The sequence below is a fragment of the Chiloscyllium plagiosum genome, unplaced genomic scaffold (assembly GCF_037043375.1).
Source record: "Chiloscyllium plagiosum isolate Xiang-an unplaced genomic scaffold, Cpla_swu_hap1 HiC_scaffold_1, whole genome shotgun sequence".
Classification (NCBI taxonomy): domain Eukaryota; kingdom Metazoa; phylum Chordata; class Chondrichthyes; order Orectolobiformes; family Hemiscylliidae; genus Chiloscyllium; species Chiloscyllium plagiosum.
The window spans coordinates 173,966,368-174,110,546 of NW_028270139.1; the positions used below are offsets into that span (position 1 = coordinate 173,966,368).

A 144,179-nucleotide genomic window follows, 5' to 3' on the forward strand; every position below is an offset into this window, starting at 1 on the left:
TGAGTTGTTGTGTGTGCACCGTGAGGGTGAGTTTTGTGTGTGCACTGTGAGGGTGAGTTTTGTGTGTGCATTGTGAGGGTGAGTTGTTGTGTGTGCACCTTGAGGGTGAGTTGTTGTGTGTGGACCGTGAGGGTGAGTTTTGTGTGTGCACCGTGAGGGTGAGTTGTTGTGTGTGCACCTTGAGGGTGAGTTGTTGTGTGTGGACCGTGAGGGTGAGTTTTGTGTGTGCACCGTGAGGGTGAGTTGTTGTGTGTGCACCATGAGGGTGAGTTGTTGTGTGCGCACCGTGAGGGTGGGTTGTTGTGTGTGCACCGTGAGGGTGAGTTGCTGTGTGTGCACCGTGAGGGTGGGTTGTTGTGTGTTCACCGTGAGGGTGAGTTGCTGTGTGTGCACCGTGAGGGTGAGTTGTTGTGTGCGCACCGTGAGGGCGGGTTGTTGTGTGTTCACTATGAGGGTGAGTTGTTGTGTGTGCACTGTGAGGGTGAGTTGTTGTGTGCACTGTGAGGGTGAGTTTTGTGTGTGCACCGTGAGGGTGAGTTTTGTGTGTGCACTGTGAGGGTGAGTTGTTGTGTGCACTGTGAGGGTGAGTTGTTGTGTGCGAACCGTGAGGGTGAGTTGTTGTGTGTGCACCGTGAGGGTGGGTTTTGTGTGTGCACCGTGAGGGTGAGTTTTGTGTGTGCACCGTGAGGGAGAGTTGTTGTGTGTGCACCGGGAGGGTGGGTTGCTGTGTGCGCACCGTGAGGGTGAGTTGTTGTGTCTGGACCGTGAGGGTGGGTTGCTGTGTGTGCACCGTGAGGGTGAGTTGTTGGGTGTGGACCGTGAGGGTGAGTTGTTGTGTGCGCACCGTGAGGGTGAGTTGTTGTGTGTACACCATGAGGGTGAGTTGTTGCGTGAGGACCGTGAGGGTGAGTTGTTGTGTGTGGACCGTGAGGGTGAGTTGTTGTGTGCGCACCGTGAGGGTGAGTTGTTGTGTGTGCACCGTGAGGGTGAGTTGTTGTGTGTGCACCGTGAGGGTGAGTTGTTGTGTTTGGACCGTGAGGGTGAGTTGTTGTGTGTGGACCGTGAGGGTGAGTTGTTGTGTGTGCACCGTGAGGGTGTGTTGTTGTGTGTACACCATGAGGGTGAGTTGTTGCGTGAGGACGGTGAGGGTGAGTTGTTGTGTGCGCACCGTGAGGGTGAGTTGTTGTGTGTGGACCGTGAGGGTGAGTTGTTGTGTGTGCACCATGAGGGTGAGTTGTTGTGTGTGGACTGTGAGGGTGAGTTGTTGTGTGTACACCGTGAGGGTGAGTTGCTGTGTGTGCACCGTGAGGGTGAGTTGTTGTGTGTGCACCATGAGGGTGAGTTTTGTGTGTGCACTGTGAGGGTGAGTTTTGTGTGTGCACCGTGAGGGTGAGTTGCTGTGTGCGCACCGTGAGGGTGAGTTGTTGTGTGTGCACCGTGAGGGTGAGTTTTGTGTGTGCACCGTGAGGGTGAGTTGTTGTGTGTGCACCGTGAGGGTGAGTTTTGTGTGTGCACCGTGAGGGTGAGTTGTTGTGTGTGCACCGTGAGGGTGAGTTGCTGTGTGTGCACCGTGAGGGTGAGTTGTGCGTGCACCGTGAGGGTGAGTTTTGTGTGTGCACCGTGAGGGTGAGTTGTTGTGTGTGCACCGTGAGGGTGAGTTGCTGTGTGTGCACCGTGAGGGTGAGTTGTGTGTGCACCGTGAGGGTGAGTTTTGTGTGTGCACCGTGAGGGTGAGTTGTTGTGTGTGCACCGTGAGGGTGAGTTTTGTGTGTGCACCGTGAGGGTGAGTTGTTGTGTGCGCACCGTGAGGGCGGGTTGCTGTGTGCGCACCGTGAGGGTGGGTTGTTGTGTGCGCACCGTGAGGGTGAGTTTTGTGTGTGCACCGTGAGGGTGAGTTGTTGTGTGTGCACCGTGAGGGTGAGTTTTGTGTGTGGACCGTGAGGGTGAGTTTTGTGTGTGCACCGTGAGGGTGAGTTGCTGTGTGTGCACCGTGAGGGTGGGTTGTTGTGTGTGCACCGTGAGGGTGAGTTGTTGTGTGTGCACCATGAGGGTGAGTTGTTGTGTGCGCACCGTGAGGGTGGGTTGTTGTGTGTGCACCGTGAGGGTGAGTTGCTGTGTGTGCACCGTGAGGGTGGGTTGTTGTGTGTTCACCGTGAGGGTGAGTTGCTGTGTGTGCACCGTGAGGGTGAGTTGTTGTGTGCGCACCGTGAGGGCGGGTTGTTGTGTGTTCACTATGAGGGTGAGTTGTTGTGTGTGCACTGTGAGGGTGAGTTGTTGTGTGCACTGTGAGGGTGAGTTTTGTGTGTGCACCGTGAGGGTGAGTTTTGTGTGTGCACTGTGAGGGTGAGTTGTTGTGTGCACTGTGAGGGTGAGTTGTTGTGTGCGAACCGTGAGGGTGAGTTGTTGTGTGTGCACCGTGAGGGTGGGTTTTGTGTGTGCACCGTGAGGGTGAGTTTTGTGTGTGCACCGTGAGGGAGAGTTGTTGTGTGTGCACCGGGAGGGTGGGTTGCTGTGTGCGCACCGTGAGGGTGAGTTGTTGTGTCTGGACCGTGAGGGTGGGTTGCTGTGTGTGCACCGTGAGGGTGAGTTGTTGCGTGAGGACCGTGAGGGTGAGTTGTTGTGTGTGCACCATGAGGGTGAGTTGTTGTGTGTGGACTGTGAGGGTGAGTTGTTGTGTGTACACCGTGAGGGTGAGTTGCTGTGTGTGCACCGTGAGGGTGAGTTGTTGTGTGTGCACCATGAGGGTGAGTTGTTGTGTGTGGACCGTGAGGGTGAGTTGTTGTGTGCGCACCGTGAGGGTGAGTTGTTGTGTGTGCACCGTGAGGGTGAGTTGTTGTGTGTGGACCGTGAGGGTGAGTTGTTGTGTGCGCACCGTGAGGGTGAGTTGTTGTGTGTGCACCGTGAGGGTGAGTTGTTGTGTGTGCACCGTGAGGGTGAGTTGTTGTGTTTGGACCGTGAGGGTGAGTTGTTGTGTGTGGACCGTGAGGGTGAGTTGTTGTGTGTGCACCGTGAGGGTGTGTTGTTGTGTGTACACCATGAGGGTGAGTTGTTGCGTGAGGACGGTGAGGGTGAGTTGTTGTGTGTGCACCGTGAGGGTGAGTTGTTGTGTGTGGACCGTGAGGGTGAGTTGTTGTGTGTGCACCATGAGGGTGAGTTGTTGTGTGTGGACTGTGAGGGTGAGTTGTTGTGTGTACACCGTGAGGGTGAGTTGCTGTGTGTGCACCGTGAGGGTGAGTTGTTGTGTGTGCACCATGAGGGTGAGTTTTGTGTGTGCACTGTGAGGGTGAGTTTTGTGTGTGCACCGTGAGGGTGAGTTGCTGTGTGCGCACCGTGAGGGTGAGTTGTTGTGTGTGCACCGTGAGGGTGAGTTTTGTGTGTGCACCGTGAGGGTGAGTTGTTGTGTGTGCACCGTGAGGGTGAGTTTTGTGTGTGCACCGTGAGGGTGAGTTGTTGTGTGTGCACCGTGAGGGTGAGTTGCTGTGTGTGCACCGTGAGGGTGAGTTGTGCGTGCACCGTGAGGGTGAGTTTTGTGTGTGCACCGTGAGGGTGAGTTGTTGTGTGTGCACCGTGAGGGTGAGTTGCTGTGTGTGCACCGTGAGGGTGAGTTGTGTGTGCACCGTGAGGGTGAGTTTTGTGTGTGCACCGTGAGGGTGAGTTGTTGTGTGTGCACCGTGAGGGTGAGTTTTGTGTGTGCACCGTGAGGGTGAGTTGTTGTGTGCGCACCGTGAGGGCGGGTTGCTGTGTGCGCACCGTGAGGGTGGGTTGTTGTGTGCGCACCGTGAGGGTGAGTTTTGTGTGTGCACCGTGAGGGTGAGTTGTTGTGTGTGCACCGTGAGGGTGAGTTTTGTGTGTGCACCGTGAGGGTGAGTTTTGTGTGTGCACCGTGAGGGCGGGTTGCAGTGTGCGCACCGTGAGGGTGATTTGCTGTGTGCGCACCGTGAGGGTGAGTTGTTGCGTGTGCACCGTGAGGGTGAGTTGTTGTGTGCGCACCGTGAGGGTGGGTTGTTGTGTCTGGACCGTGAGGGTGAGTTGTTGTGTTCGCACTGTGAGGGTGAGTTGTTGTGTGTGCACCGTGAGGGTGAGTTGTTGTGTGCGCACTGTGAGGGTGAGTTGTTGTGTGTGCACCGTGAGGGTGAGTTGTTGTGTGCGCACTGTGAGGGTGAGTTGTTGTGTGTGCACCGTGAGGGTGAGTTGCTGTGTGCGCACCGTGAGGGTGAGTTGCTGTGTGCGCACCGTGAGGGTGAGTTGCTGTGTGTGCACCGTGAGGGTGAGTTTTGTGTGTGCACCGTGAGGGTGGGTTGCTGTGTGTGCACCGTGAGGGTGAGTTGCTGTGTGTGCACCGTGAGGGTGAGTTGTTGTGTGTGCACCGTGAGGGTGAGTTGCTGTGTGTGCACCGTGAGGGTGAGTTGTTGTGTGCGCACCGTGAGGGTGAGTTGTTGTGTGTGCACCGTGAGGGTGAGTTGTTGTGTGCGCACCGTGAGGGTGAGTTGTTGTGTGCACACCGTGAGTGTGGGTTGTTGTGTGTGCACCGTGAGGGTGAGTTGTTGTGTGCGCACCGTGAGGGTGAGTTGCTGTGTGCGCACCGTGAGGGTGAGTTGCTGTGTGTGCACCGTGAGGGTGAGTTGTGCGTGCACCGTGAGGGTGGGTTGTTGTGTGCGCACCGTGAGGGTGAGTTGCTGTGTGCGCACCGTGAGGGTGGGTTGTTGTGTGCGCACCGTGAGGGTGAGTTGTTGTGTGCGCACCGTGAGGGCGGGTTGCTGTGTGTGCACCGTGAGGGTGGGTTGCTGTGTGTACACCGTGAGGGTGAGTTGTTGTGTGCGCACCGTGAGGGTGGGTTGCTGTGTGCGCACCGTGAGGGTGAGTTGCTGTGTGCGCACCGTGAGGGTGAGTTGCTGTGTGCGCACCGTGAGGGTGGGTTGCTGTGTGCGCACCGTGAGGGTGAGTTGCTGTGTGCGCACCGTGAGGGCGGGTTGCTGTGTGTGCACCGTGAGGGTGAGTTGCTGTGTGTGCACCGTGCGGGTGAGTTGTTGCGTGCGCACCGTGAGGGTGAGTTGTTGTGTGCGCACCGTGAGGGTGAGTTGTTGTGTGCGCCGTGAGGGTGAGTTGCTGTGTGCGCACCGTGAGGGTGGGTTGCTGTGTGCGCACCGTGAGGGTGAGTTGCTGTGTGCGCACCGTGAGGGCGGGTTGCTGTGTGTGCACCGTGAGGGTGGGTTGCTGTGTGCGCACCGTGAGGGTGAGTTGCTGTGTGCGCACCGTGAGGGCGGGTTGCTGTGTGTGCACCGTGAGGGTGAGTTGCTGTGTGTGCACCGTGAGGGTGGGTTGTTGTGTGCGCACCGTGAGGGTGAGTTGTTGTGTGTGCACCGTGAGGGTGAGTTGCTGTGTGTGCACCGTGAGGGTGAGTTGCTGTGTGCGCACCGTGAGGGTGAGTTGTTGTGTGTGCACCGTGAGGGTGAGTTGCTGTGTGTGCACCGTGAGGGTGAGTTGCTGTGTGTGCACCGTGCGGGTGAGTTGTTGTGTGCGCACCGTGAGGGTGGGTTGTTGTGTGCGCACCGTGAGGGTGGGTTGCTGTGTGTGCACCGTGAGGGTGAGTTGCTGTGTGCGCACCGTGAGGGTGAGTTGTTGTGTGTGCACCGTGAGGGTGAGTTGCTGTGTGTGCACCGTGAGGGTGAGTTGCTGTGTGTGCACCGTGCGGGTGAGTTGTTGTGTGCGCACCGTGAGGGTGGGTTGCTGTGTGTGCACCGTGAGGGTGAGTTGCTGTGTGCGCACCGTGAGGGTGGGTTGCTGTGTGCGCACCGTGAGGGTGAGTTGTTGTGTGCGCCGTGAGGGTGAGTTGCTGTGTGCGCACCGTGAGGGTGGGTTGCTGTGTGTGCACCGTGTGCGTGGGTTGCTGTGTGCGCACCGTGAGGGTGAGTTGCTGTGTGCGCACCGTGAGGGCGGGTTGCTGCGTGTGCACCGTGAGGGTGGGTTGCTGTGTGCGCACCGTGAGGGTGAGTTGCTGTGTGTGCACCGTGAGGGCGGGTTGCTGCGTGTGCACCGTGAGGGTGGGTTGCTGTGTGCGCACCGTGAGGGTGAGTTGCTGTGTGCGCACCGTGAGGGCGGGTTGCTGTGTGTGCACCGTGAGGGTGAGTTGCTGTGTGCGCACCGTGAGGGTGAGTTGCTGTGTGTGCACCGTGAGGGTGGGTTGTTGTGTGCGCACCGTGAGGGTGGGTTGCTGTGTGTGCACCGTGAGGGTGAGTTGCTGTGTGTGCACCGTGAGGGTGAGTTGTTGTGTGCGCACCGTGAGGGTGAGTTGTTGTGTGCGCACCGTGAGGGTTGGTTGCTGTGTGCGCATCGTGAGGGTGAGTTGTTGTGTGTGCACCGTGAGGGTGGGTTGTTGTGTGTGCACCGTGAGGGCGGGTTGTTGTGTGCGCACCGTGAGGGTGAGTTGTTGTGTGCACACCGTGAGGGTGAGTTGCTGTGTGTGCACCGTGAGGGTGAGTTGCTGTGTGTGCACCGTGAGGGTGGGTTGCTGTGTGCGCACCGTGAGGGTGGGTTGTTGTGTGCGCACCGTGAGGGTGAGTTGTTGTGTGCGCACCGTGAGGGTGAGTTGTTGTGTGCGCACCGTGAGGGTGAGTTGTTGTGTGCGCACCGTGAGGGTGAGTTGTTGTGTGCGCACCGTGAGGGTGAGTTGCTGTGTGTGCACCGTGAGGGTGGGTTGCTGTGTGTACACCGTGAGGGTGAGTTGTTGTGTGCGCACCGTGAGGGTGAGCTGTTGTGTGCGCACCGTGAGGGTTGGTTGCTGTGTGCGCACCGTGAGGGTGAGTTGTTGTGTGTGCACCGTGAGGGTGGGTTGCTGTGTGTGCACCGTGAGCGTGGGTTGCTGTGTGCGCACCGTGAGGGTGAGTTGTTGTGTGTGCACCGTGAGGGTGAGTTGTTGTGTGTGCACCGTGAGGGCGGGTTGCTGTGTGTGCACCGTGAGGGTGGGTTGCTGTGTGTGCACCGTGAGCGTGGGTTGCTGTGTGCGCACCGTGAGGGTGAGTTGTTGTGTGCGCATCGTGAGGGTGAGTTGTGTGCGCACCGTGAGGGTTGGTTGCTGTGTGCGCACCATGAGCGTGAGTTGCTGTGTGCACACCGTGAGGGTGGGTTGCTGTGTGCGCACCGTGAGGGTGAGTTCTTGTGTGTGCACCGTGAGTGTGAGTTGTTGTGTGCGCACCGTGAGGGTGAGTTGCTGTGTGCGCACCGTGAGGGTGAGTTGTTGTGTGTGCACCGTGAGGGTGAGTTGTTGTGTGCGCACCGTGAGGGTGAGTTGCTGTGTGCGCACCGTGAGGGTGAGTTGCTGTGTGCGCACCGTGAGAGTGAGTTGTTGTGTGTGCACCGTGAGGGTGGGTTGCTGTGTGCGCACCGTGAGAGTGAGTTGTTGTGTGTGCACCGTGAGGGTGGGTTGCTGTGTGTGCACCGTGAGGGTGAGTTGCTGTGTGCGCACCGTGAGAGTGAGTTGTTGTGTGTGCACCGTGAGGGTGGGTTGCTGTGTGTGCACCGTGAGGGTGAGTTTCTGTGTGCGCACCGTGAGGGTGAGTTGCTGTGTGCACCGTGAGGGTGAGTTGCTGTGTGTGCACCGTGAGGGTGGGTTGCTGTGTGCGCACCGTGAGGGTGAGTTGCTGTGTGCGCACCGTGAGGGTGAGTTGCTGTGTGCGCACCGTGAGGGTGAGTTGCTGTGTGCGCACCGTGAGGGTGGGTTGCTGTGTGTGCACCGTGAGGGTGAGTTGCTGTGTGCGCACCGTGAGGGTGAGTTGCTGTGTGTGCACCGTGAGGATGAGTTGCTGTGTGCGCACTGTGAGGGTGGGTTGCTGTGTGCGCACCGTGAGGGTGAGTTGCTGTGTGCACCGTGAGGGTGAGTTGCTGTGTGCACCGTGAGGGTGAGTTGCTGTGTGCGCACCGTGAGGGTGGGTTGTTGTGTGTGCACCGTGAGAGTGAGTTGTTGTGTGTGCACCGTGAGGGTGGGTTGTTGTGTGTGCACCGTGAGGGTGGGTTGCTGTGTGCGCACCGTGAGGGTGAGTTGTTGTGTGCGCACCGTGAGGGTGGGTTGTTGTGTGTGCACCGTGAGAGTGAGTTGTTGTGTGTGCACCGTGAGGGTGGGTTGCTGTGTGTGCACTGTGAGGGTGGGTTGCTGTGTGCGCACCGTGAGGGTGAGTTGCTGTGTGCGCACCGTGAGGGTAAGTTGCTGTGTGTGCACTGTGAGGGTGGGTTGCTGTGTGCGCACCGTGAGGGTGAGTTGTTGTGTGTGCACCGTGAGTGTGAGTTGCTGTGTGCACCGTGAGGGAGGGTTGCTGTGTGCGCACCGTGAGGGTGAGTTGCTGTGTGCGCACCGTGAGGGTGGGTTGCTGTGTGCGCACCGTGTGGGTGGGTTGCTGTGTGCACCGTGAGGGTGAGTTGCTGTGTGCGCACCGTGAGGGTGAGTTGCTGTGTGCGCACCGTGAGGGTGAGTTGTTGTGTGCGCACCGTGAGGGTGAGTGGCTGTGTGCACCGTGAGGGAGGGTTGCTGTGTGCGCACCGTGAGGGTGGGTTGCTGTGTGCGCACCGTGAGGGTGGGTTGCTGTGTGCGCACCGTGTGGGTGGGTTGCTGTGTGCGCACCGTGAGGGTGGGTTGTTGTGTGCACACCGTGAGGGTGGGTTGTTGTGTGCGCACCGTGAGGGTGGGTTGCTGTGTGCGCACCGTGAGGGTGAGTTGCTGTGTGCGCACCGTGAGGGTGGGTTGCTGTGTGCGCACCGTGAGGGTGAGTTGTTGTGTGTGCACCGTGAGGGTGAGTTGTTGTGTGTGCACCGTGAGGGTGGGTTGTTGTGTGCGCACCGTGAGGGTGAGTTGTTGTGTGTGCACCGTGAGGGTGGGTTGTTGTGTGTGCACCGTGAGGGTGAGTTGCTGTGTGCGCACCGTGTGGGTGGGTTGCTGTGTGCGCACCGTGAGGGTGAGTTGCTGTGTGCGCACCGTGTGGGTGGGTTGCTGTGTGCGCACCGTGAGGGTGGGTTGTTGTGTGTGCACCGTGAGGGTGAGTTGTTGTGTGTGCACCGTGAGGGTGGGTTGTTGTGTGCGCACCGTGAGGGTGAGTTGTTGTGTGTGCACCGTGAGGGTGGGTTGTTGTGTGTGCACCGTGAGGGCGGGTTGTTGTGTGTTCACTATGAGGGTGAGTTGCTGTGTGTGCACCGTGAGGGTGAGTTGCTGTGTGTGCACCGTGAGGGTGAGTTGCTGTGTGCGCACCGTGAGGGTGAGTTGCTGTGTGCGCACCGTGCGGGTGAGTTGCTGTGTGCGCACCGTGAGGGTGGGTTGTTGTGTGCGCACCGTGAGGGTGAGTTGTTGTGTGCGCACCGTGAGGGTGAGTTGTTGTGTGCGCACCGTGAGGGTGAGTTGCTGTGTGCGCACCGTGATGATGGGTTGTTGTGTGTGCACCGTGAGAGTGAGTTGTTGTGTGCGCACCGTGAGGGTGAGTTGTTGTGTGCGCACCGTGAGGGTGAGTTGCTGTGTGCGCACCGTGAGGGTGAGTTGCTGTGTGCGCACCGTGAGAGTGAGTTGTTGTGTGTGCACCGTGAGGGTGGGTTGCTGTGTGCGCACCGTGAGAGTGAGTTGTTGTGTGTGCACCGTGAGGGTGGGTTGCTGTGTGTGCACCGTGAGGGTGAGTTGCTGTGTGCGCACCGTGAGAGTGAGTTGTTGTGTGTGCACCGTGAGGGTGGGTTGCTGTGTGTGCACCGTGAGGGTGAGTTTCTGTGTGCGCACCGTGAGGGTGAGTTGCTGTGTGCACCGTGAGGGTGAGTTGCTGTGTGTGCACCGTGAGGGTGGGTTGCTGTGTGCGCACCGTGAGGGTGAGTTGCTGTGTGCGCACCGTGAGGGTGAGTTGCTGTGTGCGCACCGTGAGGGTGAGTTGCTGTGTGCGCACCGTGAGGGTGGGTTGCTGTGTGTGCACCGTGAGGGTGAGTTGCTGTGTGCGCACCGTGAGGGTGAGTTGCTGTGTGTGCACCGTGAGGATGAGTTGCTGTGTGCGCACTGTGAGGGTGGGTTGCTGTGTGCGCACCGTGAGGGTGAGTTGCTGTGTGCACCGTGAGGGTGAGTTGCTGTGTGCACCGTGAGGGTGAGTTGCTGTGTGCGCACCGTGAGGGTGGGTTGTTGTGTGTGCACCGTGAGAGTGAGTTGTTGTGTGTGCACCGTGAGGGTGGGTTGTTGTGTGTGCACCGTGAGGGTGGGTTGCTGTGTGCGCACCGTGAGGGTGAGTTGTTGTGTGCGCACCGTGAGGGTGGGTTGTTGTGTGTGCACCGTGAGAGTGAGTTGTTGTGTGTGCACCGTGAGGGTGGGTTGCTGTGTGTGCACTGTGAGGGTGGGTTGCTGTGTGCGCACCGTGAGGGTGAGTTGCTGTGTGCGCACCGTGAGGGTAAGTTGCTGTGTGTGCACTGTGAGGGTGGGTTGCTGTGTGCGCACCGTGAGGGTGAGTTGTTGTGTGTGCACCGTGAGTGTGAGTTGCTGTGTGCACCGTGAGGGAGGGTTGCTGTGTGCGCACCGTGAGGGTGAGTTGCTGTGTGCGCACCGTGAGGGTGGGTTGCTGTGTGCGCACCGTGTGGGTGGGTTGCTGTGTGCACCGTGAGGGTGAGTTGCTGTGTGCGCACCGTGAGGGTGAGTTGCTGTGTGCGCACCGTGAGGGTGAGTTGTTGTGTGCGCACCGTGAGGGTGAGTGGCTGTGTGCACCGTGAGGGAGGGTTGCTGTGTGCGCACCGTGAGGGTGGGTTGCTGTGTGCGCACCGTGTGGGTGGGTTGCTGTGTGCGCACCGTGAGGGTGGGTTGTTGTGTGCGCACCGTGAGGGTGGGTTGCTGTGTGCGCACCGTGAGGGTGGGTTGTTGTGTGCGCACCGTGAGGGTGGGTTGCTGTGTGCGCACCGTGAGGGTGGGTTGCTGTGTGTGCACCGTGAGGGTGAGTTGCTGTGTGCACACCGTGAGGGTGGGTTGTTGTGTGCGCACCGTGAGGGTGGGTTGCTGTGTGCGCACCGTGAGGGTGAGTTGCTGTGTGCACACCGTGAGGGTGGGTTGTTGTGTGCGCACCGTGAGGGTGGGTTGCTGTGTGCGCACCGTGAGGGTGGGTTGCTGTGTGCGCACCGTGAGGGTGGGTTGCTGTGTGCGCACCGTGAGGGTGGGTTGCTGTGTGCGCACCGTGAGGGTGGGTTGCTGTGTGCGCACTGTGAGGGTGAGTTGCTGTGTGCGCACCGTGAGGGTGGGTTGCTGTGTGCGCACCGTGTGGGTGGGTTGCTGTGTGCGCACCGTGAGGGTGGGTTGTTGTGTGTGCACCGTGAGGGTGAGTTGTTGTGTGTGCACCGTGAGGGTGGGTTGTTGTGTGCGCACCGTGAGGGTGAGTTGTTGTGTGTGCACCGTGAGGGTGGGTTGTTGTGTGTGCACCGTGAGGGCGGGTTGTTGTGTGTTCACTATGAGGGTGAGTTGCTGTGTGTGCACCGTGAGGGTGAGTTGCTGTGTGTGCACCGTGAGGGTGAGTTGCTGTGTGCGCACCGTGAGGGTGAGTTGCTGTGTGCGCACCGTGAGGGTGGGTTGTTGTGTGCGCACCGTGAGGGTGAGTTGTTGTGTGCGCACCGTGAGGGTGAGTTGTTGTGTGCGCACCGTGAGGGTGAGTTGCTGTGTGCGCACCGTGATGATGGGTTGTTGTGTGTGCACCGTGAGGGTGGGTTGTTGTGTGCGCACCGTGAGGGTGAGTTGTTGTGTGTGCACCGTGAGGGTGGGTTGTTGTGTGTGCACCGTGAGGGCGGGTTGTTGTGTGTTCACTATGAGGGTGAGTTGCTGTGTGTGCACCGTGAGGGTGAGTTGTTGTGTGCGCACCGTGAGGGTGAGTTGTTGTGTGCGCACCGTGAGGGTGAGTTGCTGTGTGTGCACCGTGAGGGTGAGTTGCTGTGTGTGCACCGTGCGGGTGAGTTGTTGTGTGTGCACCGTGAGGGTGAGTTGTTGTGTGTGCACCGTGAGGGTGGGTTGTTGTGTGCGCACCGTGAGGGTGAGTTGTTGTGTGTGCACCGTGAGGGTGGGTTGTTGTGTGTGCACCGTGAGGGCGGGTTGTTGTGTGTTCACTATGAGGGTGAGTTGCTGTGTGTGCACCGTGCGGGTGAGTTGTTGTGTGCGCACCGTGAGGGTGAGTTGCTGTGTGCGCACCGTGAGGGCGGGTTGCTGTGTGTGCACCGTGAGGGTGAGTTGCTGTGTGCGCACCGTGAGGGTGAGTTGCTGTGTGCGCACCGTGAGGGTGGGTTGCTGTGTGCGCACCGTGAGGGCGGGTTGCTGTGTGCGCACCGTGAGGGTGAGTTGCTGTGTGCGCATCGTGAGGGTGAGTTGTTGTGTGTGCACCGTGAGGGTGAGTTGCTGTGTGCGCACCGTGAGGGTGAGTTGCTGTGTGCGCACCGTGAGGGCGGGTTGCTGTGTGTGCACCGTGAGGGTGAGTTGCTGTGTGCGCACCGTGAGGGTGAGTTGCTGTGTGTGCACCGTGAGGGTGAGTTGCTGTGTGTGCACCGTGAGGGTGAGTTGCTGTGTGCGCACCGTGAGGGTGAGTTGTTGTGTGCGCACCGTGAGGGTGAGTTGTTGTGTGCGCCGTGAGGGTGAGTTGCTGTGTGCGCACCGTGAGGGTGGGTTGCTGTGTGCGCACCGTGAGGGTGAGTTGCTGTGTGCGCACCGTGAGGGCGGGTTGCTGTGTGTGCACCGTGAGGGTGGGTTGCTGTGTGCGCACCGTGAGGGTGAGTTGCTGTGTGCGCACCGTGAGGGCGGGTTGCTGTGTGTGCACCGTGAGGGTGAGTTGCTGTGTGCGCACCGTGAGGGTGAGTTGCTGTGTGTGCACCGTGAGGGTGGGTTGTTGTGTGCGCACCGTGAGGGTGGGTTGCTGTGTGTGCACCGTGAGGGTGAGTTGCTGTGTGCGCACCGTGAGGGTGAGTTGTTGTGTGTGCACCGTGAGGGTGAGTTGCTGTGTGTGCACCGTGAGGGTGAGTTGCTGTGTGTGCACCGTGCGGGTGAGTTGTTGTGTGCGCACCGTGAGGGTGGGTTGTTGTGTGCGCACCGTGAGGGTGGGTTGCTGTGTGTGCACCGTGAGGGTGAGTTGCTGTGTGCGCACCGTGAGGGTGAGTTGTTGTGTGTGCACCGTGAGGGTGAGTTGCTGTGTGTGCACCGTGAGGGTGAGTTGCTGTGTGTGCACCGTGCGGGTGAGTTGTTGTGTGCGCACCGTGAGGGTGAGTTGCTGTGTGCGCACCGTGAGGGTGGGTTGCTGTGTGTGCACCGTGAGGGTGGGTTGCTGTGTGTGCACCGTGTGCGTGGGTTGCTGTGTGCACACTGTGAGGGTGGGATGCTGTGTGTGCACCGTGAGGGCGGGTTGCTGTGTGCGCACCGTGAGGGTGGGTTGTTGTGTGCGCACCGTGAGGGTGGGTTGCTGTGTGTGCACCGTGAGGGTGGGTTGCTGTGTGCGCACCGTGAGGGTGGGTTGTTGTGTGCGCACCGTGAGGGTGGGTTGCTGTGTGTGCACCGTGTGCGTGGGTTGCTGTGTGCACACTGTGAGAGTGGGATGCTGTGTGTGCACCGTGAGGGCGGGTTGCTGTGTGCGCACCGTGAGGGTGAGTTGTTGTGTGCGCACCGTGAGGGTGAATTGTTGTGTGCGCACCGTGAGGGTGAGTTGTTGTGTGCGCACCGTGAGGGTGAGTTGTTGTGTGCGCACCGTGAGGGTGAGTTGCTGTGTGTGCACCGTGAGGGTGAGTTGTTGTGTGCGCACCGTGAGGGTGAGTTGTTGTGTGCGCACCGTGAGGGTTGGTTGCTGTGTGCGCATCGTGAGGGTGAGTTGTTGTGTGTGCACCGTGAGGGTGGGTTGTTGTGTGTGCACCGTGAGGGCGGGTTGTTGTGTGCGCACCGTGAGGGTGAGTTGTTGTGTGCACACCGTGAGGGTGAGTTGCTGTGTGTGCACCGTGAGGGTGAGTTGCTGTGTGTGCACCGTGAGGGTGGGTTGCTGTGTGCGCACCGTGAGGGTGGGTTGTTGTGTGCGCACCGTGAGGGTGAGTTGTTGTGTGCGCACCGTGAGGGTGAGTTGTTGTGTGCGCACCGTGAGGGTGAGTTGTTGTGTGCGCACCGTGAGGGTGAGTTGCTGTGTGTGCACCGTGAGGGTGGGTTGCTGTGTGTACACCGTGAGGGTGAGTTGTTGTGTGCGCACCGTGAGGGTGAGCTGTTGTGTGCGCACCGTGAGGGTTGGTTGCTGTGTGCGCACCGTGAGGGTGAGTTTTTGTGTGTGCACCGTGAGGGTGGGTTGTTGTGTGTGCACCGTGAGGGCGGGTTGTTGTGTGCGCACCGTGAGGGTGAGTTGTTGTGTGTGCACCGTGAGGGTGGGTTGCTGTGTGTGCACCGTGAGCGTGGGTTGCTGTGTGCGCACCGTGAGGGTGAGTTGTTGTGTGTGCACCGTGAGGGTGAGTTGTTGTGTGTGCACCGTGAGGGCGGGTTGCTGTGTGTGCACCGTGAGGGTGGGTTGCTGTGTGTGCACCGTGAGCGTGGGTTGCTGTGTGCGCACCGTGAGGGTGAGTTGTTGTGTGCGCATCGTGAGGGTGAGTTGTGTGCGCACCGTGAGGGTTGGTTGCTGTGTGCGCACCATGAGCGTGAGTTGCTGTGTGCACACCGTGAGGGTGGGTTGCTGTGTGCGCACCGTGAGGGTGAGTTCTTGTGTGTGCACCGTGAGTGTGAGTTGTTGTGTGCGCACCGTGAGGGTGAGTTGCTGTGTGCGCACCGTGAGGGTGAGTTGTTGTGTGTGCACCGTGAGGGTGAGTTGTTGTGTGCGCACCGTGAGGGTGAGTTGCTGTGTGCGCACCGTGAGGGTGAGTTGCTGTGTGCGCACCGTGAGAGTGAGTTGTTGTGTGTGCACCGTGAGGGTGGGTTGCTGTGTGCGCACCGTGAGAGTGAGTTGTTGTGTGTGCACCGTGAGGGTGGGTTGCTGTGTGTGCACCGTGAGGGTGAGTTGCTGTGTGCGCACCGTGAGAGTGAGTTGTTGTGTGTGCACCGTGAGGGTGGGTTGCTGTGTGTGCACCGTGAGGGTGAGTTTCTGTGTGCGCACCGTGAGGGTGAGTTGCTGTGTGCACCGTGAGGGTGAGTTGCTGTGTGTGCACCGTGAGGGTGGGTTGCTGTGTGCGCACCGTGAGGGTGAGTTGCTGTGTGCGCACCGTGAGGGTGAGTTGCTGTGTGCGCACCGTGAGGGTGAGTTGCTGTGTGCGCACCGTGAGGGTGGGTTGCTGTGTGTGCACCGTGAGGGTGAGTTGCTGTGTGCGCACCGTGAGGGTGAGTTGCTGTGTGTGCACCGTGAGGGTGAGTTGCTGTGTGCGCACTGTGAGGGTGAGTTGCTGTGTGCGCACCGTGATGGTGAGTTGCTGTGTGCACCGTGAGGGTGAGTTGCTGTGTGCACCGTGAGGGTGAGTTGCTGTGTGCGCACCGTGAGGGTGGGTTGTTGTGTGTGCACCGTGAGAGTGAGTTGTTGTGTGTGCACCGTGAGGGTGGGTTGTTGTGTGTGCACCGTGAGGGTGGGTTGCTGTGTGCGCACCGTGAGGGTGAGTTGTTGTGTGCGCACCGTGAGGGTGGGTTGTTGTGTGTGCACCGTGAGAGTGAGTTGTTGTGTGTGCACCGTGAGGGTGGGTTGCTGTGTGTGCACTGTGAGGGTGGGTTGCTGTGTGCGCACCGTGAGGGTGAGTTGCTGTGTGCGCACCGTGAGGGTAAGTTGCTGTGTGTGCACTGTGAGGGTGAGTTGCTGTGTGCACCGTGAGGGAGGGTTGCTGTGTGCGCACCGTGAGGGTGAGTTGCTGTGTGCACCGTGAGGGAGGGTTGCTGTGTGCGCACCGTGAGGGTGAGTTGCTGTGTGCGCACCGTGAGGGTGGGTTGCTGTGTGCGCACCGTGAGGGTGGGTTGCTGTGTGCGCACCGTGTGGGTGGGTTGCTGTGTGCGCACCGTGAGGGTGGGTTGCTGTGTGCGCACCGTGTGGGTGGGTTGCTGTGTGTGCACCGTGAGGGTGAGTTGCTGTGTGCGCACCGTGAGGGTGGGTTGCTGTGTGCACCGTGAGGGTGAGTTGCTGTGTGCGCACCGTGAGGGTGAGTTGCTGTGTGCGCACCGTGAGGGTGAGTTGTTGTGTGCGCACCGTGAGGGTGAGTGGCTGTGTGCACCGTGAGGGAGGGTTGCTGTGTGCGCACCGTGAGGGTGGGTTGCTGTGTGCGCACCGTGAGGGTGGGTTGCTGTGTGCGCACCGTGTGGGTGGGTTGCTGTGTGCGCACCGTGAGGGTGGGTTGCTGTGTGCACCGTGAGGGTGAGTTGCTGTGTGCACACCGTGAGGGTGGGTTGTTGTGTGCGCACCGTGAGGGTGGGTTGCTGTGTGCGCACCGTGAGGGTGGGTTGCTGTGTGCGCACCGTGAGGGTGGGTTGCTGTGTGCGCACCGTGTGGGTGGGTTGCTGTGTGCGCACCGTGAGGGTGGGTTGCTGTGTGCACCGTGAGGGTGAGTTGCTGTGTGCACACCGTGAGGGTGGGTTGTTGTGTGCGCACCGTGAGGGTGGGTTGCTGTGTGCGCACCGTGAGGGTGAGTTGCTGTGTGCGCACCGTGAGGGTGAGTTGTTGTGTGCGCACCGTGAGGGTGGGTTGCTGTGTGCGCACCGTGAGGGTGAGTTGCTGTGTGTGCACCGTGAGGGTGGGTTGTTGTGTGTGCACCGTGAGGGTGAGTTGTTGTGTGCGCACCGTGAGGGTGAGTTGCTGTGTGTGCACCGTGAGGGTGAGTTGTTGTGTGTGCACCGTGAGGGTGAGTTGTTGTGTGCGCACCGTGAGGGTGGGTTGCTGTGTGCGCACCGTGAGGGTGAGTTGTTGTGTGCGCACCGTGAGGGTGAGTTGCTGTGTGCGCACCGTGAGGGTGAGTTGCTGTGTGTGCCCCGTGAGGGTGGGTTGCTGTTGCGCACCGTGAGGGTGAGTTGCTGTGTTTGCACCGTGAGGGCGGGTTGCTGTGTGCGCACCGTGAGGGTAAGTTGCGGTGTGTGCACTGTGAGGGTGGGTTGCTGTTGCGCACTGTGAGGGTGAGTTGCTGTGTGTGCACCGTGAGGGTGGGTTGTTGTGTGCGCACCGTGAGGGTGAGTTGCTGTGTGCACCGTGAGGGTGGGTTGCTGTGTGTGCACCGTGAGGGTGGGTTGTTGTGTGCGCACCGTGAGGGTGAGATGCTGTGTGCACCGTGAGGGTGGGTTGCTGTGTGCGCACCGTGAGGGTGGGTTGTTGTGTGCGCACCGTGAGGGCGGGTTGCTGTGTGCGCACCGTGAGGGTGAGTGGCTGTGTGCACCGTGAGGGAGGGTTGCTGTGTGCGCACCGTGAGGGTGGGTTGCTGTGTGCGCACCGTGAGGGTGGGTTGCTGTGTGCGCACCGTGAGGGTGGGTTGTTGTGTGTGCACCGTGAGGGTGGGTTGTTGTGTGCACACCGTGAGGGCGGGTTGTTGTGTGCGCACCGTGAGGGTGAGTTGCTGTGTGCACCATGAGGGCGGGTTGCTGTTTGCGCACCGTGAGGGTGGGTTGCTGTGTGTGCACCGTGAGGGTGGGTTGCTGTGTGCGCACCGTGAGGGTGGGTTGTTGTGTGCGCACCGTGAGGGTGGGTTGCTGTGTGTGCACCGTGAGGGTGGGTTGTTGTGTGCGCACCGTGAGGGTGGGTTGCTGTGTGCGCACCGTGAGGGTGGGTTGTTGTGTGTGCACCGTGAGCATGGGTTGCTGTGTGTGCACCGTGAGGGTGGGTTGCTGTGTGTGCAGCGTGAGGGTGGGTTGCTGTGTGCGCACCGTGAGGGTGGGTTGTTGTGTGCGCACCGTGAGGGTGGGTTGCTGTGTGTGCACCGTGAGCATGGGTTGCTGTGTGTGCACCGTGAGGGTGGGTTGCTGTGTGTGCAGCGTGAGGGTGGGTTGCTGTGTGTGCAGCGTGAGGGTGGGTTGCTGTGTGCGCACCGTGAGGGTGGGTTGCTGTGTGTGCAGCGTGAGGGTGGGTTGCTGTGTGCGCACCGTGAGGGTGGGTTGCTGTGTGTGCACCGTGAGCATGGGTTGCTGTGTGCACACTGTGAGGGTGGGTTGCTGTGTGTGCACCGTGAGGGCGGGTTGCTGTGTGCGCACCGTGAGGGCGGGTTGTTGTGTGCGCACCGTGAGGGCGGGTTGTTGTGTGCGCACCGTGAGGGTGGGTTGTTGTGTGCGCACCGTGAGGGCGGGTTGCTGTGTGTGCACCGTGAGGGTGAGTTGCTGTGTGCGCTCCGTGAGGGTGGGTTGTTGTGTGCGCACCGTGAGGGCGGGTTGCTGTGTGTGCACCGTGAGGGCGGGTTGCTGTGTGTGCAGCGTGAGGGTGGGTTGCTGTGTGCGCACCGTGAGGGTGGGTTGTTGTGTGCGCACCGTGAGGGTGGGTTGCTGTGTGTGCACCGTGAGGGCGGGTTGCTGTGTGTGCACCGTGAGGGTGGGTTGCTGTGTGCGCACCGTGAGGGGGAGTTGTTGTGTGCGCACCGTGAGGGTGAGTTGTTGTGTGCGCACCGTGAGGGTGAGTTGTTGTGTGCGCACCGTGAGGGTGAGTTGTTGTGTGCGCACCGTGAGGGTTGGTTGCTGTTTGCGCACTGTGAGGGTGAGTTGTTGTGTGCGCACCGTGAGGGTGAGTTGCTGTGTGCGCACCGTGAGGGTGAGTTGTTGTGTGCGCACCGTGAGGGTGAGTTGTTGTGTGTGCACCGTGAGGGCGGGTTGCTGTGTGTGCACCGTGAGGGTGGGTTGCTGTGTGCGCACCGTGAGGGTGAGTTGTTGTGTGCGCACCGTGAGGGTGAGTTGCTGTGTGTGCACCGTGAGGGTGGGTTGTTGTGTGTGCACCGTGAGGGTGGGTTGCTGTGTGCGCACCGTGAGGGTGAGTTGTTGTGTGTGCACCGTGAGTGTGAGTTGTTTTGTGCGCACCGTGAGGGTGAGTTGTTGTGTGCACACCGTGAGGGTGAGTTGCTGTGTGCGCACCGTGAGGGTGGGTTGTTGTGTGTGCACCGTGAGGGTGGGTTGCTGTGTGCGCACCGTGAGGGTGAGTTGTTGTGTGTGCACCGTGAGTGTGAGTTGTTTTGTGCGCACCGTGAGGGTGAGTTGCTGTGTGCGCACCGTGAGGGTGAGTTGTTGTGTGTGCACCGTGAGTGTGAGTTGTTGTGTGCGCACCGTGAGGGCGGGTTGCTGTGTGCGCACCGTGAGGGTGAGTTGTTGTGTGTGCACCGTGAGGGTGAGTTGCTGTGTGTGCACCGTGAGGGTGAGTTGCTGTGTGTGCACCGTGAGGGTTGGTTGCTGTGTGCGCACCGTGAGGGTGAGTTGCTGTGTGTGCACCGTGAGGGTGGGTTGCTGTGTGCACCGTGAGTGTGAGTTGTTGTGTGCGCACCGTGAGGGCGGGTTGCTGTGTGCGCACCGTGAGGGTGAGTTGCTGTGTGTGCACCGTGAGGGTGGGTTGCTGTGTGTGCACCGTGAGGGTGAGTTGCTGTGTGTGCACCGTGAGGGTTGGTTGTTGTGTGCGCACCGTGAGGGTGAGTTGCTGTGTGTGCACCGTGAGGGTGGGTTGCTGTGTGCACCGTGAGTGTGAGTTGTTGTGTGTGCACCGTGAGGGTGAGTTGCTGTGTGTGCACCGTGAGGGTGAGTTGCTGTGTGTGCACCGTGAGGGTGAGTTGCTGTGTGTGCACCGTGAGGGTTGGTTGCTGTGTGCGCACCGTGAGGGTGAGTTGCTGTGTGTGCACCGTGAGGGTGGGTTGCTGTGTGCACCGTGAGTGTGAGTTGTTGTGTGCGCACCGTGAGGGCGGGTTGCTGTGTGCGCACCGTGAGGGTGAGTTGCTGTGTGTGCACCGTGAGGGTGGGTTGCTGTGTGCGCACCGTGAGGGCGGGTTGCTGTGTGCGCACCGTGAGGGTGAGTTGCTGTGTGCGCACCGTGAGGGTGAGTTGCTGTGTGCACCGTGAGGGTGAGTTGTTGTGTGCGCACCGTGAGGGTGAGTTGTTGTGTGTGCACCATGAGGGTGAGTTGTTGTTTGTGCACCGTGAGGGCGGATTGCTGTGTGCGCACCGTGAGGGTGGGTTGCTGTGTGCGCACCGTGAGGGTGAGTTGCTGTGTGCGCACCGTGAGGGTGACTTGCTGTGTGCGCACCGTGAGGGTGAGTTGCCGTGTGCGCACCGTGAGGGCGGGTTGCTGTGTGTGCACCGTGAGGGTGAGTTGCTGTGTGCGCACCGTGAGGGTGAGTTGTTGTGTGTGCACCGTGAGGGTGAGTTGTTGTGTGCGCACCGTGAGGGTGAGTTGCTGTGTGCGCACCGTGAGGGCGGGTTGCTGTGTGTGCACCGTGAGGGTGAGTTGCTGTGTGCGCACCGTGAGTGCGGGTTGTTGTGTGCGCACCGTGAGGGTGGGTTGCTGTGTGCGCACCGTGAGGGTGAGTTGCTGTGTGCGCACCGTGAGGGTGAGTTGTTGTGTGCGCACCGTGAGGGCGGATTGCTGTGTGCGCACCGTGAGGGTGGGTTGCTGTGTGCGCACCGTGAGGGTGAGTTGCTGTGTGCGCACCGTGAGGTTGAGTTGTTGTGTGCGCACCGTGAGGGTGAGTTGCTGTGTGCGCACCGTGAGGGCGGGTTGCTGTGTGTGCACCGTGAGGGTGAGTTGCTGTGTGCGCACCGTGAGGGTGGGTTGCTGTGTGCGCACCGTGAGGGTGAGTTGCTGTGTGCGCACCGTGAGGGTGACTTGCTGTGTGCGCACCGTGAGGGTGAGTTGCCGTGTGCGCACCGTGAGGGCGGGTTGCTGTGTGTGCACCGTGAGGGTGAGTTGCTGTGTGCGCACCGTGAGGGTGAGTTGTTGTGTGTGCACCGTGAGGGTGAGTTGTTGTGTGCGCACCGTGAGGGTGAGTTGCTGTGTGCGCACCGTGAGGGCGGGTTGCTGTGTGTGCACCGTGAGGGTGAGTTGCTGTGTGCGCACCGTGAGTGCGGGTTGTTGTGTGCGCACCGTGAGGGTGGGTTGCTGTGTGCGCACCGTGAGGGTGAGTTGCTGTGTGCGCACCGTGAGGGTGAGTTGTTGTGTGCGCACCGTGAGGGCGGATTGCTGTGTGCGCACCGTGAGGGTGGGTTGCTGTGTGCGCACCGTGAGGGTGAGTTGCTGTGTGCGCACCGTGAGGTTGAGTTGTTGTGTGCGCACCGTGAGGGTGAGTTGCTGTGTGCGCACCGTGAGGGCGGGTTGCTGTGTGTGCACCGTGAGGGTGAGTTGCTGTGTGCGCACCGTGAGGGTGGTTTGTTGTGTGCGCACCGTGAGGGTGAGTTGTTGTGTGTGCACCGTGAGGGTGAGTTGTTGTGTGCGCACCGTGAGGGTGAGTTGTTGTGTGCGCACCGTGAGGGTGAGTTGTTGTGTGTGCACCGTGAGGGTGAGTTGTTGTGTGCGCACCGTGAGGGTGAGTTGTTGTGTGCGCACCGTGAGGGTGAGTTGTTGTGTGCGCACCGTGAGGGTGAGTTGTTGTGTGCGCACCGTGAGGGTGAGTTGCTGTGTGCGCACCGTGATGATGGGTTGTTGTGTGTGCACCGTGAGGGTGAGTTGCTGTGTGCGCACCGTGAGGGTGAGTTGCTGTGTGCGCACCGTGATGATGGGTTGTTGTGTGTGCACCGTGAGGGTGGGTTGCTGTGTGTGCACCGTGAGGGTGAGTTGCTGTGTGCGCACCGTGAGGGTGAGTTGCTGTGTGTGCACCGTGAGGGTGAGTTGTTGTGTGTGCACCGTGAGGGTGAGTTGTTGTGTGCGCACCGTGAGGGTGAGTTGTTGTGTGCGCACCGTGAGGGTGAGTTGCTGTGTGCGCACCGTGATGATGGGTTGTTGTGTGTGCACCGTGAGGGTGAGTTGCTGTGTGCGCACCGTGAGGGTGAGTTGCTGTGTGCGCACCGTGAGGGTGAGTTGCTGTGTGCGCACCGTGATGATGGGTTGTTGTGTGTGCACCGTGAGGGTGGGTTGCTGTGTGTGCACCGTGAGGGTGAGTTGCTGTGTGCGCACCGTGAGGGTGAGTTGCTGTGTGCGCACCGTGAGGGTGAGTTGCTGTGTGTGCACCGTGATGATGGGTTGTTGTGTGTGCACCGTGAGGGTGGGTTGCTGTGTGCGCACCGTGAGGGTGAGTTGCTGTGTGTGCACCGTGAGGGTGGGTTGCTGTGTGTGCACCATGAGTGTGAGTTGCTGTGTGCACCGTGAGGGTGAGTTGCTGTGTGCGCACCGTGAGGGTGGGTTGCTGTGTGCGCACCATGAGTGTGAGTTGCTGTGTGCGCACCGTGAGGGTGAGTTGCTGTGTGCGCACCGTGAGGGTGAGTTGCTGTGTGCCCACCGTGAGGGTGAGTTGCTGTGTGCGCACCATGAGTGTGAGTTGCTGTGTGCGCACCATGAGGGTGAGTTGCTGTGTGCGCACCGTGAGGGTGGGTTGCTGTGTGCGCACCATGAGTGTGAGTTGCTGTGTGCGCACCGTTACGGCGGGTTGCTCTGCGTAGACTGTATTGCCTTTGAACAATTACCAAACTCCATTCCGTTAAGTTTCGGAATGTTTTTGTTCGTTTTCACTGTGGGCCCTTTGCCTCATAGCCACTGGGGTAAGTATCACTGGAATTGTGCTGACCTAGATATTGTTCACCGTAAGCACCATTGTCATCATGATCCTGCTTTTTGTTCCATCACGCAGGCATGAGTTGGGCCCAAAATGTAGCAACCTGGGAAAGAGCTATCATTGTAAGAGGTCTCCAAACAGAATTCTGAATTTGGACAAGTTTGCAGGGAAGTAAATTGAAATGCGTAAGCTTAAAGAGGGAACTAACCCCAGCTGGGGATGGATTGGAATGGTAATTGAAATGATCATGCATTCTAGTGAAAAGGCAGTTGAGGTGAGAGGACTGAACTGATAACTTTCTCTCGGTGATGTTTATGTCCTTGTCTTTCCTTGGTGAACGTGGTGATCAAGCCACTACCCGAGGCATCAGCACTATGCATGGAGACAGAAGTCAAATCTCATTGATCTTCACAAGTAACGAGCATGTGTGAATGCTGTAAAATATCTTTGCACTGAAGAACAGGCCTTAGACATGTACACTTCCTTGAGAATGAGTCAGTGTGACTTTGGAGGGCACAAGACCATCATTTAAACAATAAGGCTTTGACTCATAATACATGGAGAAACTGACTTTAAAATGGTGACAGTGAGCTGTCGTGTAAGGAGAAAACAGAAATGATCCTCCTGTCACTTTACAGAACTGTCTGGCCCTTGACTATTTGCTTGCAGCATACTGTTCTTGGGCCCAAGTTGCACCTACATTCCAGACACTTCAGACAATATTAGATTACTTACAGTGTGGAAACAGATCCTTCGGCCCAACAAGTCCACACCGACCCGCCGAAGCGTAACCCACCCATACCCCTACATTTACCCCTTACCTAACACTACGGGCAATTTAGCATGGCCAATTCACCTGACCTGTACATCTTTAGACTGTGGGAGGCAACCGGAGCACCCGGAGGAAACCCACGCAGACACGGGGAGAATGTGCAAACTCCACACAGTCAGTCGCCTGAGGCGGGAATTGAACCCGGGTCTCTGACGCTGCGAGGCAGCAGTGCTAACCACTGTACCACCGTGCCGCCCACAATATAACTAACCTAGTGGATCACACCCACCTGGGGGAAGATAAGGTCTGGCAGGAAGGGAAGCAATTTCATGATAATAATCCCCTGGAGTGGCTTGGATGGCTCCTGGGTGGTTCTTGGGACTCCTACCTTTTACGTGCCTTCATCATATCCGTTGCTATCGTTAATTGCTTGTTGCATGTTCTGGCTGCCTTTGACTTATGACTGTGAGAGTTATGCTGGGTGCCAGTGTTCATACTGATAAGACAGTAGAGCATCCACCAATGGAGGACACCAAGACATTTGTAATATGGCTGTAAGTGGTCTGGAATCCATGGTTCACCATGGTCTCTGACCATCAGAGGTGACTGAAGTAGAGTAAACTGGGATAGTTGACCAAATTTGTCAAACATGCTTGGATATTTGACGGCATTTTGTGATACATTACCAAGTAAAACCACAAATTCAAACCAGGCGGAACTCCAACTGTTGCTGCAGTATCAGCAGATCACACTGACTTGGCTCATACCCATCAAACATTCTGGGGTTTTCTCAAGAACTATTGTGAACATGATAAAAAATGTATCATCACTGGAACGCAAAGATATAAAACCTGCTGAATTTTGTAATTGGAGAGGCAACTTGGTCAACAACTACGTTTGGGGTTAAATCTCACTCGTCCCAAAAGCTTTAGGGAAATAAACTGAGTCTGATTCACTGCTAAGTCGTTTTGGTATCATTTTACCTCCAATAAGAAAGTGCCAGATCTGTTGAAAGAATTTACTTTTGTTGGTAAGGTTTACTCGTGTACTGGGAGGAATAGGTCAAGAAATTAAGATTTTAAGGGATATGGGAACAAGTTAGTCTTTGATGATAAGAGATGAAGAGGATTTAAGAATCAGAGTAATGCAGTTATACAGGGCCTTGAGTATTGTGTGCAGCTTTAGTCTCCTCGTCTGAGGAAGGACATTCTTGTTATTGAGGGAATCCAGCCGAAGGTTCAAGTCACCTCTCTTCCTTCTTCTCTCAAGTGCGAAAAGCACAAGCTCCCTTCATTTTTCTTCACAAGACATGTCCTCCAGTCCAGGCAGCATTCTGGTAAATGTCTTCTGCTTGTCTCTAAAGCTTCCACATCCTTCCTAAATGGGGTAACCAGAACTGAGCTCATTATTCCAAGTGTGGTCAAACCATGTCTCTATAGAGCTTCAGCAAATAGAGATAGAGGAAGCTGATGTGCTGAAATTTTTGACAAACATTTAGATTGACAAGTCGCCAGGGCCAGACCAGATTTGGCCTCAGCTGCTTTGGGAAGCGAGAAATGTGATTGCTTTGCCACTTGCAAAGATCTTTGCATCCTCGCTCTCCACCGGAGTCATACCTCAGGATGGGAGGGAGGCAAATATAATTCCTCTCTTCAAGAAAGGAAATAGGGAAATCCCCAGCAATTACAGACCAGTAAGTCTCATGTCTGTCGTCTGCAAGGTGTTAGAAAGGATTCTGAGGGAAGAGCATGGCTTGATTAAAGGCAGTAAGCACGGCTTTGTGAGGGGCAGGTCATGCCTAACAAATCTTATTGAGTTCTTTGAGGATGTTACTAGACGAGTTGATGAGGGTCGAGCGGTGGATGTGGTGTATATGGACTTCAGCAAGGCATTTGATAAGGTTCCCTATGGTAGGCTCATTCAGAAGGTCAGGAGGAATGGGATACAGGGGAACTTAGCTGTCTGGATACAGTCTGTGGGGGGGATGACTTACCAGGGGTAAGTAACGGGGCTCAGGTCTCTGGCACGGAGCCTGTCCCCGTTACTCAGAAGGGAAGGGTGAAGAAGAGCAGAGCAGTAGTAATTGGGGACTCGATAGTTCGTGGCACAGATAGGCGGTTTTGTGGGAACGAGAGAGACTCACGTTTGGTATGTTGCCTCCCAGGTGCAAGGGTACGTGATGTCTCTGATCGTGTTTTCCGGGTCCTGGAGGGGGAGGGGGAGCAACCCGAAGTCGTGGTCCACATTGGCACCAACGACATAGGTAGGAGTGCTGAGGATGTTAGACAGGCTTTCAGGGAGCTAGGTTGGAAGCTTGGAGTTAGAACAAACAGAGTTGTTGTCTCTGGTTTGTTACCCGTGCCACGTGATAGAGATTCGAGGAATAGGGAGAGAGAACAATTAAATGCGTGGCTTCAGGGATGGTGCAGGAGGGAGGGGTTCCAGTTTTTGGATAACTGGGGTTCTTTCTGGGGACGGTGGGACCTCTATAAACAGGATGGTCTACACCTGAACCTGAGGGGAACCAGTATCCTTGGGGGGAGGTTTGCTAGTGCTCTTGGGGGGGGTTTAAACTAACTCGGCAGGGGCATGGGAACCCAGATTGTAGCTTCAGGGTGCAGGGCCTGGAGTGTAGGGAGGTGAGGAACATGGCATCAATTTCCAAGGAGGGTGCCTGTAAACAGGGAAGTGGCTTGAAGTGTGTATACTTCAATGCAAGAAGTATACGAAATAAGGTAGGTGAACTTGCAGCGTTGGTTGGTACCTGGGACTTCGATGTTGTGGCTATTACGGAGACATGGCTAGAACAGGGACAGGATTGGCTGTTGCAGGTTCCGGGATTTAAATGTTTTAGTAGGTTTAGAGGTGGGGGTAAAAGAGGGGGAGGTGTGGCATTGCTTGTCAAAGACAGTATTACAGCGGTGGAAAGGACGATGGATGAGGACTTGCCATCTGAGGTAGTTTGGGCTGAGGTTAGGAATAGGAAAGGTGAGGTCACCCTGTTAGGAGTCTTTTACAGGCCTCCTAATAGTCCTAGAATCATTGAAGAAAGGATAGGGAAGGTGATTCAGGAGATGAGTGACAGTAATAGGGTGGTTGTTATGGGGGACTTTAACTTTCCTGATATTGATTGGGAAAGCTATAGCTCAAGTTCGTTAGATGGGTCAGTGTTTGTTCAATGTGTGCAGGAGAGTTTCCTGACACAATATGTAGACAGGCCAACAAGAGGTGAGGCCATACTGGATTTGGTTCTGGGTAACGAACCAGGCCAGGTGTTAGAATTAGAGGTAGGTGAGCACTTTGGGGATAGTGACCATAATTCGGTGATTTTTACACTCGTGATGGAGAGGGATAAGTGTGTACTACAGGGCAAGAATTATAGCTGGGGTAAGGGAAATTATGATGCGGTGAGGCATGACTTAGGATGTGTGGCTTGGAAAAGTAGACTCCAAGGCAAGAGTGTAAATGATATGTGGAACTTGTTCAAGGGGCAACTATTGAGTGTCCTTGATAATTATGTACCTGTCAGGCAGGTAGGAAAGGGTCGTGCGAGGGAGCCGTGGTTTAATAAGGAATTGGAATCCCTTGTTAAATGGAAGAGGGCGGCCTATCTCAAGATGAGACGTGAAGGTTCAATTGGGGCGATTGAGAGTTATAGGGTAGCCAGGAAGGACCTGAAGAGAGAGCTAAAAGCAGCAAGGAGGGGACATGAAAGGTCCTTAGTAGATAGGATTAGGGAAAACCCTAAGGCTTTCTATAGGTATGTTAGGAATAAAAGAATGACTAGGGTAGGAATAGGTCCAGTCAAGGATAGTAGGGGGAAGTTGCGTGTGGAGGCGGAAGAGATTGGGGAGACAATGAATGAATACTTTTCTTCAGTATTCACTCAGGAACAGGGCATTGTTGTCGATGAGAATACTGAGGCACAAATAAGTAGAATGGATGGCTTTGAGGTATGTAGAGAAGAGGTGTTGGAAATCCTGGAAAAGGTGAAAATAGATAAGTCCCCTGGGCCTGATGGCATTTATCCTAGGATTCTCTGGGAAGCAAGGGAGGAGATTGCAGAGCCATTGGCCTTGATTTTTATGTCCTCTTTGTCTACAGGAGTAGTCCCAGAAGACTGGAGGATAGCAAATGTGGTTCCCTTGTTCAAAAAGGGGAGTAGGGATAGCCCTAGTAACTATAGGCCGGTGAGTCTCACTTCTGTTGTGGGCAAAGTCTTAGAGAGAATTGTAAGGGATAGGATTTATGCACATCTAGATAGGAATAATGTGATCAAGGATAGTCAGCATGGTTTTGTGAAGGGCAAGTCGTGCCTCACAAACCTTATTGAATTCTTTGAAAAGGTGACGAAGGAGGTTGATGAGGGGAAAGCGGTAGATGTGGTATATATGGATTTTAGTAAGGCGTTTGATAAGGTTCCCCATGGTAGGCTACTGCAGAAAATACGGAGATATGGCATTGAGGGTGAGTTGGAGGTTTGGATTAGGAATTGGCTGGATGGAAGAAGACAGAGGGTAGTAGTTGATGGCAAAGTTTCTTCATGGAGTGCCGTCACTAGCGGTGTTCCGCAAGGATCTGTTTTGGGACCATTGCTGTTTGTCATTTTTATAAATGACCTGGAAGAGGGGTTAGAAGGTTGGGTGAGCAAGTTTGCGGATGACACGAAAGTCGGAGGAGTTGTTGACAGTGAGGAAGCATGTGGCAGGTTACAGCAGGATATAGAGAAGCTGCAGAGCTGGGCAGAAAGGTGGCAGATGGAATTCAATGTAGCTAAGTGCGAGGTGATTCACTTTGGGAAGAATAACAAAAAGATGGGGTACTGGGCTAATGGTCGGATACTTGGTAGTGTGGATGAGCAGAGGGATCTTGGTGTCCATGTACACAGATCTCTGAAAGTTGCCACCCAGGTAAATAGTGCGGTGAGGAAGGCATATGGCGTACTGGCTTTTATTGGTAGAGGAATTGAGTTCCGGAGTCCTGAGGTCATGATGCAGTTGTATAAGACTCTGGTACGGCCGCATCTGGAATATTGTGTGCAGTTTTGGTCGCCATACTATAGGAAGGATGTGGAGGCATTGGAACGGGTGCAGAGGAGGTTTACCAGGATGTTGCCTGGTATGGAAGGAAAATCGTATGAGGAAAGACTGAGGCACTTGGGGCTGTTTTCACTAGAGAAAAGAAGGTTTAGGGGTGACTTGATTGAGGTGTACAAGATGATTAGGGGGTTAGATAGGGTCGACAGTATGAACCTTTTCCCGCGTATTGAGTCGGGTATTACAAGGGGGCATAGCTTTAAATTAAGGGGGGGTAGATATAGGACTGATGTTAGGGGTAGGTTCTTCACTCAGCGAGTCGTTAGTTCATGGAATGCCCTGCCAGTAACAGTGGTGGACTCTCCCTCTTTATGGGCATTTAAGAGGGCATTGGATAGGTATATGGAGGATAGTGGGTTAGTGTAGTTTAGGTGGGCTTGGATCGGCGCAACATCGAGGGCCCAAGGGCCTGTACTGCGCTGTATTCTTCTATGTTCTATGTTCTATGTAAAATGGCCACCCAAGTGGACAGGGTTGTTAAGAAAGCATATGGTGTTTTGGCTTTCATTAACAGGGGGATTGAGTTTAAGAGTCGTGAGATCTTGTTGCAGCTCTATAAAACTTTGGTTAGACCGCACTTGGAATACTGCGCCCAGTTCTGGTCACCCTATTATAGAAAGATGTGGATGCTTTGGAGAGGGTTCAGAGGAGGCTTACCAGGATGCTGCCTGGACTGGAGGGCTTATCTTATGAAGAGAGGTTGACTGAGCTCGGACTTTTTTCATTGGAGAAAAGGAGGCGGAGATGGGACCTAATTGAGGTATACAAGATAATGAGAGGCATAGAGACAGTCGATAGCCAAAGACTTTTTCCCAGGGCAGAAATTATTAACACAAGGGGTCATAGTTTTAAGCTGTTTGGCGGAGAGTATAGAGGGGATGTCAGAGGCGGGTTCTTTACACAGAGAGTTGTGAGAGCATGGAATGCATTGCCAGCGGCAATTGTGGAAGCAAGGTCATTGGGGATATTTAAGAGACTGTTGGACATGCATATGGTCACAGAAATTTGAGGGTTCATACATTAGGTTTACCTCACATGAGGATCAATGGTCGGCACAACATCGAGGGCTGAAGGGCCTGTTCTGTGCTGTACTGTTCTATGTTCTATGTTCTATCACCTCACCACTCTTAAACTCAATCCTTCTGCTAATGAAAGCTCACACACCGTACGCCTTCAATACAACCCTGAGGAGAAAGTGAGGACTGCAGGTGCCAGAGATTGGAGTCGGGAGTGTGGTGCTGGAAAAGCACAGCAGGTCAGGCAGCATCCGAGGAGCAGGAGAATCGACGTTCCTGATGAAGGGCTTATGCCCGAAATATCGATTCTCCTGCTCCTCAGATGCTGCCTGACCTGCTGTGCTTTTCTCGCACTCCACTCAACTTCATAATAACCCTATCAACTTGTGGCAACTCTGAGGAGTCGATGGGACATGGACCCCAAGATCCCTCTGTTCCTCCACACTGCCAAGAATCCTGCCTTTAATCCAGTAATCTGCATTTAAATTCAAACTTCCAAAATGAATCACTTTGCACTTTTCCAGGTTGAGCACCATCTGCCACTTCTCAGCCTAGCTCTGCATCCTGTCAATGTCCCATTGTAACATACAACATCCCTCCACACTATCCACCACTCCATCAACATTGGTGTCATCAGCAAACTTACTAACCCACCCTTCCATTTGCTCATCCAAATCATCTATAAAAATTACAAAGAGTGGAGGTCCCAGAACAGATCCCCGTGGAACATACTAGTCACAAAGCTCCAGGCTGAATACTTTCCATCTACCATTACCCTCTGTTTCCTATGGGCCAGCCAGTTCTGTTTCCAGACAGCCAAATGTCCCATGCCTCCTTACTTTCTGAATGAGCCTACCATGAGGAACGTTATCAAATGCCTGACTGACATCCAAATACACCACATCCACTGCTCAAACCTCATCAGTGTATTTTGTAACATCCTCAAAGAATTCAGCAAGGCTTGTGAGGTATGACCTACCACTCACAAAGGCATGCTGACTATCTCTAAACAAGCTATCATTTTCCAAGCAATCATAAATTCTGTTTCTTAGAATCCTCTCCAACAATTTGCCCACCACCAGTGTAAGATTAACTGGTCTATAATTCCCAGGATTATTCCTATTCCCTTTCTGAACAAGGGAACAACATTTGCTACCCTCCAATCATCTGGCATTACTCCAGTGAACAGTGAGGATGCAATGTCTTCTTCCCTCACTTCCTTCAGTAACCTTGGGTATATCCTGTCTAGCTTAGGAGACTTATCTATTCTTATGTCCTACAAAATTTTCAGCCCCTCCTCTTTCCTCACCTGTTCGAGCACATCAACATGTTTCCCGCCATCCTCAGAAATGTGCAGGTCCCTCTCATGAGTGAATACTGAAGCAAAGTATTCATTAAGGCCCTCCCCTACCTCCTCTGACTCCAGGTGCATGTTTATATTTGGGGAACTGAAGTCCCCTATTATAACTGCTCTGCAATGTTGGTCTTTCTCGAATCTCCTTGCAGATTTGTACCTCTCCATCTTTTCTACTCGTTGGAGACTACACTGAGCAATGTAATTGTACCCTTTTTATTCTTTAGCTCCGGCCAAATCGACTCTTTCTATAAACATTGAGACATTATGCTTTACCAACACTGCTCCCCTCTTCTTCTTTCCTTCCTTTTCTATCTTTCCTGAGCAACTTTCCCAAGGAACATTTCACACCTACTCACAGCCTTCCTTGAGCGAGGTCTCCAGCATTGCTGCAACATTGTAATTTGCACATTGCAGTCTGTGCCTGGGGCTCCCGAACTGAATTTACTGTACTCATATATTTCCATACATATAAGCCAGCTCTGTTTTGGATCTCCTTTCTTTCTCACTTATTAACTTAGTATTTTCTCTGCAATCTGAAAGATTTTGTAAACTCTGCTGTTCTCCTCTTCTATTCTCACTCCCTTGCCAAGTTCACTTAAACCCCCTCAGTCACAGCTCCGTTCAGGGAAAAACCTGTCAGCCTCTCCAGGTGCCATCTTCCCCAGAACCAATGCCAGGGTCTGAGAGAATCAAACATCCTCCATCCTGTACCACCTTTCGAACCACACAGACATTCGGCCTTGGGCAGATCCTGTAATTCCGCTGTCAAACCAGAACTCCATCCATCTCTCTGCCCCTGACTCCATCACTTTTGCGAGAGTTCCAAACACACAATCTGCTGAGAGAAAAGTATTCCCCTCAGCTCTGACCTAACAGCGCGAGCCCTCACTTTAAAATAGGATCTCCCAATTCTGGACTGACCCACAAGAGGAAATATCTTTTCCACATTTACTTCGCCAAGATCTTACAAACTTCAATCAAGTCTCACCACTCAGTCTGCTAACCTCCTGATTAACAAGCTCAGCCTGTCCAATCTTTCCTCAAAACACAATTCACTTGTTCCAGGTATCAATCAAATAACCCCCCGTATGAAATGCCTTCAGTATATTTCCATCACTCATTGAATGAGCTAACGAAAACAGCACACAGGATGAGAGATATGTGCTCCCTATTGTCTTGTATCACTGAATTATAACATCCTTTACTTTTACATTCACTTCCTCCCATTCGAAAGGATAGCAATCCCTGTTAGCCTTTTTAATCATGTGATGCACCGACATGCTAAATTGTGAAATAAAACATGACAACTCGTAACTCCCTCTGCCCTTCAGGATCCAGCAAGTGCTGATTGTGTCTGTGTTTGAGACTGGGCACTCAGCCTTTAAACGGAGATATTTAAACCACAGGGAACATGCAGCCTGATTCCACATTCACCTTTCTGCATCAGTTGCTACAATTGGGTTTGTTTTCTTTGCAGAAAACTTCAGAATTCACTCACATAAGGAGTTGGGCATTGTCATTGGGAGTTCTACGGCTCAACCGATTCAACCTCCAGGTCAGAAATCGAGTCAGGGTGGCTGAAGCATCCGTGCTGACAACAAATGGGTCTACTTCAAACACATGAACTCCCATTGGACAAACACGAACGTTCAACGGTCGGAAGTACTGAAGAGAGAAGAACAGTTAGGAAATTAGGTGATATAAGTAATTGAAAAAAGAATGACAGAAAACAAAGTTAATGAAACCAGCTTTACAGTAAATGGCACTGAAAGCAAAATATCTGCAGGGCACATGCATGGCACAATGAAATTTACAATCTCGTGACAACTATAGCTGAAAGCAACTTTAAAGGGAGATGGACAGAGCAAAGTGAGATGGAGAGCAAAGAGGGACAGAGCACAGCAGGATACAGAGGGATAGAGCACAGAGAGGAAAAGAGCACATTGGGATAAAGAGGGACAGAGCACAGTGGGATAGAGAGGGATAGAGAGGGATAGAGTACAGTGGGGGAGAATGGGATAGAGTACAGTGGGATAGAGAGGGACAGAGTACAGTGGGATAGAGAGGGATAGAGCACAGCGGGATAGAGAGGGATAGAGCACATTGGGATAGAGGGGGATAGAGCACAGTGGGATAGAGAGGGATAGAGCACAGTGGGATAGAGAGAGAAAGAGCACAGTGGGACAGAGAGGGATAGAGCACAGTGTGATAGAGAGGGATAGAGCACAGTGGGATAGAGAGGGATAGAGTGGGATAGAGCACAGAGGGATACAGGGATAGAGCACAGTGGGATAGAGAGGGATAGAGCACTGTGGGATAGAGAGGGATATAGCACAGCGGGATAGAGAGGGATAGATCACAGTGGGATAGAGAGGGACAGAGTACAGTGGGGGAGAATGGGATAGAGCACAGTGGGATACAGGGATAGAGCACCGTGGGATAGAGAGGGATAGAGCAAAGGGGGGGAGAATGGGATAGAGCACAGTGGGATAGAGAGGGATAGAGTACAGTGGGAGAGAGAGGGATAGAGTACAGTGGGGGAGAATGGGATAGAGCACAGTGGGATAGAGTGGGATAGAGCACAGTGGGATGGAGAGGGATAGAGCACGGGTGGGGCGAGAATGGGATACAGCACAGTGGGATAGAGAGGGATAGAGTACAGTGGGATAGAGAGGGATAGATTACAGTGGGATAGAGAGGGATAGAGCACAGTGGGATAGAGAGGGACAGAGTACAGTGGGGGAGAATGGGACAGAGCACAGTGGGAGAGAGAGTGATTTAGCACAGTGGGGGAGAATGGGATAGAGCACAGTGGGATAGAGAGGGATAGAGTACAGTGGGATAGAGAGGGATAGATTACAGTGGGATAGAGAGGGATAGAGCACAGTGGGATAGAGAGGGACAGAGTACAGTGGGGGAGAATGGGACAGAGCACAGTGGGATACAGGGATAGAGCACAGTGGGATAGAGAGGGATAGAGCACAGTGGGGGAGAATGGGATAGAGCACAGTGGGATAGAGAGGGATAGAGCACAGGGGGGGAGAATGGGATAGAGCACAGTGGGATAGAGAGGGATAGATGACAGTGGGAGAGAGAGGGATAGAGTACAGTGGGGGAGAATGGGATAGAGCACAGTGGGATAGAGTGGGATAGAGCACAGTGGGATGGAGAGGGATAGAGCACGGGTGGGGTGAGAATGGGATAGAGCACAGTGGGGGAGAATGGGATAGAGCACAGTGGGAGAGAGAGTGATTTAGCACAGTGGGGGAGAATGGGATAGAGCACAGTGGGATAGAGAGGGATAGAGTACAGTGGGATAGAGAGGGATAGATTACAGTGGGATAGAGAGGGATAGAGCACAGTGGGATAGAGAGGGACAGAGTACAGTGGGGGGGAATGGGATAGAGCACAGTGGTATAGAGAGGGTTAGAGCACAGTGGGATAGAGAGGGATAGAGCACAGTGGGACAGCGAGGGATAGAGTAGAGTGGGGGGGAATGGGATAGAGCACAGTGGTATAGAGAGGGTTAGAGCACAGTGGGATAGAGAGGGATAGAGCACAGTGGGATAGAGAGGGATAGAGTACAGTTGGAGACAGAGGATATAGCACAGTGGGATAGAGAGGGATAGAGTACAGTGGTATAGAGAGGGAGAGAGCACAGTGGGACAGCGAGGGATAGAGTAGAGTGGGGGGAAATGGGATAGAGCACAGTGGTATAGAGAGGGTTAGAGCACAGTGGGATAGAGAGGGATAGAGCACAGTGGGATAGAGAGGGATAGAGTACAGTTGGAGACAGAGGGATATAGCACAGTGGGATAGAGAGGGATAGAGTACAGTGGGATAGAGAGGGATAGAGCACAGTGGGATAGAGAGGGATAGAGCACAGTGGGATAGAGAGGGATAGAGTACAGTGGGATAGAGAGGGATAGAGCACAGTGGGATGCAGAGGGATAGAGCATAGTGGGATAGAGAGCGATAGAGCACAGTGGGAGAGAGAGGGATAGAGCACAGCGGGATAGAGAGGGATAGAGCACAGCGGGATAGAGAGGGATAGAGCACAGTGGGATAGAGAGGGATAGAGCACAGTGGGATAGAGAGGGATAGAGTATAGTTGGAGACACAGGGATAGAGCACAGTGGGATAGAGAGGGATAGAGTACAGTTGGAGACAGAGGGATAGAGCACAGTGGGATAGAGAGGGCTAGAGCACAGCGGGATAGAGAGGGATAGAGTACAGCGGGAAACAGAGGGATAGAGCACAGTGGGATAGAGAGGGAGAGATTACAGTGGGATAGAGAGGGATAGAGCACAGTGGGATACAGAGGGATAGAGCACAGTGGGAAAGAGAGGGATAGAGCACAGTGGGATAGAGAGGGATAGAGTACAGTGGGATAGAGAGGGATAGAGCACAGTGGGATAGAAGGGATATTGTACAGTGGGAGAGAGAGGAATAGAGTACAGTGGGAGACAGAGGGATAGAGTGCAGTGGGATAGAGAGGGATAGAGCACAGTGGGATACAGAGGGATAGAGCACAGTGGGATACAGAGGGATAGAGCACAGTGGGATAGAGAGGGATAGAGCACAGTGGGATAGAGAGGGATAGACCACAGTGGGATAGAGAGGGATAGAGCACAGCGGGGTAGAGAGGGATAGAGCACAGTGGGATAGAGAGGGATAGAGTACAGTGGGGGAGAATGGGACAGAGCACAGTGGGATAGAGAGGGATTGAGCACAGTGGGACAGAGAGGGATAGAGTACAGTGGGATAGAGAGGGATAGAGTACAGTGGGGGAGAATGGGATAGAGCACAATGGAGTAGAGAGGGATAGAGAACAGCGAGATAGAGAGGGATAGAGCACAGTGGGATAGAGAGGGATAGAGCACATTGGGGGAGAATGGGATAGAGCACAGTGGGATAGAAATGGATAGAGCACAGTGGGGGAGAATGGGATAGAGCACAATCGGGTAGAGAGGGAGAGAGTACAGCGAGATAAAGAGGGATAGAGTACAGTGGGATAGAGAGGGAGAGAACACAGTGGGGGAGAATGGGATAGAGCACAGTGGGATAGAGAGGGATAGAGTACAGTGGGATAGAGAGGGATAGAGCATAGTGGGATTGAGAGGGATAGAGCACAGTGGGATAGAGAGGGATAGAGTACAGTGGGATAGAGAGGAATAGAGAACAGTGGGATAAAGAGGGATACAGCACACTGGTGCAGAATGGGATAGAGCACAGTGGGATAGAGAGGGATAGAGCACAGTGGGATAGAGAGGGATAGAGCACAGTGGGATAGAGAGGGATAGAGTTCAGTGGGCTAGAGAGGGATAGAGCACAGTGGGATAGAGAGGGATAGAGTACAGTTGGGGAGAATGGGATAGAGCACAGTTGGATAGAGAGGGATAGAGCACAGTGGGATAGAGAGGGATAGAGCACAGTGGGATAGAGAGGGATAGAGTTCAGTGGGCTAGAGAGGGATAGAGCACAGTGGGATAGAGAGGGATAGAGTACAGTGGGATAGAGAGGGATAGATCACAGTGGGATACAGGGATAGAGCACAGTGGGATAGAGAGGGATAGAGCACAGCGGGATAGAGAGGGATAGATCACAGTGGGATACAGGGATAGAGCACAGCAGGATAGAGAGAGATAGAGCATAGTGGGACAGAGATGGATAGAGCACAGTGGGATACAGGGAGGTTCACAGCGGGATAGAGAGGGATAGAGCACAGTGGGATAGCGAGGGATAGAGCACAGTGGGATAGAGAGGGATAGAGCACAGTGGGGGTGAATGGGATAGACCAAAGTGGGATAGAGAGGGATAGAGCACAGTGGGAAAGAGTGGGATAGAGGACAGTGGGGGAGAATGGGATAGAGCACAGTGGGGGAGAATGGGATCGAGCACAGTGGGATAGAGAGGGATAGAGCACAGTGGGATAGAGAGGGATAGAGTACAGTGGGATAGAGAGGAATAGAGAACAGTGGGATAAAGAGGGATACAGCACACTGGTGCAGAATGGGATAGAGCACAGTGGGATAGAGAGGGATAGAGCACAGTGGGATAGAGAGGGATAGAGCACAGTGGGATAGAGAGGGATAGAGTTCAGTGGGCTAGAGAGGGATAGAGCACAGTGGGATAGAGAGGGATAGAGTACAGTGGGATAGAGAGGGATAGAGCATAGTGGGATTGAGAGGGATAGAGCACAGTGGGATAGAGAGGGATAGAGTACAGTGGGATAGAGAGGAATAGAGAACAGTGGGATAAAGAGGGATACAGCACACTGGTGCAGAATGGGATAGAGCACAGTGGGATAGAGAGGGATAGAGCACAGTGGGATAGAGAGGGATAGAGCACAGTGGGATAGAGAGGGATAGAGTTCAGTGGGCTAGAGAGGGATAGAGCACAGTGGGATAGAGAGGGATAGAGTACAGTTGGGGAGAATGGGATAGAGCACAGTTGGATAGAGAGGGATATAGCACAGTGGGATAGAGAGGGATAGAGCACAGTGGGATAGAGAGGGATAGAGTTCAGTGGGCTAGAGAGGGATAGAGCACAGTGGGATAGAGAGGGATAGAGTACAGTGGGATAGAGAGGGATAGATCACAGTGGGATACAGGGATAGAGCACAGTGGGATAGAGAGGGATAGAGCACAGCGGGATAGAGAGGGATAGATCACAGTGGGATACAGGGATAGAGCACAGCAGGATAGAGAGAGATAGAGCATAGTGGGACAGAGATGGATAGAGCACAGTGGGATACAGGGAGGTTCACAGCGGGATAGAGAGGGATAGAGCACAGTGGGATAGCGAGGGATAGAGCACAGTGGGATAGAGAGGGATAGAGCACAGTGGGGGTGAATGGGATAGACCAAAGTGGGATAGAGAGGGATAGAGCACAATGGGAAAGAGTGGGATAGAGGACAGTGGGGGAGAATGGGATAGAGCACAGTGGGGGAGAATGGGATTGAGCACAGTGGGATAGAGAGGGATAGAGCACAGTGGGATAGAGAGGGATAGAGTACAGTGGGATAGAGAGGAATAGAGAACAGTGGGATAAAGAGGGATACAGCACACTGGTGCAGAATGTGATAGAGCACAGTGGGATAGAGAGGGATAGAGCACAGTGGGATAGAGAGGGATAGAGCACAGTGGGATAGAGAGGGATAGAGTTCAGTGGGCTAGAGAGGGATAGAGCACAGTGGGATAGAGAGGGATAGAGTACAGTTGGGGAGAATGGGATAGAGCACAGTTGGATAGAGAGGGATAGAGCACAGTGGGATAGAGAGGGATAGAGTTCAGTGGGCTAGAGAGGGATAGAGCACAGTGGGATAGAGAGGGATAGAGTACAGTGGGGAGAATGGGATAGAGCACAGTTGGATAGAGAGGGATAGAGCACAGTGGGATAGAGAGGGATAGAGCACAGTGGGATAGAGAGGGATAGAGTTCAGTGGGCTAGAGAGGGATAGAGCACAGTGGGATAGAGAGGGATAGAGTACAGTGGGATAGAGAGGGATAGATCACAGTGGGATACAGGGATAGAGCACAGTGGGATAGAGAGGGATAGAGCACAGCGGGATAGAGAGGGATAGATCACAGTGGGATACAGGGATAGAGCACAGCAGGATAGAGAGAGATAGAGCATAGTGGGACAGAGATGGATAGAGCACAGTGGGATACAGGGAGGTTCACAGCGGGATAGAGAGGGATAGAGCACAGTGGGATAGCGAGGGATAGAGCACAGTGGGATAGAGAGGGATAGAGCACAGTGGGGGTGAATGGGATAGACCAAAGTGGGATAGAGAGGGATAGAGCACAGTGGGAAAGAGTGGGATAGAGGACAGTGGGGGAGAATGGGATAGAGCACAGTGGGGGAGAATGGGATCGAGCACAGTGGGATAGAGAGGGATAGAGCACAGTGGGATAGAGAGGGATAGAGTACAGTGGGATAGAGAGGAATAGAGAACAGTGGGATAAAGAGGGATACAGCACACTGGTGCAGAATGGGATAGAGCACAGTGGGATAGAGAGGGATAGAGCACAGTGGGATAGAGAGGGATAGAGCACAGTGGGATAGAGAGGGATAGAGTTCAGTGGGCTAGAGAGGGATAGAGCACAGTGGGATAGAGAGGGATAGAGTACAGTGGGATAGAGAGGGATAGAGCATAGTGGGATTGAGAGGGATAGAGCACAGTGGGATAGAGAGGGATAGAGTACAGTGGGATAGAGAGGAATAGAGAACAGTGGGATAAAGAGGGATACAGCACACTGGTGCAGAATGGGATAGAGCACAGTGGGATAGAGAGGGATAGAGCACAGTGGGATAGAGAGGGATAGAGCACAGTGGGATAGAGAGGGATAGAGTTCAGTGGGCTAGAGAGGGATAGAGCACAGTGGGATAGAGAGGGATAGAGTACAGTTGGGGAGAATGGGATAGAGCACAGTTGGATAGAGAGGGATATAGCACAGTGGGATAGAGAGGGATAGAGCACAGTGGGATAGAGAGGGATAGAGTTCAGTGGGCTAGAGAGGGATAGAGCACAGTGGGATAGAGAGGGATAGAGTACAGTGGGATAGAGAGGGATAGATCACAGTGGGATACAGGGATAGAGCACAGTGGGATAGAGAGGGATAGAGCACAGCGGGATAGAGAGGGATAGATCACAGTGGGATACAGGGATAGAGCACAGCAGGATAGAGAGAGATAGAGCATAGTGGGACAGAGATGGATAGAGCACAGTGGGATACAGGGAGGTTCACAGCGGGATAGAGAGGGATAGAGCACAGTGGGATAGCGAGGGATAGAGCACAGTGGGATAGAGAGGGATAGAGCACAGTGGGGGTGAATGGGATAGACCAAAGTGGGATAGAGAGGGATAGAGCACAGTGGGAAAGAGTGGGATAGAGGACAGTGGGGGAGAATGGGATAGAGCACAGTGGGGGAGAATGGGATTGAGCACAGTGGGATAGAGAGGGATAGAGCACAGTGGGATAGAGAGGGATAGAGTACAGTGGGATAGAGAGGAATAGAGAACAGTGGGATAAAGAGGGATACAGCACACTGGTGCAGAATGTGATAGAGCACAGTGGGATAGAGAGGGATAGAGCACAGTGGGATAGAGAGGGATAGAGCACAGTGGGATAGAGAGGGATAGAGTTCAGTGGGCTAGAGAGGGATAGAGCACAGTGGGATAGAGAGGGATAGAGTACAGTTGGGGAGAATGGGATAGAGCACAGTTGGATAGAGAGGGATAGAGCACAGTGGGATAGAGAGGGATAGAGCACAGTGGGATAGAGAGGGATAGAGTTCAGTGGGCTAGAGAGGGATAGAGCACAGTGGGATAGAGAGAGATAGAGTACAGTGGGATAGAGAGGGATAGATCACAGTGGGATACAGGGATAGAGCACAGTGGGATAGAGAGGGATAGAGCACAGCGGGATAGAGAGGGATAGATCACAGTGGGATACAGGGATAGAGCACAGCAGGATAGAGAGAGATAGAGCATCGTGGGACAGAGATGGATAGAGCACAGCGGGATACAGGGAGGTTCACAGTGGGATAGAGAGGGATAGAGCACAGTGGGATAGCGAGGGATAGAGCACAGTGGGATAGAGAGGGATAGAGCACAGTGGGGGTGAATGGGATAGACCAAAGTGGGATAGAGAGGGTTAGAGCACAGTGGGAAAGAGTGGGATAGAGGACAGTGGGGGAGAATGGGATAGAGCACAGTGGGGGAGAATGGGATAGAGCACAGTGGGATAGAGAGGGATAGAGCACAGTGGGATAGAGAGGAATAGAGTACAGTGGGATAGAGAGGGATAGAGCACAGTGGGATAGAGAGGGATAGAGCACAGTGGGATAGAGAGGGATACAGCACTGTGGGATAAAGAGGGATAGAGCACAGTGGGATAGAGAGGGATAGAGCACAGTGGGGGAGAATGGGATAGAGCACAGTGAGATAGAGAGGGATAGAGCACAGTGGGATAGAGAGGGATAGAGTACAGTGGGCTACAGAGGGATAGAGCACAGTGGGATAGAGAGGGATAGAGCACCGTGGGATAGAGAGGGATACAGCACTGAAGAATTCCTGAAGAAGGGCCTGTGCCCGAAACGTCGAATCTCCTGTTCCCTGGATGCTGCCTGACCTGCTGTGCTGTTCCAGCAATAAAGTTTCAACTAGAGAGGGATACAGCACTGTGGGATAAAGAGGGATAGAGTACAGTGGGATAGAGAGGAATAGAGAGCAGTGGGATAAAGAGGGATACAGCACACTGGTGCAGAATGGGATAGAGCACAGTGGGATAGAGAGGGATAGAGCACAGTGGCATAGAGAGGGATAGAGCACAGTGGGATAGGGAGGGATATAGGACAGTGGGATAAGGAGGGATAGAGCACAGTGGGATAGAGAGGGATAGAGCACAGTGGGATAGAGTGGGATAGAGGACAGTGGGGGAGAATGGGATAGAGCACAGTGGGGGAGAATGGGATAGAGCACAGTGGTATAGAGAGGGATAGAGCACAGTGGTATAGAGAGGGATAGAGTACAGTGGGATAGAGAGGGATAGATCACAGTGGGATACAGGGATAGAGCACAGCAGGATAGAGAGAGATAGAGCATAGTGGGACAGAGAGGGATAGAGCACAGTGGGATAGAGAGGGATAGAGCACAGTGGGATACAGGGAGGAGCACAGCGGGATAGAGAGGAATAGAGCACAGTGGGATAGCGAGGGGTAGAGCACAGTGGGATAGACAGGGATAGAGCACAGTGGGATAGAGAGGGATACAGCAAACTGGGATACAGGGGTAGAGCACAGTGGGATAGAGAGGGATAGATCACAGTGGGATACAGGGATAGAGCACAGTGGGATAGAGAGTGATAGAGCACAGTGGGATATAGAGGGATAGATCACAGTGGGATACAGGGATAGAGCACAGTGGGATAGAGAGAGATAGAGCATAGTGGGATAGAGAGGGAAAGAGCACAGTGGGATAGAGAGGGATAGAGTATAGAGGGGGAGAATGGGATAGAACACAGTTGGATAGAGAGGGATAGAGCAGAGTGGGGAAGAATGGGATAGAGCACAGTGGGATAGAGAGGGATAGAGCAGAGTGGGGAAGAATGGGATAGAGCACAGTGGGATAGAGAGGGATAGAGCACAGTGGGGGATAATGGGATAGAGTACAGTGGGATAGAGAGGGATAGAGCACAGTGGGAGAGAATGGGATCGAGCACACGGGGAGATAGGGATAGAGTACAGTGGGGTAGAATGGGATAGAGCACAGTGCGATGGAGAGTGATAGAGCACAGTGGGATAGTTAGGGATAGAGTACAGTGGGACAGAGAGGGAGAGAGCACAGTGGGGGAGAATGGGATAGGGCACAGTGGGATCGAGAGGGATAGAGTACAGTGGGATAGAGAGGGATAGAGCCCAGTGGGAGAGAGAGGGATAGAGTACAGTGGGATAGAGAGGGATAGAGCACAGTGGGGGAGAATGGGACACAGTGGGATAGAGATGGAGAGAGTACAGTGGGATAGAGAGGGATAGACCACTATGGGATAGAGAGGGATAGAGCACAGTGGGATACAGTGGGATAGAGCACAGTGGGATACAGAGGGATAGAGCACAGTGGGGGAGAATGGGATAGAGCACAGTGGAATAGAGAGGAATAGAGTACAGTGGGATAGAGAGGGATAGAGCACAGTGGGATAGTGAGGGATAGAGCACAGTGGAATAGAGAGGGATAGATTACAGTGGGATAGAGATGGATAGAACACAGTGGGCTACAGGGATAGAGCAGAGTGGGATAGAGAGGGATAGAGCAGAGTGGGGGAGAATGGGAGAGAGCACAGTTGGATAGAGAGGAATAGAGTACAGTGGGGGAGAATGGGATAGAGTATATTGGGATAGAGAAGGATAGACCACAGTGGGACAGAGAGGGAAAGACCACAGTGGGATAGAGAGGGAAACAGCACAGTGGGGGAGAATGGTTCATAGCACAGTGGGATAGAGAGGGAAAGAGTACAGTGTGGGAGAATGGGATAGAGTACAGTGGGATAGAGAGGGATAGAGCACAGTGGGATAGAGAGGGAGAGAGTACAGTGGGATAGAGAGGGATATAGCACAGTGGGATAGAGAGGCATAGAGTACCGTGGGATAGAGAGGGATAGAGGTCAGTGGGATAGAGAGGGATAGAGCACAGCAGGATAGAGAGAGATAGAGCATAGTGGGACAGAGATGGATAGAGCACAGTGGGATACAGGGAGGTTCACAGCGGGATAGAGAGGGATGGAGCACAGTGGGATAGCGAGGGATAGAGCACAGTGGGATAGAGAGGGATAGAGCACAGTGGGGGTGAATGGGATAGACCAAAGTGGGATAGAGAGGGATAGAGCACAGTGGGAAAGAGTGGGATAGAGGACAGTGGGGGAGAATGGGATAGAGCACAGTGGGGGAGAATGGGATAGAGCACAGTGGGATAGAGAGGGATAGAGCACAGTGGGATAGAGAGGGATAGAGTACAGTGGGATAGAGAGGAATAGAGAACAGTGGGATAAAGAGGGATACAGCACACTGGTGCAGAATGGGATAGAGCACAGTGGGATAGAGAGGGATAGAGCACAGTGGGATAGAGAGGGATAGAGCACAGTGGGATAGAGAGGGATAGAGTTCAGTGGGCTAGAGAGGGATAGAGCACAGTGGGATAGAGAGGGATAGAGTACAGTTGGGGAGAATGGGATAGAGCACAGTTGGATAGAGAAGGATAGAGCACAGTGGGATAGAGAGGGATAGAGCACAGTGGGATAGAGAGGGATAGAGTTCAGTGGGCTAGAGAGGGATAGAGCACAGTGGGATAGAGAGGGATAGAGTACAGTGGGATAGAGAGGGATAGATCACAGTGGGATACAGGGATAGAGCACAGTGGGATAGAGAGGGATAGAGCACAGCGGGATAGAGAGGGATAGATCACAGTGGGATACAGGGATAGAGCACAGCAGGATAGAGAGAGATAGAGCATAGTGGGACAGAGATGGATAGAGCACAGTGGGATACAGGGAGGTTCACAGTGGGATAGAGAGGGATAGAGCACAGTGGGATAGCGAGGGATAGAGCACAGTGGGATAGAGAGGGATAGAGCACAGTGGGGGTGAATGGGATAGACCAAAGTGGGATAGAGAGGGATAGAGCACAGTGGGAAAGAGTGGGATAGAGGACAGTGGGGGAGAATGGGATAGAGCACAGTGGGAGAGAATGGGATAGAGCACAGTGGGATAGAGAGGGATAGAGCACAGTGGGATAGAGAGGAATAGAGAACAGTGGGATAGAGAGGGATAGAGCACAGTGGGATAGAGAGGGATACAGCACTGTGGGATAAAGAGGGATAGAGCACAGTGGGATAGAGAGGGATAGAGCACAGTGGGGGAGAATGGGATAGAGCACAGTGGGATAGAGAGGGATAGAGCACAGTGGGATAGAGAGGGATAGAGTACAGTGGGCTACAGAGGGATAGTGCACAGTGGGATAGAGAGGGATAGAGCACCGTGGGATAGAGAGGGATACAGCACTGAAGAATTCCTGAAGAAGGGCCTGTGCCCGAAACGTCGAATCTCCTGTTCCCTGGATGCTGCCTGACCTGCTGTGCTGTTCCAGCAATAAAGTTTCAACTAGAGAGGGATAGAGCACTGTGGGATAAAGAGGGATAGAGTACAGTGGGATAGAGAGGAATAGAGAGCAGTGGGATAAAGAGGGATACAGCACACTGGTGCAGAATGGGATAGAGCACAGTGGGATAGAGAGGGATAGAGCACAGTGGCATAGAGAGGGATAGAGCACAGTGGGATAGGGAGGGATATAGGACAGTGGGATAAGGAGGGATAGAGCACAGTGGGATAGAGAGGGATAGAGCACAGTGGGATAGAGTGGGATAGAGGACAGTGGGGGAGAATGGGATAGAGCACAGTGGGGGAGAATGGGATAGAGCACAGTGGGATCGAGAGGGATAGAGCACAGTGGTATAGAGAGGGATAGAGTACAGTGGGATAGAGAGGGATAGATCACAGTGGGATACAGGGATAGAGCACAGCAGGATAGAGAGAGATAGAGCATAGTGGGATAGAGAGGGATAGAGCACAGTGGGATACAGGGAGGAGCACAGCGGGATAGAGAGGGATAGAGCACAGTGGGATAGCGAGGGGTAGAGCACAGTGGGATAGACAGGGATAGAGCACAGTGGGATAGAGAGGGATACAGCAAACTGGGATACAGGGGTAGAGCACAGTGGGATAGAGAGGGATAGATCACAGTGGGATACAGGGATAGAGCACAATGGGATAGAGAGTGATAGAGCACAGTGGGATATAGAGGGATAGATCACAGTGGGATACAGGGATAGAGCACAGTGGGATAGAGAGAGATAGAGCATAGTGGGATAGAGAGGGAAAGAGCACAGTGGGTTAGAGAGGGATAGAGTATAGAGGGGGAGAATGGGATAGAGCACAGTGGGATAGAGAGGGATAGAGCACAGTGTGGGAGAATGGGATAGAGCACAGTGGGATAGAGAGGGATAGAGCAGAGTGGGGAAGAATGGGATAGAGCACAGTGGGATAGAGAGGGATAGAGCACAGTGGGGGATAATGGGATAGAGTACAGTGGGATAGAGAGGGATAGAGCACAGTGGGAGAGAATGGGATCGAGCACACGGGGAGATAGGGATAGAGTACAGTGGGGTAGAATGGGATAGAGCACAGTGCGATGGAGAGTGATAGAGCACAGTGGGATAGTTAGGGATAGAGTACAGTGGGACAGAGAGGGAGAGAGCACAGTGGGGGAGAATGGGATAGGGCACAGTGGGATCGAGAGGGATAGAGTACAGTGGGATAGAGAGGGATAGAGCCCAGTGGGAGAGAGAGGGATAGAGTACAGTGGGATAGAGAGGGATAGAGCACAGTGGGGGAGAATGGGACACAGTGGGATAGAGATGGAGAGAGTACAGTCGGATAGAGAGGGATAGACCACTATGGGATAGAGAGGGATAGAGCACAGTGGGATACAGTGGGATAGAGCACAGTGGGATACAGAGGGATAGAGCACAGTGGGATAGAGAGGAATAGAGTACAGTGGGGGAGAATGGGATAAAGTATATTGGGATAGAGAGGGATAGAGCACAGTGGGATAGAGGGGGATAGAGGACAGTGGGATAGAGATGGATAGAGCAAGGTTGGATAGAGAGGGATAGAGTACAGTGGGACAGAGAGGGATAGAGCACAGTGGGATAGAGAGGGATAGAGTACAGTGGGATAGAGAGGGATAGACCACAGTGGGCTAGAGAGGGATAGAGCACAGTGGCATAGAGAGGGATAGAGGACAGTGGGATAGAGAGGGATACAGCACAGTTGGATAGAGAGGGATAGAGTACAGTGGGACAGAGAGGGATAGAGCACAGTGGGATAGAGAGGGATAGAGTACAGTGGGATAGAGAGGGATAGACCACAGTGGGATAGAGAGGGATAGAGCACAGTGGCATAGAGAGGGATAGAGCACAGTGGGATAGGGAGGGATAGAGTACAGTGGGGGAGAATGGGATAGGGCACAGTGGGATCGAGAGGGATGGAGTACAGTGGGATAGAGAGGGATAGAGCCCAGTGGGATAGAGATGGAGAGAGTACAGTGGGATAGAGAGGGATAGACCACTATGGGATAGAGAGGGATAGAGCACAGTGGGATACAGTGGGATAGAGCACAGTGGGATACAGAGGGATAGAGCACAGTGGGGGAGAATGGGATAGAGCACAGTGGGATAGAGAGGAATAGAGTACAGTGGGGGAGAATGGGATAAAGTATATTGGGATAGAGAGGGATAGAGCACAGTGGGATAGAGGGGGATAGAGGACAGTGGGATAGAGATGGATAGAGCACAGTTGGATAGAGAGGGATAGAGTACAGTGGGACAGAGAGGGATAGAGCACAGTGGGATAGAGAGGGATAGAGTACAGTGGGATAGAGAGGGATAGACCACAGTGGGCTAGAGAGGGATAGAGCACAGTGGCATAGAGAGGGATAGAGGACAGTGGGATAGAGAGGGATACAGCACAGTTGGATAGAGAGGGATAGAGTACAGTGGGACAGAGAGGGATAGAGCACAGTGGGATAGAGAGGGATAGAGTACAGTGGGATAGAGAGGGATAGACCACAGTGGGATAGAGAGGGATAGAGCACAGTGGCATAGAGAGGGATAGAGCACAGTGGGATAGGGAGTGATATAGCACAGTGGGATAAGGAGGGATAGAGTACAGTGGGATAAGAGGGATAGAGCACAGTGGGATAGAGAGGGATAGATTACAGTGGGATAGAGAGGGATAGAACACAATGGGATACAGGGATAGAGCACGCCGGGATAGAGAGGGATAGAGCAGAGTGGGATAGAGAGGGATAGAGCAGAGTGGCGGAGAATGGGAGAGAGCACAGTTGGATAGAGAGGAATAGAGTACAGTAGGGGAGAATGGGATAGAGCATATTGGGATAGAGACGGATAGAGGACATTGGGACAGAGAGGGATAGAGTACAGTGGGATAGAGAGGGAAACAGCACAGTGGGGGAGAATGGTTTATAGCACAGTGGGATAGAGAGGGAAAGAGTACAGTGTGGGAGAATGGGATAGAGTACAGTGGGATAGAGAGGGATAGAGCACAGTGGGATAGAGAGGGATAGAGCACAGTGGGATAGAGAGGGATAGAGTACAGTGGGATAGAGAGGGATATAGCACAGTGGGATAGAGAGGCATAGAGTACCGTGGGATAGAGAGGGATAGAGGACAGCGGGATAGAGAGGGATAGAGCACAGTTGGGGAGAATGGGATATAGCACAGTGGGATAGAGAGGGATAGTGCACAGTGGGATAGAGAGGGATAGAGCACAGTGGGGGAGAATGGGATAGAGAACAGTGGTTCAGAGACTGATAGAGTACAGTGGGACAGAGAGGGATAGAGTGCAGTGGGATAGAGAGGGATAGAGCACAGTTGGTTAGAGAGGGGTAGAGCACAGTGGGATAGAGAGGGATAGAGTACAGTGGGATAGAGAGGGATAGACCACAGTGGGATAGAGACGCTGGAGCACAGTGGGATAGAGAGGCATAGAGTACCGTGTGATAGAGAGGGATAGAGGACATCGGGATAGAGAGGGATAGAGCACAGTTGGGGAGAATGGGATAGAGCACAGTGGGATAGAGAAGGATAGAGCACAGTGGGTGAGAATGGGATAGAGCACAGTAGTATAGAGACTGATAGAGTAAAGTGGGATAGAGAGGGAGAGAGTGCAGTGGGATAGAGAGGGATAGAGCACAGTTGGTAAGAGAGGGATAGGGCATAGTGGGATAGAGAGGGATAGAGCACAGTTGGATAGAGAGGGATAGAGTACAGTGGGATAGAGAGGGATAGAGCACAGTGGGATAGGGAGGGATAGAGCACAGTGGGATAGAGAGGGATAGAGTACAGTGGGGGAGAATGGGATAGATTACAGTGCGATAGAGAGGGAAAAAAACACAGTGGGATACATGGATAGAGCACGCCGGGATAGAGAGGAATAGAGCACAGTGGGGGAGAATGGGATAGAGCACAGTGGGAGAGAGAGGCATAGAGTACCGTGGGATAGAGAGGGATAGAGGACAGCGGGATAGAGAGGGATAGAGCACAGTTGGGGAGAATGGGATAGAGCACAGTGGGATAGAGAGGGATAGAGCACAGTGGGATAGAGAGGGATAGAGCACAGTGGGGGAGAATGGGATAGAGCACAGTAGTATAGAGACTGATAGAGTACAGTGGGATAGAGAGGGATAGAGTGCAGTGGGATAGAGAGGGATAGAGCACAGTTGGTTAGAGAGGGATAGATCACAGTGGGACAGGGAGGGATATAGCACAGTGGGATAGAGAGGGATAGAGCACAGTTGGATAGAGAGGGATAGAGTTCAGTGGGATAGAGAGGGATAGAGCACAGAGGGATAGAGAAGGGATAGAGCACAGTGGGATAGAGAGGGATAGAGCACAGTGGGGGAGAATGGGATAGAGCACAGTGGTATAGAGACTGATAGAGTACAGTGGGATAGAGAGGGATAGAGCACAGTGGGTTTGAGAGGGTTAGAGGACAGTGGGATAGAGAGGGATAGAGTACAGTGGCATCGAGAGGGATATAGCACAGTGGGATAGAGAGGCAATAGAGTACCGTGGGATAGAGAGGGATAGAGGACAGCGGGATAGAGAGGGATAGAGCACAGTTGGGGAGAATGGGATAGAGTACAGTTGGATAGAGAGGGATAGAGCACAGTGGGATCGAGAGGGATAGAGCACAGTGGGTTAGTGAGGGATAGAGTACAGTGTGATAGAGAGGGATAGAGGACATCGGGATAGAGAGGGATAGAGCACAGTTGGGGAGAATGGGATAGAGCACAGTGGGATAGAGAAGGATAGAGCACAGTGGGTGAGAATGGGATAGAGCACAGTAGTATAGAGACTGATAGAGTAAAGTGGGATAGAGAGGGAGAGAGTGCAGTGGGATAGAGATGGATAGTGCACAGTTGGTAAGAGAGGGATAGGGCATAGTGGGATAGAGAGGGATAGAGCACAGTGGGTTAGAGAGGGATAGAGTACAGTGGGATAGAGAGGGATAGAGTACAGTGGCATCGAGAGGGATATAGCACAGTGGGATAGAGAGGCATAGAGTACCGTGGGATAGAGAGGGATAGAGGACAGCGGGATAGAGAGGGATAGAGCACAGTTGGGGAGAATGGGATAGAGTACAGTTGGATAGAGAGGGATAGAGCACAGTGGGATAGAGAGGGATAGAGCACAGTGGGTTAGAGAGGGATAGAGTACAGTGGGATAGAGAGGGATAGAGTACAGTGGCATCGAGAGGGATATAGCACAGTGGGATAGAGAGGCATAGAGTACCGTGGGATAGAGAGGGATAGAGGACAGCGGGATAGAGAGGGATAGAGTACAGTTGGGGAGAATGGGATAGAGTACAGTTGGATAGAGAGGGATAGAGCACAGTGGGATAGAGAGGGATAGAGTACAGTGGGGGAGAATGGGATAGAGCACAGTGGTATAGAGACTGATAGAGTACAGTGGGATAGAGAGGGATAGAGCACAGTGGGTTTGAGAGGGTTAGAGGACAGTGGGATAGAGAGGGATCGAGCACAGTGGGATAGTTAGGGATAGAGTACAGTGGGACAGAGAGGGAGAGAGCACAGTGGGGGAGAATGGGATAGGGCACAGTGGGATCGAGAGGGATAGAGTACAGTGGGAGAGAGAGGGATAGAGCCCAGTGGGAGAGAGAGGGATAGCGTACAGTGGGGGAGAATGGGATCGAGCACAGTGCGATGGAGAGGGATAGAGCACAGTGGGATAGAGAGGGATAGAGCACAGTGGGGCAGAATGGGACACAGTGGGATAGAGATGGATAGAGTACAGTGGGATAGAGAGGGATAGACCACTATGGGATGGAGAGGGATAGAGCAGAGTGGGATAGAGAGGGATAGAGCACAGTGGGATACAGTGGGATAGAGCACAGTGGGATACAGAGGGATAGAGCACAGTGGGGGAGAATGGGATAGAGCACAGTGGGATAGAGAGGAATAGAGTACAGTGGGATAGAGAGGGATAGAGCACAGAGGGATAGTGAGGGATAGAGCACAGTGGAATAGAGAGGGATAGATTACAGTGGGATAGAGATGGATAGAACACAGTGGGCTACAGGGATAGAGCAGAGTGGGATAGAGAGGGATAGAGCAGAGTGGGGGAGAATGGGAGAGAGCACAGTTGGATAGAGAGGAATAGAGTACAGTGGGGGAGAATGGGATAGAGTATATTGGGATAGAGAGGGATAGACCACAGTGGGATAGAGAGGGAAACAGCACAGTGGGGGAGAATGGTTTATAGCACAGTGGGATAGAGAGGGAAAGAGTACAGTGTGGGAGAATGGGATAGAGTACAGTGGGATAGAGAGGGATAGAGCACAGTGGGATAGAGAGGGAGAGAGTACAGTGGGATAGATAGGGATAGACCACAGTGGGATAGAGAGGCATAGAGTACCGTGGGATAGAGAGGGATAGAGGTCAGTGGGATAGAGAGGGATAGAGCACAGTTGGGGAGAATGGGATAGAGCACAGTGGGATAGAGAGGGATAGAGCACAGTTGGTTAGAGAGGGGTAGAGCACAGTGGGATAGAGAGGGATATAGCACAGTGGGATAGAGAGGGATAGAGCACAGTGGGATAGAGAGGGATAGAGTACAGTGGGATAGATAGGGATAGACCACAGTGGGATAGAGACGCTGGAGCACAGTGGGATAGAGAGGCATAGAGTACCGTGGGATAGAGAGGGTTGGAGGACATCGGGATAGAGAGGGATAGAGCACAGTTGGGGAGAATGGGATAGAGCACAGTGGGATAGAGAAGGATAGAGCACAGTGGGGGAGAATGGGATAGAGCACAGTAGTATAGAGACTGATAGAGTAAAGTGGGATAGAGAGGGATAGATTGCAGTGGGATAGAGAGGGATAGAGCACAGTTGGTAAGAGAGGGATAGAGCACAGTGAGATAGAGAGGGATAGAGCACAGTTGGATAGAGAGGGATAGAGTACAGTGGGATGGAGAGGGATAGAGCACAGTGGGAGAGAGAGGGATAGAGCAGAGTGGGGGAGAATGGGAGAGAGCACAGTTGGATAGAGACAAATAGAGTACAGTGGGGGAGAATGGGATAGAGTATATTGGGATAGAGAGGGATAGAGCACATTGGGACAGAGAGGGATAGAGTACAGTGGGATAGAGAGGGAAACAGCACAGTGGGGGAGAATGGGATAGAGTACAGTGGGATAGAGAGGGATAGAGCACTGTGGGATAGAGAGGGATAGAGCACAGTGGGATAGAGAGGGATAGAGGACAGCGGGATAGAGAGGGATAGAGCACAGTTGGGGAGAATGGGACAGAGCACAGTGGGATAGAGAGGGATAGAGCACAGTAGGATAGAGAGGGATAGAGCACAGTGGGGGAGAATGGGATAGAGCACAGTGGGATAGAGAGGGATAGAGGACAGTGGGATAGAGAGTGATAGAGTGCAGTGGGATAGAGAGGGATAGAGCACAGTGGGATAGAGAGGGATATAGCACAGTGGGATAGAGGTCAGCGGGATAGAGAGGGATAGAGCACAGTTGGGGAGAATGGGATAGAGCACAGTGGGATAGAGAGGGATAGAGCACAGTGGAATAGAGAGGGATAGAGCACAGTGGGAGAGAATGGGATAGAGAACAGTGGTTCAGAGACTGATAGAGTGCAGTGGGATAGAGAGGGATTAGATTAGATTACATTAGATTAGATTAGATTAGATTACATTACAGTGTGGAAACAGGCCCTTCGGCCCAACAAGTCCACACCGACCCGCCGAAGCGAAACCCACCCATACCACTACATTTACCCCTTACCTAACACTACGGGCAATTTAGCATGGCCAATTCACCTGACCTGCACATCTTTTGGACTGTGGGAGGAAACCGGAGCACCCGGAGGAAACCCACGCAGACACGGGGAGAACGTGCAAACTCCACACAGTCAGTCGCCTGAGGCGGGAATTGAACCCGGGTCTCAAGCGCTGTGAGGCAGCAGTGCTAACCACTGTGCCACCGTGCCGCCCACTTGTTGGTTAGAGAGGGGTAGAGCACAGTGGGATAGAGAGGGATATAGCACAGTGGGATAGAGAGGGATAGAGCACAGTGGGATAGAGAGGGATAGAGTACAGTGGGATAGATAGGGATAGACCACAGTGGGATAGAGACGCTGGAGCACAGTGGGATAGAGACGCATAGAGTACCGTGGGATAGAGAGGGATAGAGGACATCGGGATAGAGAGGGATAGAGCACAGTGGGATAGAGAAGGATAGAGCACAGTGGGGGAGAATGGGATAGAGCACAGTAGTATAGAGACTGATAGAGTAAAGTGGGATAGAGAGGGATAGGTTGCAGTGGGATAGAGAGGGATAGAGCACAGTTGGTAAGAGAGGGATAGAGCACAGTTGGATAGAGAGGGATAGAGTACAGTGGGATAGAGAGGGATAGAGCACAGTGGGATAGAGAGGGATAGAGTACCGTGGGATAGAGAGGGATAGAGGACAGCGGGATAGAGAGGGATAGAGCACAGTTGGGGAGAATGGGACAGAGCACAGTGGGATAGAGAGGGATAGAGCACAGTAGGATAGAGAGGGATAGAGTACAGTGGGATAGAGAGGGATAGAGCACAGTGGGATAGAGAGGGATAGAGTACCGTGGGATAGAGAGGGATAGAGGACAGCGGGATAGAGAGGGATAGAGCACAGTTGGGGAGAATGGGACAGAGCACAGTGGGATAGAGAGGGATAGAGCACAGTAGGATAGAGAGGGATAGAGCACAGTGGGGGAGAATGGGATAGAGCACAGTGGGATAGAGAGGGATAGAGCACAGTGGGATAGAGAGGGATAGAGTACAGTGGGATAGAAAGGGATAGAGGACAATGGGAAAGAGAGGGATTGAGCACAGTGGGATAGAGAGGGATAGATTACAGTGGGATAGAGAGGGAAAAAAACACAGTGGGATACAGGGATAGAGCACGCCGGGATAGAGAGGGATAGAGCACAGTGGGGGAGAATGGGATAGAGTATATTGGAATAGAGAGTGATAGAGCACATTGGGATAGAGAGGGATAGAGCACAGTGGGATAGAGAGGGATAGAGTACAGTGGGAAAGAGAGGGATAGAGCACAGAGGGATAGAGAGGGATAGAGCACAGTGGGATAGAGAGGGATAGAGTACCGTGGGATAGAGAGGGATAGAGGACAGCGGGATAGAGAGGGATAGAGCACAGTTGGGGAGAATTGGATAGAGCACAGTGGGATAGAGAGGGATAGAGCACAGTGGGATAGAGAGAGATAGAGCACAGTGGGGGAGAATGGGATAGAGCACAGTGGGATAGAGAGGGATAGAGCACAGTTGGATAGAGAGGGATCGAGTACAGTGTGATAGAGAGGGATAGAGCACAGTGGGATAGAGAGGGATAGAGCACAGTTGGATAGAGAGGGATAGAGTACAGTGGGATAGAGAGGGATAGAGCACAGTGGGAGAGAGAGGGATAGAGCAGAGTGGGGGAGAATGGGAGAGAGCACAGTTGGATAGAGACAAATAGAGTACAGTGGGGGAGAATGGGATAGAGTATATTGGGATAGAGAGGGATAGACCACAGTGGGATAGAGAGGGAAACAGCACAGTGGGGGAGAATGGTTTATAGCACAGTGGGATAGAGAGGGAAAGAGTACAGTGTGGGAGAATGGGATAGAGTACAGTGGGATAGAGAGGGATAGAGCACAGTGGGATAGAGAGGGAGAGAGTACAGTGGGATAGATAGGGATAGACCACAGTGGGATAGAGAGGCATAGAGTACCGTGGGATAGAGAGGGATAGAGGTCAGTGGGATAGAGAGGGATAGAGCACAGTTGGGGAGAATGGGATAGAGCACAGTGGGATAGAGAGGGATAGAGCACAGTTGGTTAGAGAGGGGTAGAGCACAGTGGGATAGAGAGGGATATAGCACAGTGGGATAGAGAGGGATAGAGCACAGTGGGATAGAGAGGGATAGAGTACAGTGGGATAGATAGGGATAGACCACAGTGGGATAGAGACGCTGGAGCACAGTGGGATAGAGAGGCATAGAGTACCGTGGGATAGAGAGGGTTGGAGGACATCGGGATAGAGAGGGATAGAGCACAGTTGGGGAGAATGGGATAGAGCACAGTGGGATAGAGAAGGATAGAGCACAGTGGGGGAGAATGGGATAGAGCACAGTAGTATAGAGACTGATAGAGTAAAGTGGGATAGAGAGGGATAGATTGCAGTGGGATAGAGAGGGATAGAGCACAGTTGGTAAGAGAGGGATAGAGCACAGTGAGATAGAGAGGGATAGAGCACAGTTGGATAGAGAGGGATAGAGTACAGTGGGATGGAGAGGGATAGAGCACAGTGGGAGAGAGAGGGATAGAGCAGAGTGGGGGAGAATGGGAGAGAGCACAGTTGGATAGAGACAAATAGAGTACAGTGGGGGAGAATGGGATAGAGTATATTGGGATAGAGAGGGATAGAGCACATTGGGACAGAGAGGGATAGAGTACAGTGGGATAGAGAGGGAAACAGCACAGTGGGGGAGAATGGGATAGAGTACAGTGGGATAGAGAGGGATAGAGCACTGTGGGATAGAGAGGGATAGAGCACAGTGGGATAGAGAGGGATAGAGGACAGCGGGATAGAGAGGGATAGAGCACAGTTGGGGAGAATGGGACAGAGCACAGTGGGATAGAGAGGGATAGAGCACAGTAGGATAGAGAGGGATAGAGCACAGTGGGGGAGAATGGGATAGAGCACAGTGGGATAGAGAGGGATAGAGGACAGTGGGATAGAGAGTGATAGAGTGCAGTGGGATAGAGAGGGATAGAGCACAGTGGGATAGAGAGGGATATAGCACAGTGGGATAGAGGTCAGCGGGATAGAGAGGGATAGAGCACAGTTGGGGAGAATGGGATAGAGCACAGTGGGATAGAGAGGGATAGAGCACAGTGGGATAGAGAGGGATAGAGCACAGTGGGAGAGAATGGGATAGAGAACAGTGGTTCAGAGACTGATAGAGTGCAGTGGGATAGAGAGGGATTAGATTAGATTACATTAGATTAGATTAGATTAGATTACATTACAGTGTGGAAACAGGCCCTTCGGCCCAACAAGTCCACACCGACCCGCCGAAGCGAAACCCACCCATACCACTACATTTACCCCTTACCTAACACTACGGGCAATTTAGCATGGCCAATTCACCTGACCTGCACATCTTTTGGACTGTGGGAGGAAACCGGAGCACCCGGAGGAAACCCACGCAGACACGGGGAGAACGTGCAAACTCCACACAGTCAGTCGCCTGAGGCGGGAATTGAACCCGGGTCTCAAGCGCTGTGAGGCAGCAGTGCTAACCACTGTGCCACCGTGCCGCCCACTTGTTGGTTAGAGAGGGGTAGAGCACAGTGGGATAGAGAGGGATATAGCACAGTGGGATAGAGAGGGATAGAGCACAGTGGGATAGAGAGGGATAGAGTACAGTGGGATAGATAGGGATAGACCACAGTGGGATAGAGACGCTGGAGCACAGTGGGATAGAGACGCATAGAGTACCGTGGGATAGAGAGGGATAGAGGACATCGGGATAGAGAGGGATAGAGCACAGTGGGATAGAGAAGGATAGAGCACAGTGGGGGAGAATGGGATAGAGCACAGTAGTATAGAGACTGATAGAGTAAAGTGGGATAGAGAGGGATAGGTTGCAGTGGGATAGAGAGGGATAGAGCACAGTTGGTAAGAGAGGGATAGAGCACAGTTGGATAGAGAGGGATAGAGTACAGTGGGATAGAGAGGGATAGAGCACAGTGGGATAGAGAGGGATAGAGTACCGTGGGATAGAGAGGGATAGAGGACAGCGGGATAGAGAGGGATAGAGCACAGTTGGGGAGAATGGGACAGAGCACAGTGGGATAGAGAGGGATAGAGCACAGTAGGATAGAGAGGGATAGAGTACAGTGGGATAGAGAGGGATAGAGCACAGTGGGATAGAGAGGGATAGAGTACCGTGGGATAGAGAGGGATAGAGGACAGCGGGATAGAGAGGGATAGAGCACAGTTGGGGAGAATGGGACAGAGCACAGTGGGATAGAGAGGGATAGAGCACAGTAGGATAGAGAGGGATAGAGCACAGTGGGGGAGAATGGGATAGAGCACAGTGGGATAGAGAGGGATAGAGCACAGTGGGATAGAGAGGGATAGAGTACAGTGGGATAGAAAGGGATAGAGGACAATGGGAAAGAGAGGGATTGAGCACAGTGGGATAGAGAGGGATAGATTACAGTGGGATAGAGAGGGAAAAAAACACAGTGGGATACAGGGATAGAGCACGCCGGGATAGAGAGGGATAGAGCACAGTGGGGGAGAATGGGATAGAGTATATTGGAATAGAGAGTGATAGAGCACATTGGGATAGAGAGGGATAGAGCACAGTGGGATAGAGAGGGATAAAGTACAGTGGGAAAGAGAGGGATAGAGCACAGAGGGATAGAGAGGGATAGAGCACAGTGGGATAGAGAGGGATAGAGTACCGTGGGATAGAGAGGGATAGAGGACAGCGGGATAGAGAGGGATAGAGCACAGTTGGGGAGAATTGGATAGAGCACAGTGGGATAGAGAGGGATAGAGCACAGTGGGATAGAGAGAGATAGAGCACAGTGGGGGAGAATGGGATAGAGCACAGTGGGATAGAGAGGGATAGAGCACAGTTGGATAGAGAGGGATCGAGTACAGTGTGATAGAGAGGGATAGAGCACAGTGGGATAGAGAGGGATAGAGCACAGTTGGATAGAGAGGGATAGAGTACAGTGGGATAGAGAGGGATAGAGCACAGTGGGAGAGAGAGGGATAGAGCAGAGTGGGGGAGAATGGGAGAGAGCACAGTTGGATAGAGACAAATAGAGTACAGTGGGGGAGAATGGGATAGAGTATATTGGGATAGAGAGGGATAGAGCACATTGGGACAGAGAGGGATAGAGTACAGTGGGATAGAGAGGGAAACAGCACAGTGGGGGAGAATGGGATAGAGTACAGTGGGATAGAGAGGGATAGAGCACTGTGAGATAGAGAGGGATAGAGCACAGTTGGATAGAGAGGGATAGAGTACAGTGGGATGGAGAGGGATAGAGCACAGTGGGAGAGAGAGGGATAGAGCAGAGTGGGGGAGAATGGGAGAGAGCACAGTTGGATAGAGACAAATAGAGTACAGTGGGGGAGAATGGGATAGAGTATATTGGGATAGAGAGGGATAGAGCACATTGGGACAGAGAGGGATAGAGTACAGTGGGATAGAGAGGGAAACAGCACAGTGGGGGAGAATGGGATAGAGTACAGTGGGATAGAGAGGGATAGAGCACTGTGGGATAGAGAGGGATAGAGCACAGTGGGATAGAGAGGGATAGAGGACAGCGGGATAGAGAGGGATAGAGCACAGTTGGGGAGAATGGGACAGAGCACAGTGGGATAGAGAGGGATAGAGCACAGTAGGATAGAGAGGGATAGAGCACAGTGGGGGAGAATGGGATAGAGCACAGTGGGATAGAGAGGGATAGAGGACAGTGGGATAGAGAGTGATAGAGTGCAGTGGGATAGAGAGGGATAGAGCACAGTGGGATAGAGAGGGATATAGCACAGTGGGATAGAGGTCAGCGGGATAGAGAGGGATAGAGCACAGTTGGGGAGAATGGGATAGAGCACAGTGGGATAGAGAGGGATAGAGCACAGTGGGATAGAGAGGGATAGAGCACAGTGGGAGAGAATGGGATAGAGAACAGTGGTTCAGAGACTGATAGAGTGCAGTGGGATAGAGAGGGATTAGATTAGATTACATTAGATTAGATTAGATTAGATTACATTACAGTGTGGAAACAGGCCCTTCGGCCCAACAAGTCCACACCGACCCGCCGAAGCGAAACCCACCCATACCACTACATTTACCCCTTACCTAACACTACGGGCAATTTAGCATGGCCAATTCACCTGACCTGCACATCTTTTGGACTGTGGGAGGAAACCGGAGCACCCGGAGGAAACCCACGCAGACACGGGGAGAACGTGCAAACTCCACACAGTCAGTCGCCTGAGGCGGGAATTGAACCCGGGTCTCAAGCGCTGTGAGGCAGCAGTGCTAACCACTGTGCCACCGTGCCGCCCACTTGTTGGTTAGAGAGGGGTAGAGCACAGTGGGATAGAGAGGGATATAGCACAGTGGGATAGAGAGGGATAGAGCACAGTGGGATAGAGAGGGATAGAGTACAGTGGGATAGATAGGGATAGACCACAGTGGGATAGAGACGCTGGAGCACAGTGGGATAGAGACGCATAGAGTACCGTGGGATAGAGAGGGATAGAGGACATCGGGATAGAGAGGGATAGAGCACAGTGGGATAGAGAAGGATAGAGCACAGTGGGGGAGAATGGGATAGAGCACAGTAGTATAGAGACTGATAGAGTAAAGTGGGATAGAGAGGGATAGGTTGCAGTGGGATAGAGAGGGATAGAGCACAGTTGGTAAGAGAGGGATAGAGCACAGTTGGATAGAGAGGGATAGAGTACAGTGGGATAGAGAGGGATAGAGCACAGTGGGATAGAGAGGGATAGAGTACCGTGGGATAGAGAGGGATAGAGGACAGCGGGATAGAGAGGGATAGAGCACAGTTGGGGAGAATGGGACAGAGCACAGTGGGATAGAGAGGGATAGAGCACAGTAGGATAGAGAGGGATAGAGTACAGTGGGATAGAGAGGGATAGAGCACAGTGGGATAGAGAGGGATAGAGTACCGTGGGATAGAGAGGGATAGAGGACAGCGGGATAGAGAGGGATAGAGCACAGTTGGGGAGAATGGGACAGAGCACAGTGGGATAGAGAGGGATAGAGCACAGTAGGATAGAGAGGGATAGAGCACAGTGGGGGAGAATGGGATAGAGCACAGTGGGATAGAGAGGGATAGAGCACAGTGGGATAGAGAGGGATAGAGTACAGTGGGATAGAAAGGGATAGAGGACAATGGGAAAGAGAGGGATTGAGCACAGTGGGATAGAGAGGGATAGATTACAGTGGGATAGAGAGGGAAAAAAACACAGTGGGATACAGGGATAGAGCACGCCGGGATAGAGAGGGATAGAGCACAGTGGGGGAGAATGGGATAGAGTATATTGGAATAGAGAGTGATAGAGCACATTGGGATAGAGAGGGATAGAGCACAGTGGGATAGAGAGGGATAGAGTACAGTGGGAAAGAGAGGGATAGAGCACAGAGGGATAGAGAGGGATAGAGCACAGTGGGATAGAGAGGGATAGAGTACCGTGGGATAGAGAGGGATAGAGGACAGCGGGATAGAGAGGGATAGAGCACAGTTGGGGAGAATTGGATAGAGCACAGTGGGATAGAGAGGGATAGAGCACAGTGGGATAGAGAGAGATAGAGCACAGTGGGGGAGAATGGGATAGAGCACAGTGGGATAGAGAGGGATAGAGCACAGTTGGATAGAGAGGGATCGAGTACAGTGTGATAGAGAGGGATAGAGCACAGTGGGATAGAGAGGGATAGAGCACAGTTGGATAGAGAGGGATAGAGTACAGTGGGATAGAGAGGGATAGAGCTCAGTTGGATAGAGAGGGATAGAGTACAGTGGGATAGAGAGGGATAGAGCACAGTGGGATAGAGAGGGATAGACCACAGTGGGCTAGAGAGGGATAGAGTAGAGTGGGAGAGAGAGGGATAGAGCACAATGGGATAGTGAGGGATAGAGCGCAGTGGGATAGAGAGGGATCGATTACAGTGGGATAGAGAGGGATAGAACACAGTGGGATACAGGGATAGAGCACGCCGGGATAGAGAGGGATAGAGCACAGTGGGGGAGAATGGGATAGAGCACAGTGGGATAGAGAGGCATAGAGTACCGTGGGATAGAGAGGGATAGAGGACAGCGGGATAGAGAGGGATAGAGCACAGTTGGGGGGAATGGGATTGATCACAGTGGGATAGAGAGGGATAGAGCACAGTGGGATAGAGATGGATAGAGCACAGTGGGGGAGAATGGGGTAGAGAACAGTGGTATAGCGACTGATAGAGTACAGTGGGATAGAGAGGGATAGAGTGCAGTGGGATAGAGAGGGATAGAGCACAGTTGGTTAGAGATGCATAGAGCACAGTGGGATAGAGAGGGATAGAGCACAGTGGGATAGAGCAAAGTGGGATAGAGAGGGATAGAGTACAGTGGGATAGAGAGGGATAGAGCACAGTTGGGGAAAATGGGAAAGAGCACAGTGGGATAGAGAGGGATAGAGCACAGTGGGATAGAGAGGGATAGAGTACAGTGGGATAGAAAGGGATAGAGCACAGTTGGGGAGAATGGGATAGAGCACAGTGGGATAGAGAGGGATAGAGCACAGTGGGATAGAAAGGGATAGACCACAGTGGGATAGAGAGGCATAGTACCGTGGGATAGAGAGGGATAGAGGACAGCGGGATAGAGAGGGATAGAGCACAGTTGGGGAGAATGGGATAGAGCACAGTGGGATAGAGAGGGACAGAGTGCAGTGGGATAGAGAGGGATAGAGCACAGTTGGTTAGTGAGGGATAGAGCACATTGGGATAGAGAGGGATAGAGACAGTGGGATAGAGAGGGATAGAGCACAGTGGGATAGAGAGGGATAGAGCACAGTTGGATCGAGAGGGATAGAGTACAGTGGGATAGAGAGGGATAGAGCACAGTGGGATAGGGAGGGATTGAGCACAGTGGGATAGAGAGGGATAGATTACAGTGGGATGGAGAGGGAAAAAAACACAGTGGGATACAGGGATAGAGCACGCCGGGATAGAGAGGGATAGAGCACAGTGGGGGAGAATGGGATAGAGCACAGTGGGATAGAGAGGCATAGAGTACCGTGGGAAAGAGAGGGATAGAGGACAGCGGGATAGAGAGGGATAGAGGACAGCGGGATAGAGAGGGATAGAGCACAGTTGGGGAGAATGGGATAGAGCACAGTGGGATAGAGAGGGATAGAGCACAGTGGGATAGAGAGGGATAGAGTACAGTGGGATAGAAAGGGATAGAGCACAGTTGGGGAGAATGGGATAGAGCACAGTGGGATAGAGAGGGATAGAGCACAGTGGGATAGAAAGGGATAGACCACAGTGGGATAGAGAGGGATAGAGCACAGTGGGGGAGAATGGGATAGAGCACAGTAGTACAGAGACATATAGAGTACAGTGGGATAGAGAGGGATAGAGTGCAGTGGGATAGAGAGGGGTAGAGCACAGTTGGTTAGAGAGAGATAGATCACAGTGGGACATGGAGGGATATAGCAAAGTGGGATAGAGAGGGATAGACCACAGTGGGATAGAGAGGGATAGAGCACAGTTGGATAGAGAGGGATAGAGTTCACTGGGATAGAGAGGGATAGAGCACAGAGGGATAGAGAGGGATAGAGCACAGTGGGATAGAGAGGGATAGAGCACAGTGGCATAGAGAGGGATAGAGCACAGTGGGATAGAGAGGGATATAGCACAGTGGGATAGAGTGGCATAGAGTACCGTGGGATAGAGAGGGATAGAGGACAGCAGGATAGAGAGGGATAGAGCACAGTTGGATAGAGAGGGATAGAGCACAGTGGGATAGAGAGGGATAGAGCACAGTGGGGGAGAATGGGATAGAGCACAGTGGGATAGAGAGGGATAGAGCACAGTGGGATAGAGAGGGATATAGCACAGTGGGATAGAGAGGGATAGAGCACAGTTGGATAGAGAGGGATAGAGTACAGTGGGATAGAGAGGGATAGAGCACAGTGGGATAGAGATGGATAGACCACAGTGGGCTAGAGAGGGATAGAGTACAGTGGGATAGAGAGGGATAGAGCACAGTGGGATAAAGAGGGATAGAGGACAGTGGGATAGAGAGGGATAGAGCACAGTTGGATAGAGAGGGATAGAGTACAGTGGGATAGAGAGGGATAGAGCACAGTGGGATAGAGAGGGATAGAGTCCAGTGGGATAGAGATGGATAGACCACAGTGGGCTAGAGAGGGATTGAGTACAGTGGGATAGAGAGGGATAGAGCACAGTGGGATAGTGAGGGATAGAGCACAGTGGGATAGAGAGGGATAGAGCACAGTGGGATAGTGAGGGATAGAGCACAGTGGGATAGAGAGGGATAGAGCACAGTGGGATAGAGAGGGATAGATTACAGTGTGATAGAGAGGGATAGAACACAGTGGGATACAGGGATAGAGCACGCCGGGATCGAGAGGGATAGAGCACAGTGGGGGATAATGGGATAGAGCACAGTGGGATAGAGAGGAATAGAGTACAGTGGGGGAGAATGAGATAGAGTATACTGGGATAGTGAGGGATAGAGCACATTGGGATAGAGAGGGATAGAGTACAGTGGGATAGAGAGTGATAGAGCACAGAGGGATAGAGAGGGATAGAGCACAGTGGGATAGAGAGGGATAGAGCACAGTGTGATAGAGAGGGATAGAGTACAGTGGGATAGAGAGGGATATAGCACAGTGGGATTGAGAGGCATAGAGTACCGTGGGATAGAGCGAGATAGAGAGGGATAGAGCACAGTTGGGGAGAATGGCATAGAGCACAGTGGGATAGAGAGGGATAGAGCACAATGGGATAGAGAGGGATAGAGCACAGTGGGGGAGAGTGGGATAGAGAGGGATAGAGCACAGTGGGATAGAGAGTGATAGAGCACAGTGTGGGTGAATGGGGTAGAGAACAGTGGTATAGCGACTGATAGAGTACAGTGGGATAGAGAGGGATAGAGCACAGTGGGATAGAGAGGGATAGACCACAGTGGGCTAGAGAGGGATAGAGTAGAGTGGGAGAGAGAGGGATAGAGCACAGTGGGATAGTGAGGGATAGAGCGCAGTGGGATAGAGAGGGATCGATAACAGTGGGATAGAGAGGGATAGAACACAGTGGGATACAGGGATAGAGCACGCCGGGATAGAGAGGGATAGAGCACAGTGGGGGAGAATGGGATAGAGCACAGTGGGATAGAGAGGCATAGAGTACCGTGGGATAGAGAGGGATAGAGGACAGCTGGATAGAGAGGGATAGAGCACAGTTGGGGGGAATGGGATTGATCACAGTGGGATAGAGAGGGATAGAGCACAGTGGGATAGAGATGGATAGAGCACAGTGGGGGAGAATGGGGTAGAGAACAGTGGTATAGCGACTGATAGAGTACAGTGGGATAGAGAGGGATAGAGTGCAGTGGGATAGAGAGGGATAGAGCACAGTTGGTTAGAGATGCATAGAGCACAGTGGGATAGAGAGGGATAGAGCACAGTGGGATAGAGAGGGATAGAGCAAAGTGGGATAGAGAGGGATAGAGTACAGTGGGATAGAGAGGGATAGAGCACAGTTGGGGAGAATGGGAAAGAGCACAGTGGGATAGAGAGGGATAGAGCACAGTGGGATAGAGAGGGATAGAGTACAGTGGGATAGAAAGGGATAGAGCACAGTTGGGGAGAATGGGATAGAGCACAGTGGGATAGAGAGGGATAGAGCACAGTGGGATAGAAAGGGATAGACCACAGTGGGATAGAGAGGCATAGTACCGTGGGATAGAGAGGGATAGAGGACAGCGGGATAGAGAGGGATAGAGCACAGTTGGGGAGAATGGGATAGAGCACAGTGGGATAGAGAGGGACAGAGTGCAGTGGGATAGAGAGGGATAGAGCACAGTTGGTTAGTGAGGGATAGAGCACTTTGGGATAGAGAGGGATAGAGACAGTGGGATAGAGAGGGATAGAGCACAGTGGGATAGAGAGGGATAGAGCACAGTTGGATCGAGAGGGATAGAGTACAGTGGGATAGAGAGGGATAGAGTACAATGGGATAGAGAGGGATTGAGCACAGTGGGATAGAGAGGGATAGATTACAGTGGGATGGAGAGGGAAAAAAACACAGTGGGATACAGGGATAGAGCACGCCGGGATAGAGAGGGATAGAGCACAGTGGGGGAGAATGGGATAGAGCACAGTGGGATAGAGAGGCATAGAGTACCGTGGGAAAGAGAGGGATAGAGGACAGCGGGATAGAGAGGGATAGAGGACAGCGGGATAGAGAGGGATAGAGCACAGTTGGGGAGAATGGGATAGAGCACAGTGGGATAGAGAGAGATAGAGCACAGTGGGATAGAGAGGGATAGAGCACAGTGGGGGAGAATGGGATAGAGCACAGTAGTACAGAGACATATAGAGTACAGTGGGATAGAGAGGGATAGAGTGCAGTGGGATAGAGAGGGGTAGAGCACAGTTGGTTAGAGAGGGATAGATCACAGTGGGATAGAGAGGGATAGAGCACAGTGGGATAGAGAGGGGTAGAGCACAGTGGGATAGAGAGGGGTAGAGCACAGTTGGTTAGAGAGAGATAGATCACAGTGGGACATGGAGGGATATAGCAAAGTGGGATAGAGAGGGATAGACCACAGTGGAATAGAGAGGGATAGAGCACAGTTGGATAGAGAGGGATAGAGTTCACTGGGATAGAGAGGGATAGAGCACAGAGGGATAGAGAGGGATAGAGCACAGTGGGATAGAGAGGGATAGAGCACAGTGGCATAGAGAGGGATAGAGCACAGTGGGATAGAGAGGGATATAGCACAGTGGGATAGAGTGGCATAGAGTACCGTGGGATAGAGAGGGATAGAGGACAGCGGGATAGAGAGGGATAGAGCACAGTTGGGGAGAATGGGATAGAGCACAGTTGGATAGAGAGGGATAGAGCACAGTGGGATAGAGAGGGATAGAGCACAGTGGGGGAGAATGGGATAGAGCACAGTGGGATAGAGAGGGATAGAGCACAGTGGGATAGAGAGGGATATAGCACAGTGGGATAGAGAGGGATAGAGCACAGTTGGATAGAGAGGGATAGAGTACAGTGGGATAGAGAGGGATAGAGCACAGTGGGATAGAGATGGATAGACCACAGTGGGCTAGAGAGGGATAGAGTACAGTGGGATAGAGAGGGATAGAGCACAGTGGGATAAAGAGGGATAGAGGACAGTGGGATAGAGAGGGATAGAGCACAGTTGGATAGAGAGGGTTAGAGTACAGTGGGATAGAGAGGGATAGAGCACAGTGGGATAGAGAGGGATAGATTCCAGTGGGATAGAGATGGATAGACCACAGTGGGCTAGAGAGGGATAGAGTACAGTGGGATAGAGAGGGATAGAGCACAGTGGGATAGTGAGGGATAGAGCACAGTGGGATAGAGAGGGATAGAGCACAGTGGGATAGTGAGGGATAGAGCACAGTGGGATAGAGAGGGATAGAGCACAGTGGGATAGAGAGGGATAGATTACAGTGTGATAGAGAGAGATAGAACACAGTGGGATACAGGGATAGAGCACGCCGGGATCGAGAGGGATAGAGCACAGTGGGGGATAATGGGATAGAGCACAGTGGGATAGAGAGGAATAGAGTACAGTGGGGGAGAATGAAATAGAGTATACTGGGATAGTGAGGGATAGAGCACATTGGGATAGAGAGGGATAGAGTACAGTGGGATAGAGAGTGATAGAGCACAGAGGGATAGAGAGGGATAGAGCACAGTGGGATAGAGAGGGATAGAGCACAGTGTGATAGAGAGGGATAGAGTACAGTGGGATAGAGAGGGATATAGCACAGTGGGATTGAGAGGCATAGTGTACCGTGGGATAGAGCGGGATAGAGAGGGATAGAGCACAGTTGGGGAGAATGGCATAGAGCACAGTGGGATAGAGAGGGATAGAGCACAATGGGATAGAGAGGGATAGAGCACAGTGGGGGAGAGTGGGATAGAGAGGGATAGAGCACAGTGGGATAGAGAGTGATAGAGCACAGTGTGGGTGAATGGGGTAGAGAACAGTGGTATAGCGACTGATAGAGTACAGTGGGATAGAGAGGGATAGAGTGCAGTGGGATAGAGAGGGATAGAGCACAGTTGGTTAGAGAGGGATAGAGCACAGTGGGATAGAGAGAGATAGAGCACAGTGGGATAGAGAGGGATAGAGCAAAGTGGGATAGAGAGGGATAAAGTACAGTGGGATAGAGAGGGATAGAGCACAGTTGGGGAGAATGGGATAGAGCACATTGGGATAGAGAGGGATAGAGCACAGTGGGATAGAGAGGGATAGAGTACAGTGGGATAGAAAGGGATAGAGCACAGTTGGGGAGAATGGGATAGAGCACAGTGGGATAGAGAGGGATAGAGCACAGTGGGATAGAAAGGGATAGACCACAGTGGGATAGAGAGGCATAGTACCGTGGGATAGAGAGGGATAGAGGACAGCAGGATAGAGAGGGATAGAGCACTGTTGGGGAGAATGGGATAGAGCACAGTGGGATAGAGAGGGATAGAGCACAGTGTGATAGAGAGGGATAGAGCACAGTGGGGGAGAATGGGATAGAGCACAGTAGTATAGAGACTGATAGAGTACAGTGGGATAGAGAGGGACAGAGTGCAGTGGGATAGAGAGGGATAGAGCACAGTTGGTTAGAGAGGGATAGAGCACATTGGGATAGAGAGGGATAGAGACAGTGGGATAGAGAGGGATAGAGCACAGTGGGATAGAGAGGGATAGAGCACAGTTGGATCGAGAGGGATAGAGTACAGTGGGATAGAGAGGGATAGAGTACAGTGGGAGAGAGAGGGATTGAGCACAGTGGGATAGAGAGGGATAGATTACAGTGGGATAGAGAGGGAAAAAAACACAGTGGGATACAGAGATTGAGCACGCCGGGATAGAGAGGGATAGAGCACAGTGGGGGAGATGGGATAGAGCACAGTGGGATAGAGAGGCATAGAGTACCGTGGGAAAGAGAGGGATAGAGGACAGCGGGATAGAGAGGGATAGAGCACAGTTGGGGAGAATGGGATAGAGCACAGTGGGGGAGAATGGGATAGAGCACAGTAGTACAGAGACTGATAGAGTACAGTGGGATAGAGAGGGATAGAGTGCAGTGGGATAGAGAGGGGTAGAGCACAGTAGGATAGAGAGGGGTAGACCACAGTGGGATAGAGCACAGTTGAATAGAGAGGGATAGAGTTCACTGGGATAGAGAGAGATAGAGCACAGAGGGATAGAGAGGGATAAGAGCACAGTGGGATGGAGAGGGATAGAGCACAGTGGCATAGAGAGGGATAGAGCACAGTGGGATAGAGAGTGATATAGCACAGTGGGATAGAGAGGCATAGAGTACCATGGGATAGAGAGGGATAGAGGACAGCGGGATAGAGAGGGATAGAGCACAGTTGGGGAGAATGAGATAGAGCACAGTTGGATAGAGAGGGATAGAGCACAGTGGGATAGAGAGGGATAGAGCACAGTGGGGGAGAATGGGATAGAGCACAGTGGGATAGAGAGGGTTAGAGCACAGTGGGATAGAGAGGGATAGAGCACAGAGGGATAGAGAGGGATAAGAGCACAGTGGGATAGAGAGGGATAGAGCACAGAGGGATAGAGAAGGGATAGAGCACAGTTGGATAGAGAGTGATATAGCACAGTGGGATAGAGAGGCATAGAGTAACGTGGGATAGAGAGGGATAGAGGACAGCGGGATAGAGAGGGATAGAGCACAGTTGGGGAGAATGGGATAGAGCACAGTTGGATAGAGAGGGATAGAGCACAGTGGGATAGAGAGGGATAGAGCACAGTGGGGGAGAATGGGATAGAGCACAGTGGGATAGAGAGGGATATAGCACAGTGGGATAGAGAGGGATAGAGCACAGTGGGATAAAGAGGGATAGAGGACAGTGGGATAGAGAGGGATAGAGCACAGTGGGATAGAGAGGGATAGAGCACAGTGGGATAGAGAGGGATAGATTACAGTGTGATAGAGAGGGATAGAACAAAGTGGGATACAGGGATAGAGCACGCCGGGACCGAGAGGGATAGAGCACAGTGGGGGAGAATGGGATAGAGCACAGTGGGACATGGAGGGATATAGCAAAGTGGGATAGAGAGGGATAGACCACAGTGGGATAGAGAGGGATAGAGCACAGTTGGATAGAGAGGGATAGAGTTCACTGGGATAGAGAGGGATAGAGCACAGAGGGATAGAGAGGGATAGAGCACAGTGGGATAGAGAGGGATAGAGCACAGTGGCATAGAGAGGGATAGAGCACAGTGGGATAGAGAGGGATATAGCACAGTGGGATAGAGTGGCATAGAGTACCGTGGGATAGAGAGGGATAGAGGACAGCGGGATAGAGAGGGATAGAGCACAGTTGGGGAGAATGGGATAGAGCACAGTTGGATAGAGAGGGATAGAGCACAGTGGGATAGAGAGGGATAGAGCACAGTGGGGGAGAATGGGATAGAGCACAGTGGGATAGAGAGGGATAGAGCACAGTGGGATAGAGAGGGATATAGCACAGTGGGATAGAGAGGGATAGAGCACAGTTGGATAGAGAGGGATAGAGTACAGTGGGATAGAGAGGGATAGAGCACAGTGGGATAGAGATGGATAGACCACAGTGGGCTACAGAGGGATAGAGTACAGTGGGATAGAGAGGGATAGAGCACAGTGGGATAAAGAGGGATAGAGGACAGTGGGATAGAGAGGGATAGAGCACAGTTGGATAGAGAGGGTTAGAGTACAGTGGGATAGAGAGGGATAGAGCACAGTGGGATAGAGAGGGATAGAGTCCAGTGGGATAGAGATGGATAGACCACAGTGGGCTAGAGAGGGATAGAGTACAGTGGGATAGAGAGGGATAGAGCACAGTGGGATAGTGAGGGATAGAGCACAGTGGGATAGAGAGGGATAGAGCACAGTGGGATAGTGAGGGATAGAGCACAGTGGGATAGAGAGGGATAGAGCACAGTGGGATAGAGAGGGATAGATTACAGTGTGATAGAGAGGGATAGAACACAGTGGGATACAGGGATAGAGCACGCCGGGATCGAGAGGGATAGAGCACAGTGGGGGATAATGGGATAGAGCACAGTGGGATAGAGAGGAATAGAGTACAGTGGGGGAGAATGAGATAGAGTATACTGGGATAGTGAGGGATAGAGCACATTGGGATAGAGAGGGATAGAGTACAGTGGGATAGAGAGTGATAGAGCACAGAGGGATAGAGAGGGATAGAGCACAGTGGGATAGAGAGGGATAGAGCACAGTGTGATAGAGAGGGATAGAGTACAGTGGGATAGAGAGGGATATAGCACAGTGGGATTGAGAGGCATAGAGTACCGTGGGATAGAGCGGGATAGAGAGGGATAGAGCACAGTTGGGGAGAATGGCATAGAGCACAGTGGGATAGAGAGGGATAGAGCACAATGGGATCGAGAGGGATAGAGCACAGTGGGGGAGAGTGGGATAGAGAGGGATAGAGCACAGTGGGATAGAGAGTGATAGAGCACAGTGTGGGTGAATGGGGTAGAGAACAGTGGTATAGCGACTGATAGAGTACAGTGGGATAGAGAGGGATAGAGTGCAGTGGGATAGAGAGGGATAGAGCACAGTTGGTTAGAGAGGGATAGAGCACAGTGGGATAGAGAGAGATAGAGCACAGTGGGATAGAGAGGGATAGAGCAAAGTGGGATAGAGAGGGATAAAGTACAGTGGGATAGAGAGGGATAGAGCACAGTTGGGGAGAATGGGATAGAGCACATTGGGATAGAGAGGGATAGAGCACAGTGGGATAGAGAGGGATAGAGTACAGTGGGATAGAAAGGGATAGAGCACAGTTGGGGAGAATGGGATAGAGCACAGTGGGATAGAGAGGGATAGAGCACAGTGGGATAGAAAGGGATAGACCACAGTGGGATAGAGAGGCATAGTACCGTGGGATAGAGAGGGATAGAGGACAGCAGGATAGAGAGGGATAGAGCACTGTTGGGGAGAATGGGATAGAGCACAGTGGGATAGAGAGGGATAGAGCACAGTGTGATAGAGAGGGATAGAGCACAGTGGGGGAGAATGGGATAGAGCACAGTAGTATAGAGACTGATAGAGTACAGTGGGATAGAGAGGGACAGAGTGCAGTGGGATAGAGAGGGATAGAGCACAGTTGGTTAGAGAGGGATAGAGCACATTGGGATAGAGAGGGATAGAGACAGTGGGATAGAGAGGGATAGAGCACAGTGGGATAGAGAGGGATAGAGCACAGTTGGATCGAGAGGGATAGAGTACAGTGGGATAGAGAGGGATAGAGTACAGTGGGAGAGAGAGGGATTGAGCACAGTGGGATAGAGAGGGATAGATTACAGTGGGATAGAGAGGGAAAAAAACACAGTGGGATACAGAGATTGAGCACGCCGGGATAGAGAGGGATAGAGCACAGTGGGGGAGAATGGGATAGAGCACAGTGGGATAGAGAGGCATAGAGTACCGTGGGAAAGAGAGGGATAGAGGACAGCGGGATAGAGAGGGATAGAGCACAGTTGGGGAGAATGGGATAGAGCACAGTGGGGGAGAATGGGATAGAGCACAGTAGTACAGAGACTGATAGAGTACAGTGGGATAGAGAGGGATAGAGTGCAGTGGGATAGAGAGGGGTAGAGCACAGTAGGATAGAGAGGGGTAGACCACAGTGGGATAGAGCACAGTTGAATAGAGAGGGATAGAGTTCACTGGGATAGAGAGAGATAGAGCACAGAGGGATAGAGAGGGATAAGAGCACAGTGGGATGGAGAGGGATAGAGCACAGTGGCATAGAGAGGGATAGAGCACAGTGGGATAGAGAGTGATATAGCACAGTGGGATAGAGAGGCATAGAGTACCATGGGATAGAGAGGGATAGAGGACAGCGGGATAGAGAGGGATAGAGCACAGTTGGGGAGAATGAGATAGAGCACAGTTGGATAGAGAGGGATAGAGCACAGTGGGATAGAGAGGGATAGAGCACAGTGGGGGAGAATGGGATAGAGCACAGTGGGATAGAGAGGGTTAGAGCACAGTGGGATAGAGAGGGATAGAGCACAGTGGGATAAAGAGGGATAGAGGACAGTGGGATAGAGAGGGATAGAGCACAGTGGGATAGAGAGGGATAGAGCACAGTGGGATAGAGAGGGATAGATTACAGTGTGATAGAGAGGGATAGAACAAAGTGGGATACAGGGATAGAGCACGCCGGGACCGAGAGGGATAGAGCACAGTGGGGGAGAATGGGATAGAGCACAGTGGGATAGAGAGGAATAGAGTACAGTGGGGGAGAATGGGATAGAGTATACTGGGATAGTGAGGGATAGAGCACATTGGGATAGAGAGGGATAGAGTACAGAGGGATAGAGTGGGATAGAGCACAGAGGGATAGAGAGGGATAGAGCACAGTGGGATAGAGAGGGATAGAGCACAGTGTGATAGAGAGGGATAGAGTTCAGTGGGATAGAGAGGGATATAGCACAGTGGGATAGAGAGGCATAGAGTACCGTGGGATAGAGCGGGATAGAGAGGGATAGAGCACAGTTGGGGAGAATGGTATAGAGCACAGTGGGATAGAGAGGGATAGAGCACAATGGGATAGAGAGGGATAGAGCACAGTGGGGGAGAGTGGGATAGAGACGGATAGAGCACAGTGGGGGAGAATGGGATAGAGCACAGTGGTATAGAGACTGATCGAGTACAGTGGGATAGAGAGGGATAGAGCACAGTGGGGGAGAGTGGGATAGAGAGGGATAGAGCACAGTGGGTTAGAGAGGGATAGAGCACAGTGGGACAGAGAGGTATAGAGTACAGTGGGATAGAGAGGGATAGACCACAGTGGGCTAGAGAGGGATAGAGTACAGTGGGATAGAGAGGGATAGAGCACAGTGGGATAGTGAGGGATAGAGTACAGTGGGATAGAGAGGGATAGAGTACAATGGGATAGAGAGGGATTGAGCACAGTTGGACAGAAAGGGATAGATTACAGTGGGATAGAGAGGGATAGAACACAGTGGGATACAGGGATAGAGCACGCCGGGATAGAGAGGGATAGAGCACAGTGGGGGAGAATGGGATAGAGCACAGTGGGATAGAGAGGGATAGAGTGCAGTGGGATGGAGAGGGATAGAGCACAGTTGGGGAGAATGGGATAGAGCACAGTGGGATAGAGAGGGATAGAGTTCAGTGGGATAGAGAGGGATAGAGCACAGCGGGATAGAGAGGGATAGAGGACAGTGGGATAGAGAGGGGTAGAGTACAGTGGGATAGAGAGGGATCGAGCACAGTGGGCTAGAGAGGGATAGTATACAGTGGGATAGAGAGGGATAGAGCACAGTGGGATAGTGAGGGATAGACTACAGTTGGGGAGAATGGGATAGAGCACAATGGGATAGAGAGGGATAGAGTACAGTGGGATAGAGAGGGATACAGCACAGTGGGATAGAGAGGGATATAGCACAGTGGGATACAGAGGGATAGAGCACAGTGGGGGAGAATGAGATGGAGCACAGTGGGATAGAGAGGGATAGAGCACAGTGGGGGAGAATGGGCTGGAGAACAGTGGGATAGAGAGGGATAGAGCACAGTGGGGAAGAATAAGATAGAGCACAGTGGGATAGACAGGGATAGACTACAGTGCGGGAGAATGGGATAGAGCACAGTGGGATAGAGAGGGATACAGCACAGTGTAATAGAGAGGGATAGAGGACATCGGGATAGCGAGGGATAGAGGACAGTGGGGGAGAATGGGATAGAGCACAGTGGGAGAGAGAGGGTTAGTGAACAGTGGGGTAGAGAGGGATAGAGCACAGTGGGATAGAGAGGGATAGAGTACAGTGGGCGAGAGAGGAATACAGCACAGTGGTGGAGAATGGGATAGAGCAGAGTGTGATAGAGAGGGATAGAGTACAGTGGGATAGAGAGGGATTGAGCACAGTGGGGTAAGTGGGATAGAGCACAGTGGGATAGAGAGGGATAGAGCACAGTGTGGGAGAATGGGATAGAGCACAGTGGGATAGAGAGGGATAGGGCACAGTGGGATAGAGAGGGATATAGCACAGTGGGATTGAGAGGGATAGAGCATAGTGGGATAGAGAGGGATAGGGCACAGTGGGATAGAGAGGGATAGAGCATAGTGGGATAGAGAGGGATAGAGTACAGTGGGGTGAATGGGATAGAGCACAGTGGGATAGAGAGGGATAGAGCACAGTGGGGGAGAATGGGATAGAGCACAGTGGGATAGAGAGGGATAGGGCACAGTGGGATAGAGAGGGATATAGCACAGTGGGATTGAGAGGGATAGAGCATAGTGGGATAGAGAGGGATAGAGTACAGTGGGGTGAATGGGATAGAGCACAGTGGGATAGAGAGGGATAGAGCACAGTGGGGGAGAATGGGATAGAGTACAGTGGGATAGAGAGGGATATAGCACAGTGGGATAGAGAGGGATAGAGTACCGTGGGATAGAGAGGGACAGAGGACAGCGGGATAGAGAGGGATAGAGCACAGTTGGGGAGAATGGGATAGAGCACAGTGCGATGGAGAGGGATTGAGCACAGTGGGATAGAGAGGGATAGAGCACAGTGGGGGAGAATGGGATAGAGCACAGTGGGATAGAGAGGGATAGAACACAGTGGGATAGAGAGGGATAGAGTACATTGGGATAGAGAGGGATAGAGCACAGTGGGATACAGAGGGATAGAGCATAGTGGGATAGAGAGGGATAGAGCACAGTTGGATAGAGAGGGATAGAGTACAGTGGGATAGAGAGGGATAGAGCACAGTGGGGGAGAATGGGATAGAGTACAGTGTGGGAGAATGGGATAGAGTACAGTGGGATAGAGAGGGATAGAGCACAGTGGGATAGAGAGGGATAGAGTGCAGTGGGATAGAGAGGGATACAGCACAGTGGGGGAGAATGGGATAGAGCATAGCTGGATAGAGAGGGATAGAGCACAGTGGGATAGAGAGGGATAGAGAACAGTGGGATAGAGAGGGATAGAGCACAGTGGGATACAGAGGAATAGAGCATAGTGGGATAGAGAGGGATAGAGCACAGTTGGATAGAGAGGGATAGAGTACAGTGGGATAGAGAGGGATAGAGCACAGTGGGATAGAGATGGATAGAGTACAGTGTGGGAGAATGGGATAGAGTACAGTGGGATAGAGAGGGATAGAGTACAGTGGAATGAGAGGGATACAGCACAGTGAGGGAGAATGGGATAGAGCACAGTGGGATACAGAGGGATATAGCACAGTGGGATAGAGAGGGATAGAGCACAGTGGGATAGAGAGGGATAGAGTACAGTGGGAAAGAGAGGGATAGTGCACAGTGGAGGAGAATGGGATAGAGTACAGTGGGATAGAGACGGATAGAGCACAGTGGGATACAGGGATAGAGCACAGTGGGATAGAGAGGGATAGAGTACAGAGGGATATAGAGATTGACAGAGTACAGTGGGGAAGAATGTGATATAGCATAGTGGGGTAGAGAGGGATAGAGCACAGTGGGATGGAGAGGGATAGAGTACAGTGGCAGAAAGAGGGATAGAGTACAGTGGGATAGAGAGGGATAGAGTACAGTGGGGGAGAATGGGATAGAGCACAGTGGGGGAGAATGGGAGAGAGCACAGTGGGATAGAGAGGAATAGAGCACAGTGGGAGAGAGAGCGATAGAGCACAGTGGGGGAGAATGCTCTAGAGCACAGTGGGGGAGAATGGGAGAGAGCACAGTGGGATGGAGAGGGATAGAGCACAGTGGGGGAGAATGGGATAGAGCACAGTGGGATAGAGAGGTATAGAGCACAGTGAGATAGAGAGGGTTAGATTCAGTGGGATAGAGAGGGATGGAGCACAGTGGGATGGAGAGGGATAGAGCACAGTGGGGGAGAATGCGATAGAGCACAGTGGGATAGAGAGGGATAGAGCACAGTGAGATAGAGAGGGTTAGATTCAGTGGGATAGAGAGGGATGGAGCACAGTGGGATGGAGAGGGATAGAGCACAGTGGGGGAGAATGAGATGGAGCACAGTGGGATAGAGAGGGATAGAGCACAGTGGGGGAGAATGGGCTGGAGAACAGTGGGATAGAGAGGGATAGAGCACAGTGGGGAAGAATAAGATAGAGCACAGTGGGATAGACAGGGATAGACTACAGTGCGGGAGAATGGGATAGAGCACAGTGGGATAGAGAGGGATACAGCACAGTGTAATAGAGAGGGATAGAGGACATCGGGATAGCGAGGGATAGAGGACAGTGGGGGAGAATGGGATAGAGCACAGTGGGAGAGAGAGGGTTAGTGAACAGTGGGGTAGAGAGGGATAGAGCACAGTGGGATAGAGAGGGATAGAGTACAGTGGGCGAGAGAGGAATACAGCACAGTGGTGGAGAATGGGATAGAGCAGAGTGTGATAGAGAGGGATAGAGTACAGTGGGATAGAGAGGGATTGAGCACAGTGGGGTAAGTGGGATAGAGCACAGTGGGATAGAGAGGGATAGAGCACAGTGTGGGAGAATGGGATAGAGCACAGTGGGATAGAGAGGGATAGGGCACAGTGGGATAGAGAGGGATATAGCACAGTGGGATTGAGAGGGATAGAGCATAGTGGGATAGAGAGGGATAGGGCACAGTGGGATAGAGAGGGATAGAGCATAGTGGGATAGAGAGGGATAGAGTACAGTGGGGTGAATGGGATAGAGCACAGTGGGATAGAGAGGGATAGAGCACAGTGGGGGAGAATGGGATAGAGCACAGTGGGATAGAGAGGGATAGGGCACAGTGGGATAGAGAGGGATATAGCACAGTGGGATTGAGAGGGATAGAGCATAGTGGGATAGAGAGGGATAGAGTACAGTGGGGTGAATGGGATAGAGCACAGTGGGATAGAGAGGGATAGAGCACAGTGGGGGAGAATGGGATAGAGTACAGTGGGATAGAGAGGGATATAGCACAGTGGGATAGAGAGGGATAGAGTACCGTGGGATAGAGAGGGACAGAGGACAGCGGGATAGAGAGGGATAGAGCACAGTTGGGGAGAATGGGATAGAGCACAGTGCGATGGAGAGGGATTGAGCACAGTGGGATAGAGAGGGATAGAGCACAGTGGGGGAGAATGGGATAGAGCACAGTGGGATAGAGAGGGATAGAACACAGTGGGATAGAGAGGGATAGAGTACATTGGGATAGAGAGGGATAGAGCACAGTGGGATACAGAGGGATAGAGCATAGTGGGATAGAGAGGGATAGAGCACAGTTGGATAGAGAGGGATAGAGTACAGTGGGATAGAGAGGGATAGAGCACAGTGGGGGAGAATGGGATAGAGTACAGTGTGGGAGAATGGGATAGAGTACAGTGGGATAGAGAGGGATAGAGCACAGTGGGATAGAGAGGGATAGAGTGCAGTGGGATAGAGAGGGATACAGCACAGTGGGGGAGAATGGGATAGAGCATAGCTGGATAGAGAGGGATAGAGCACAGTGGGATAGAGAGGGATAGAGAACAGTGGGATAGAGAGGGATAGAGCACAGTGGGATACAGAGGAATAGAGCATAGTGGGATAGAGAGGGATAGAGCACAGTTGGATAGAGAGGGATAGAGTACAGTGGGATAGAGAGGGATAGAGCACAGTGGGATAGAGATGGATAGAGTACAGTGTGGGAGAATGGGATAGAGTACAGTGGGATAGAGAGGGATAGAGTACAGTGGAATGAGAGGGATACAGCACAGTGAGGGAGAATGGGATAGAGCACAGTGGGATACAGAGGGATATAGCACAGTGGGATAGAGAGGGATAGAGCACAGTGGGATAGAGAGGGATAGAGTACAGTGGGAAAGAGAGGGATAGTGCACAGTGGAGGAGAATGGGATAGAGTACAGTGGGATAGAGACGGATAGAGCACAGTGGGATACAGGGATAGAGCACAGTGGGATAGAGAGGGATAGAGTACAGAGGGATATAGAGATTGACAGAGTACAGTGGGGAAGAATGTGATATAGCATAGTGGGGTAGAGAGGGATAGAGCACAGTGGGATGGAGAGGGATAGAGTACAGTGGCAGAAAGAGGGATAGAGTACAGTGGGATAGAGAGGGATAGAGTACAGTGGGGGAGAATGGGATAGAGCACAGTGGGGGAGAATGGGAGAGAGCACAGTGGGATAGAGAGGAATAGAGCACAGTGGGAGAGAGAGCGATAGAGCACAGTGGGGGAGAATGCTCTAGAGCACAGTGGGGGAGAATGGGAGAGAGCACAGTGGGATGGAGAGGGATAGAGCACAGTGGGGGAGAATGGGATAGAGCACAGTGGGATAGAGAGGTATAGAGCACAGTGAGATAGAGAGGGTTAGATTCAGTGGGATAGAGAGGGATGGAGCACAGTGGGATGGAGAGGGATAGAGCACAGTGGGGGAGAATGCGATAGAGCACAGTGGGATAGAGAGGGATAGAGCACAGTGAGATAGAGAGGGTTAGATTCAGTGGGATAGAGAGGGATGGAGAACAGTGGGATAGAGAGGCATAGAGCACAGTGCTGGAGAATGGGATAGAGCACAGTGGGACAGAGAGGGATAAAGCACAGTGGGATAGAGAGGGATAGAGCACAGTGCGGGAGACTACGATAGAGCACAGTGGGATAGATAGGGATAGAGCACAGCGGGGGAGAATGGGATAGAGCACAGTGGGATATAGAGGGATAGAGCACATTGGGAAAGAATGGGATAGAGCACTGTGGGATATAGAGGGATAGAGCACAGTGGGATACAGCGATTGAGCACAGTGGGGAAGAATGGGATAGAGCACAGTGGGATAGAGCACAGTGGGATACAGGGATAGAGCACAGTCGGATAGAGAGGGATAGAGCACAGTGGGATAGAGAGGGATAGAGCATAGTGGGAGAGAGAGGTTTTGAGCACAGTGGGTGAGAATGGGACAGAGTATAGTAGGATAGAGTTGGATAAGGCACAGTAAGACGGAAAGGGAGAAGGCACATTGGGAGAGACAGAGCGATAGAGCACTGATGGATTGAGAAGGAAAGAGCAGAGCGCTGGAGCTTTATCCCTCTCTATTCCACTGTGCCCGATACCTCTCTATCCCGCTGGGCTCTATCCCTCTCTCTTCCACTTTGCTCTATCTCTCTCTATCCCGCTGTACTCTATCCCTCTCTATGCCACTGTACTCTATCCCTCTCTATCCCACTGTACTCTATCCCTCTCTATCCCACTGTTCACTATCCCTCTCTATCCCACTGTACTCTATCCATCTCTATTCCACTGTACTCTATCCAATTCTCCCCTGCTGTGCTCTATCCCTCTCTATCCCACTGTACTCTATCCCATTCTGCCCCACTGTGCTCTATCCCTCTCTATTCCACTGTTCACTATCCCTCTCTATCCCACTGTACTCTATCCCTCTCTATCCCACTGTGCTCTATCCCATTCTCCCCGCTGTGCTCTATCCCTCTCTATCTCACTGTGCTCTATCCCTCTCTATCTCACTGTGCTCTATCCCATTCTCCCCCACTGTGCTCTATCCCTCTCTCTCCCACTGTGCTCTATCCCTCTCTATCCCACTGTGCTCTATCCCATTCACCCCCACTGTGCTCTATCCCTCTCTATCCCACTGTACTCTATCCCTCTCTATCCCATTGTGCTCTATCCCATTCTTCCCCACTGTACTCTATCCCTCTCTATCCCGCTGTGCTCCATCCCTCTCGATCCCACTGTGCTCTATCCCTCTCTATCCCGCTGTGCTCTATCCCTCTCTATCCCACTGTGCTCTATCCCATTCTCCCCCGCTGTGCTCTATCCCTCTCTATCCCACTGTGCTCTATCCCATTCACCCCCACTGTGCTCTAACCCTCTCTATCTCACTGTGCTCTATCCCATTCTCCCCCGCTGTGCTCTATCCCTCTCTATCCCACTGTGCTCTATCCCATTCTCCCCCACTGTGCTCTATCCCTCTCTATCCCACTGTGCTCTATCCCTCTCTATCCCACTGTGCTCTATCCCATTCACCCCCACTGTGCTCTATCCCTCTCTATCCCACTGTACTCTATCCCTCTCTATCCCACTCTACTCTATCCCTCTCTATCCCATTGTGCGCTATCCCATTCTTCCCCACTGTACTCTATCCCTCTCTATCCCACTGTGCTCTATCCCCCCTCTCTCGCTCCCTGTTCTTAATCCCTCTCTCTCCCACTGTGCTCTCTCCCTCTATATCCCGCTGTTCTGTATCCCTCCATCCCAGTGTGTTCCATCCTTTTATCCCACTGCGATCCGTTCCTCTATCCCACTGTTCTCTATTTGTCTATCCTACACTCCTCCATCTCTCTATCCCACTGTGCTCCTTCCTTCTATCCCAGGTTTCTCTCTGTATATCCCACTGTGCTCTAACCCTCCATCCCACTGTGCTCAATCTCTCTATCCCACTCTGTTCTATCTCACTATCCACCTATCTATTCCACTGTGCTCCATCCCTCTCTTCCACCATAATCCATCCATCTAACTGTGTTCTATCCCTGTAACCCACTGTGCTCCATCCCACTATCCCATGGCGTTCCATACCTCTATTCGTCTGTGCCCCATCCATCTATCTCACTGTGCTCCATGCCTCCATCACACTGCACACCAACTCTCTATCACACTGTGTTCGACACCTCTATTCCACCGTGGTCTGACTCTCCATTCCACTCTTTCTCTCTTGCATTGTGTTCCATCCCTCTATCCCACTGTGCTCCATTCCTCTGTCCCACTGTGCTCCATCAACTATCCCACTGTGCTCCATCACACTATCCCAGTGTGCTCCATCACACTATCCCACTCTGCTCCATCCCTCTGTCCCACTGTGCTCCATCAAATTATCCCACTGTGCTCCATCACACTATCCCACTGTGCTCCAACCCTCTATCCCACTGTGCTCCATCCCTCTGTCCCACTGTGCTCCATCAAATTATCCCACTGTGCTCCATCACACTATCCCACTGTGCTCCAACCCTCTGTCCCACTGTGCTCCATCAACTATCCCACTGTGCTCCATCACACTATCCCAGTGTGCTCCATCACACTATCCCACTCTGCTCCATCCCTCTGTCCCACTGTGCTCCATCAAATTATCCCACTGTGCTCCATCACACTATCCCACTGTGCTCCAACCCTCTGTCCTACTGTGCTCCATCACACTGTCCCACTGTGCTCCATCACACTATCCCACTGTGCTCCATCACACTTTCCCACTGTGCTCCATCACACTATCCCACTGTGCTCCATTCCTCTATCCCACTGTGCTCCATCACACTTTCCCACTGTGCTCCATCACACTATCTCACTGTGCTCCATCACACTTTCCCACTGTGCTCCATCACACTATCCCACTGTGCTCCATTCCTCTATCCCACTGTGCTCCATCACACTTTCCCACTGTGCTCCATCCCTCTGTCCCACTGTGCTCCATCACACTATCCCACTGTGCTCCATCACACTATCCCACTGTGCTCCATTCCTCTATCCCACTGTGCTCCATCACACTATCTCACTGTGCTCCATCACACTATCCCACTGTGCTCCATCACACTATCCCACTGTGCTCTATCCCTCTATCCCACTGTGCTCCATTCCTCTGTCCCACTGTGCTCCATCACGCTATCTCACTGTGCTCCATCACACTATCCCACTGTGCTCCATCACACTGTCCCACTGTGCTCCATCACACTATCCCACTGTGCTCTATCCCTCTATCCCACTGTGCTCCATTCCTCTGTCCCACTGTGCTCCATCACACTATCTCACTGTGCTCCATCACACTATCCCACTGTGCTCCATCACACTATCCCACTGTGCTCCATCACACCGTCCCACTGTGCTCCATCACACTGTCCCACTGTGCTCCATCACACTATCCCACTGTGCTCCATCACACTATCCCACTGTGCTCCATCACACCGTCCCACTGTGCTCCATCACACTATCCCACTGTGCTCCATCCCTCTGTCCCACTGTGCTCCATCACACTATCCCACTGTGCTCCATCACACTATCCCACTGTGCTCCAACCCTCTGTCCCACTGTGCTCTATCCCACTGTGCTCCATCCCTCTATCCCACTGGGCTCTAACCCTCTATCCCACTGTGCTCTATCCCATTTTGCACTTTTCCTCTCTCCCATTGTGCTCCATCCCCCATCCCACTGTGTTCCCTCTCTCTATCTCACTGCACTCCCTCTCTCTATCCCACTGTGTTCCATCCCTCTATCCCACTGTGTTCCATCCCTCTATCCCTCTGTGTTCCATCCCTCTATCCCTCTGTGCTCCATCCCTCTATCCCTCTGTGCTCCATCCACTAACACACTATGCTCTAAATCTCTATCCCACTGTGCTCCTAACTCTCTATCCCATTGCTTTTTTAAACATTTTTACAGAGTGGTGAGGAGAGAAGGTGAGGTGAAGTGAGGGCTGCCAGGAAGGTAAGTTTTCCCACTTAAAAAGGGACTTACCTCAGGGGTTGGGCCTCCATTTTAACAGAGCAGCGAGGAGAGAGAGTGGAGAGAACCGAGGGCTGCTGGGCAGGGTAAGGTTTCTCACCTAAAAAAGGACTTACCTCGGGAGTCGGGCCTCCCCTTTTACAGAGAGGCGAGGAGAGAGCGCGGAGAGAAGCGAGGCCTGCCGGGAAGGGAGAGTGCGAGAACTGTTTTTAAAGGAGCAGCAGAGGGAGGAGGCCACAGCGAGGAGCAGAGGCTGCTGGGTATATATTTGACCAGCGGCTGAATCCCGAGACAATACACGTATAGTGTCTCCCACCCGCTCTCGTCCTATAACCAAACAAAAGGACTCTCGTGTGTTGCTAAGGTCAGGCATTTCAATTTATATTTGTCATGTATCATGTGATCGATTGAAAGGTTACTGTGAGTTGGTTAGTTGAATAAGAACTTAGAGAAGTAGTAGAAATTATTTAATACTTGTATAAATTATTAAAATAAGTAGAGATGGCTGGGCAGGTGATGTGCTGTAGCTGTATGATGTGGGAGCTGGCTGATCCCATTGTGAGCGGCAGTGACCACATCTGCAGCATATATCGGTTGCTGGAAGAACTCCGGATCAGAATTGATGATCTGGAAGCTGAGCTTCAAAATCTGGGATGGGGGAGAGTTACCTGTTCGCTTTGTTTCAGGAGACAGTCACACCGGTAGATTAAGTAATTTAAATTCAGTTAATGATCAGGGACAACAGGGTGTGACTGTAAGTGAGGCAGGTAGAGGGATTCTGAGTTCAGGAGTAGCTAAGCTAGCCAGTAATATTATAAATGATAGTAAAAGTTTCTTTCAATACATATGAAACAAACAAGAGGCAAAAGTAGGCATTGGGCTGCTCCAAATTGATGCAGGAAGGCGAGTGCTGGGAGAGAAGGAAATAGCTGGAGAACTTAATAAATACTTTGTGTTGGTCTTCCCAGTGGAAGACATAAGTAATATCCCAACAATTCAGGAGGGTCAGGGGGCAGAGTTGAGTATGGTAGCCATTACAAAAGAGAAAGTGCTAGAAAAGCTAAAAAGTCTAAAAATGGATAAATCTCCTGGCCCCAATGGGCTCCATCCTAGAGTTCTGAGGGAGGGGGCTGAGGAAATAGTGGAGGCGTTGCTTATGGTCTTTCAAAAGTCACTGGGGTCAGGGAATGTCCCAGATGATTGGAAAATCTCTGTTGTAATCCCCTTGCTCAAGAAAGGAACAAGACAAAAGATGGAAAATTATAGGTCAATTGGCTGAAACTCAGCTGTTGGCAAAATTCTTGAATCCACCATTAAGAACGAGATTTCTAAATTCTTGGAAGTGCAGGGTCTGATTAGAAAAAGTCAGCATGGATTTAGTAAGGGGAAGTCGTGCCTGACAAACTTGTTAGGATTCTTTGAAGAGGTAACTAGTAGGTTAGACCAGGGAAACCTAGTGGATGTCTCTTAGTCAGGTGGAGGAACAGAGGGATCTTGGGGTCTATGTACATAGATCTTTGAAGGTTGCCACTCAGGTGGATAGAGTTTGTAAGAAGGCCTATGGAGTATTATCGTTCATTAGCAGAGGGATTGAATTCAAGAGTCGTGAAGTGATGTTGCAGCTGTACAGGACTTTGGTTAGGCCACAGTTGGAGTACTGTGTGCAGTTCTGGTCGCCTCACTTTAGGAAAGATGTGGAAGCTTTGGAGAGGGTGCAGAGAAGATTTACCAGGATGTTGCCTGGAATGGAGAGGAAGTCATACGAGGATAGGTTGAGAGTTCTCGGCCTTTTCTCGTTGGAACGGCGAAGGATGAGGGGTGACTTGATAGAGGTTTATAAGATGATCAGAGGAATAGATAGAGTAGACAGTCAGAAACTTTTTCCCCGGGTGCAACAGAGTGTTACAAGGGGACATAAATTTAAGGTGAAGGGTGGAAGGTATAGGGGAGATGTCAGGGGTGGGTTCTTTACCCAGAGAGTGGTGGGGGCATGGAATGCGCTGCCCGTGGTAGAGTCGGAATCATTGGCGACCTTTAAGCGGCATTTGGATAGGTACATGGATGGGTACTTAATCTAGGTTAGAAGTTCGGCACAACATCGTGGGCCGAAGGGCCTGTTCTGTGCTGTATTGTTCTATGTTCTATGTTCTATCTGTCTAGACTTCCAAAAGGCCTTTGATAAGGTGCCTCATGGGAGGCTGCTGAGTAAGGTGAGGGCCCATGGTGTTCGAGGTGAGCTACTAGCATGGATTGAGGATTGGCTGTCTGAACGAAGGCAGAGAGTTGGGATAAAAGGTTCTTTTTTTGGAAGGTTCTTTTGTCTTTACGGTGACAAGTGGTGTCCTGTAGGGTTCAGTATTGGGACCGCAGCTAGTTCACTTTATATATTAATGATCGAGATGAAGGGACTGGAGGCATTTTGGTGAAGTTTGTCGATGATACAGAGAATATACAACATAGAACAATACATTGCGGAACAGGACCTTCAGCCCTCGATGTTGAGCTGACCTGTGAACTAATCTAAGCCCATCCCCCTACACTATCCCATCATCATCCATATGCTTATCCAAGGACTGTTTAAATGCCCCTAATGTGGCTGAGTTAACTACTTTGGCAGGCAGCTGAAAATGTGTTGCAGGAAGGGCTTATGCCCGAAACGTCGATTCTCCTGTTCCCTGGATGCTGCCTGACCTGCTGCGCTTTTCCAGCAACACATTTTCAGCTCTGATTTCCAGCATCTGCAGACCTCACTTTCTCCTCTACATTTGCAGGCAGGATTTTTCACGCCCTTACCACACTCAGAGTGAAGAACCTGCCTCTAACATCAGTCTTACATCTATCACCTCTCAATTTGCAGCTTTACAAGCTGACATCATCAACCTCGGAAAAAGACTCTCACTGTCCACCACCCTATCTAATCCTCTGATCATTTTGTATGTCTCTATTAAATTGCTTGCTAGCCTACTTCTCTTCAATGAGAACAGACCCAAGTCCCGCAGTCTTTCCTCATAAGACCTTGCTTCAGACCAAGCAACATCCTGGTAAATCTCCTCTGCACCTTTTCCAAAGCTTCCACATCCTTCCTGTAATGGGGCGACCAGAACTACACACAATACTCCAAGTGAAGCCGCACTGATGTTTTGTACAGCTGCAGCATGACATTACGGCTCCGGATCTCAATCCCTCTACCAATGAAACCTAACACACCATATGCCTTCTTAACAGCACTATCCACCTGGGTGGCAACTTTCAGAGATCTGTGTACATGGACTCCAAGATGACTAGGGTAGGAATAGGTCCAGTCAAGGATAGTAGTGGGAAGTTGCGTGTGGAGGCTGAAGAGATTGGGGAGACACTGAATGAATACTTTTCGTCAGTATTCAATCAGGAACAGGATATTGTTGTCAATGTGAGTACTGAGTCACAATTAAGTAGAATGGATGGCTTTGAGGTATGTAGAGAAGAGGTGTTGGAAATTCTGGAAAGGGTGAAAATAGATAAGTCCCCTGGGCCTGATGGCATTTATCCTAGGATTCTCTGGGAAGCAAGGGAGGAGATTGCAGAGCCATTGGCCTTGATTTTTATGTCCTCGTTGTCTACAGGAATAGTGCCAGTAAACTGGAGGATAGCAAATGTGGTTCCCTTGTTCAAGAAGGGGAGTAGGGATAACCCTAGTAACTATAGGCCAGTGAGTCTCACTTCTGTTGTGGGCAAAATCTTAGAGAGAATTGTAAGGGATAGGATTTATGAACATCTGGATAGGAATAATGTGATCAAGGATAGTTGGCATGGTTTTGTGAAGGGCAGGTCGTGCCTCACAAACCTTATTAAATTCTTTGAGAAGGTGACTAAGGAGGTGGACGAGGGGAAAGCAGTAGATGTGGTGTATATGGATTTTAGTAAGGCGTTTGATAAGGTTCCCCATGGTAGACTACTGCAAAAAATACGGAGGTATGGCATTGAGGGTGAGTTGGAGGTTTGGATTAGGAGTTGGCTGGCTGGAAGAAGACAGAGGGTAGTAGTTGATGGCAAAGGTTCATCTTGGAGTGCCGTCACTAGCGGTGTTCCGCAAGGATCTGTTTTGGGACCATTGCTGTTTGTCATTTTTATAAATGACCTGGAGGAGGGGTTAGAAGATTGGGTGAGCAAGTTTGCGGATGATACGAAAGTCGGAGGAGTTGTAGACAGTGAGGAAGGATGTGGCAGGTTACAGCGGGATATAGATAAGCTGCAGAACTGGGCAGAAAGGTGGCAAATGGAGTTCAATGTAGCTAAGTGTGAGGTGATTCACTTTGGTAAGAGTAATAAAAAGATGGGGTACTGGGCTAACGGTCGGATACTTGGTAGTGTGGATGAGCAGAGGGATCTTGGTGTCCATGTACACAAATCTTTGAAAGTTGCCACCCAGGTAAATAGTGCGGTGAAGAAGGCATATGGCATACTGGCTTTTATTGGTAGAGGAATTGAGTTCCCGAGTACTGAGGTCATGTTGCAGTTGTATAGGACTCTGGTACGGCCGCATCTGGAGTATTGTGTGCAGTTTTGGTCGCCATACTATAGGAAGGATGTGGAGGCACTGGAACGGGTGCAGAGGAGGTTTACCAGGATGTTGCCTGGTATGGTAGAAAGATCGTATGAGGAAAGGCTGAGGCACTTGGGGTTGTTTTCATTGGAGAAAAGAAGGTTTAGGGGTGACTTGATAGAGGTGTATAAGATGATTAGGGGTTTAGATAGGGTCGACAGTGAGAATCTTTTTCCTCGTATGGAGTCAGCTATTACAAGGGGGCATAGCTTTAAATTAAGGGGGGGGGTAGGTATAGGACAGATGTTAGGGGTAGGTTCTTTACTCAGCGAGTCGTGAGTTCATGGAATGCCCTGCCAGTAGCAGTGGTGGACTCTCCCTCATTATGGGCATTTAAGCGGGCATTGGATAGGCATATGGAGGATAGTGGGCTAGTGTAGGTTAGGTGGGCTTGGATCGGCGCAACATCGAGGGCCGAAGGGCCTGTACTACGCTGTATTCTTCTATGTTCTATGTTCTATGTTCTATCCCTCTGCACATCCACACTACCAAGAATCTTTCCATTGACCCAGTATGCTGCCTTCCTGTTATTCTTCCCAACGTGAATCACCTCACATTTAGCTGCATTGAACTCCATTTACCACCTCTCAGCCCAATTCTGCAGTTTATCCAAGTCCCCCTGCAACCTGTAACTTTCTTCCAAACTGAGGGTGGAGGGATGCTTTTCAAACTGGAGGCCTGTGACCAGTGGAGTGCCAGAAGGATTGGTGCTGGGCCCTCTACTTTTTGTCATTTACATAAATGATTTGGATGCGGACATAAGAGGTACAGTTAGTAAGTTTGCAGATGACATCAAAATTGGAGGTGTAGTGGACAGCGAAGAAGGTTACCTCAGATTATAACAGGATCTGGACCAGATGGGCCGATGGGCTGAGAAGTGGCAGATGGAGTTTAATTTAGATAAATGTGAGGTGCTGCATTTTGGGAAAGCAAACCTTAGCAGGACTTATACAATTAATGGTAAGGTCCGAGGGAGTGTTGCTGAACAAAGAGACCTTGGAGTGCAGGTTCATAGCTCCTTGAAATCATGCTTGACTAATCTTCTGGAGTCTTTTGAGGATGTAACTCTGAAGATGGACAAGGGAGATCCAGTGGATGTAGTGTACCTGGACTTTCAGAAAGCCTTTGATAAAGTCCCACATGGGAGTTAGTGAGCACAATTAGGGCGCATGGTATTGGGGGCAAAGTACTGACTTGGATTGAAAGTTGGTTGGCTGACAGGAAACAAAGAGTGGTGATAAACGGCTCCCTTTTGGAATGGCAGGCGGTGACCAGTGGGGTACCGCAGGGATCAATGCTGGGACCGCAGCTTTTTACAATATACATTAATGATATAGATGATGGTATTAATAGTAATATTAGCAAATTTGCTGGGTGGCAGGCTGAAATGTGAGGAGGATGTTAGGAGATTACAGGGTGACCTGGGCAGGTTAGGTGAATGGACAGATACATGGCAGATGCAGTTTAATGTGGATAAATGTATGGTTATCCACTTTGGTGGCAAGAACAGGAAGGCAGATTACTACCTAAATGGAGTCAATTTAGGTAAAAGGGCAGTACAAAGAGATCTGGGTGTTCTTGTACACCAGTCAATGAAGGTAAGCATGCAGGTACAGCAGGTAGTGAAGAAGGCTAATAGCATGCTGGCCTTCATAATAAGAGGGATTGAATATAGAAGCAAAGAGGTCCTTCTGCAGCTGTACAGGGCCCTGGTGAGACCACACCTGGAGTACTGTGTGCAGTTCTGGTCTCCAAATTTGAGGAAAGACATTCTGGCTATTGAGGGTGTGCAGCGGAGGTTCACGAGGTCAATTCCTGGAATGGTGGGACTATATTATGTTGAAAGATTGGAGCGACTGGGCTTGTATACCCTTGAGTTTAGAAGACTGAGAGGGGATCTGATTGAGACGTAGAAGATTAATAAAGGATTGGACACTCTGGAGGCAGGAAACATGTTTCCGCTGATGGGTGAGTCCCGAACCAGAGGACACAGCTTAAAAATAAGGGGTAGGCCATTTAGGACAGAAATGAGGAGAAACGTCTTCACCCAGAGAATGGTGGCTGTGTGGAATGCTCTCTCCAATCTCCACAACTTCCCACTTCTGTCTTTGACTGGCCCTATTCCTGTCCTAGCTGAAAATGTGTTGCTGGAAAAGCGCAGCAGGTCAGGCAGCATCCAGGGAACAGGAGTCTCTGGATTCGTTTAAGAAAGATTTGGATAGAGCTCTCAAGGACAGTGGAATCAAGGGTTATGGAGATAAGGCAGGAACAGGATACTGATTGAGGATGATCAGCCATGATCATAATGAATGGTGGTGCTGGCTCGAAGGGAAGAATGGCCTACTCCTGCACCTATTGTCTATTGAAAGTGGAGTCGCAGGTAGATAGGATAGTGAAGAAGGCGTTTGGTATGCTCTTCTTTATTGGTCAGAGTATTGAGTACAGGAATTGGGAGGTCATGTTGTGGCTGTACAGGACATTGATTAAGCCACTGTTGGAATATTGCGTGCAATTCTGGTCTCCTTCCTATCAGAAAGATATTGTGAAACTTGAAAGGGATCAGAAAAGATTTACAAGGATGTTGCAGGGTTGGAGGATTTGAGCTATAGGGAGATGCTGAACAGGTTGGGGCTGTTTTCCCTGGAATGTCGAAAGCTGAGGGGTGACCTTATAGAGGTTTACAAAATTATGAGGGGCATGGATAGCATAAATAGGCAAAGTCTTTTCCCTGGGGTTGGGGGAGTCCAGAACTAGAGGGCATAGGTTTAGGGTGAGAGGGGAAAGATGTAAAACAGACCGAAGGGGCAACTTTTTCACACAGAGGGTGGTACGTGTATGGAATGAGCTGCCAGAGGATGTGGTGGAGGCTGGTACAATTGCAACATTTAAGAGGCATTTGGATGGGTATATGAATAGGAAGGCTTTGGAGGGATATGGGCTGCGTGCTGGCAGGTGGGACTAGATTGGGTTGGGATATCTGGTCGGCATGGACGGGTTGGACCGAAGGGTCTGTTTCCATCCTATACATCTCTATGACTCTATGATCTCACATTTAGCTGCATTGTACTACATTTGCCACCTTTCAGCCCAATTCTGCAGTTTATCCAAATCCCCCTGCAACTTGCAACATTCTTCCACACTGTCCACCACTCCATCGACTTTAGTGTCATCTGCAAACTTACTAACTTATTCATCTGTGCTTGCGTCCAAGTCGTTTATAAAAATGACAATCAGCATTGGTCCCAAAACAGATCCTATTGGCACACCACTAATAACTGGAGTCCAGGCCGAATATCTTCCATCAACTCGCTGCCTTCTTACAGAAAGCCAATTTCTAATCCAAACTGCTAAATCAACCTCAATCCCATGCCTCTGCATTTTCTCCAACAGCCTCATCTCCATGCTTGGTCACCTTCTCAAGAAACTCAATGAGGTTTGTGAGACACAACCTGCTCTTGGCGAATCCATGTTGACTATGTCCAATCAAATTGTTGCTTGCTAGATGATTATAAATCCTATCTCTTATAATCCTTTCCAAAACTTTTCCTACAACAGAAGTAAGGCTCATTGGTCTATAATTACCTGGGTCATCTCTACTGCCCTTCTTGAACAAGGTCACAACATTTGCAATCCTCCAGTCCTCTGGTACTAAACCTGTAGATAATGACGACTCAAATATCAAAGCCAAAGGCTCTGCTATCTCCTCCCTAACTTCCCAGAGAATCCTCGGATAAATCCCATCCAGCCCAGGGGATTTACCTACTTTCACACCTTCCAGAATTGATAACATCTCCTCCTTACTAATCTGAGTGAAAACAGTTGAGAAATATTCATTTATTACCTCTCCAATCTCCACAACTTCCCACTTCTGTCTTTGACTGGCCCTATTCCTGTCCTAGCTGAAAATGTGTTGCTGGAAAAGCGCAGCAGGTCAGGCAGCATCCAGGGAACAGGAGAATCGACATTTCGGGCATAAGCCCTTCTTCAGGAATGTCCGAAACGTCGATTGTCCTGTTCCCTGGATGCTGCCTGACCTGCTGCGCTTTTCCAGCAACACATTTTCAGCTCTGATCTCCAGCATCTGCAGTCCTCACTTTCGCCTATTCCTATCCTAGTCATCCTTTTATTCCTCACATACCTTTCGAAAGCTTTAGGGTTCTCTTTTATTCTCCCTGCTAAAGACACCTCATGTCCCCTCCTTGCTCTTATTAACTCTCTCTTTAAATCCTTTCTCTCTACTCTGTAACTCTCCATCGCCTCATCTGAACTATCTCATCTCATCGTCACATAAGCCTCCCTCTTCTGCTTAAAAAGAGATACAATTTCTTTTGTAAACCACGGTTCCCTTACCTTATCACATCCTCCTTGCCTGATAGGGACTTACCTATCAAAGACACGCAATATCTGTACCTTAAACCAGTTGCACATTTTGACTGTGCCCATCCTCTGCATTTTGCTGCCTCATTCCATGCCTCCTAAATCTTGCCGAATCGCATTATAATTGCTCTTGCCCTATGCCCTATTCCTTTCTATCGCAAAACTAAACATAACTGAATTATGGTCACTCTCCAAAGTGCTCACCTACAACTAAGTCAAACACCTGGCCTCAATCAAAAACCAAGCACCAGTGTGGCTTCCCCTCTTGTTGCCCTTCGACGTACTGTGTCAGGGAACCTCCTGTACACATTGGACAAAATGTGATCCATACGACATTCTAGACTTCTAGCATTTCCACTCAATGTCGGGGAAGTTAAAGTCTCCCATAATGACTACACTGTTCCTTACAAATTTAGATGGACAGGCAGGTAGGACTGAGGAGGTGGGAAGGCTGCAGAACAATTTAAACAGTTTAGGAGAGTGGTCCTGGAAATGGATGATGAAATTCAACGTGAACAAGTGCGAGGTTTTGCATTTTGCAAAAAAGAATACAGGCATGGACTGTTTCTTAAACGGTGAGAAAATTCACCAAGCCAAAGTACAAAGGGATTTGGGAGTGGTAGTCCAGGATTCTCTAAAGGTTAACTTGCAGATTGAGTCCGTGATTAAGAAAGAGAAAGTAATGTTGTCATTTATCTCAAAAGGGTTGGAATGTATAAGCAGCGATGTGCTTCTGAGACTTTATAAAGCTCTAGTCAGATCCCATTTAGAATACTGTGTCCAATTTTGGACCCCACACCGAAGGAAAGACATACTGGCACTGGAGCACGTCCAGCGGAGATTCATACGGATGATCTCTAGAATGGTGAGCCTAACATATGATGAATGGCTGAGGATCGTGGGATAGTATTCATTAGAGTTTAGAAGTTGAGGTGAGATCTAATAGAAACTTACAAGACAATGCAAGGCTCAGAAAATGTGGATGCTGGGAAGTTGTTTCTGTTAGGTGGGGAGACCAGGACCGTGGGCACTGCCTTAGAATTGGAGGGGGGGTCAATTTAGAACAGAAATGAGGAGACATTTCTTCAGCCAGAGAGTGGTGACCCTGTGGAATTCATTGCCACAGAGCGCACTGGAGGCTGGGACATTAACATAGAACATAGAAAAGTACAGCACAGGACAGGCCCTTCGGCCACGAAGTTATGCCGATGATTATTCCTAATGTAAAATAAAATAACCTAACCTACGCACCCCTCAATTCACTGCTATCCATGTGTATGTCCAGCAGTAGCTTAAATGTCCCTAATGACTCTGCTTCTACCACCACAGCTGGCAATGCATTCCATGTATTCACAACTCTCTGCGTAAAGAACCTATCTCTGACATTCCCTCTATACCTTTCTCCTAATATCTTAAAACTATGACACCTCGTGCCAGTCAATCCTGCCCTGGGGAAAAGTCTCTGGCTATTGAATCTATCCATCCCTCTTGTATACTTCGATCAGGTCACCTCTCTTCCTCCTTCTCTCCGGAGAGAAAGTCCAACCTTAGTCAAAATCTCTTCATAAGGCAAGCCCTCCAGTCCAGGCAGCATCCTGGTAAACCTTATTTGCACCCACTCCAAAGCCTCTGTATCTTTCCTACAGTAGGGCGACCAGAACTGGACACAATATTCCAAGTGTGGTCTCACCAGGGACTTGTAGAGCTGTAGCAAAACCTCGCGGCTCTTAAACTCGATCCCCCTGTTAATGGTAGCCAAAACACCATATGATTTCTTAACAACCCTACCCACTTGGGTGGCAACTTTGAGGGATCAATGCACTTGGACACGAAGATCCCTCTGTTCCTCCACACTGCCAAGAATCCTGTCTTAAATCCTATATTCAGCATTCGAGTTTGACCTTCCAAAATGCATCACTTCACATTTATCCAGGTTGAACTCCATTTGCCATTTCTCAGCCCAGCTCTGCATCTTGTCTATGTCACACTGCAGCCACAATAGCTCTCAATACTGTCAATGGCACCTGCAACCTTTGTCTCTTCAGCAAATTTACTAACCCCACCCCTCAACCTCCTCATTCAAGTCAGTTATAAAACCTACAAAGAGCAGAGGCCCAAGAATAGAGCCCTGCGGGGCCCCACTCAATATTGACCTCCAGGCAGAATACTTTCCATCTACAACCACTCTCTGCCCTTGTCAACCAACCAATTATGAATCCAGATAGCCAAATCTCCCTGTCTCCCATATTTCCTGACTTTATGAATGAGCCTACCATGAGGAACAATATCAAATGCCTTGCTGAAATCCAGATACACCACATCCACTGCTCGACCTTCATCGACTTGTTTTGTCACCTCCTCAAAGAACTCAATAAGATTTGTGAGGCATGACCTGCCCCTCACCGAGCCATGCTGACTGCCTTTAATCACACTATACTTTGCCAAATAGTCATAAATCCTATCCCTCAGAATTCTTTCCAAAACCTTACTGACCACAGATGTAAGAATGATGAGTCTGTAATCAGGGATTTCCCTATTCCCCTTCTTGAAAAGAGGAACAACATTCGCCTCTCTCCAATCCTCCAGTATGACTCCCGTGGAGAGTGAGGAGGCAAAGATCTTTGCCAGTGACTTGACAACCTCCTTTCTCTCTTCCCGGAGCAGCCGAGGATAAATCTGGTCTGGCCCTGGGGACTTATCAATCTTAATGTTTTCCAAAATTTCTAGCACGTCAACCTCATCAATCTTGATCTGGTCAAGACTGTATCCCAGCTCCTCTAAGTTTTCATTCACAACAAGGTCCCTTTCCTTGGTGAAAACCAAAGCAAAAAACACATTTAGGGCTTCCCCTATCTGCTCAGATTCCATGCACAAGTTCCGTACACTATCCCTGATCGGCCCTAGCTTCCCCCTGATCATTCCCTTATTCCTCACGTATGAGTAAAAGGCTTTTGGGTTCTCCCTAATCCTTCTTGCCAAGCCTTTTTCGTGCTCCCTCCTGACTTTCCTCAGTCCATTTCTGAGCTCCTTTTTAGCTGGCCTGGAATTCTCGAAAGCTTGATCCTTGCTTCCTCTACCTGATATAAGCTGCCTTCTTCCTTTTGACGAGAAGCTCCTCTCTTCTCGTCATCCAAGGGTCCTTAATCTTACCCATTCTTACCTGTCTCAGAGGAACAAATTTGTGCACCACTTGCAACAACAGCTCCTTAAACAGTCTCCACATGTCTGCTGTGCCCTTTCTGTGGGACAATTGCTCCCTGCCTGATAGTGTCATAATTTCCTTTTCCAATTTAATATCTTCCTTTGGTAAATGCCCCTTCCCCTGTCCAAGGCTATGGTAAATGTGAGGCAGTTGTGATCACTGTCACCAAAGTGTTCTCTCAACGCAAGATCTGACACCTGTCCTGGGTCATTGCTGAGCACCAAATCCAAAATAGCCTCTCCCCTCATCTATTCCTGAAGAAGGGCTCATGCCCGAAACGTCGATTCTCCTGCTCCTTGGATGCTGTCTGACCTGCTGCGCTTCTCCAGCAACACATTTTCAGCTCCAATCTCCAACATCTGCAGTCTTTACTTTCTCGTCTCCCCTCATCGGCCTGTCTACATACTGAGTCAGGTAACCCTCCTGAACATACCTGGCAAATATGGCTCCAACCAAACCATCTACACTAAGGAGGTTGCAGTCACTATTGGGAAAGTTGAAGTCACCCATAACAACAATCCTGCTACTTCTGCATTTTTCCAAAATCTACCGGCCGATGAGTTCTTCAAACTTCCTACTGCTAGAAGCATGGCATTCCAACTGGAACTCTATCAACCAACACATTGACTTGGATTCCATTTACCACCCTCTGAGAAAAAAATCAGGAAATTATATCACGATACAAAATGACATCGTCACAGGAAATGACATTACCAAACATACAAATAGAAAGCTGGAATCATCAGCAGTGCTTCATCTGGAGGCTCACTGAAGATGGTGATGAAACATCTGAAAATTAACCTTTCAGCTACCTCCAGAACCTCAACCTGAGCCACAAATCTTCTCAAAACTCATTAGGGGGTCTGTAGAAAACTCCCAATGCTCCCTTGCTGTTCCTAACTCCCACCCATACTGACTCAGTAGACAAACCTTCCTCAACAACCTTTGTTTCTGTAGCTGTGATGCACTCTCTGATTAACAATGCTACACCCCCTCATCTTTTACCATTCTCCCTATTCTTTTTAAACATTCTAAACCCTGGAAGTTAAATGACTTCAAGGCAGGGATTGATAAATTTTTTGATCCCGCAAGGAATTAAGAGCTACGGGGAGGGTGCGGCTCAGTGGAGTGGAAAAGCCCATCAGCCATGATCAAATAGCGGAATGGACTCAATTGGCCGAATGGCCTTACTTCCACTCCGATATCTTATGGTTTTATGTCCTTTGGTCTTAGGTTCTCCATCCCTCGATCCTACTATGCGCCAATCCTCTTTCCCACTGTACTCTATCCCACGATCCTACTGTGCTCCATTCCTCTTTCCCATTTTGTTTCATCCCTCCATCTCACCGTACTCTATCCCACCATCCCACAGCACTCCATCCCTCTATCCCAGTGAGCTCTATCCATATATCTACGGTGCTCCATCTCTCTATCTCACAGTGCTCCATCCCTCTATCCCACAGTGCTCCATCCCTCTATCCCACTGTGCTCCATCCCTCTATCCCACTGTGCTCCAAGCCTCCATCACACTGCACTCCATCTCTTTCTCATTGTGCTGTAAACCTCTATCCCAATATGGTCAAACCCTCCATCCCACTCTCTCTCTTCCACTGTGCTCCATCCCTCTATCCCACTGTGCTCCATCCCTCTATCCCACTGTGCTCCATCCCTCTATCCCACTGTGCTCCAAGCCTCTATCACACTGCACTCCATCTCTTTCTCATTGTGCTGTAAACCTCTATCCCAATATGGTCAAACCCTCCATCCCACTCTCTCTCTTCCACTGTGCTCCATCCCTCTATCCCACTGTGCTCCATCCCTCTGTCCACTGAGCTGTATGTTTGCATTCCACTGTGCTCTTCCCCTCTATCCCACTGCGCTCCATCCCTCTATCCCACAGCACACCATCCCGCCAACCTACTGTGCTCCGTCACACTATCCCACTGTGCTGTATCCCTCTATCTCACAATGGTCTTAACCCTCTATCCCACTAAGCTCCATCCCTCTATCCCACTGAGCTCCATCCCTCCATCCCACTGTGCTCCATTCCTCCATCCCACTGTGCTCCATCCCTCCATCCCACTGTACTCCATTCCTCCATCCCACTGTGCTCCATCCCTCTATTCCTCTGTGCTCCATCCCTCTATTCCACTGTGCTCCATCCCCCGTCCCATTGTGCTCTATCCATCTATCCCACTGTGCTCTAACACTCCATCCTATTGTGCTGGGTCCCTCTACCCGACTGTGCTCCATGCCTCTACCCCACTGTGCTCCATGCCTCTATTCCTCTGTGCTCCATGACTATAGCCCACTGTGATCAAACACTCCATCCCATTGTGCTGTGTCCCGCTACCCCACTGTGCACCATGCCTCTATCCCACTGTGCTCCATGCCTCTATCCCACTGTGCTCCATGCCTCTACCCCACTGTGCTCCATGCCTCTACCCCACTGTGCTCAAACACTCCATCCCATTGTGCTGCATCCCTCTACCCCACGGTGCTCCATGCCTCTACCCCACTGTGCTCCATGACTATAGCCCACTGTGCTCCATGCCTCTACCCCACTGTGCTCTAACACTCCATCCCATTGTGCTGTATCCCTCTACCCCACTGTGCTCCATGCCTCTATCCCACTGTGCACCATGCCTCTACCCCACTGTGCTCCATGCCTCTACCCCACTGTGCTCTTTGCCTCTACCCCACTGTGCTCCACGCCTCTATCCCACTGTGCTCCATGCCTCTACCCCACTGTGCTCTAACACTCCATCCCATTGTGCTGTATCCCTCTACCCCACTGTGCACCATGCCTCTACCCCACTGTGCTCCATGCCTCTACCCCACTGTGCTCCATGCCTCTACCCCACTGTGCTCCATGCCTCTACCCCACTGCGCTCTAACACTCCATCCCATTGTGCTGTATCCCTCTATCCCACTGTGCTCCATGCCTCTATCCCACTGTGCTCCATGCCTCTACCCCACTGTGCTCCACGCCTCTATCCCACTGTGCACCATGCCTCTACCCCACTGTGCTCCATTACACTATCCCACTGTGCTCCACGCCTTTATCCCACTGTGATCCATGCCTCTATCCCACTGTGCTCCATGCCTCTACCCCACTGTGCTCCACGCCTCTACCCCACTGTGCTCCACGCCTCTATCCCACTGTGCCCCATGCCTCTACCCCACTGTGCTCCATGCCTCTATCCCACTGTGTTCCATGCCTCTACCCCACTGTGCTCCATTACACTATCCCACTGTGCTCCACGCCTTTATCCCACTGTGATCCATGCCTCTATCCCACTGTGCTCTAACACTCCATCCCATTTTGCTGTGTCCCTCTACCCCACTGTGCTCCACGCCTCTATCCCACTGTGATCCATGCCTCTACCCCACTGTGCTCCATGCCTCTATCCCACTGTGCTCCATGCCTCTACCCCACTGTGCTCCATGCCTCTATCCCACTGTGCTCTAACACTCCATCCCATTGGGCTGTGTCCCTCTATCCCACTGTGCACCATGCCTCTACCCCACTGTGCTCCATGCCTCTACCCCACTGTGCTCCATGCCTCTACCCCACTGTGCACCATGCCTCTACCCCACTGTGCTCCATGCCTCTATCCCACGGTGCTCCATGCCTCTATCCCACTGTGCTCCATGCCTCTACCCCACTGTGCTCCATGCCTCTACCCCACTGTGCTCTAACACTCCATCCCATTATGCTGTGTCCCTCTACCCCACTGTGCCCCATGCCTCTACCCCACTGTGCTCCACGCCTCTATCCCACTGTGCTCCATGCCTCTACCCCACTGTGCTCCATGCCTCTACCCCACTGTGCTCCATGCCTCTACCCCACTGTGCTCCATGCCTCTATCCCACTGTGCTCCATGCCTCTATCCCACTGTGCCCCATGCCTCTACCCCACTGTGCTCCATGCCTCTATCCCACTGTGCTCCATCCCTCTACCCCACTGTGCTCCATCCCTCTACCCCACTGTGCCCCATGCCTCTACCCCACTGTGCTCCATGCCTCTATCCCACTGTGCTCCATGCCTCTATCCCACTGTGCCCCATGCCTCTACCCCACTGTGCTCCATGCCTCTATCCCACTGTGCTCTAACACTCCATCCCATTTTGCTGTGTCCCTCTACCCCACTGTGCCCCATGCCTCTACCCCACTGTGCTCCATGCCTCTACCCCACTGTGCTCCATGCCTCTACCCCACTGTGCTCCATGCCTCTACCCCACTGTGCTCCATGCCTCTATCCCACTGTGCCCCATGCCTCTACCCCACTGTGCTCCATGCCTCTATCCCACTGTGCTCCATGCCTCTATCCCACTGTGCTCCATGCCTCTATCCCACTGTGCTCCATGCCTCTATCCCACTGTGCTCCATGCCTCTATCCCACTGTGCTCCATGCCTCTATCCCACTGTGCTCCATGCCTCTACCCCACTGTGCCCCATGCCTCTACCCCACTGTGCTCCATGCCTCTATCCCACTGTGCTCCATGCCTCTACCCCACTGTGCTCCATCCCTCTACCCCACTGTGCACCATGCCTCTATCCCACTGTGCTCCATGCCTCTATCCCACTGTGCTCCATGCCTCTATCCCACTGTGCTCCATGCCTCTATCCCACTGTGATCCATGCCTCTACCCAACTGTGCCCCATGCCTCTACCCCACTGTGCTCCATGCCTCTACCCCACTGTGCTCCATGCCTCTATCCCACTGTGCTCCATGCCTCTACCCCACTGTGCTCTAACACTCCATCCCATTTTGCTGTGTCCCTCTACCCCATTGTGCACCATGCCTCTACCCCACTGTGCTCCATGCCTCTACCCCACTGTGCTCCATGCCTCTACCCCACTGTGCTCCATCCCTCTATCCCACTGTGCTCCATGCCTCTACCCCACTGTGCTCCATGCCTCTACCCCACTGTGCCCCATCCCTCTACCCCACTGTGCTCCATGCCTCTACCCCACTGTGCTCCATGCCTCTACCCCACTGTGCACCATGCCTCTATCCCACTGTGCCCCATGCCTCTACCCCACTGTGCCCCATCCCTCTACCCCACTGTGCCCCATCCCTCTACCCCACTGTGCTCCATGCCTCTACCCCACTGTGCACCATGCCTCTACCCCACTGTGCCCCATGCCTCTACCCCACTGTGCTCCATGCCTCTATCCCACTGTGCTCCATGCCTCTACCCCACTGTGCTCCATGCCTCTACCCCACTGTGCACCATGCCTCTACCCCACTGTGCACCATGCCTCTACCCCACTGTGCTCCATGCCTCTAGCCCACTGTGCTCCATGCCTCTACCCCACTGTGCTCCATGCCTCTACCCCACTGTGCTCCATGCCTCTACCCCACTGTGCTCCATGCCTCTACCCCACTGTGCTCTAACACTCCATCCCATTTTGCTGTGTCCCTCTACCCCACTGTGCCCCATGCCTCTACCCCACTGTGCTCTAACACTCCATCCCATTTTGCTGTGTCCCTCTACCCCACTGTGCCCCATGCCTCTACCCCACTGTGCTCCATGCCTCTATCCCACTGTGCACCATGCCTCTACCCCACTGTGCTCCATGCCTCTACCCCACTGTGCTCCATGCCTCTATCCCACTGTGCCCCATGCCTCTACCCCACTGTGCTCCATGCCTCTACCCCACTGTGCTCCATGCCTCTATCCCACTGTGCCCCATGCCTCTACCCCACTGTGCTCCATGCCTCTATCCCACTGTGCCCCATGCCTCTACCCCACTGTGCTCCATGCCTCTATCCCACTGTGCCCCATGCCTCTACCCCACTGTGCTCCATGCCTCTACCCCACTGTGCTCCATGCCTCTACCCCACTGTGCACCATGCCTCTACCCCACTGAGCTCCATGCCTCTACCCCACTGTGCACCATGCCTCTACCCCACTGTGCTCCATGCCTCTATCCCACGGTGCTCCATGCCTCTATCCCACTGTGCTCCATGCCTCTACCCCACTGTCCCCCATGCCTCTACCCCACTGTGCTCCATGCCTCTACCCCACTGTGCTCTAACACTCCATCCCATTATGCTGTGTCCCTCTAGCCCACTGTGCACCATGCCTCTACCCCACTGTGCTCCATGCCTCTACCCCACTGTGCTCCATGCCTCTATCCCACTGTGCTCTAACACTCCATCCCATTTTGCTGTGTCCCTCTACCCCACTGTGCCCCATGCCTCTACCCCACTGTGCTCCATGCCTCTATCCCACTGTGCTCCATGCCTCTATCCCACTGTGCCCCATGCCTCTATCCCACTGTGCTCCATGCCTCTATCCCACTGTGCCCCATGCCTCTACCCCACTGTGCTCCATGCCTCTATCCCACTGTGCCCCATGCCTCTACCCCACTGTGCTCCATGCCTCTATCCCACTGTGCTCCATGCCTCTATCCCACTGTGCTCTAACACTCCATCCCATTTTGCTGTATCCCTCTACCCCACTGTGCACCATGCCTCTACCCCACTGTGCCCCATGCCTCTATCCCACTGTGCTCCATGCCTCTATCCGACTGTGATCCATGCCTCTACCCCACTGTGCCCCATGCCTCTACCCCACTGTGCTCCATGCCTCTACCCCACTGTGATCCATGCCTCTACCCCACTGTGCTCCATGCCTCTACCCCACTGTGCTCCATGCCTCTATCCGACTGTGATCCATGCCTCTACCCCACTGTGCCCCATGCCTCTACCCCACTGTGCTCCATGCCTCTATCCCACTGTGCTACATGCCTCTACCCCACTGTGCACCATGCCTCTATCCCACTGTGATCCATGCCTCTACCCCACTGTGCCCCATGCCTCTACCCCACTGTGCTCCATGCCTCTACCCCACTGTGCCCCATGCCTCTACCCCACTGTGCTCCATGCCTCTACCCCACTGTGCCCCATGCCTCTATCCCACTGTGATCCATGCCTCTATCCCACTGTGCTCCATGCCTCTACCCCACTGTGCTCCATGCCTCTACCCCACTGTGCACCATGCCTCTATCCCACTGTGCTCCATGCCTCTACCCCACTGTGCTCCATGCCTCTACCCCACTGTGCCCCATGCCTCTATCCCACTGTGCCCCATGCCTCTATCCCACTGTGCTCCATGCCTCTATCCCACTGTGCTCCATGCCTCTACCCCACTGTGCCCCATCCCTCTACCCCACTGTGCTCCATGCCTCTACCCCACTGTGCACCATGCCTCTAGCCCACTGTGCTCCATCCCTCTACCCCACTGTGCTCCACGCCTCTACCCCACTGTGCTCCATCCCTCTACCCCACTGTGCTCCATGCCTCTACCCCACTGTGCTCCATGCCTCTACCCCACTGTGCACCATGCCTCTAGCCCACTGTGCTCCATCCCTCTACCCCACTGTGCTCCATCCCTCTACCCCACTGTGCTCCATCCCTCTACCCCACTGTGCTCCATCCCTCTACCCCACTGTGCTCCACGCCTCTACCCCACTGTGCTCCATCCCTCTACCCCACTGTGCTCCATGCCTCTACCCCACTGTGCACCATCCCTCTACCCCACTGTGCTCCATCCCTCTACCCCACTGTGCTCCATCCCTCTACCCCACTGTGCTCCACGCCTCAACCCCACTGTGCTCCATCCCTCTACCCCACTGTGCTCCATCCCTCTACCCCACTGTGCTCCATGCCTCTACCCCACTGTGCTCCATGCCTCTATCCCACTGTGCTCCATGCCTCTACCCCACTGTGCTCCATCCCTCTAGCCCACTGTGCTCCACGCCTCTACCCCACTGTGCTCCATGCCTCTATCCCACTGTGCTCCATCCCTCTATCCCACTGTGCTCCATCCCTCTACCCCACTGTGCTCCATCCCTCTACCCCACTGTGCTCCATGCCTCTACCCCACTGTGCTCCATGCCTCTATCCCACTGTGCTCCATGCCTCTACCCCACTGTGCTCCATCCCTCTAGCCCACTGTGCTCCACGCCTCTACCCCACTGTGCTCCATCCCTCTACCCCACTGTGCTCCACGCCTCAACCCCACTGTGCTCCATCCCTCTACCCCACTGTGCTCCATCCCTCTACCCCACTGTGCTCCATGCCTCTACCCCACTGTGCTCCATGCCTCTACCCCACTGTGCTCCATGCCTCTATCCCACTGTGCTCCACGCCTCTACCCCACTGTGCTCCATGCCTCTACCCCACTGTGCTCCATGCCTCTATCCCACTGTGCTCCACGCCTCTACCCCACTGTGCTCCATGCCTCTACCCCACTGTGCTCCATGCCTCTATCCCACTGTGCTCCATGCCTCTACCCCACTGTGCTCCATGCCTCTACCCCACTGTGCTCCATGCCTCTATCCCACTGTGCGCCATGCCTCTACCCCACTGTGCTCCATGCCTCTACCCCACTGTGCTCCACGCCTCTACCCCACTGTGCTCCATGCCTCTACCCCACTGTGCTCCATGCCTCTATCCCACTGTGCTCCATGCCTCTATCCCACTGTGCTCCACGCCTCTACCCCACTGTGCTCCACGCCTCTACCCCACTGTGCTCCATGCCTCTATCCCACTGTGCTCCATGCCTCTACCCCACTGTGCTCCACGCCTCTACCCCACTGTGCTCCACGCCTCTACCCCACTGTGCTCCATGCCTCTACCCCACTGTGCTCCATGCCTCTACTCCACTGTGCTCCATGCCTCTACCCCACTGTGCTCCATGCCTCTACCCCACTGTGCTCCATGCCTCTACCCCACTGTGCTCCATGCCTCTACTCCACTGTGCTCCATGCCTCTACCCCACTGTGCTCCATGCCTCTATCCCACTGTGCTCCATGCCTCTACCCCACTGTGCTCCATCCCTCTATCCCACTGTGCTCCATGCCTCTACCCCACTGTGCCCCATGCCTCTACCCCACTGTGCCCCATGCCTCTACCCCACTGTGCTCCATGCCTCTACCCCACTGTGCCCCATCCCTCTACCCCACTGTGCTCCATGCCTCTATCACACTGTGCTCCACGCCTCTATCCCACTGTGCTCCATGCCTCTACCCCACTGTGCTCCATGCCTCTATCCCACTGTGATCCATGCCTCTACCCCACTGTGCACCATGCCTCTATCCCACTGTGCTCCATGCCTCTACCCCACTGTGCCCCATCCCTCTATCCCACTGTGCTCCATGCCTCTATCCCACTGTGCTCCATGCCTCTACCCCACTGTGCTCCATGCCTCTACCCCACTGTGCTCCATGCCTCTACCCCACTGTGCTCCATGCCTCTACTCCACTGTGCTCCATGCCTCTACCCCACTGTGCTCCATGCCTCTATCCCACTGTGCTCCATGCCTCTACCCCACTGTGCTCCATCCCTCTATCCCACTGTGCCCCATGCCTCTACCCCACTGTGCTCCATGCCTCTACCCCACTGTGCCCCATCCCTCTACCCCACTGTGCTCCATGCCTCTATCACACTGTGCTCCACGCCTCTATCCCACTGTGCCCCATGCCTCTACCCCACTGTGCCCCATGCCTCTATCCCACTGTGCTCCATGCCTCTACCCCACTGTGCTCCATGCCTCTATCCCACTGTGCTCCACGCCTCTACCCCACTGTGCTCCATGCCTCTACCCCACTGTGCTCCATGCCTCTACCCCACTGTGCTCCATGCCTCTACCCCACTGTGTTCCATGCCTCTACCCCACTGTGCTCCATGCCTCTACCCCACTGTGCTCCACGCCTCTATCCCACTGTGCTCCCTGCCTCTACCCCACTGTGCTCCATGCCTCTATCCCACTGTGCTCCATGCCTCTATCCCACTGTGCTCCACGCCTCTATCCCACTGTGCTCCATGCCTCTACCCCACTGTGCTCCATGCCTCTATCCCACTGTGCTCCACGCCTCTATCCCACTGTGCTCCATGCCTCTACCCCACTGTGCTCCATGCCTCTATCCCACTGTGCTCCATGCCTCTATCCCACTGTGCTCCACGCCTCTATCCCACTGTGCTCCATGCCTCTACCCCACTGTGCTCCATGCCTCTATCCCACTGTGCTCCACGCCTCTACCCCACTGTGCTCCATGCCTCTATCCCACTGTGCTCCACGCCTCTATCCCACTGTGCTCCATGCCTCTACCCCACTGTGCTCCATGCCTCTACCCCACTGTGCTCCATGCCTCTACCCCACTGTGCTCCATGCCTCTATCCCACTGTGCACCATGCCTCTACCCCACTGTGCTCCATGCCTCTACCCCACTGTGCTCCATGCCTCTACCCCACTGTGCTCCATGCCTCTACCCCACTGTGCTCCATGCCTCTACCCCACTGTGCTCCATGCCTCTACCCCACTGTGCTCCATGCCTCTACCCCACTGTGCTCCATGCCTCTACCCCACTGTGCTCTAACACTCCATCCCATGATGCTGTGTCCCTCTACCCCACTGTGCTCCATGCCTCTACCCCACTGTGCACCATGCCTCTATCCCACTGTGCTCCATGCCTCTATCCCACTGTGCCCCATGCCTCTACCCCACTGTGCTCCATGCCTCTACCCCACTGTGCTCCATGCCTCTACCCCACTGTGCTCCATGCCTCTATCCCACTGTGCACCATGCCTCTACCCCACTGTGCTCCACGCCTCTATCCCACTGTGCTCCATGCCTCTACCCCACTGTGCTCCATGCCTCTATCCCACTGTGCACCATGCCTCTATCCCACTGTGCCCCATGCCTCTACCCCACTGTGCTCCATGTCTCTACCCCACTGTGCTCCATGCCTCTATCCCACTGTGCTCCATGCCTCTATCCCACTGTGCTCCACGCCTCTATCCCACTGTGCTCCATGCCTCTACCCCACTGTGCCCCATGCCTCTATCCCACTGTGCTCCATGCCTCTACCCCACTGTGCCCCATGCCTCTATCCCACTGTGCTCCATGCCTCTATCCCACTGTGCACCATGCCTCTACCCCACTGTGCTCCACGCCTCTATCCCACTGTGCTCCATGCCTCTACCCCACTGTGCTCCATGCCTCTATCCCACTGTGCTCCACGCCTCTATCCCACTGTGCTCCATGCCTCTACCCCACTGTGCCCCATGCCTCTACCCCACTGTGCTCCATGCCTCTATCCCACTGTGCTCCACGCCTTTATCCCACTGTGCTCTAACACTCCATCCCATGATGCTATGTCCCTCTACCCCACTGTACTCCATGCCTCTCGGCCACTGTGCTCTAAAACTCCATCCCATTGTGCTGGGTCCCTCTACCCCACTGTACTCCATGCCTCTACCCCACTGTGCTCTAAAACTCCATCCCATTGTGCTGGGTCCCTCTACCCCACGGTGCTCCATGCCTCTATCCAACGGTGCTCCATGCCTCTATCCCACTGTGCTCCATGCCTCTAACCCACTGTGCTCTAACACTTCATCCCATTGTGCTGTATCCCTCTACCCCACTGTGCACCATGCCTCCACCCCACTGTGCTCCATGCCTCTAGCCCACTGTGCTCTAACACTCCATCCCATTGTGCTGTGTCCCTCCACCCCACTGTGCTCCATCCCTCTATCCTACTGTGCTCCATCCCTCTATCACGCAGTACTCCATCCCACTATCCCACTGTGCTCCATCCCTCTATCACGCAGTGCTCCATCACTCTATCCCACTGTCCTCCATTCGTCTATCCTACTATGCTACACCCTCGAGACCACTGTACTCTCACCATCCATCCCATTGTGCTCAATCCATCCCACTGTGCTCTATACCACTGTGTTCCATCACTTTACCACAGAATGCTCTATCCCTCGATCACATTGTGCTCCATCACACTATACCACTGTGCTCGAATCTTCCATGAAGGGTACAGACAGGGTGGATAGAGACAAGCTTTTTCCCAGGGTGAAGGATTCAATAACGAGAGGTCATGCTTTCAAGGTGAGAGGTGGAAAGTTTAAGGGGTATGCACGCGGCAAGTACTTCACACAGATTGTGGAGGGCATTTGGAACGGGTTGCCAGCAGAGGCGGTCGAGGCAGGCATGGTAGATTCATTTAAGATGTGTCTGGAAAAATGCATGAATAGGTGGGGAGCAGAGGGATACAGATGCTTAGGAATTGACTGACAGGTTGAGACAGGAGATTTGGATCTGCGCAGATTTGGAGGGCTGAAGAGCCAGTTCCTGGGCTGTAAATTTTCTTTGTTCTTTGATCTATCCCACTGCGCTATCTCCCTCTATCCCACTGTGCACTATCCCGCTATCCCACAGTGGTCTATCCATCACTCCCACTGTACCCCATCGTTCTAATCCACAGTGCTGTATACCTCTATACCACTGTACTCTGACCCTCAATCCTACTGTGCTCCATCGCTCTATCCCATTGTGTACTAAACCTCCATTCCACTGTGCTCCAAACCTCCATCCAACTGTGTTCAAAACCTCCATCCCACTGTGTTCTAAACCTCCATCTCACTGTGTTCAAAACATCTATCCCACTGTGCTCCAAAACTCCATCCCACTGTGTTCAAAATCTCCATCCCACTGTGTTCTAAACCTCCATCCCACTGTGTTCTAAACCTCCATCCCACTGTGTTCTAAACCTCCATCCAACTGTGTTCTAAACATCCATCCCTCTGTGCTCTAAACCTCCATTCCACTGTGTTCTAAACCTCCATCCCACTGTGTTCCAAACATCCATCCAACTGTGTTCTAAACCTCAATCCCACTGTGCTCTAAACCTCCATCCCACTGTGCCCTAAACCTCCATCCCACTGTGTTCTAAACATCCATCCAACTGTGTTCTAAACCTCTATCCCACTGTGTTCTAAACATCCATCCCACTGTGTTCTAAACCTCCATCCCACTGTGCTCTAAACCTCCATCCCACTGTGTTCTAAACCTCCATCCCACTGTGTTCTAAACCTCCATCCCACTGTGTTCTAAACCTCCATCCAACTGTGTTCTAAACCTCCATCCCACTGTGTTCTAAACCTCCATCCCACTGTGCTCTAAACCTCCATTCCACTGTGTTCTAAACCTCCATCCCACTGTGTTCCAATCTTCCATCCCACTGTGTTCTAAACATCCATCCAACTGTGTTCTAAACCTCCATCCCACTGTGTTCTAAACATCCATCCCACTGTGTTCTAAACCTCAATCCCACTGTGCTCTAAACCTCCATCCCACTGTGTTCTAAACCTCCATCCCACTGTGTTCTAAACCTCCATCCCACTGTGTTCTAAACCTCCATTCCACTGTGTTCTAAACCTCCATTCCACTGTGTTCTAAACATCCATCCAACTGTGTTCTAAAACTCCATCCAACTGTGTTCCAATCCTCTATCCCACTGTGTTCTAAACCTCCATCCCACTGTGTTCTAAACCTCCATCCCACTGTGTTCCAATCCTCTATACCACTGTGTTCTAAACCTCCATCCCACTGTGCTCTCAACCTCCATCCCACTGTGTTCCAATCCTCTATACCACTGTGTTCTAAACCTCCATCCCACTGTGTTCTAAACCTCCATCCCGCTGTGTTCTAAACATCCATCCAACTGTGTTCTAAACATCCATCCAACTGTGTTCTAAACCTACATCCCACTGTGCTCTAAACCTCCATCCCACTGTGTTCTAAACCTCCATCCCACTGTGTTCCAATCCTCCATCCCACTGTGCTCTAAACCTCCATCCCACTGTGTTCTAAACCTCCATCTGACTGTGTTCTAAACCTCCATCCCACTGTGTTCTAAACATCCATCCAACTGTGTTCTAAACCTCCATCCCACTGTGTTATAAACCTCCATCCCACTGTGTTCTAAACATCCATCCGACTGTGTTCCAATCCTCCATCCCACTGTGCTCTAAACCTCCATCCCACTGTGTTCTAAACCTCCATCCGACTGTGTTCTAAACCTCCATCCCACTGTGTTATAAACCTCCATCCCACTGTGTTATAAACCTCCATCCGACTGTGTTCTAAACCTCCATCCCACTGTGTTATAAACCTCCATCCCACTGTGTTCTAAACATCCATCCGACTGTGTTCCAATCCTCCATCCCACTGTGCTCTAAACCTCCATCCCACTGTGTTCTAAACCTCCATCCGACTGTGTTCTAAACCTCCATCCCACTGTGTTCTAAACATCCATCCAACTGTGTTCTAAACCTCCATCCGACTGTGTTCTAAACATCCATCCAACTGTGTTCTAAACCTCCATCCGACTGTGTTCTAAACATCCATCCAACTGTGTTCTAAACCTCCATCCAACTGTGTTCTAAACATCCATCCGACTGTGTTCCAATCCTCCATCCCACTGTGCTCTAAACATCCATCCCACTGTGTTCTAAACCTCCATCCGACTGTGTTCTAAACCTCCATCCCACTGTGTTCTAAACATCCATCCAACTGTGTTCTAAACCTCCATCCCACTGTGTTATAAACCTCCATCCCACTGTGTTCTAAACCTCCATCCGACTGTGTTCCAATCCTCCATCCCACTGTGCTCTAAACCTCCATCCCACTGTGTTCTAAACCTCCATCCGACTGTGTTCTAAACCTCCATCCCACTGTGTTCTAAACATCCATCCAACTGTGTTCTAAACATCCATCCAACTGTGTTCTAAACCTACATCCCACTGTGCTCTAAACCTCCATCCCACTGTGTTCTAAACCTCCATCCCACTGTGTTCCAATCCTCCATCCCACTGTGCTCTAAACCTCCATCCCACTGTGTTCTAAACCTCCATCCGACTGTGTTCTAAACCTCCATCCCACTGTGTTCTAAACATCCATCCAACTGTGTTCTAAACCTCCATCCCACTGTGTTATAAACCTCCATCCCACTGTGTTCTAAACATCCATCTAACTGTGTTCTAAACCTCCATCCCACTGCGTTCTAAACATCCATCCAACTCTGTTCTAAACCTCCATCCCACTGTGTTCTAAACCTCGATCCCACTGTGTTCTAAACATCCATCCAATTGTGTTCTAAACCTCCATCTCACTGTGTTCAAAACCTCTATCCCACTGTGCTCTAAACCTCCATCCCACTGTGTTCAAAATCTCCATCCCACTGTGTTCTAAACCTCCATTCCACTGTGTTGCAAACCTCCATCCCACTGTGATCTAAACATCCATCCCAGTGTGTTCAAAACCTCCATCCCACTGTGTTCTAAACCTCCATCCCACTGTGCTCTAAACCTCCATTCCACTGTGTTCTAAACCTCCATCCCACTGTGTTTTAAACCTCCATCCCACTGTGTTCTAAACCTCCATCCCACTGTGTTCCAATCCTCCATCCCACTGTGTTCTAAACATCCATCCAACTGTGTTCTAAACCTCCATCCCACTGTGTTCTAAACATCCATCCCACTGTGTTCTAAACCTCAATCCCACTGTGCTCTAAACCTCCATCCCACTGTGTTCTAAACCTCCATCCCACTGTGTTTTAAACATCCATCCAACTGTGTTCTAAACCTCCATCCAACTGTGTTCTAAACCTCCATCCAACTGTGTTCCAATCCTCTATCCCACTGTGTTCTAAACCTCCATCCCACTGTGTTCTAAACCTCCATCCCACTGTGTTTTAAACATCCATCCAACTGTGTTCTAAACCTCCATCCCACTGCGTTCTAAACCTCCATCCAACTGTGTTCTAAACCTCCATCCCACTGTGTTCTAAACCTCCATCCCACTGTGTTCTGAACATCCATCCAAATGTGTTCTAAACATCCATCCAACTGTGTTCTAAAACATCCATCCAACTGTGTTCTAAACATCCATCCAACTGTGTTCTAAACCTCCATCCCACTGTGTTCCAATCCTCTATCCCACTGTGTTCTAAACCTCCATCCCACTGTGACCTAAACCTCTATCCCACTGTGTTCTAAACCTCCATCCCACTGTGTTCTAAACCTCTATCCCACTGTGTTCTAAACCTCTATCCCACTGTGTTCTAAACCTCTATCCCACTGTGTTCTAAACCTCCATCCAACTGTGTTCTAAACCTCCATCCCACTGTGTTCTAAACCTCCATCCCACTGTGTTCTGAACATCCATCCAAATGTGTTCTAAACATCCATCCAACTGTGTTCTAAAACATCCATCCAACTGTGTTCTAAACATCCATCCAACTGTGTTCTAAACCTCCATCCCACTGTGTTCCAATCCTCTATCCCACTGTGTTCTAAACCTCCATCCCACTGTGTTCTAAACCGCCATCCCACTGTGTTCTCAACATCCATCCAAATGTGTTCTAAACATCCATCCAACTGTGTTCTAAACCTCCATCCAACTGTGTTCTAAACCTCCATCCCACTGTGTTCTAAACCTCCATTCCACTGTGATCTAAACATCCATCCAACTGTGTTCTAAACATCCATCCAACTGTGTTCTAAAACTCCATCCAACTGAGTTCTAAACCTCCATCCCACTGTGTTCTAAACCTCCATCCCACTGTGTTCTAAACATCCATCCAACTGTGTTCTAAACCTCCATCCCACTGTGTTCTAAACCTCCATCCAACTGTGTTCCAATCCTCTATCCCACTGTGTTCTAAACCTCCATCCCACTGTGTTCTAAACCTCCATCCCGCTGTGTTCTAAACATCCATCCAACTGTGTTCTAAACATCCATCCAACTGTGTTCTAAGCCTACATCCCACTGTGCTCTAAACCTCCATCCCACTGTGTTCTAAACATCCATCCAACTGTGTTGTAAACCTCCATCCCACTGTGCTCTAAACCTCCATCCCACTGTGTTCTAAACCTCCATCCCACCGTGGTCTAAACCTCCATCCCACTGTGCTCTAAACCTCCATCCCACTGTGTTCTAAACCTCCATCCGACTGTGTTCTAAACCTCCATCCCACTGCGTTCTAAACATCCATCCAACTGTGTTCTAAACCTCCATCCCACTGTATTCTAAACCTCCATCCCACTGTGCTCTAAACCTCCATCCCACTGTGTTCTAAACATCCATCCCACTGTGTTCTAAACCTCCATCCCACTGTATTCTAAACCTCCATCCCACTGTGCTCTAAACCTCCATCCCACTGTGCTCCAAACATCCATCCAACGGTGTTCTAAACCTCCATCCCACTGTGTTCTAAATATCCATCCCACTGTGTTCTAAACCTCAATCCCACTGTGCTCTAAACCTCCATCCCACTGTGCTCTAAACATCCATCCCACTGTGTTCTAAACATCCATCCAACTGTGTTCTAAACCTCCATCCCACTGTGCTCTAAACCTCCATCCCACTGTGCTCTAAACATCCATCCCACTGTGTTCTAAACATCCATCCAACTGTGTTCTAAACCTCCATCCCACTGTGTTCTAAACATCCATCCCACTGTGTTCTAAACCTCAATCCCACTGTGCTCTAAACCTCCATCCCACTGTGCTCTAAACATCCATCCCACTGTGTTCTAAACATCCATCCAACTGTGTTCTAAACCTCCATCCCACTGTGCTCTAAACCTCAATCCCACTGTGCTCTAAACCTCCATCCCACTAGGTTCTAAACCTCAATCCCACTGTGCTCTAAACCTCCATCCCACTGTGTTCTAAACATCCATCCCACTGTGTTCTAAACCTCAATCCCACTGTGCTCTAAACCTCCATCCCACTGTGTTCTAAACATCCATCCCACTGTGTTCTAAACCTCAATCCCACTGTGCTGTAAACCTCCATCCCACGAGGTTCTAAACCTCAATCCCACTGTGCTCTAAACCTCCATCCCACTGTGTTCTAAACATCCATCCCACTGTGTTCTAAACCTCCATCCCACTGTGCTCTAAACATCCATCCAACTGTGTTCTAAACATCCATCCCACTGTGTTCTAAACCTCAATCCCACTGTGCTCTAAACCTCCATCCCACTAGGTTCTAAACCTCAATCCCACTGTGCTCTAAACCTCCATCCCACTGTGTTCTAAACATCCATCCCACTGTGTTCGATACCTCCATCCCACTGTGCTCTAAACATCCATCCAACTGTGTTCTTAACATCCATCCAACTGTGTTCTAAACCTCCATCCCACTGTGCTCTAAACCTCCATCCCACTGTGTTCTAAACATCCATCCCACTGTGTTCTAAACCTCCATCCCACTGTGCTCTAAACCTCCATCCCACTGTGTTCTAAACATCCATCCAACTGTGTTCTAAACCTCCATCCCACTGTGTTCAAAACCTCCATCCTACTGTGCTCTAGACCTCCACCCCACTGTGTTCTAAACCTCCATCCAACTGTGTTCTAAACCTCCATCCCACTTTGCTCTAAACCTCCATCCCACTGTGTTCTAAACATCCATCCAACTGTGTTCTAAACCTCCATCCCACTGTGCTCTAAAAATCCATCCCACTGTGTTCTAAACCTCCATCCGACTGTGTTCTAAACCTCCATCCCACTGTGTTCTAAACATCCATCCCACTGTGTTCTAAACCTCAATCCCACTGTGCTCTAAACCTCCATCCCACTGTGCTCTAAACATCCATCCCACTGTGCTCTAAACATCCATCCAACTGTGTTCTAAACCTCCATCCCACTGTGTTCTAAACATCCATCCCACTGTGTTCTAAACCTCAATCCCACTGTGCTCTAAACCTCCATCCCACTGTGCTTTAAACATCCATCCCACTGTGTTCTAAACATCCATCCCACTGTGTTCTAAACCTCAATCCCACTGTGCTCTTAACCTCAGTCCCACTATGCTCTAAACCTCCATCCCACTGTGTTCTAAACATCCATCCCACTGTGCTCTAAACATCCATCCCACTGTGTTCTAAACATCCATCCAACTGTGTTCTAAACATCCATCCCACTGTGTTCTAAACATCCATCCCACTGTGTTCTAAACCTCCATCCCACTGTGCTCTAAACATCCATCCAACTGTGTTCTAAACCTCCATCCCACTGTGTTCTAAACATCCATCTCACTGTGTTCTAAACCTCAATCCCACTGTGCTCTAAACCTCCATCCCTCTAGGTTCTAAACCTCAATCCCACTGTGCTCTAAACCTACAGCCCACTGTGTTCTAAACATCCATCCCACTGTGTTCTAAACCTCCATCCCACTGTGCTCTAAATATCCATCCAACTGTGTTCTAAACCTCCGTCCCACTGTGTTCTAAACATCCATCCCACTGTATTCTTAAACTCCATCCCACTGTGTTCTAAACCTCCATCGAACTGTGTTCTAAACATCCATCCAACTGTGTTCTAAACCTCCATCCCACTGTGTTCAAAACCTCCATCCTACTGTGCTCTAAACCTCCACCCCACTGTGTTCTAAACCTCCATCCCACTGTGTTCTAAACCTCCATCCCACTGTGCTCTAAACCTCCATCCCACTGTGTTCTAAACATCCATCCAACTGTGTTCTAAACCTCCATCCCACTGTGCTCTATACCTCCATCCAACTGTGTTCTAAACCTCCATCCCACTGTGCTCTAAACCTCCATCCCACTGTGTTCTAAACATCCATCCAACTGTGTTCTAAACCTCCAACCCACTGTGTTATAAACCTCCATCCCACTGTGTCCTAAACATCCATCCAACTGTGTTCTAAGCCTCCATCCCAGTGTGTTCTAAACCTCCATCCCACTGTGTTCTAAACATCCATCCCACTGTGTTCTAAACCTCCATCCCACTGTGCTCTAAACCTCCATCCCACTGTGCTCTAAACCTCCATCCCACTGTGTTCTAAACATCCATCCAACTGTGTTCTAAGCCTCCATCCCAGTGTGTTCTAAACCTCCATCCCACTGTGTTCTAAACATCCATCCCACTGTGTTCTAAACCTCCATCCCACTGTGTTCTAAACCTCCATCCCACTGTGCTCTAAACCTCCATCCCACTGTGTTCTAAACATCCATCCAACTGTGTTCTAAACCTCCAACCCACTGTGTTATAAACCTCCATCCCACTGTGTCCTAAACATCCATCCAACTGTGTTCTAAGCCTCCATCCCACTGTGTTCTAAACCTCCATCCCACTGCGTTCTAAACATCCATCCAACTGTGTTCTAAACCTCCATCCCACTGTGTTCTAAACCTCCAACCCACTGTGTTCTAAACCTCCATCCCACTCTGTTCTAAACATCCATCCAACTGTGTTCTAAACCTCCATCCCATGGTGTTCTAAACCTCCATCCCACTGTGCTCTAAACATCCATCCCACTGTGTTCTAAACCTCCATCCCACTGTGTTCTAAACATCCATCCCACTGTGTTCCAAACATCCATCCAACTGTGTTCTAAACCTCCATCCCACGGTGTTCTAAACCTCCATCCCACTGTGTTCTAAACCTCCATCCCACTGTGTTCTAAACCTGCATCTTACTGTGTTCTAAACCTCCATCCCACTGTGTTCTAAACCTCCATCCCACGGTGTTCTAAACGTACATCCCACTGTGTTCTAAACCTCCATCCCACTGTGTTCTAAACCTCAATCCCACGGTGTTCTAAACCTCCATCCCACTGTGTTCTAAACCTCCATCCCACTGTGCTCTAAACATCCAACCAACTGTGTTCTAAACCTCTATCCCACTGTGATCTTAACATCCATCCCACTGTGTTCTAAACCTCCATCCCACTGTGTTCTAAACCTCCATCCCACTGTGTTCTAAACATCCATCCAACTGTGTTCTAAACCACCATCCCACTGTGTTCTAAACCTCCATCCCACTGTGTTCTAAACCTCCATTCCACTGTGCTCTAAACCTCCATCCCACTGTGTTCTAAACCTCCATCCTACTGTGTTCTAAACCTCCACCCCACTGTGTTCTAAACCTCCATCCCACTGTGCTCTAAACATCCATCCCACTGTGTTCTAAACCTCCACCCCACTGTGTTCTAAACCTCCACCCCACTGTGCTCTAAACATCCATCCAACTGTGTTCTAAACCTCCATCCCACTGTGCTCTAAACATCCATCCAACTGTGTTCTAAACCTCCATCCCACTGTGTTCTAAACCTCCACCCCACTGTGCTCTAAACATCCATCCAACTGTGTTCTAAACCTCCATCCCACTGTGTTCTAAACATCCATCCCACTGTGTTCTAAACCTCAATCCCACTGTGCTCTAAACCTCCATCCCACTGTGTTCTAAACCTCAGTCCCACTGTGCGCTAAACCTCCATCCCACTGTGTTCTAAACATCCATCCCACTGTGTTCTAAACCTCCATCCCACTGTGCTCTAAACCTCAATCCCACTGTGCTCTAAACCTCCAGCCCACTGTGTTCTAAACATCCATCCCACTGTGTTCTAAACCTCCATCCCACTGTGCTCTAAACATCCATCCAACTGTGTTCTAAACCTCCGTCCCACTGTGTTCTAAACATCCATCCCACTGTATTCTAAAACTCCATCCCACTGTGTTCTAAACCTCCATCCAACTGTGTTCTAAACATCCATCCAACTGTGTTCTAAACATCCATCCCACTGTGTTCAAAACCTCCATCCTACTGTGCTCTAAACCTCCACCCCACTGTGTTCTAAACCTCCATCCCACTGTGTTCTAAACCTCCATCCCACTGTGCTCTAAACCTCCATCCCACTGTGTTCTAAACATCCATCCAACTGTGTTCTAAACCTCCATCCCACTGTGCTCTATACCTCCATCCCACTGTGTTCTAAACCTCCATCCCACTGTGCTCTAAACCTCCATCCCACTGTGTTGTAAACATCCATCCAACTGTGTTCTAAACCTCCAACCCACTGTGTTCTAAACCTCCATCCCACTGTGTTGTAAACATCCATCCAACTGTGTTATAAACCTCCATCCCACTGTGTCCTAAACATCCATCCAACTGTGTTCTAAGCCTCCATCCCACTGTGTTCTAAACCTCCATCCCACTGTGTTCTAAACATCCATCCAACTGTGTTCTAAACCTCCATCCCACTGTGTTCTAAACCTCCATCCCACTGTGTTCTAAACATCCATCCAACTGTGTTCTAAACCTCCATCCCACTGTGTTCTAAACCTCCATCCCACTGTGTCCTAAACATCCATCCAACTGTGTTCTAAGCCTCCATCCCACTGTGTTCTAAACCTCCATCCCACTGTGTTCTAAACATCCATCCAACTGTGTTCTAAACCTCCATCCCACTGTGTTCTAAACCTCCATCCCACTGTGTTCTAAACCTCCATCCCACGGTGTTCTAAACCTCCATCCCACTGTGTTCTAAACCTCCATCCCACTGTGTTCTAAACATCCATCCAACTGTGTTCTAAACCTCCATCCCACTGTGTTCTAAACCTCCATCCCACTGTGTTCTAAACATCCATCCCACTGTGTTCCAAACATCCATCCAACTGTGTTCTAAACCTCCATCCCACGGTGTTCTAAACCTCCATCCCACTGTGTTCTAAACCTCCATCCCACTGTGTTCTAAACATCCATCCCACTGTGTTCCAAACATCCATCCAACTGTGTTCTAAACCTCCATCCCACGGTGTTCTAAACCTCCATCCCACTGTGTTCTAAACCTCCATCCCACTGTGTTCTAAACCTCCATCTTACTGTGTTCTAAACCTCCATCCCACTGTGTTCTAAACCTCCATCCCACTGTGCTCTAAACCTCCATCCCACTGTGTTCTAAACCTCCATCCCACTGTGTTCTAAACCTCCATCCCACTGTGTTCTAAACATCCATCCCACTGTGTTCTAAACCACCATCCCACTGTGTTCTAAACCTCCATCCGACTGTGTTCTAAACCTCCATTCCACTGTGTTCTAAACATCCATCCAACTGTGTTCTAAACCTCCATTCCACTGTGTTCTAAACATCCATCCAACTGTGTTCTAAACATCCATCCAACTGTGTTCTAAACCTCCATCCCACTGTGTTCTAAACCTCCATTCCACTGTGTTCTAAACATCCATCCAACTGTGTTCTAAACATCCATCCAACTGTGTTCTAAACCTCCATCCCACTGTGTTCTAAACCTCCATCCCACTGTGTTCTAAACCTCCATTCCACTGTGTTCTAAACATCCATCCAACTGTGTTCTAAACATCCATCCAACTGTGTTCTAAACCTCCATCCCACTGTGTTCTAAACATCCATCCAACTGTGTTCTAAACCTCCATCCAACTGTGTTCAAAACCTCCATCCCACTGTGCTCTAAACCACCATCCCACTGTGTTCGAAACATCCATCCCATTGTCTTCTAAACCTCCATCCCACTGTGTTCTAAACCTCAATCCCACTGTGCTCTAAACCTCCATCCCACTGTGCTCTAAACATCCATCCAACTGTGTTCTAAACATCCATCCCACTGTGTTCTAAACCTCAATCCCACTGTGCTCTAAACCTCCATCCCACTCGGTTCTAAACCTCAATCCCACTGTGCTCTAAACCTCCATCCCACTGTGTTCTAAACATCCATCCCACTGTGTTCTATACCTCCATCCCACTGTGCTCTAAACATCCATCCAACTGTGTTCTTAACATCCATCCAACTGTGTTCTAAACCTCCATCCCACTGTGTTCTAAACCTCCATCCCACTGTGTTCTAAACATCCATCCAACTGTGTTCTAAACCTCCATCCCACTGAGCTCTAAACCTCCATCCCACTAGGTTCTAAACCTCAATCCCACTGTGCTTTAAACCTCCATCCCACTAGGTTCTAAACCTCCATCCCACTGTGCTCTAAACCTCCATCCCACTGTGTTCTAAACCTCCATCCCACTGTGCTCTAAACATCCATCCCACTGTATTCTAAAACTCCATCCCACTGTGTTCTAAACCTCCATCCAACTGTGTTCTAAACATCCATCCAACTGTGTTCTAAACCTCCATCCCACTGTGTTCAAAACCTCCATCCTACTGTGCTCTAAACCTCCACCCCACTGTGTTCTAAACCTCCATCCCACTGTGTTCTAAACCTCCATCCCACTGTGCTCTAAACCTCCATCCCACTGTGTTCTAAACATCCATCCAACTGTGTTCTAAACCTCCATCCCACTGTGCTCTATACCTCCATCCCACTGTGTTCTAAACCTCCATCCCACTGTGCTCTAAACCTCCATCCCACTGTGTTGTAAACATCCATCCAACTGTGTTCTAAACCTCCAACCCACTGTGTTATAAACCTCCATCCCACTGTGTCCTAAACATCCATCCAACTGTGTTCTAAGCCTCCATCCCACTGTGTTCTAAACCTCCATCCCACTGTGTTCTAAACATCCATCCAACTGTGTTCTAAACCTCCATCCCACTGTGTTCTAAACCTCCATCCCACTGTGTTCTAAACATCCATCCAACTGTGTTCTAAACCTCCATCCCACTGTGTTCTAAACCTCCATCCCACTGTGTTCTAAACCTCCATCCCACTGTGTTCTAAACCTCCATCCAACTGTGTTCTAAACCTCCATCCCACTGTGTTCTAAACCTCCATCCCACTGTGTTCTAAACCTCCATCCCACTGTGTTCTAAACATCCATCCAACTGTGTTCTAAACCTCCATCCCACTGTGTTCTAAACCTCCATCCCACTGTGTTCTAAACATCCATCCAACTGTGTTCTAAACCTCCATCCCACTGTGTTCTAAACCTCCATCCCACTGTGTTCTAAACCTCCATCCCACTGTGTTCTAAACCTCCATCCCACTGTGTTCTAAACCTCCATCCCACTGTGTTCTAAACCTCCATCCAACTGTGTTCTAAACCTCCATCCCACTGTGTTCTAAACCTCCATCCCACTGTGTTCTAAACATCCATCCAACTGTGTTCTAAGCCTCCATCCCACTGTGTTCTAAACCTCCATCCCACTGTGTTCTAAACATCCATCCAACTGTGTTCTAAACCTCCATCCCACTGTGTTCTAAACCTCCATCCCACTGTGTTCTAAACCTCCATCCCACGGTGTTCTAAACCTCCATCCCACTGTGTTCTAAACCTCCATCCCACTGTGTTCTAAACATCCATCCAACTGTGTTCTAAACCTCCATCCCACTGTGTTCTAAACCTCCATCCCACTGTGTTCTAAACATCCATCCCACTGTGTTCCAAACATCCATCCAACTGTGTTCTAAACCTCCATCCCACGGTGTTCTAAACCTCCATCCCACTGTGTTCTAAACCTCCATCCCACTGTGTTCTCAACCTCCATCTTACTGTGTTCTAAACCTCCATCCCACTGTGTTCTAAACCTCCATCCAACGGTGTTCTAAACCTCCATTCCACTGTGTTCTAAACCTCCATCCCACTGTGCTCTAAACATCCAACCAACTGTGTTCTAAACCTCTATCCCACTGTGATCTTAACATCCATCCCACTGTGTTCTAAACCTCCATCCCACTGTGTTCTAAACCTCCATCCCACTGTGTTCTAAACCTCCATCCCACTGTGTTCTAAACCTCCATCCCACTGTGTTCTAAACCTCCATCTTACTGTGTTCTAAACCTCCATCCCACTGTGCTCTAAACCTCCATCCCACTGTGCTCTAAACATCCAACCAACTGTGTTCTAAACCTCTATCCCACTGTGATCTTAACATCCATCCCACTGTGTTCTAAACCTCCATCCCACTGTGTTCTAAACATCCATCCCACTGTGTTCCAAACATCCATCCAACTGTGTTCTAAACCTCAATCCCACGGTGTTCTAAACCTCCATCCCACTGTGTTCTAAACCTCCATCCCACTGTGTTCTAAACCTCCATCTTACTGTGTTCTAAACCTCCATCCCACTGTGTTCTAAACCTCCATCCCACTGTGCTCTAAACCTCCATCCCACTGTGTTCTAAACCTCCATCCCACTGTGTTCTAAACCTCCATCCCACTGTGTTCTAAACCTCCATCCCACTGTGTTCTAAACCTCCATCCCACTGTGTTCTAAACCTCCATCCCACTGTGTTCTAAACCTCCATTCCACTGTGTTCTAAACATCCATCCAACTGTGTTCTAAACCTCCATTCCACTGTGTTCTAAACATCCATCCAACTGTGTTCTAAACATCCATCCAACTGTGTTCTAAACCTCCATCCCACTGTGTTCTAAACCTCCATTCCACTGTGTTCTAAACATCCATCCAACTGTGTTCTAAACATCCATCCAACTGTGTTCTAAACCTCCATCCCACTGTGTTCTAAACCTCCATCCCACTGTGTTCTAAACCTCCATTCCACTGTGTTCTAAACATCCATCCAACTGTGTTCTAAACATCCATCCAACTGTGTTCTAAACCTCCATCCCACTGTGTTCTAAACATCCATCCAACTGTGTTCTAAACCTCCATCCAACTGTGTTCAAAACCTACATCCCACTGTGCTCTAAACCACCATCCCACTGTGTTCGAAACATCCATCCCACTGTGTTCTAAACCTCCATCCCACTGTGTTCTAAACATCCATCCCACTGTGTTCTAAACCTCCATTCCACTGTGTTCTAAACATCCATCCCACTGTGTTCTAAACCTCCATTCCACTGTGTTCTAAACATCCATCCAACTGTGTTCTAAACATCCATCCCACTGTGTTCTAAACCTCCATTCCACTGTGTTCTAAACATCCATCCAACTGTGTTCTAAACATCCATCCAACTGTGTTCTAAACCTCCATCCCACTGTGTTCTAAACATCCATCCAACTGTGTTCTAAACCTCCATCCAACTGTGTTCAAAACCTACATCCCACTGTGCTCTAAACCACCATCCCACTGTGTTCGAAACATCCATCCCACTGTCTTCTAAACCTCCATCCCACTGTGTTCTAAACCTCCATCCCACTGTGTTCTAAACATCCATCCCACTGTGTTCTAAACCTCAATCCCACTGTGTTCTAAACCTCCATCCCACTGTGCTCTAAATCTCCATCCCACTGTGCTCTAAACATCCATCCAACTGTGTTCTAAACATCCATCCCACTGTGTTCTAAACCTCAATCCCACTGTGCTCTAAACCTCCATCCCACTCGGTTCTAAACCTCAATCCCACTGTGCTCTAAACCTCCATCCCACTGTGTTCTAAACATCCATCCCACTGTGTTCTATACCTCCATCCCACTGTGCTCTAAACATCCATCCAACTGTGTTCTTAACATCCATCCAACTGTGTTCTAAACCTCCATCCCACTGTGTTCTAAACCTCCATCCCACTGTGTTCTAAACATCCATCCAACTGTGTTCTAAACCTCCATCCCACTGTGTTCTAAACCTCCATCCCACTGTGTTCTAAACCTCCATCCCACTGTGTTCTAAACATCCATCCCACTGTGTTCTAAACCTCCATCCAACTGTGTTCTAAACCTCCATCCCACTGTGTTCTAAACCTCCATTCCACTGTGTTCTAAACATCCATCCAACTGTGTTCTAAACATCCATCCAACTGTGTTCTAAACCTCCATCCCACTGTGTTCTAAACCTCCATCCCACTGTGTTCTAAACCTCCATTCCACTGTGTTCTAAACATCCATCCAACTGTGTTCTAAACATCCATCCAACTGTGTTCTAAACCTCCATCCCACTGTGTTCTAAACATCCATCCAACTGTGTTCTAAACCTCCATCCAACTGTGTTCAAAACCTACATCCCACTGTGCTCTAAACCACCATCCCACTGTGTTCGAAACATCCATCCCACTGTGTTCTAAACCTCCATCCCACTGTGTTCTAAACATCCATCCCACTGTGTTCTAAACCTCCATTCCACTGTGTTCTAAACATCCATCCCACTGTGTTCTAAACCTCCATTCCACTGTGTTCTAAACATCCATCCAACTGTGTTCTAAACATCCATCCCACTGTGTTCTAAACCTCCATTCCACTGTGTTCTAAACATCCATCCAACTGTGTTCTAAACATCCATCCAACTGTGTTCTAAACCTCCATCCCACTGTGTTCTAAACATCCATCCAACTGTGTTCTAAACCTCCATCCAACTGTGTTCAAAACCTACATCCCACTGTGCTCTAAACCACCATCCCACTGTGTTCGAAACATCCATCCCACTGTCTTCTAAACCTCCATCCCACTGTGTTCTAAACCTCCATCCCACTGTGTTCTAAACATCCATCCCACTGTGTTCTAAACCTCAATCCCACTGTGTTCTAAACCTCCATCCCACTGTGCTCTAAATCTCCATCCCACTGTGCTCTAAACATCCATCCAACTGTGTTCTAAACATCCATCCCACTGTGTTCTAAACCTCAATCCCACTGTGCTCTAAACCTCCATCCCACTCGGTTCTAAACCTCAATCCCACTGTGCTCTAAACCTCCATCCCACTGTGTTCTAAACATCCATCCCACTGTGTTCTATACCTCCATCCCACTGTGCTCTAAACATCCATCCAACTGTGTTCTTAACATCCATCCAACTGTGTTCTAAACCTCCATCCCACTGTGTTCTAAACCTCCATCCCACTGTGTTCTAAACATCCATCCAACTGTGTTCTAAACCTCCATCCCACTGTGTTCTAAACCTCCATCCCACTGTGTTCTAAACCTCCATCCCACTGTGTTCTAAACATCCATCCCACTGTGTTCTAAACCTCAATCCCACTGTGTTCTAAACCTCCATCCCACTGTGTTCTAAACCTCCATCACACTGTGTTCTAAACCTCAATCCCACTGTGTTCTAAACCTCCATCCCACTGTGTTCTAAACCTCAATCCCACTGTGTTCTAAACCTCCATCCCACTGTGTTCTAAACCTCCATCCCACTGTGTTCTAAACATCCATCCCACTGTGTTCTAAACATCCATCCCACTGTGTTCTAAACCTCCATCCCACTGTGTTCTAAACATCCATCCCACTGTGTTCTAAACCTCAATCCCACTGTGTTCTAAACCTCCATCCCACTAGGTTCTAAACCTCAATCCCACTGTGCTCTAAACCTCCATCCCACTGTGTTCTAAACATCCATCCCACTGTGTTCTAAACCTCAATCCCACTGTGCTCTAAACCTCCATCCCACTAGGTTCAAAACTTCAATCCCACTGTGCTCTAAACCTCCATCCCACTGTGTTCTAAACTTCCATCCCACTGTGTTCTAAACCTCCATCCCACTGTGCTCGAAACATCCATCCAACTGTGTTCTAAACATCCATCCCACTGTGTTCTAAACCTCAATCCCACTGTGCTCTAAACCTCCATCCCACTAGGTTCTAAACCTCAATCCCACTGTGCTCTAAACCTCCATCCCACTGTGTTCTAAACATCCATCCCACTGTGTTCTATACCACCATCCCACTGTGCTCTAAACATCCATCCAACTGTGTTCTTAACATCCATCCAACTGTGTTCTAAACCTCCATCCCACTGTGCTCTAAACCTCCATCTCACTGTGTTCTAAACATCCATCCAACTGTGTTCTAAACCTCAATCCCACTAGTGCTCTAAACCTCCATCCCACTGTGTTCTAAACATCCATCCAACTGTGTTCTAAACCTCCATCCCACTGTGTTCAAAACCTCCATCCTACTGTGCTCTAAACCCCCACCCCACTGTGTTCTAAACCTCCATCCCACTGTGTTCTAAACCTCCATCCCACTGTGCTCTAAACCTCCATCCCACTGTGTTCTAAACATCCATCCAACTGTGTTCTAAACCTCCATCCCACTGTGCTCTAAACCTCCATCCCACTGTGTTCTAAACCTCCATCGGACTGTGTTCTAAACCTCCATCCCACTGTGTTCTAAACATCCATCCCACTGTGCTCTAAACATCCATCCAACTGTGTTCAAAACCTCCATCCCACTGTGTTCTAAACATCCAACCCACTGTGTTCTAAACCTCAATCCCACTGTGCTCTAAACATCCATCCCACTGTGTTCTAAACCTCAATCCCACTAGTGCTCTAAACCTCCATCCCACTGTGTTCTAAACATCCATCCAACTGTGTTCTAAACCTCCATCCCACTGTGTTCTAAACATCCATCCAACTGTGTTCTAAACCTCCATCCCATTGTGTTCTAAACAACCAACCCACTGTGTTCTAAACCTCAATCCCACTGTGCTCTAAACATCCATCCCACTGTGTTCTAAACCTCAATCCCACTAGTGCTCTAAACCTCCATCCCACTGTGCTCTAAACATCCATCCAACTGTGTTCTAAACCTCCATCCCATTGTGTTCTAAACAACCAACCCACTGTGTTCTAAACCTCAATCCCACTGTGCTCTAAACATCCATCCCACTGTGTTCTAAACCTCAATCCCACTAGTGCTCTAAACCTCCATCCCACTGTGTTCTAAACATCCATCCAACTGTGTTCTAAACCTCCATCCCACTGTGTTCAAAACCTCCATCCTACTGTGCTCTAAACCTCCACCCCACTGTGTTCTAAACCTCCATCCCACTGTGTTCTAAACCTCCATCCCACTGTGCTCTAAACCTCCATCCCACTGTGTTCTAAACATCCATCCAACTGTGTTCTAAACATCCATCCCACTGTGCTCTAAACCTCCATCCCACTGTGTTCTAAACCTCCATCGGACTGTGTTCTAAACCTCCATCCCACTGTGTTCTAAACATCCATCCCACTGTGCTCTAAACATCCATCCAACTGTGTTCTAAACCTCCATCCCACTGTGTTCTAAACATCCAACCCACTGTGTTCTAAACCTCAATCCCACTGTGTTCTAAACATCCACCCAACTGTGTTCTAAACCTCCATCCCACTGTGTTCTAAACATTCATCCCACTGTGTTCTAAACCTCAATCCCACTGTGTTCTAAACATCCACCCAACTGTGTTCTAAACCTCCATCCCACTGTGTTCTAAACATCCATCCCACTGTGTTCTAAACCTCAATCCCACTGTGTTCTAAACATCCACCCAACTGTGTTCTAAACCTCCATCCCACTGTGTTCTAAACCTCCATCCGACTGTGCTCTAAACCTCCATCCAACTGTGTTCTAAACCTCCATCCCACTGTGTTCTAAACATCCTTCCCACTGTGCTCTAAACATCCATCCAACTGTGTTCTAAACCTCCATCCCACTGTGTTCTAAACCTCAATCCCACTGTGTTCTAAACATCCACCCAACTGTGTTCTAAACCTCCATCCCACTGTGTTCTAAACATCCATCCCACTGTGTTCTAAACCTCAATCCCACTGTGTTCTAAACATCCACCCAACTGTGTTCTAAACCTCCATCCCACTGTGTTCTAAACCTCCATCCGACTGTGCTCTAAACCTCCATCCAACTGTGTTCTAAACCTCCATCCCACTGTGTTCTAAACATCCTTCCCACTGTGCTCTAAACATCCATCCAACTGTGTTCTAAACCTCCATCCCACTGTGTTCTAAACCTCCATCCAACTGTGTTCTAAACCTCCATCCCACTGTGTTCTAAACATCCTTCCCACTGTGCTCTAAACATCCATCCAACTGTGTTCTAAACCTCCATCCCACTGTGTTCTAAACCTCACTCCCACTGTGTTCTAAACATCCAACCCACTGTGTTCTAAACCTCAATCCCACTGTGTTCTAAACATCCACCCAACTGTGTTCTAAACCTCCATCCCACTGTGTTCTAAACCCCCATCCGACTGTGCTCTAAACCTCCATCCCACTGTGTTCTAAACATCCACCCAACTGTGTTCTAAACCTCCATCCCACTGTGTTCTAAACATCCATCCCACTGTGTTGTAAACCTCAATCCCACTGTGCTCTAAACCTCCATCCCACAGTGCTCTAAACCTCCATCCCACTGTGTTCTAAACATCCATCCCACTGTGTTCTCAACCTCCATCCCACTGTGCTCTAAACATCCATCCCACTGTGTTCTAAACATCCATCCAACTTTATTCTAAACCTCCATCCCACTGTGTTCTAAACCTCCATCCCACTGTGTTCTAAACCTCAATCCCACTGTGCTCTAAACCTCCATCCCTCTAGGTTCTAAACCTCAATCCCACTGTGCTCTAAACCTCCATCCCACTGTGTTCTAAACATCCATCCCACTGTGTTCTAAACCTCCATCCCACTGTGCTCTAAACATCCATCCAACTGTGTTCTAAAACTCCATCCCACTGTGTTCTAAACCTCCATCCAACTGTGTTCTAAACATCCATCCAACTGTGTTCTAAACCACCATCCCACTGTGTTCAAAACCTCCATCCTACTGTGCTCTAAACCTCCACCCCACTGTGTTCTAAACCTCCATCCCACTGTGTTCTAAACCTCCATCCCACTGTGCTCTAAACCTCCATCCCACTGTGTTCTAAACATCCATCCAACTGTGTTCTAAACCTCCACCCCACTGTGTTCTAAACCTCCATCCCACTGTGCTCTAAACCTCCATCCCACTGTGTTCTAAACATCCATCCAACTGTGTTCTAAACCTCCATCCCACTGTGCTCTAAACCTCCATCCCACTGTGTTCTAAACATCCATCCAACTGTGTTCGAAACCTCCATCCCACTGTGCTCTAAACCTCCATCCCACTGTGTTCTAAACCTCCATCCCACTGTGCTCTAAACCTCCATCCCACTGTGTTCTAAACATCCATCCAACTGTGTTCTAAACCTCCAACCCACTGTGTTATAAACCTCCATCCCACTGTGTCCTAAACATCCATCCAACTGTGTTCTAAACCTCCAACCCACTGTGTTATAAACCTCCATCTCACTGTGTTCTAAACATCCATCCAACTGTGTTCTAAACCTCAATCCCACTGTGCTCTAAACCTCCATCCTACTGTGCTCTAAACCTCCACCCCACTGTGTTCTAAACCTCCATCCCACTGTGTTCTAAACCTCCATCCCACTGTGCTCTAAACCTCCATCCCACTGTGTTCTAAACCTCCATCGGACTGTGTTCTAAACCTCCATCCCACTGTGTTCTAAACATCCATCCCACTGTATTCTAAACCTCCATCGGACTGTGTTCTAAACCTCCATCCCACTGTGCTCTAAACCTCCATCCCACTGTGCTCTAAACCTCCATCCCACTGTGTTCTAAACCTCCATCGGACTGTGTTCTAAACCTCCATCCCACTGTGTTCTAAACATCCATCCCACTGTGTTCTAAACCTCCATCGGACTGTATTCTAAACCTCCATCCCACTGTGTTCTAAACCTCCATCCCACTGTGTTCTAAACCTCCATCGGACTGTGTTCTAAACCTCCATCCCACTGTGCTCTAAACATCCATCCAACTGTGTTCTAAACCTCCATCCCACTGTGTTCTAAACATCCATCCCACTGTGTTCTAAACCTCAATCCCACTGTGTTCAAAACATCCATCCCACTGTGTTCTAAACCTCAATCCCACTGTGTTCAAAACATCCATCCCACTGTGTTCTAAACCTCAATCCCACTGTGCTCTAAACCTCCATCCCACTGTGTTCTAAACCTCAATCCCACTGTGCTCTAAACCTCCATCCCACTGTGTTCTAAACATCCATCCCACTGTGTTCTAAACATCCACCCAACTGTGTTCTAAACCTCCATCCCACTGTGTTCTAAACATCCATCCCACTGTGTTCTAAACCTCAATCCCACTGTGCTCTAAACCTCCATCCCACTGTGTTCTAAACCTCAATCCCACTGTGCTCTAAACCTCCATCCCACTGTGTTCTAAACATCCATCCCACTGTGTTCTAAACATCCACCCAACTGTGTTCTAAACCTCCATCCCACTGTGTTCTAAACATCCATCCCACTGTATTCTAAACCTCCATCCCACTGTGTTCTAAACCTCCATCCCACTGTGTTCTAAACCTCCATCGGACTGTGTTCTAAACCTCCATCCCACTGTGCTCTAAACATCCATCCAACTGTGTTCTAAACCTCCATCCCACTGTGTTCTAAACATCCATCCCACTGTGTTCTAAACATCCACCCAACTGTGTTCTAAACCTCCATCCCACTGTGTTCTAAACCTCAATCCCACTGTGCTCTAAACCTCCATCCCACTGTGTTCTAAACCTCAATCCCACTGTGCTCTAAACCTCCATCCCACTGTGTTCTAAACATCCATCCCACTGTGTTCTCAACCTCCATCCCACTGTGCTCTAAACATCCATCCCATTGTGTTCTATACATCCATCCAACTTTGTTCTAAACCTCCATCCCACTGTGTTCTAAACCTCCATCCCACTGTGTTCTAAATCTCAATCCCACTGTGCTCTAAACCTCCATCCCTCTAGGTTCTAAACCTCAATCCCACTGTGTTCTAAACATCCATCCAACTGTGTTCTAAAACTCCATCCCACTGTGTTCTAAACCTCCATCCAACTGTGTTCTAAACCTCCATCCCACTGTGCTCTAAACCTCCATCCCACTGTGTTCTAAACATCCATCCAACTGTGTTCTAAACCTCCATCCCACTGTGCTCTAAACCTCCATCCCACTGTGTTCTAAACCTCCATCCCACTGTGCTCTAAACCTCCATCCCACTGTGTTCTAAACATCCATCCAACTGTGTTCTAAACCTCCAACCCACTGTGTTATAAACCTCCATCCCACTGTGTCCTAAACATCCATCCAACTGTGTTCTAAGCCTCCATCCCACTGCGTTCTAAACATCCATCCAACTGTGTTCTAAACCTCCATCCCACTGTGTTCTAAACATCCATCCCACTGTGTTCTAAACATCCATCCCACTGTGTTCTAAACATCCATCCCACTGTGTTCTAAACCTCCATCCCACTGTGTTCTAAACATCCATCCCACTGTGTTCTAAACCTCCATTCCACTGTGTTCTAAACATCCATCCCACTGTGTTCTAAACCTCCATCCCACTGTGGTCTAAACATCCATCCCACTGTGTTCTAAACCTCCATCCCACTGTGTTCTAAACCTCCATCCCACTGTGTTCTAAACATCCATCCCACTGTGTTCTAAACCTCCATCCCACTGTGTTCTAAACCTCCATCCCACTGTGCTCTAAACATCCATCCAACTGTGTTCTAAACTTCTATCCCACTGTGTTCTAAACCTCCATCCCACTGTGTTATAAACCTCCATCCCACTGTGTTCTAAACATCCATCCAACTGTCTTCTAAACCTCCATCCCACTGTGTTCTAAACCTCCATCCCACTGTGCTCTAAACATCCATCCCACTGTGTTCTAAACCTCCATCCCACTGTGTTCTAAACATCCATCCCACTGTGTTCTAAACCTCCATCCCACTGTGTTCTAAACATCCATCCCACTGTGTTCTAAACCTCCATCCCACTGTGTTCTAAACATCCATCCCACTGTGTTCTAAACCTCCATTCCACTGTGTTCTAAACATCCATCCCACTGTGTTCTAAACCTCCATCCCACTGTGCTCTAAACATCCATCCCACTGTGTTCTAAACCTCCATCCCACTGTGTTCTAAACCTCCATCCCACTGTGTTCTAAACATCCATCCCACTGTGTTCTAAACCTCCATCCCACTGTGTTCTAAACCTCCATCCCACTGTGCTCTAAACATCCATCCAACTGTGTTCTAAACTTCTATCCCACTGTGTTCTAAACCTCCATCCCACTGTGTTATAAACCTCCATCCCACTGTGTTCTAAACATCCATCCAACTGTCTTCTAAACCTCCATCCCACTGTGTTCTATACCTCCATCCCACTGTGCTCTAAACATCCATCCCACTGTGTTCTAAACCTCCATCCCACTGTGTTCTAAACATCCATCCCACTGTGTTCTAAACCTCCATCCCACTGTGTTCTAAACCTCCATCCCACTGTGCTCTAAACATCCATCCAACTGTGTTCTAAACCTCTATCCCACTGTGTTCTAAACATCCATCCCACTGTGTTCTAAACCTCCATCCCACTGTGTTCTAAACATCCATCCAACTGTGTTCTAAACCTCTATCCCACTGTGTTCTAAACATCCATCCCACTGTGTTCTAAACCTCCATCCCACTGTGCTCTAAACCTCCATCCCACTGTGTTCTAAACATCCATCCAACTGTGTTCTAAACCTCCATCCCACTGTGCTCTAAACCTCCATCCCACTGTGTTCTAAACATCCATCCCACTGTGTTCTAAACCTCCATCCCACTGTGCTCTAAACCTCCATCCCACTGTGTTCTAAACATCCATCCAACTGTGTTCTAAACCTCCAACCCACTGTGTTATAAACCTCCATCCCACTGTGTCCTAAACATCCATCCAACTGTGTTCTAAACCTCCAACCCACTGTGTTATAAACCTCCATCTCACTGTGTTCTAAACATCCATCCAACTGTGTTCTAAACCTCAATCCCACTGTGCTCTAAACCTCCATCCCACTGTGTTCTAAACATCCATCCAACTGTGTTCTAAACCTCCATCCCACTGTGTTCAAAACCTCCATCCTACTGTGCTCTAAACCTCCACCCCACTGTGTTCTAAACCTCCATCCCACTGTGTTCTAAACCTCCATCCCACTGTGCTCTAAACCTCCATCTCACTGTGTTCTAAACCTCCATCGGACTGTGTTCTAAACCTCCATCCCACTGTGTTCTAAACCTCCATCCCACTGTGTTCTAAACCTCCATCCCACTGTGTTCTAAACCTCCATCCCACTGTGCTCTAAACCTCCATCCCACTGTGTTCTAAACCTCCATCAGACTGTGTTCTAAACCTCCATCCCATTGTGTTCTAAACATCCATCCCACTGTATTCTAAACCTCCATCCCACTGTGTTCTAAACCTCCATCCCACTGTGTTCTAAACCTCCATCGGACTGTGTTCTAAACCTCCATCCCACTGTGCTCTAAACATCCATCCAACTGTGTTCTAAACCTCCATCCCACTGTGTTCTAAACATCCATCCCACTGTGTTCTAAACCTCAATCCCACTGTGCTCTAAACATCCATCCCACTGTGTTCTAAACACACACCCAACTGTGTTCTAAACCTCCATCCCACTGTGTTCTAAACATCCATCCCACTGTGTTCTAAACCTCAATCCCACTGTGCTCTAAACCTCCATCCCACTGTGTTCTAAACCTCAATCCCACTGTGCTCTAAACCTCCATCCCACTGTGTTCTAAACATCCATCCCACTGTGTTCTCAACCTCCATCCCACTGTGCTCGAAACATCCATCCCACTGTGTTCTATACATCCATCCAACTTTGTTCTAAACCTCCATCCCACTGTGTTCTAAACCTCCATCCCACTGTGTTCTAAATCTCAATCCCACTGTGCTCTAAACCTCCATCCCTCTAGGTTCTAAACCTCAATCCCACTGTGCTCTAAACCTCCATCCCACTGTGTTCTAAACATCCATCCCACTGTGTTCTAAACCTCCATTCCACTGTGTTCTAAACCTCCATCCAACTGTGTTCTAAACCTCCATCCAACTGTGTTCTAAACATCCATCCAACTGTGTTCTAAAACTCCATCCCACTGTGTTCTAAACCTCCATCCAACTGTGTTCTAAACCTCCATCCCACTGTGCTCTAAACCTCCATCCCACTGTGTTCTAAACATCCATCCAACTGTGTTCTAAACCTCCATCCCACTGTGTCCTAAACCTCCATCCCACTGTGTTCTAAACCTCCATCCCACTGTGCTCTAAACCTCCATCCCACTGTGTTCTAAACATCCATCCAACTGTGTTCTAAACCTCCAACCCACTGTGTTATAAACCTCCATCCCACTGTGTCCTAAACATCCATCCAACTGTGTTCTAAGCCTCCATCCCACTGCGTTCTAAACATCCATCCAACTGTGTTCTAAACCTCCATCCCACTGTGTTCTAAACATCCATCCCACTGTGTTCTAAACCTCCATCCCACTGTGTTCTAAACATCCATCCCACTGTGTTCTAAACCTCCATTCCACTGTGTTCTAAACATCCATCCCACTGTGTTCTAAACCTCCATCCCACTGTGCTCTAAACATCCATCCCACTGTGTTCTAAACCTCCATCCCACTGTGTTCTAAACCTCCATCCCACTGTGTTCTAAACATCCATCCCACTGTGTTCTAAACCTCCATCCCACTGTGTTCTAAACCTCCATCCCACTGTGCTCTAAACATCCATCCAACTGTGTTCTAAACTTCTATCCCACTGTGTTCTAAACCTCCATCCCACTGTGTTATAAACCTCCATCCCACTGTGTTCTAAACATCCATCCAACTGTCTTCTAAACGTCCATCCCACTGTGTTCTAAACCTCCATCCCACTGTGCTCTAAACATCCATCCCACTGTGTTCTAAACCTCCATCCCACTGTGTTCTAAACATCCATCCCACTGTGTTCTAAACCTCCATCCCACTGTGTTCTAAACCTCCATCCCACTGTGCTCTAAACATCCATCCAACTGTGTTCTAAACCTCTATCCCACTGTGTTCTAAACATCCATCCCACTGTGTTCTAAACCTCCATCCCACTGTGTTCTAAACCTCTATCCCACTGTGTTCTAAACATCCATCCCACTGTGTTCTAAACCTCCATCCCACTGTGTTCTAAACCTCCATCCCACTGTGCTCTAAACATCCATCCAACTGTGTTCTAAACCTCTATCCCACTGTGTTCTAAACATCCATCCCACTCTGTTCTAAACATCCATCCCACTGTGTTCTAAACATCCATCCCACTGTGTTCTAAACCTCCATCCCACTGTGTTCTAAACATCCATCCCACTGTGTTCTAAACCTCCATCCCACTGTGTTCTAAACATCCATCCCACTGTGTTCTAAACCTCTATACCACTGTGTTCTAAACCTCCATCCCACTGTGTTCTAAACATCCATCCCACTGTGTTCTAAACCTCCATCCCACTGTGTTCTAAACATCCATCCCACTGTGTTCTAAACCTCCATCCCACTGTGTTCTAAACATCCATCCCACTGTGTTCTAAACCTCTATCCCACTGTGTTCTAAACATCCATCCCACTGTGTTCTAAACCTCCATCCCACTGTGTTCTAAACATCCATCCCACTGTGTTCTAAACCTCCATCCCACTGTGCTCTAAACATCCATCCCACTGTGTTCTAAACCTCCATCCCACTGTGTTCTAAACATCCATCCCACTGTGTTCTAAACCTCCATCCCACTGTGCTCTAAACATCCATCCCACTGTGTTCTAAACCTCCATCCCACTGTGTTCTAAACATCCATCCCACTGTGTTCTAAACCTCCATCCCACTGTGTTCTAAACATCCATCCCACTGTGTTCTAAACCTCCATCCCACTGTGTTCTAAACATCCATCCCACTGTGTTCTAAACCTCTATCCCAATGTGTTCTAAACCTCCATCCCACTGTGTTCTAAACATCCATCCCACTGTGTTCTAAACCTCCATCCCACTGTGTTCTAAACATCCATCCCACTGTGTTCTAAACCTCCATCTCACTGTGCTCTAAACATCCATCCAACTGTGTTCTAAACCTCTATCCCACTGTGTTCTAAACCTCCATCCCACTGTGCTCTAAACATCCATCCCACTGTGTTCTAAACCTCCATCCCACTGCGTTCTAAACATCCATCCAACTGTGTTCTAAACCTCCTTCCCACGGTGTTCTAAACCTCCATCCTACTGTGTTCTAAACCTCCATCCCACTGTGCTCTAAACATCCATCCCACTGTGTTCTAAACCTCCATCCCACTGTGTTCTAAACCTCCATCCCACTGTGCTCTAAACCTCCATCCCACTGTGTTCTAAACCTCCATCCCACTGTGCTCTAAACCTCCATCCCACTGTGTTCTAAACCTCCATCCCACTGTGCTCTAAACATCCATCCCACTGTGTTCTAAACCTCCTTCCCACGGTGTTCTAAACCTCCATCCTACTGTGTTCTAAACCTCCATCCCACTGTGCTCTAAACCTCCATCCCACTGTGTTCTAAACCTCCATCCCACTGTGCTCTAAACATCCATCCCACTGTGTTCTAAACCTCCATCCCACTGCGTTCTAAACCTCCATCTCACTGTGCTCTAAACATCCATCCAACTGTGTTCTACACCTCTATCCCACTGTGTTCTAAACCTCCATCCCACTGTGCTCTAAACATCCATCCCACTGTATTCTAAACCTCCATCCCACTGCGTTCTAAACATCCATCCCACTGTGTTCTAAACCTCCATCCCACTGTGTTCTAAACATCCATCCAACTGTGTTCTAAACCTCTATCCCACTGTGTTCTAAACATCCATCCCACTGTGTTCTAAACCTCCATCCCACTGTGTTCTAAACATCCATCCCACTGTGTTCTAAACCTCCATCCCACTGTGTTCTAAACATCCATCCCACTGTGTTCTAAACCTCTATCCCACTGTGTTCTAAACCTCCATCCCACTGTGTTCTAAACATCCATCCCACTGTGTTCTAAACCTCCATCTCACTGTGCTCTAAACATCCATCCAACTGTGTTCTAAACCTCTATCCCACTGTGTTCTAAACCTCCATCCCACTGTGCTCTAAACATCCATCCCACTGTGTTCTAAACCTCCTTCCCACGGTGTTCTAAACCTCCATCCCACTGTGTTATAAACCTCCATCCCACTGTGTTCGAAACATCCATCCCATTGTGTTCTAAACCTCCATACAACTGTGTTCTAAACCTCCATCCCACTGTGTTCTAAACATCCATCCCACTGTGTTCTAAACCTCAATCCCACTGTGCTCTAAACCTCCATCCCACTAGGTTCTAAACCTCAATCCCACTGTGCTCTAAACCTCCATCCCACTGTGTTCTAAACATCCATCCCACTGTGTTCTATACCTCCATCCCACTGTGCTCTAAACATCCATCCAACTGTGTTCTTAACATCCATCCAACTGTGTTCTAAACCTCCATCCCACTGTGCTCTAAACCTCCATCCCACTGTGTTCTAAACATCCATCCAACTGTGTTCTAAACCTCCATCCCACTGTGCTCTAAACCTCCATCCCACTGTGTTCTAAACATCCATCCAACTGTGTTCTAAACCTCCATCCCACTGTGTTCAAAACCTCCATCCTACTGTGCTCTAAAACTCCACCCCACTGTGTTCTAAACCTCCATCCCACTGTGTTCTAAACCTCCATCCCACTGTGCTCTAAACCTCCATCCCACTGTGTTCTAAACATCCATCCAACTGTGTTCTAAACCTCCATCCCACTGTGCTCTAAACCTCCATCCCACTGTGTTCTAAAACTCAATCCCACTGTGCTCTAAACCTCCATCCCACTAGGTTCTAAACCTCAATCCCACTGTGCTCTAAACCTCCATCCCACTGTGTTCTAAACATCCATCCCACTGTGTTCTAAACCTCAATCCCACTGTGCTCTAAACCTCCATCCCACTAGGTTCTAAACCTCAATCCCACTGTGCTCTAAACCTCCATCCCACTGTGTTCTAAACATCCATCCCACTGTGTTCTAAACCTCCATCCCACTGTGCTCGAAACATCCATCCAACTGTGTTCTAAACATCCATCCCACTGTGTTCTAAACCTCAATCCCACTGTGCTCTAAACCTCCATCCCACTAGGTTCTAAACCTCAATCCCACTGTGCTCTAAACCCCCATCCCACTGTGTTCTAAACATCCATCCCACTGTGTTCTATACCTCCATCCCACTGTGCTCTAAACATCCATCCAACTGTGTTCTTAACATCCATCCAACTGTGTTCTAAACGTCCATCCCACTGTGCTCTAAACCTCCATCCCACTGTGTTCTAAACATCCATCCAACTGTGTTCTAAACCTCCATCCCACTGTGCTCTAAACCTCCATCCCACTGTGTTCTAAACATCCATCCAACTGTGTTCTAAACCTCCATCCCACTGTGTTCAAAACCTCCATCCTACTGTGCTCTAAACCTCCATCCCACTGTGTTCTAAAACTCCATCACACTGTGTTCTAAACCTCCATCCAACTGTGCTCTAATCCTCCATCCCACTGTGTTCTAAACATCCATCCAACTGTGTTCTAAACATCCATCCAACTGTGTTCTAAACCTCCATCCCACTGTGCTCTGAACCTCCATCCCACTGTGTTCTAAACCTCCATCCGACTGTGTTCTAAACCTCCATCCCACTGTGTTCTAAACATCCATCCCACTGTGCTCTAAACATCCATCCAACTGTGTTCTAAACCTCCATCCCACTGTGGTCTAAAAATCCATCCCACTGTGTTCTAAACCTCAATCCCACTGTGTTCTAAACATCCATCCCACTGTGTTCTAAACATCCATCCAACTGTGTTCTAAACCTCCATCCCACTGTGTTCTAAACCTCCATCCCACTGTGTTCTAAACATCCATCCCACTGTGTTCTAAACCTCCATCCCACTGTGTTCTAAACATCCATCCCACTGTGTTCTAAACCTCCATCCCACTGTGCTCTAAACATCCATCCCACTGTGTTCTAAACATCCATCCAACTGTGTTCTAAACCTCCATCCCGCTGTGTTCTAAACATCCATCCCACTGTGTTCTAAACCTCAATCCCACTGTGCTCTAAACCTCCATCCCTCTAGGTTCTAAACCTCAATCCCACTGTGCTCTAAACCTCCATCCCACTGTGTTCTAAACCTCCATCCCACTGTGCTCTAAACATCCATCCAACTGTGTTCTAAACCTCCGTCCCACTGTGTTCTAAACATCCATCCCACTGTATTCTAAAACTCCATCCCCCTGTGTTCTAAACCTCCATCCAACTGTGTTCTAAACATCCATCCAACTGTGTTCTAAACCTCCATCCCACTGTGTTCAAAACCTCCATCCTACTGTGCTCTAAACCTCCACCCCACTGTGGTCTAAACCTCCATCCCACTGTGTTCTAAACCTCCATCCCACTGTGCTCTAAACCTCCATCCCACTGTGTTCTAAACATCCATCCAACTGTGTTCTAAACCTCCATCCCACTGTGCTCTAAACCTCCATCCCACTGTGTTCTAAACCACCATCCCACTGTGCTCTAAACCTCCATCCCACTATGTTCTAAACATCCATCCAACTGTGTTCTAAACCTCCAACACACTGTGTTATAAACCTCCATCCCACTGTGTCCTAAACATCCATCCAACTGTGTTCTAAGCCTCCATCCCACTGCGTTCTAAACATCCATCCAACTGTGTTCTAAACCTCCATCCCACTGTGCTCTAAACATCCATCCCACTGTGTTCGAAACCTCCAACCCACTGTGTTCTAAACATCCATCCCACTGTGTTCTAAACCTCCATCCCACTGTGTTCTAAACATCCATCCCACTGTGTTCTAAACCTCCATCCCACTGTGCTCTAAACATCCATCCAACTGTGTTCTAAACTTCTATCCCACTGTGTTCTAAACCTCCATCCCACTGTGTTATAAACCTCCATCCCACTGTTTTCTAAACATCCATCCAACTGTCTTCTAAGCCTCCATCCCACTGTGTTCTAAACCTCCATCCCAGTGTGTTCTAAACCTCCATCCAACTGTGTTCTAAACCTCCATCCCACGGTGTTCTAAACCTCCATCCCACTGTGTTCTAAACATCCATCCAACTGTGTTCTAAACCTCCATTCCACTGTGTTCTAAACATCCATCCCACTGTGTTCTAAACCACCATCCCACTGTGTTCTAAACCTCCATCCCACTGTGTTCTAAACCTCCATCCCACTGTGCTCTAAACATCCATCCAACTGTGTTCTAAACCTCCATCCCACTGTGTTCAAAACCTCCATCCTACTGTGCTCTAAACCACCATCCCACTGTGTTCGAAACATCCATCCCATTGTGTTCTAAACCTCCATACAACTGTGTTCTAAACCTCCATCCCACTGTGTTCTAAACATCCATCCAACTGTGTTCTAAACCTCCATCCCACTGTGTTCAAAACCTCCATCCTACTGTGCTCTAAACCACGATCCCACTGTGTTCTAAACCTCCATCCCACTGTATTCTAAACCTCCGTCCCACTGTGCTCTAAACCTCCATCCCACTGTGTTCTAAACCTCCATCCCACTGTGTTCTAAACATCCATCCAACTGTGTTCTAAACCTCCATCCAACTGTGTTCTAAACCTCTATCCCACTGTGTTCCAAACCTCCATCCCACTGTGTTCAAAACCTCCATCCCACTGTGTTCTAAACCTCCATCCCACTGTGTTCTAAACATCCATCCCACTGTGTTCAAAACCTCCATCCCACTGTGTTCTAAACCTCCATTCCACTGTGTTCCAAACCTCCATCCCACTGTGTTCAAAACCTCCATCCCACTGTGTTCTAAACATCCATCCAACTGTGTTCTAAACATCCATCCAACTGTGTTCTAAAACTCCATCCAACTGTGTTCTAAACATCCATCCCACTGTGTTCAAAACCTCTATCCCACTGTGCTCTAAACCTCCATCCCTCTGTGTTCTAAACATCCATCCCACTGTGTTCTAAACCTCCATCCCACTTTTTTCTAAACCTCCATCCCACTGTGTTCCAAACCTCCATCCCACTGTGTTCTAAACCTCCATCCCACTGTGTTCCAAACCTCCATCCCACTGTGTTCTAAACCTCCATCCCACTGTGTTCAAAACCTCCATCCCACTGTGTTCTAAACCTCTATCCCACTGTGCTCTAAACCTCCATCTCTGTGTTCTAAACATCCATCCCACTGTGTTCTAAACCTCCATCCCACTTTTTTCTAAACCTCCATCCCACTGTGTTCCAAACCTCTATCCCACTGTGCTCTAAACCTCCATCCCACTGTGCTCTAAACCTCCACCCCACTGTGTTCTAAACCTCCATCCCACTGTGTTCTAAACCTCCATCCCACTGTGTTCTAAACGTCCATCCCACTGTGTTCTAAACCTCCATCCCACGGTTTTGTAAACATCCATCCCACTGTGTTCTAAACCTCCATCCCACGGTTTTCTAAACCTCCATCCCACTGTGTTCTAAACCTACATCCCACTGTGTTCTAAATCTCCATCCCACTGTGTTCCAAACCTCCATCCCACTGTGCTCTAACCTCCATACCACTGTGTCCTAAATCTCCATGGCACTGTGTTCTAAACCTCTATCCCACTCTGTTCTAAACCTCCATCCCACTGTGCTCTAAACCTACATCCCACTGTGTTCTAAACCTCCATCCCACTGTGCTCTACACCTCCATCCCACTATGTTCTAAACATCCATCCCACTGTGTTCTATCCTCCATACCACTGTGTTCCAAACCTCCATCCCACTGTGTTCCACACCTCCATCCTACTGTGTTCTAAACCACCATCTCACTTGATTTAAACCTCCATCCCACTATGTTCTAAAACTCCATCCCACTGTGTTCCAACCCTCCAACCCACTGTGCTCTAAACCTCCATCCCACTGTGCTCTAAAACTCCATCCCACTGTGTTCCACACTTCCATCCTACTGTGCTCTAAACCTCCATCTCTCTTGATTTAAACCTCCATCGCACTGTGTTCCAAAACCCCATCCTACTGTGTTCCAAACCTCCATCCTACTGTGCTCTAAACCTCCATCCCTCTCTGTTCTAAACCTCCATCTCACTGTGTTTTAAACCTCCATCCCACTGTGTTCTAAACCTCCACCCCACTGTGTTCTAAACCTCCATCCCACTGTGTTCTAAACCTCCATCCCACTGTGTTCTAAACCTCCATCCCACTGTGTTCTAAACCACCATCTCACTGTGTTCTAAACCTCCATCCCACTGTGTTCTAAACCTCCATCCCACTGTGTTCTAAACCTCCATCCCACTGTGTTCTAAACCACCATCTCACTGTGTTCTAAACCTCCATCCCACTGTGTTCTAAACCACCATCTCACTGTGTTCTAAACCTCCATCCCACTGTGTTCTAAACCTCCATCCCACTGTGTTCTAAACCTCCACCCCACTGTGTTCTAAACCTCCATCCCACTGTGTTCTAAACCTCCATCCCACTGTGTTCTAAACCACCATCTCACTGTGTTCTAAACCTCCATCCCACTGTGTTCTAAACATCCATCCCACTGTGTTCTAAACCTCCATCCCACTGTGCTCTAAACCTCCATCCCACTGTGTTCTAAACATCCATCCCACTGTGTTCTAAACTTCCATCCCACTGTGTTCTAAACCTACATCCCACTGTGTTCCAAAACCCCATCCTACTGTGTTCCAAACCTCCATCCTACTGTGCTCCAAACCTCCATCCCACTTTGTTCCAAACCTCGATCCCACTGTGCTCTAAACCTCCAACCCACTGTGCTCTAAACCTCCATACCACTGTGTTCTAAACCTCCATCCCACTGTGTTCTAAACCTCCATCGCACTGTGTTCCAAAACCCCATCCTACTGTGTTCCAAACCTCCATCCTACTGTGCTCCAAACCTCCATCCCACTTTGTTCCAAACCTCGATCCCACTGTGCTCTAAACCTCCAACCCACTGTGCTCTAAACCTCCATACCACTGTGTTCTAAACCTCCATCCCACTGTGTTCCACACGTCCATCCTACTGTGCTCTAAACCTCCATCAGACTGTGCTCCAAACCTCCATCCCTCTCTGATCTAAACCTCCATCTCACTGTGTTTTAAACCTCCATCCCACTGCACTCTAAACCTCCATCCCACTGTGTTCTAAACCTCCATCTCACTGTGTTCTAAACCTCCACCCCACTGTGTTCTAAACCTCCATCCCACTGTGTTCTAAACCTCCACCCCACTGTGTTCTAAACCTCCATCCCTCTGTGTTCTAAACCTCCATCCCACTGTGTTCTAAACCTACATCCCACTGTGTTCTAAACCTCCACCCCACTGTGTTCTAAACCTCCATCCCACTGTGTTCTAAACCTCCATCCCTCTGTGTTCTAAACCTCCATCCCTCTGTGTTCTAAACCTCCATCTCACTGTGTTCTAAACCTCCATCCCACTGTGTTCTAAACCTACATCCCACTGTGTTCTAAACCTCCACCCCACTGTGTTCTAAACCTCCACCCCACTGTGTTCTAAACCTCCACCCCACTGTGTTCTAAACCTCCATCCCACTGTGTTCTAAACCTACATCCCACTGTGTTCTAAACCTCCACCCCACTGTGTTCTAAACCTCCATCCCACTGTGTTCTAAACCTCCATCCCACTGCACTCTAAACCTCCATCCCTCTGTGTTCTAAACCTCCATCTCACTGTGTTCTAAACCTCCATCCCACTGTGTTCTAAACCTACATCCCACTGTGTTCTAAACCTCCACCCCACTGTGTTCTAAACCTCCATCCCACTGTGTCCTAAACCTCCATCCCACTGTGTTCTAAATCTACATCCCACTGTGTTCTAAACCTCCACCCCACTGTGTTCTAAACCTCCACCCCACTGTGTTCTAAACCTCCACCCCACTGTGTTCTAAACCTCCATCCCACTGTGTTCTAAACCTCCACCCCACTGTGTTCTAAACCTCCATCCCACTGTGTTCTGAACCTCCATCCCACTGTGTTCTAAACCTACATCCCACTGTGTTCTAAACCTCCACCCCACTGTGTTCTAAACCTCCATCCCACTGTGTTCTAAACCTCCATCCCACTGTGTTCTAAACCACCATCTCACTGTGTTCTAAACATCCATCCCACTGTGTTCTAAACCTCCACCCCACTGTGTTCTAAACCTCCAGCCCACTGTGTTCTAAACATCCATCCCACTGTGTTCTAAACCTCCACCCCACTGTGTTCTAAACCTCCATCCCACTGTGTTCTAAACCTCCATCCCACTGTGTTCTAAACCACCATCTCACTGTGTTCTAAACATCCATCCCACTGTGTTCTAAACCTCCACCCCACTGTGTTCTAAACATCCATCCCACTGTGTTCTAAACCTCCATCCCACTGTGTTCTAAACATCCATCCCACTGTGTTCTAAACTTCCATCCCACTGTGTTCTAAACCTCCATCCCACTGTGTTCTAATCCTCCACCCCACTGTGTTCTAAACTTCCATCCCACTGTGTTCTAAACCTCCATCCCACTGTGTTCTAAACATCCATCCCACTGTGTTCTAAACCTCCATCCCACTGTGTTCTAAACCACCATCTCACTGTGTTCTAAACCTCCATCCCACTGTGTTCTAAACCTCCATCCCACTGTGTTCTAAACCTCCATCCCACTGTGTTCTAAACCTCCATCCTACTGTGTTCTAAACCTCCATCCCACTGTGTTCTAAACATCCATCTCACTGTGTTCTAAACATCCATCCCACTGTGTTCTAAACCTCCATCTCACTGTGTTCTAAACCTCCATCCCACTGTGTTCTAAACCTCCATCCCACTGTGTTCTAAACCTCCATCCCACTGTGTTCTAAACCTCCATCCCACTGTGTTCTAAACCTCCATCCCACTGTGTTCTAAACATCCATCCCACTGTGTTCTAAACCTCCATCCCACTGTGTTCTAAACCTCCATTCCACTGTGTTCTAAACATCCATCCCACTGTGTTCTAAACCTCCATCCCACTGTGTTCTAAACCTCCATCCCACTGTGTTCTAAACCACCATCTCACTGTGTTCTAAACCTCCTTACCACTGTGTTCTAAACCTCCATCCTACTGTGTTCTAAACCTCCATCCCACTGTGTTCTAAACATCCATCTCACTGTGTTCTAAACATCCATCCCACTGTGTTCTAAACCTCCATCCCACTGTGTTCTAAACCTCCATCCCACTGTGTTCTAAACCTCCATCTCACTGTGTTCTAAACCTCCATCCCACTGTGTTCCATACATCCATCCCACTGTGTTCTAAACCTCCATCCCACTGTGTTCTAAACTTCCATCCCACTGTGCTCTAAACCTCCATCCCACTGTGTTCTAAACATTCATCCCACTGTGTCCTAAACCTCCATCCCACTGTGTTCTAAACCTCCATCCCACTGTGCTCTAAACCTCAATCCCACTGTGTTCTAAACCTCCATCCCACTGTGTTCTAAACATCCATCCCACTGTGTCCTAAACCTCCATCCCACTGTGTCCTAAACCTCCATCCCACTGTGCTCTAAACATCCATCCCACTGTGCTCTAAACCTCCATCCCACTGTGTTCTAAACCTCCATCCCACTGTGTTCTAAACATCCATCCCACTGTGTCCTAAACCTCCATCCCACTGTGCTCTAAACCTCCATCCCACTGTGTTCTAAACCTCCATCCCACTGTGTTCTAAACCTCCATCCCACTGTGTTCTAAACCTCCATCCCACTGTGTCCTAAACCTCCATCCCACTGTGTTCTAAACCTCCATCCCACTGTGTTCTAAACCTCCATCCCACTGTGTTCTAAACCTCCATCCCACTGTGTTCTAAACCTTCATCTCACTGTGTTCTAAACCTCCATCCCACTGTGTTCTAAACCTTCATCTCACTGTGTTCTAAACCTCAATCCCACTGTGCTCTAAACCTCCATCCCACTGTGTTCTAAACCTCCATCCCACTGTGTTCTAAACCTCCATCCCACTGTGTTCTAAACCTCCATCCCACTGTGTTCTAAACCTTCATCTCACTGTGTTCTAAACCTCCATCCCACTGTGTTCTAAACCTCCATCCCACTGTGTTCTAAACCTCCACCCCACTGTGTTCTAAACCTCCATCCCACTGTGTCCTAAACCTCCATCGCACTGTGTTCTAAACCTCCATCCCACTGTGTTCTAAACCTCCATCCCACTGTGTCCTAAACCTCCATCCCACTGTGTCCTAAACCTCCATCCCACTGTGTCCTAAACCTCCATCCCACTGTGTTCTAAACCTCCATCCCACTGTGTTCTAAACCTCCATCCCACTGTGCTCTAAACCTCCATCCCACTGTGCTCTAAACCTCCATCCCACTGTGTTCTAAACCTCCATCCCACTGTGTCCTAAACCTCCATCCCACTGTGTTCTAAACCTCCATCCCACTGTGTTCTAAACCTCCATCCCACTGTGTTCTAAACCTCCATCCCACTGTGTTCTAAACCTCCATCCCACTGTGTTCTAAACCTCCATCCCACTGTGTTCTAAACCTCCCTCCCACTGTGTTCTAAACCTCCATCCCACTGTGTTCTAAACCTCCATCCCACTGTGTTCTAAACCTTCATCTCACTGTGTTCTAAACCTCCATCCCACTGTGTTCTAAACCTCCATCCCACTGTGTTCTAAACTTCCATCCCACTGTGTTCTAAACCTCCATCCCACTGTGTTCTAAACCTCCATCCCACTGTGTTCTAAACCTCCATCCCACTGTGTCCTAAACCTCCATCCCACTGTGCTCTAAACATCCATCCCACTGTGCTCTAAACCTCAATCCCACTGTGTTCCAAACTTCCATCCCACTGTGTTCTAAACCTCCATCCCACTGTGTTCTAAACCTCCATCCCACTGTGTTCTAAACCTTCATCTCAC

At 50.8% G+C, this 144,179-nt stretch overlaps 1 long non-coding RNA gene across 1 annotated transcript; it reads right to left on the reverse strand.

Moving 5' to 3' along the window:
• Nucleotides 1-24,375: 24,375 nt before the first annotated feature.
• Nucleotides 24,376-81,993, reverse strand: LOC148152297 (uncharacterized). The gene is made up of 3 exons (XR_015760544.1): nt 81,962-81,993; nt 32,339-32,505; nt 24,376-24,748 (listed from the first exon to the last, which is right to left on the reverse strand). It is a non-coding gene; the product is annotated as an uncharacterized LOC148152297 (long non-coding RNA).
• Between the last annotated feature and the right edge of the window lie 62,186 nt (nt 81,994-144,179).